Below are 144,179 nucleotides of genomic sequence, written 5' to 3' on the forward strand. Positions count from 1 at the left end.
AGAGAGAGAGAGAGAGAGAGAGAGAGAGAGAGAGAGAGAAAGAGCGAGAGAGGGGGGAGAGGGAGAGGGAGAGAGGCATATCACGGGATACGTCGATTAAAATGAATTGGAATAAACTCAAATGTATGTATTGGGTCTGACTCTGGAGATAGCATTCTAGTGAACTATCCTACAGTGTGTCAGCCCTTGTCGGGGATCAATCCTGTTGTGAAGACCACAACGATATTATGACAGCCGATTTCAAGAAATAAACTCCTGCAGTGTGTAATGCTTAACGATCAGATGACCCCCCCGACCACTTTAAGGTCTTGCAGTCTGTACCTGCCTTAACTCCTCCCCACTAAGCATTATATGAAAATAAACTCTGTATATACATTTTTATTCATTATATGAACTCTAAATGGACTCTAGATTTGTATGTTTATGATACAGCAGTTGTACAGAAATGACAAATAGAGAAGTCTTGAACTAAGAAAGCCCCTGTAGACATGTAATCATAAAGGGTGTAGGCTATAGAATATACAGTATTTACATGACATTAAATATGACTTTGGTTTAGAATATCCAATAAAATATTCATGCTTTTCTTTTTTCTCTTTTTCTCTCCACACCCCCTCAGTGGGTTAGGCTAAGTTTAGCAAAACATCTAAATATAAGATCATTCTATGTGAGAATAATTGTCATGAAATATATATTCAGACCTGAGGAAACATCAGACCATTTCTTGCCTGAAACAATCAGTAATTTATAATCAATATTTATCATTATGTCTCTAACATTCTGGAAGGATGTTGAACTGTGCTTTTATTTGTTATTTGGCTGTAATTAAACATAGATCTTATAACCCTCTATGGGCCGAGGGTCTGTTATTCATACAGACACATAGGAGGGTCTGGTACTGTACAGGCAGACTGTACATACTTTGAGCATTAATCTATATGCATTTTAGAAAAATATTGATTGATTCAGTCCATCATCCATCTCTGTGCACAGAGATTAACAACTAAAACACACACACACACACACACACACACACACACACACACACACACACACACACACACACACACAATGTTCTAACCACAACCAGCCTGAATGTTCTGTAGCTTCCTGTCTTCTTTACATTCTCACATCTAACAATGAAAACCATGACATTTGACACATTATTACACAGTCAACACAACATTACAGTGTGACACAGTACTACTAGTAATCCATGACATTATTACATGAGTTACAATATAATACATTTAACTTTCTCTCCCTACATCACTAACCTTACAGACTAACCACATAACATCACTGTCTTTGTCCTGAAGTGAGCTTCAATATGCCAGACCACATTATAAATGTTGTTTTCCTGGTAAACAAAGGTTTTTAGAGCTAAGGTCGTCAAACATTCAGTTTATATATAAATATATACCCCTGACTGAGTAGCTGCAGATCAGTGATAGGTTCTTTGAATGTTTTTTCATAAAGCCTGTATCTGCAAAAGCTCAATAAGAAAATATTCATGTTGGGTTCAGGGTTAGGATTAGAGATTTAGAGGTTTTGTTTAAGGCTAGGGGTTGGGCTTAGGCTCACTAATTAAAGAATTAATACTTTAGACCTATTTGATACCATTAGGAACATTCCTTGTGCCTAAACTCTCTCTCTGTGTGTGTGTGTGTGTGTGTGTGTGTGTGTGTGTGTGTGTGTGTGTGTGTGTGTGTGTGTGTGTGTGTGTGTGTGTGTGTGTGTGTGTGTGTGTGTGTGTGTGTGTGTGTGTGTGTGTGTGTGTGCGCGTGCGTGCGCTTGTGCGTGTGTGTGCGTGAGACAGGCAGTAGTAGTATGGCGAACTATCACCTTCAACACTTCTGATTGGCTACACAGCTACCTCCATGATGACATCATTGACTCTTCTCCTCGCATTGGCTGCTGCAGCTGAGAGAGAGAGAGAGAGAGAGAGAGAGAGAGAGAGAGAGAGAGAGAGAGAGAGAGAGAGACATCATTCTGATGGACACATGTTAATATGTCTCTACATGAGTATCATTCTGATGGACACATGTTAATATGTCTCTATATGAGTATCATTCTGATGGACACATGTTAATATGTCTCTATATGAGTATCATTCTGATGGACACATGTTAATATGTCTCTACATGAGTATCATTCTGATGGACACATGTTAATATGTCTCTATATGAGTATCAGTATGAGGGACACATGTTAAGATGTTTATATAAGGTGTGTGTTTATATAACTCACCTCTAGCTCTAGCTCTGATTCTCAGTATAGAGAAGTAGAGGAAGGTTGTAATCACATAAGGCGTGGCCACCAGTATCTTAATGATCAGTTGGTTCAGAGTGAGGGGGGGTTCTGCAGAATCAATCAATTCACAAATTACTCCTGGCCTGTTTTTAAAATGTATTTCAGTTTAATTATGAAATGCATGACTATAGCACTAGGTCAGCTAGTGATCCTCATTCCACTTTTTTCAGGACAATATTTGCTCAATTCTCCGAATAGAGGACCTCACCTTAGAAACAGCTGACTGCTTCATATTAGAGACTGTACTAGTCTTAGCTCTTTAAAGAGACAATCATTGCATCTTTTACTGTCTAACTTAAGTAACATATCTTAACCACTCTTCTGTTTATACATTATTCTCAATACATGGATATTGGTATGCTTTAATGATATCTATTATCTATTCAAGGTGTTAAACAGTGATGTAAACTTCATTACCTGAGATGTCATGGCCTGTCTTAAGAGTGCGGTTGAATCGTGTCAGGTGAACTCTACAGGTCACATGACCTGGTAGTGTCACTGTCACATTCCTCCGGACAATGTAACAGTGTGGACAAGGTTTCTCTGTCACTGAGGGTCCAGCAGGGAGGAGGGTTCCATCACCGTCCAGCCAAGACATCTCAGGTTGTGGATACCAGCACCCAGAGTGACATGTCAAAGATACACCACCGTCTGTTGGTCCATTTGAAGAGATCACTGGCTGAGGCATTGACCCTGCTAAAACACATACATATAGATATGATTATCTATCTATCAATCAATATACGTATCTATCCATCCATCTACAATGCCGACAATATGTGAATATGACATGTGTTAGGAGGAATCTGGATGCTAGTACAAGCAAGAACACAAATACAGGGCATAGAAGTACAGCAGATGATCTATAGCCCGTTTTAGGATATACAAACTTACAGTGTAGTTGAGAGTGATGGCTCTTTTGTTTTGAGACATGATACACACATTAGAGCTGAGTTACAAGATCCAGAGTAGACAGCATTTTACCCACAAATACTTGCCAGAGTTGTGCAGCACAGGCATATCAAAGTTAAGAACAATGTTAAAGGAGTAGTTCATCCAAAAAAATGGGTGGGATGGGGTCCCATGTTCGATCGGGAGTTATAGGCCAGCGGTAGGCTGAGTGGTGGACATTGCTCTTGTCTTTGCATGTCTTTATGTATGTATTTTGTTGTTTTCTTGTGTCATGTCAGATGTGTGTACTGTTATATGTTGCATACATGGCTGTTGGGTCGCAAGACAAATTTCAGTGCAAACTGACAATAAAGTATTATCGTATCGTATCGTATTCCCAGGCCTTGGCAAGGTGTAGAGGGGTCACTGAGCAGGATTCTAACCCCTAACTGCTCCCCCTCCCCCCAAGGTAAAATTATTATTATATCACTGATACATGCACGCTGTCGGGCCTGCACCTATGAAGTAGAGCGGACTAACGGAACGGTAACCAACAGGTTTTTCATTCTGTTCAGTCCCAGCTTTACTTTGGCTGGTCCCTAGTAAGTCCCTATTAGGGAAGGCCCGGGCGGATGTCATATATGTAGCACTATGGGGGAAGAGCTTTATGGAGCAGGTATGCTAGCAGGCTCTAAGGTCATGACCATGGCCTGGTGTATTGTTGCCAGGTTGGTCGATGACAAACGTGTGAGGGGCCGCGCTCCGAATTAAGGGAGCTGCAGGACCCAATAACAAAATTAATTCAAAAGATGACACTCATGTGGCCCTGAGTGGGTTGTTGAGTAAAAAGGTGTACTGGACAGGTGTCTATTATCCACTGTCTAACAAATATAAGGCCAGTCTGGTGGTTCCACTCTGTGAGGGTCATTATACTCCGAGCCAGTGTGTGCAGGTGATGTGCTGGATAGAATGTACTCATCATTGTTCCACGCTTGTTGAGTATATGTATATACTATATGTATATACTCTATGTATATGTGTGCTGTATACCACGGAGGGAACGGAATCTGCCGAGCCAGGTGTGGAACACATAGAAGGTGTGACCCAACGCTTTCTGTCAGACGTTGTGTCGAGCAAAAAAAAAGGGCTTGACTGTCATCCTTAACCACACCATGGCTGGTCTAATACTGACTGTAGAGGTGTCCCCAGGCCAGAAATCAGAGTAACCACAATTGGTCTACCATCCTGGTGTCAAAATTACAGGAACAAGGTAAAAAAAAAAGAAAAAAAAAAGAAAAGAGGCCTTGGACTGAATCGTGAGTGGCTCATATGTTCAACTTAACCTGCCCAAATAGGCTCCTGTCCTGGTTCATCACTGTGACCGCCACCGCCTAACAAGGCTGGGAAAGTAATGGTAGGATCACCAGATACAGGCAGAGGCTCAAAGTCATGAGCTGGGCAGAAAAGGAAAAGAAAAAAAAAGAACAGCAGCACTTCAGCCTAAGTGTTGCGCTCACTTCTGTGTCCCGAGAACCAAAAGTTGGACCTCAGGGACCGGTGTGGGGCTGTTTGTATGCCGATGTTAAGGTTATGGAGACTGAGCCGTGTCTGTACCTAAGTAGAGATGGTTGGCTGAGGATGGTTGATACCGGACCGCTGACCAGAACACCTAAAACGGGGCCCTAAGATTTGGTAACGCGTGCTCACTATGTTGTCCCGCATGATAGATATGGCCATATGGAACTTATCCAGACTGCCGGGGATTACTGGGAGTAACGTGGAACCATTGATCAAGGCAGTGAGGTAGTGATGAGCAGGCCGACCCGTAACCCGCGGGTCCCGCGGGTCAACCTGCGGCACGGGTGGTCGAGTCAGGATTTCAGAGGCAATTATGCGGGCTGCGGGTGAGCGGGTCAGCCTCTCTCACACGAAAAAAAATTATAACTATTTTGAACAACATGCTTGTTTATTTAGCCCATGACAATGTTGTGCTACTGTAGACATTTAAAGCGACTTTGGGTACTTAAAAGAGCGCTATATAAATCTGAGCTATTATGATGATGATTATCTTTTTTTCCCCACCGCGGGTCGCGGGGCGGGTTGAGCCATAGATTTATATATGGGTTCGCGGGGCGGGTTGAGGCGGGTTGGGTTCCGTGGCGGGGCGGGGCGGGTCATGAAAAAACCCGACCCGCACATCACTACAGTGAGGTGTTTCTGATCTCTTCAGGTGAGGACGGAAGTTTGGCTCATTTGCCCGTTGGCTCCAGAAAAGGTACTGAACCTGACGTGGCAAATGTGCTATGTGCAGTATACTCCGGGAGATGAGCGCCCGTGGGCGAGAGCTTTGCCATTTGCCCCATAGTAGACCCAATGGGTCCGATTTGGGGTGGCACCCTTGGCACACAGAGGCCTAACCCTGGAGTTGAAATGCCGTAGTACTGCACTGAAAGGTTTTTATTTAAAAGGAAAAGAAAAAAGGATGAGGCGCACCAGGCGACAGTGGAATGATTTCTGCACCCTGTCACGCCGTGCACGTCCAAAGTGTGAAGACCCTAAGCCATGGGCTAATGGCGAATACTGCTACAGGTGTTAATCTGGGTAGTACGGATTGTGACATACGGTTGAAGGTCACATCGTACTATGAGAAATGAAGCTCAGTTAGCCCATCTAAACCTCAGCTGTTGTCCTACTGTTCATTACCACAAAGCAGGTGATGACCTATGTTAGAGATAATATGCTGACGGGAGAAAGTGGCTATGCATAACATATTGTACTTTTAGGTGGTGGAATGTTGTTTAGGTAACAGGGGAAGTGGACCTGGTGGGGCGAGAGTCCGAGGCAAAATTACACAGCCATACAGGACTCAGCCGCGTGGGAAACTTACCCAACACACCCAGACAGTCACCGCTTGGCTACAACCCATAAATGTGATGTTCAGGGAGCCCGGGGATTTGACCCGGAGCCTAGGAAGTAGGAGACTCCCTTACCTGATAAATTCGATAATCAAAGCTAAGTGGGCCATATTGGGAATGCCCGATGGCAATGAGGACTGTCCATATGCGAAGAGGTGTGGCTAGTATGCAACCCATCGCAAGGATTTGAGCCCATTGCCTGGGGCGGCCCAGCTGATAATGATGACTGCGCCTGTGAGGGCGGTAGTTTAAAGCCTATGACACCCTGACTGCACACCGGCAGCGCTAGTGGCGCGCCAGCACACGTTGACGTCCCGCATGGTGTTCTGAAACGCCACTGTTCTATTTGCAGGCGTCACTGTGTGGTGAAAAAAGTTCTGTGTGGTGTTTCCAATGGGTGATCTCTCCTCAGCTCACAGCAGCGCGACGCTTCTAGTTGGTGCTATGGGCCTCTCCTTACAAGCATCGATACTGCGTCGCTGCGCTGCGCATGTGGTCTGAATTGGCCTGAAGTGTTGTTTGCCAGACTGCGCAAAAAAGCGGTAAAATACAGTTATCTGTGCTATCTCTGTTGTCCGGTTAACAAGAGAGGGAGACTGATGAGCTGGTGGGGACTGAGGTTCATATTCTAGATTATATTTTAACCCCGGCTCCAGTGTTACCTGACACAGAGAGAGAGAGCATAAGCAAACAAACAAATAACACATTTTAATTGACCTTCTGGCCCTGGTATAATCACTCTAACCTTCAGGATGTTGCTGTGTCAATGTACTGAATGATGAGGATGATACCGCAAAATGTTAGGTACTGACATCCTAAGAATAACACATTGATACTGAGTTTGTGTGTATGACAGTTCATGTGAGTTTATGCGAGTGCATGAGTGTGCATGTGAAAACTCGTTAAAACCAACCTGTAGTGTAATCTATAGGAAGTAAGTCAGCACTCTCCACAACTGTATGTGTGAATGTATGAGTCCATGTGTGAATGTAAGTGTCTGTGTGGAGGAGAGAAGAAACGAACAACAGATATGTTCAGAATGTGTCTGTATGAAAGAAGAATGTGTATGCATATGATTTATGCAATACATAGAATTTTCCTAAACCTTAAATTCTAAACTAAATTGAACTAGAAAAAGTGCTCCTCGGAGCACAGGTCTCCGCCAGGTCAGGTAGGTTATTGTGGCCTCCTGGTGGCGCTATAATAGGCCAATGTTTAAAGGGTACCATTTGTTCTTAGGCCTTGCACGGCAATCGGACACTGCATTCATGGTTTGAGGCATTTTGTGCAACATTTTTTTTTTGCTAAATTAGACCTGCTGGTGGCGCTATAACAGGCCAATGTTAAAAGGGTGGCATTTGTTCCTCAACATAGTGTGAATGTGCGTGCAAAGTTTGACCGCAATCGGACGGTGCGTTCATGATTTGCGGAATTTTGTTCAAAACAAGCCACTACTGCAAACTTTAGATGTCAATCTTAGCCAATGAGGATGGAATATTAAAAATCAAACACATCCGACTTGATCACATGACTATGGAGATCATTTGTACCGATTTGCGTGAAATTTGGATAAAATCGGAAGGAGTAATATAAATAAATGTGTTTTACATAAGTCGGCCTCCTGGTGGCGCTATAAAAGGCAGATGGGAAAAATGCAGGGCAAAGGTTTTTCCTTGACCTCTAGGGAGTGCGCATACAAAGTTTTACACAGATCGGTGCAGTTATAGGTAAAAACATGAATCGGCCTGTTATAGCGCCACCATGAGGCTGATTTGAAAATGTTCAAGTGGCATTTCTTCCTCGGCATAGTGGAAATACGCGTGCACAATTTCACCAAAATTGCATGCTGTGTTCATGATTTGAGGCATTTTGTTGAAAATGGAGCACTCCTGCAAACTTTGGGAGCCATGTTTAGCCAATCAGGATAGAATATGAAAAATCTGAAAGACAAGTTTTGTTTAATGACTATAGAGATACTGTGTACCGATTTGCGAGATTTTTGGACAAAATCTGTAGGAGTACTGTCAAAAAATATGTTTTGCACAAATCGGCCTCCTGGTGGCGCTATAAAAGGCCCATGTGAAAAATTTGGGGCAGAAGTTCGGAAATGGCATCCAGGGAGTGTGTCTGCATAGTTTCGCTGCGATCAAGCCAACGGTGGCGGAGATTAGCTGGTGACAGACGGACACACGGACACACGGACGGACGGACGGAGGGTAAAACATACTCTCTCGCCATGCCTTTCGGCCTGGCGGAGACAATTAATCACTGTTGCATTCAAAGCTGCTGAAAGGTAGCAGTGGGTTTTTGAGATGCAGCTGTCTAAGGCAGACAGGAAGTTTGTGGTTTCCTCACGACCAGCGTTCCTCATACGTGGGTGGGTGTAAAGCGAGAGGGGAACCTGTTTCCTTTGCATCAAGATAAAGTTGACTGAGACAGTGACAACAATTTCTAAAGTTAATTTAAAACTAGAGAGCACAGGTCTCCGCCAGTACTGTTCCTGATTAATCCTGTCTTACCTATTTATATTACATATTGTCACGTGTCACTTGACCAATGTTAGCTTGGCTGATGGAAGCTCACTTCCAAAAATATAGATGATTTTTTGAAGTGACACACCTATTTATAGGTTTCTATGTCATCATGCGTCTCGCTAGCCAATCAGAGCATTGGTGACAACAATATTGTCACGTGTCACGCGAAGCTTGACCAATGTTAGCTTGGCTGAGACGGGGGGACACACGGAAGGACAAGAACGAAAACATACTCTCCACCTCTGGCGGAGACAATAAATAAAAGTGTCTCATATTGGGTGATGTTGGCCGGTTTTAGTTTGCCTGACCATGCTTAGGTTGTAGTCTGAACACAATAGTATATGGATGCCAACAGCACACGTTATGGCTGCAAGCATAATGCGGGGCATTTATTTTGTGTGTCCCATCATGGCTGGCTATTAGTGTGTGAGACTCTGGCTATGTTCATCCTGGTGTCATGACCAGGCAAGTGACAGTGCTCAAAGACTGGACCTCGTAAAGGAGGGAAGGGGCGAGCAGCTGTACTGGCTGATGACAGCTATAATAATATATTATTCAAGGCTTTAAATCTGATTGGAAAACTGTGTGCTCATGCCCCATTTCTGTGGACTTTTTGACCTTGGCCTATCAAAAGTTGAGCCAATCTGAGGTTGAAGTTTACAATGTCCAACAACACTGTGGCCTTACAGTATAATGAGCCCAGAATGAGAGAAAACAACATACACATGAATGGTTATATGGGGAGAGTTGAGCATCTATCTGTGTTCCTTTTCCAGCACAATCTGTCTGTGGTTCAGGAGTTGAATCTGTTGACTCCAAGTACAGAGACGACTGCAGTTCAGCAGTTGAACCTAGAAGGCATGGAACTTAGGGGGGTACCCCATTGGTCCTAGTTAAATTGTAACTATGCAGAATGGTGCTGAGGTCGCAGTTAACTGTGATCCGCCCAGCACAGAATCTTAAAAAGCTGCATAACAGCAAAAAGGTGTGTCCGGTATTTCAGACGTGACACACTGAAAGCGTCACTAATGCAAGTGTCATTGACGCGCATAAAGAGAAAAAAAAATTACAAGAGGTTACCTTTACACATTGCCCAACTCATTTCAGATGGTCTGTGCCACGCGTCAACGCTCCAAAATCGAGCTCTGAGAGATAAGTCCACAGGTTTTGATGCATCCAAGTGACGCCTGCAGTGTGGCTGCAACCATTGTAGAAATGGGTGTGTTTGACTGCAGTGTATGAGGGGCTTAAAAGGAAGGATCCAAAAAGAAAAAGATTGCAAGAGCAACAAATAGCCTACACTCTCAAATCAGAACCCATGGCGGTCTACACACCGATGGGGCCCTACCGAGAAGCAGCCTGTGTGTGGATACAGATTGCATGGGTGAGGTTGGCCAAAAATCCAACTGTAGGTCCATAATGTCTTATGTCAGGGGCCAGAGTTGGATTTTTGGATGGCTACGTCAAGTGTACACATCATTCGTATGAATAAAAAAAATAAGATGTCAATGAATGGATGGCCCATGGCCCATGCATTTTATTTCTGTGTATTTGCATATATGAAAATAAACTGTGAAGTACTACTAACGGCATGTCAAGTTTGCTAGCCTTTCAAATAGCCTATATATTGAGTCCTTATCCATGACTGTGTGAGTTCTCACATTTTGGAATCCATGTATTTGATGAGATGACTCTATACTCTTAATCGGTCTCCGATGGACCCGGGGAGGCCTAGAGATTATAACGAGGATATTAAGAGGAAGACCGAATGTGTGCCAGATGCCAAGAGAGGGTGTTGAGGAGACTGGGTCTTCGTGGGTGTGGATCTGACCCACATCCTGTTCCCCATGATGAAGATGAGCGGGCCCGAGGTCCGCCAGACATGATTGCATCAGAACGGCCTACACCATAACTTCCTCTTATCAATGACTTGCTGTTTCTGACAACGTACTGTATGTTATGACCCGTTGCTATATATGGTGTTAGTTGCAATGAGGGACTTTTGGGGAAGGAAGGCCATATTAGGCTTGTCGGATGTAATCAAATTGTATAAATACTGCTGTATAATTCTGTTCGGGGGGTTGGTAGGTAGAGGAGCCTATTGTGCGTATGAGGTGTCAGTATGTTCCCCCGACTTACGATCAGGCGAGGGACATAGCCTTGTACGGAGCTTCTCCCATATTCCTCCCCCCCCCCCAATATTCTAGATTATCTTGGTGACCAGACTGCAACGAGGTTGATTGGAGCGATATTGAATTCTGCTGTATTCGACTGGGACCTTGGCATTGCCCATAATCTGGTTGAATAAACAGAGAATTTTGTCAGCTTCTAGCATTACCGATTGCTGGGTCATTTTTTATCTCAGGTAGCCTATTGCATGGGAATGATAGATATTTTCCAGATCTGACTCTGGTGATATGTTGTCAATGACCGGGTATTTTGCAGGAATTGAGGAATATTATCCAGATTTAACATTCAATCAAGAATTCTAGGCAAGCCCGTATCTTGGTTGAATTAAGTGAATCTGGGGATATTTTTCTGTCTGTGCCGGGCACCTTAGATTGAGGACGCGGAGATAGAGCTTGGGGGTCTATTGTCTGTTTTACCAGAAATGTTACCTTTCCCTTTTTTATTATTTTATACTATTGCCATACCCTGTATGGGTATGGCAATAGTTTAAGGCAATAGTTTAAAATAAAACTCTTTTTCCAATGAGAGAAGTCGTAAGAGTTGAATTCTTCAAGGGACCTGTGGGTTCAACTTCCTCACCGTGGACCATGGGTGAGTGTGTGCGCGCAGTGTCTATTATTAATAGAATACGTGCATGTCGTTTTTGCCTATACCGGAATACTCATAGTTTCACAGCTACACTCGACCTGGGGTATTTCTGTTTAGGCATAGTCCCATTATGCTTTGGGAAGGGTTAAGTCTTTGACGAAACTATCGAATATAGCCAGACTACTGTGGCATATCTGGTTTAGACTTCGCAGGTCGTTACAATAGATGTTTGCTATAAGATTACCTTACCTCCCCAACACTCTCTCTCTCACTCAATAAAACATAAATCATACAGTTCATCACTAAATAGTGTGATGGTGCTGCTTGCCTAAAGGAACAGATCTACCGGTACTACTCTGAATATCATAGAGTCAAGCTGACATGGACCCGCTCTGGTATGTATGGTTTAGGGTACAGCTTGGTCCTCTCTTATCTTTGTATAATTAATTACGTACATGTAGGCTCTCTCCACTGAGAACTACAGCAGAACCACCCTATGAATGTCTCATGTAGGCTACTTCTACCATGAGTTCTATCTTAATAACGTTAAAGGCCTTGCCAGACGTCAGGAGTTGATTTTGAGAAGTCTTGTTTAATGAAAGCTACTTTTTCTTGCTCTATTCTACCTTGTTATTTGTCCATCCACCACACTGAACTTACCAACAAGGAGCTGGATCAAAGTGTAGATGTGCAGTTGTGGGGCAGAACATCTGTAGGTCCCCTCATCTGAGAGCTTCACCTTGGACAGTTTCAGTGACATGTTACCAATAGGAAGCTGATCAGGAAACAGAGACGTCCTCTCTTTGTACAACAGGTTCAGGTCTTGGTCATGTTTGTAATGTCCATCTTGGAGGAGATGTATGAGGTACGGCTCCAGGTCAGGTCTGGACCACTCCACTGTCTTCCGGTTCATGTTGAACGGTGGTTTAATGAGACATGGAAGGATCACCTCATCTCCCACTTTGACCAGGATGTCCTGAGTCCCGATGACCTGATATTGTCCTTAAAACAAAACCAAATGAAGCATGGAGTAACAGTTAGTTCATGATGCACACTGGACTCATACTGTAATCAGCTGTCAGTCAGCTGGTTGTTTACAAACAGCCAAACTTTTCAATCACAACTCATGTTCTCAACAGGGTGTTCTCTAAATAGAGCTTCCTCTTTCATTTGATCACTGCTTCTCAACGCTGATAAACACTGATAAACAATGATAAACACTGATGAACGCTGATAAATGCTGATAAATGCTGATAAACGCTGATAAACACTGATGAACACTGATAAACGCTGATAAACACTAATGCTGCTACTGCTGCTGTAAGCTTTCCTCCTCCACCCCATCCTCCTTTACAGTTTAGGAGTAAACTTCACATTTGAGTCAGACTTATACTGGCTATTATGCACATTAAACATATCTATGTCTGGATTGTGGTGGCATGTTGTGTGGTGTCAACAACATCCATCACAACACTGGAGCGACAGAGTGCTGCTACTGCTGACACCAAATCACCTGCTACACGTAGGCCTACAGATCTAACTGTAAGGGTCTACAGGTAGATCTGTAGGACCACAGTGAGGGCCAATGAGCCAGCAGTGGTGGGTCACGTGGTATTCAGACACGTACCGTACACACTGAAACAGAGTGGATCTGTCTACAGACAGACACAACACCTAGCTTTATGGATGTAACCCTTTCTCCATTAGAGAGAGAGAGAGAGAGAGAGAGAGAGAGAGAGCGCGCACAAGGGAGCAGACTTTCTTTCACCTTTGATGATCATGTATACATTTATTCAAGTGGTCAAACAGAGTAGTACTGCCTGAATACCAGCGCCCACATCAAATAGAGTAGAACTGCCTGAATACCAGCGCCCACATCAAATAGAGTAGAACTGCCTGAATACCAGCGCCCACATCAAATAGAATAGCACTGCCTGAATACCAGCACCCATACGTCACACACTCACAGACAGACAGACAGACAGACAGACAGACAGACAGACAAACATGGGGAAAACCCTTGGTAGTGTCCTTATGGATGTTTGTTTGGTCACAATATAACGTTGCCAGGTTGGTCGATGACCAACGTGTGAGGGGCCGCGCTCAAAATTAAGGGAGCTGCAGGACCCAATAACAAAATTAATTCAAAAGATGACACTCATGTGGCCCTGAGTTGGTTGTTGAGTAAAAAGGTGTACTGGACAGGTGTCTATTATCCACTGTCTAACAAATATAAGGCCAGTCTGGTGGTTCCACTCTGTGAAGGTCAGTATACTCCGAGCCAGTGTGTGCAGGTGATGTGCTGGATAGAATGTACTCATCATTGTTCCACGCTTGTTGAGTATATGTATATACTATATGTATATACTCTATGTATATGTGTGCTGTATACCACGGAGGGAACGGAATCTGCCGAGCCAGGTGTGGAACACATAGAAGGTGTGACCCAACGCTTTCTGTCAGACATTGTGTCGAGCAAAAAAAAAGGGCTTGACTGTCATCCTTAACCACACCATGGCTGGTCTAATACTGACCGTAGAGGTGTCCCCAGGCCAGAAATCAGAGTAACCACAATTGGTCTACCATCCTGGTGTCAAAATTACAGGAACAATGTAAAAAATAAATAAAAAAAAAGAGGCCTTGGACTGAATCGTGAGTGGCTCATATGTTCAACTTAACCTGCCCAAATAGGCTCCTGTCCTGGTTCATCACTGTGACCGCCACCGCCTAACAAGGCTGGGAAAGTAATGGTAGGATCACCAGATACAGGCAGAGGCTCAAAGTCATGAGCTGGGCAGAAAAGAAAAAGAAAAAAAAGAACAGCAGCACTTCAGCCTAAGTGTTGCGCTCACTTCTGTGTCCCGTGGACCAAAAGTTGGACCTCAGGGACCGGTGTGGGGCTGTTTGTATGCCGATGTTAAGGTTATGGAGACTGAGCCGTGTCTGTACCTAAGTAGAGATGGTTGGCTGAGGATGGTTGATACCGGACCGCTGACCAGAACACCTAAAACGGGGCCCTAAGATTTGGTAACGCGTGCTCACTATGTTGTCCCGCATGATAGATATGGCCATATGGAACTTATCCAGACTGCCGGGGATTACTGGGAGTAACGTGGAACCATTGATCAAGGCAGTGAGGTAGTGATGAGCAGGCCGACCCGTAACCCGCGGGTCCCGCGGGTCAACCTGCGGCACGGGTGGTCGAGTCAGGATTTCAGAGGCAATTATGCGGGCTGCGGGTGAGCGGGTCAGCCGCTCTCACACGAAAAAAAAAAGAAAAAATAACTATTTTGAACAACATGCTTGTTTATTTAGCCCATGACAATGTTGTGCTACTGTAGACATTTAAAGCGACTTTGGGTACTTAAAAGAGCGCTATATAAATCTGAGCTATTATGATGATGATTATCTTTTTTTCCCCACCGCGGGTCGCGGGGCGGGTTGAGCCATAGATTTATATATGGGTTCGCGGGGCGGGTTGAGGCGGGTTGGGTTCCGTGGCGGGGCGGGGCGGGTCATGAAAAAACCCGACCCGCACATCACTACAGTGAGGTGTTTCTGATCTCTTCAGGTGAGGACGGAAGTTTGGCTCATTTGCCCGTTGGCTCCAGAAAAGGTACTGAACCTGACGTGGCAAATGTGCTATGTGCAGTATACTCCGGGAGATGAGCGCCCGTGGGCGAGAGCTTTGCCATTTGCCCCATAGTAGACCCAATGGGTCCGATTTGGGGTGGCACACTTGGCACACAGAGGCCTAACCCTGGAGTTGAAATGCTGTAGTACTGCACTGAAAGGTTTTTATTTAAAAGGAAAAGAAAAAAGGATGAGGCGCACCAGGCGACAGTGGAATGATTTCTGCACCCTGTCACGCCGTGCACGTCCAAAGTGTGAAGACCCTAAGCCATGGGCTAATGGCGAATACTGCTACAGGTGTTAATCTGGGTAGTACGGATTGTGACATACGGTTGAAGGTCACATCGTACTATGAGAAATGAAGCTCAGTTAGCCCATCTAAACCTCAGCTGTTGTCCTACTGTTCATTACCACAAAGCAGGTGATGACCTATGTTAGAGATAATATGCTGACGTAAGAAAGTGGCTATGCATAACATATTGTACTTTTAGGCGGTGGAATGCTGTTTAGGTAACAGGGGAAGTGGACCTGGTGGGGCGAGAGTACGATATAGGCAAAATTACACAGCCATACAGGACTCAGCCGCCTGGGAAACTTACCCAACACACCCAGACAGTCACCGCTTGGCTACAACCCATAAATGTGGTGTTCAGGGAGCCCGGGGATTTGACCCGGAGCCTAGGAAGTAGGAGACTCCCTTACCTGATAAATTCGATAATCAAAGCTAAGTGGGCCATATTGGGAATGCCCGATGGCAATGAGGACTGTCCATATGCGAAGAGGTGTGGCTAGTATGCAACCCATCGCAAGGATTTGAGCCCATTGCCTGGGGCGGCCCAGCTGATAATGATGACTGCGCCTGTGAGGGCGGTAGTTTAAAGCCTATGACACCCTGACTGCACACCGGCAGCGCTAGTGGTGCGCCAGCACACGTTGACGTCCCGCATGGTGTTCTGAAACGCCACTGTTCTATTTGCAGGCGTCACTGTGTGGTGAAAAACGTTATGTGTGCTGTTTCCAATGGGTGATCTCTCCTCAGCTCACAGCAGCGCAACGCTTCTAGTTGGTGCTATGGGCCTCTCCTTATAAGCATCGGTACTGCGTCGCTGCGCTGCGCATGTGGTCTGAATTGGCCTGAAGTGTTGTTTGCCAGACTGCGGTAAAATACAGTTATCTGTGCTATCTCTGTTGTCCAGTTAACAAGAGAGGGAGACTGATGAGCTGGTGGGGACTGAGGTTCATATTCTAGATTATATTTTAACCCCGGCTCCAGTGTTACCTGACACAGAGAGAGATTATAAGCAAACAAACAAAGAACCTTCTGGCCCTGGTATAATCACTCTAACCTTCAGGATGTTGCTGTGTCAATGTACTGAATGATGAGGATGATACCGTAAAATGTTAGGTACTGACATCCTAATAATAACACATTGATACTGAGTTTGTGTGTATGACAGTTCATGTGAGTTTATGCGAGTGCATGAGTGTGCATGTGAAAACGTGTTAAAACCAACCTGTAGTGCAATCTATAGGAAGTAAGTCAGCACGTGTGTGACATGTGTGAATGTAAGTGTCTGTGTGGAGGAGAGAAGAAACGAACAACAGATATGTTTAGAATGTGTCTGTATGAAAGAACAATGTGTATGCATATGATTTATGCAATACATTGAATTTTCCTAAACCTTCAATTCTAAACTAAACTAGACGCGTCGCAATTCAGGGCAATTGCAAAGTGTGGTTGCGCCGACGCGAGTCGCAGGTCGCTGCCGCCAGGACTCGAGGAATACGCCGGGAGGAATACCGGCGGAGGCCGCGCGACGTGCGATTTGAATTCGGTGCCGATCGGATCCCGCGTTCGTGACACGTGCCATTTTGATTTGAGGAAATAGGCCCCTCCCACTAAAGAAACAGGCCCCTCCCAAAAATTTAGCGGGCCAATGACATCGTCATGTCACTCCTGAGATCACTTGCTTTTCTTTTTGAGAGAACAGATCCCCCCAAAAATCATGTTTTTGCATCAAACGGTTACATTTTGCGCATTTGTGGCCCCTCCTATGGATCAAAGTAGAAATACTTTTGGGGATTCGTTGAGTAAAGCACCCTCGACATTTGATTCAAATTTGGGATTGATTGGACGTTTTGTTCGTGATTTGTGGCCTTTTTTGTAAAACGGGCCCCTTCCGCTAACTTTGGAAGCCATTTACGGACGAACGGTAATGACTATAAAAACTTGGATATGTTTATCGCATGGGTCCATAGATCATGTGTACCGATTTTTGTGAGATTTGGACAATATCTGTAGGAGGAGGAGCTAAAAGTGTGTTTTGAAGAAAATTCAAAATGGCGGAAAATCTATCCAGACGGAAATGGGCGTGGCCTATATGGGGAGTTGCGTCATGACCCAAGGAATCCAGGGGAAAAGATTTTTTGATTTTACGACCTACGGTTCAAGAGTTATAGGCCAAAAGGTAAAGTGGGCTGTTATAGCGCCACCATGTGGCCGACTGGTGTGATTTTTTTTTAAATAATTTTGCAATAAACTATTAACCTCCCCTCCAAGTCATGTAACTCTAGCCCTTATGGTTTCCGAGAAAAAAATACTTGAATGGGAGTTTTTGCAATTCCCATTAAAGTGGATGGGGAAATTTAATGCACTAATAAATCAATATCAAAAAATCTATCCAGACGCAAATGGGCGTGGCCTATATGGGGAGATGCGTCGTGACCCAAGGAATCCAGGTGAAAAGAAATTTTGATTTTACGACCTACGGTTCAAGAGTTATAAGCCAAAACGTAAAGTGGGCTGTTATAGCGCCACCATCAGGCCGATTGGTGTAATTATTTTTTTAATAATTTTGCACTAAATTATGAACCTCCCCTCCAAATCTGGTAACTCTAGCTCTTACAGTTTCTGAGAAAGAAATACTTGAATTTGAGTTTTTTTACTTTTCCATTAAAGTGGATGGGGACATTTAATGCACTAATAAATCAATATCAATAAAACTATGTAACCAATCTCTTAGCAAAATACAAGCACACGATTCCCGGTGAGGCCGGTCATTTTGACATATGGCACTAAATTGGGGGGGGAAAACTGTGGGAGGAGTAGTGTGCCAAAGTATTGTTTATCCGGAAGAAGATTATTAAAGTTCATCAAGTACTATAGTCTGGTTGCCCTGTTAGGGCAACCACACTAATAATAAAGTGTAAGGATTACTATAGTCTGGTTGCCCTGTTAGGGCAACCACCTAATTATACAAATGAAACACGCAGTATGCAGACCATACAAAATGCACTTTAGGCCCAACCGGCCTAAAGTGTCCATGACCATATAAGGGCATCTTCAAGGTCTAAATAATAAAGTCGGCCTAACCGGCCCAAAGTGTCCATGACCATATAAGGGCATTCAAGTAGGGGCGATATGGCGATAGATATCGTCGCGACGATACTATGTCTCCACGATATGCTTTTTTAGAGATATCGTATCTATCGTCATAAAGTGAGTCACTCAGTCATAGAGTGTGCACTCACATTCTATGATTTGCAGTTCTATACCTTAATTTATACTTCTGTAGTACGACGGTTTCGTTCGCCAAAAATAGCAGATCTACAAGCTAACAACGCGTCTCGACCGCACGTCCGGACCGCATTGATTGCTTGAAGATCTGTTGTGTTCATCAGACAGGCTCCCTAAGTCCCCAACCCCTTTCTTCTTGGCAGCGACTGAGAGGACTCCGAGGAGATCGTCGCTCTGGTCAGTCTGCACAACAGCAGTAATGGACGGAGAGTCAGGCTCATTTGGATATTCCAAAACCGACACGGCGCAAACTAAAGTTAATTGCAAAGTTTGCAATGTTCGAACGTCACTCGATATAACTTTTAACCAAACACGGGTGAAACAGCGAAGGTGTCCCGTCCCCGCATAAAGAGTGCACGCACATGGATCGACGGACCTTGCGTATCGATTAAAAACAACAATTCGTACCTCGCTTACAAAAACTTATCAACACCATGAATTAACATAGGAATGACCGACCTGGCTGGATGCATATGCATATCAATGATCCATTGTGTGACCTGTACTTTTCCAGTGGTGGAAAAAGTACTTAAGTAAATGTAGTGTCAATAAGTCCTATACTTATAAGGCACTACATGGTTGCCAGGCTAAAAAGAAGTTTCGACGTGTGCTCAAGAACTTAATTCCAAACTGTCCACTTAGTTCAAAAAAGGTTTATTCACCGTCACTGTCAGCATACAAAACATAAAATAAAACGTAAACTTAAATGCACGGGAATGATAGCCCAACCGTTCTCTCAAACACAGTCTAAAACTGTGTGCCTCTGCCACAAGCAACCGCCTGCGCTTGATTGCAGACTGGCCTAAGTATCCAGACACACCTTGAACTTGACCGCGCCCCGCAGACGCAGTGACGTCATAGAAAGGAAAAGACAGACATCAAATGGCTCTAACACACCAGCCCCTAATTGCTACTGGTAGAAAAAACAGAGCAATTAAACAATATTCCACAAAAGAGCCATAAACGAAATCAAAATACAAAAACCTTTCTGGCAATAATACTCAGGCAATATTAATTATTGCGAAAACCCAAAACTCACAAACAATAGGTTTAATCTGTACCTTCACACAAAAGGCAGATTTTAGTTATAGGTCTTTCAATTACATTTGTCTTGGTTTGAAGACGAACTGAACGTACGAGACCTTTCTTATCAGGAAAGGTTTGCAGTATTCTTCCAAGCAACCAAGATCCTCTTGGTGCTGAAGAATCCACCACTGCAACGATATCTCCAGGCATAAAACACCTTTTTTCCTTTGTCCATTTTTGTCGTTCTTGCAGTAGCGGTAGGTACTCGTGCACCCATCGCTTCCAAAAGAGATCGGCGATATATTGGTTCTGTCTCCATCTTCTCTTTGCATATTGATCTCCCTTGTCAAACAGTCCTGGTGGAAGAACTGGTTTTCCTTTCATTAGGAGTAGGTGATTTGGTGTCAAAGCCTCTAGGTCATTTGGGTCATCAGAGGGTCTGGTGATGGGGCGATCATTCAGCATAGCTTCAACCTCGCACAACACCGTTTGAAAGCCTTCATCGTCCAGTGTTTGCTGGCGAAGCACAGAACATAAGATCTTTCTGATCATTCTGATGATGCGTTCCCATACGCCACCGAAATGAGAACCAGCCGGTGGGTTGAAACTCCATTTGACTCCTTTTTGTGCTAGAGATCTTTCGATGAGGGTTTGATCGAAAGAAGCTAAGGCCTCTCTTAGCTCTCTTTCTGTTCCCACGAAGTTGGTACCGTTGTCCGATCTTATGTGAGAGACTTGTCCTCTCCTGCAGATGAATCTTCGGAGAGCGTTGATACATGAGCTTGTGTCGAGGGAGTAAGCCACTTCCAGATGAACGGCTCTACTTGTCATGCAAGTGAAGATTACTCCGTAACGCTTTACAATGCTTCGACCTCTTTTCACGTCGATGGGCCCAAAGTAATCTACACCAACGTTAGTGAATGGAGGGAGATCTGGAACAACTCTCTCTGTGGGCAAATCTGCCATTTTTTGTTCACCGGTTTTTCCTCTGTAACGTCTGCAGAATCTGCAGCTTGTGGTGATCTTCCTCACTGCAGAATTGGCACTTGTGATCCAATACTTTTTCCTTACAGTGGAAAGTATATGATTCCTTCCTGCATGACCCAGCAGTTCGTGGAAATGCCGGAGGATAAGGCTCGAGATGTGTTGATCTTTAGATAAGATGAGGGGGTGCTTTAACTCTTCGGGCATAGCCGCTCTATTCAGTCGCCCCCCAACTCTCAGAAGACCTCCATCTAAGATTGGATCCAGCTTGTAGATGGTGCTGCTCTTCTGCACTGCTTTTCCACAGTTTAATGCAGTTATTTCACTCTGAAATCTCTCTTGCTGACAAAAGGAAACTATAGATTCCTCCGCCTCTGAGAGATTGTCAAGCGCCACCTTCTGGCATCCTAGGGAAGCTCTCACAGCTTGCATTTCCTTATGCACGTCCAATACGGGTGATCCATTACCACCAGTGCTTACAAGCTGTAGTTGTTTTCTTTTCCTACTCAGGATTAGAAGGACCTCCTTCAGCTTAAGGATCCAGGCAACTGCAACCTTTAATCTCTGCCAGTCAGAGTAATAGGCTATCAGTTGGTGAGTAGCGTTTACAGCATCAACAACGGTTGCATTCACCAAGAGATTTCGCTTAACCTCTGGGTCGTCAGCAGTGATGTAGACATCCACGGGAGCTTCTGGCCACCTTTCCTTGAAAATGCCATAGAAACGTTGGGCTCCCAATCCATTTCTGTTTGACCAGGTCTTCTGCCTTCAATCCTCTAGAAGCATCGTCGGCAGGGTTTTGTGATGTGGGGATGTATCGCCACTGTGACACATCCGAGTGGTCCCGTATAGTTGTTACCCTGTTTGCAACAAACGTTTGGAACCTCTTGTCTTCATTTTTTATGTACTTTAGGACTGATGTGCTATCTGTCCAAAAGACGGATTTCCTCAGAGGAAGCTGTAGCTCTGTCTGAAGCATTTTATCCACTCTGACAGCGACAACGGCGGCTGTGAGTTCTAGGCGGGGTATGGTAACAGGCTTCAGTGGAGCCACTCGGGCTTTTCCAAACAGGAAAGCAACATGAACTGCTTTTTCCTCGTTCTCCATTCTGAGGTAGGTGACGGTACCATAAGCGCTTTCACTAGCATCGGAGAAGTGGTGCAATTGAGCAGTTGCAATACCTCCGAAATCCTTGGGCTGCAAGCAACGACAGATCTTGAAATCTGCCACATTCTCAAGATCTGCTAGCCACCTGTTCCACTTGTGCTGGAAGGCTTGAGGTATTGAGTCGTCCCAATCACACTTCTGTCGGCATAACTCCTGCAACAACAGCTTGGCAGGGAGTATGAGTGGTGCTAGGAATCCTAACGGATCATAGACAGAACTGATGATGGATAGCATGCCACGCTTGGTGTGGGGCTTCTCCTTGACCTTCAGCTTGAAAGTAAAGGTGTCGGTCTCAATGCACCACTGAAGACCTAAAGCTCTCTCCATAGGCAGCTTATCTCTGTCCAGATCCAGTTCATGCAGGTTTTTCGATTTGTGTTCTTCTGGAATGCTTTGGAGCACCTTCCTGCTGTTACTGATCCATTTTGTAAGATTGAAACCTCCTTTCTGGCAGACAGACCTGAGTTCCGTAATCAAGAGGGCAGCATCCTCGTCAGAGGGCAGGCTTTTCAGAAGGTCATCCATGTAGAAGTTTCTGTTAATGGTGTCCGTCACTTCTACTGGAAAGCTGTGCTTGTTGTCCTCAGCAGTCTTTCTAAGAGCAAAGCATGCGCAGCTGGGTGACGATACTGCTCCAAACAAATGGACAGTCATGCGATGCTCTACAAGATTCTGCCTTAGGTCCCCTTCAGGCCACCACAGGAATCTCAAGAAATCCCTGTGCTCCTCTGCCACTTTGACTTGGTGGAACATAGCCTCTATGTCTGCCATTACTGCCACAAACTCCTGTCTGAACCGTAGAAGAACTCCTACCAAGGAGTTGGTTAGGTTTGGGCCTTGCAGAAGTTGACTGTTGAGTGAGACCCCTTTGAACTCCGCTCCACAGTCAAACACCACCCGTAGCTTGCCCTTCCTAGGGTGGTACACACCATGGTGGGGTATATACCACACCCTTCCCTCCTGTGGTTCCAACTGATGGTGTGGCACTTGTTCAGCATAACCCTTGTTGATGACATCAGTGAGAAAACTTGTGTACTCACTGTGAAACTCTTTATTCCTCTGCAGTTTCCTTTCCAGGCCACGAATACGTTGCTTGGCAACGCAGAGGTTATTTGGCAAGGTAATGTCTTCTGACTTGAAGGGCAACTTCATTTGATAATGCCCATCTTGTAGCTGAACAGAGCTCTCCACAAGTTCCATATACTTCCTTTCCTCTCTTGACATCTCCTCTTCGTCTGTAGAGGTCCTCTCATTGAAATCATGATTGTACTGGTTAATAAGCAGTTCCTCCAATCTGTTTACAACTGTGCGATTGACAGTAGCTGTGGGGCAGCCACTCCCACTTTGCATTTTATTCTGCAATGGACCATTGATTACCCATCCTAGTAGGGTTCTGACAGCATACGGTCCATCCCCATGGCTGTTAATCACCTCCCACGGTTCCATTAACTTGGAGGCATTGGTACCAATTAACAGGTCCACAGTAGCTGCTATTCGAGGGATCTGGATACCTTGGAGGTAAGGCCACTTATCCAGCTCCTCTTCACTGATCAGATTGTCAGTAGACACAGGCATTTCCCTTTGGGTGAATACATCAGGAAGCTCAAAGAACTGATTGCCAGTCAGTTCTGAGATCTCCAGGCCACTAATAATGCAGCTCGGCACGGTCTTGCTATGAGCCATGGTGCGCAAATGGATCTTCGCTCTCCGGCCTTCTATGTTTAACTTATTCACCAGCTGTTCGGAACAGAAAGTACCTGTGCTTCCTGGATCCAGAAAAGCATAAGTCTGGACCACCTTGCTGCCCTTGGAGCACTTAACTTGTACGGGCAAGATGGGGAGTATGCCATTGTTGCCAGCCCCTGTATGGCCACAAGTTGATGATGTAGTGAAAATCTCTGCTTTTACTTTGGGCACTTCGGTACCTCCAAGGCTCCCCATTTCCTTCCTCTCAATATGTAGCACACTGGGATGTGTTTTGTTGCAGTGCAAACAAGTAATGCGCCTGTCGCAGTACTTGCTTATGTGCCCTGTGCACAGGCACCCAAAACACAGGCCCTTCTCCCTTAGAAAGTCCAGCTTCTCTCTGTGTGCCTTCTTCCCCAGTTGAGGACATTGCTCCACAGCATGTCCACGTGTGCAATACAAGCAGGTTCCAGGGATTGTCTTTCTGTAGGAGATACTCTTGCTCTGAAACGTATTCTGGTGTGGCTCTGACTTTGACTCGTCGTCAGCAACTGCCACATGAGTTGCAAAACTATTTCTTTTGAACTGAGATTTTATTTGAGGTTGAGGCTTGGTTTTGATTCCTCCTTTTACCAGAGGAGTGTCTTGGATGTCACCAAAGACCGGATCGGAAGTAATCTTGACCTGTTGTTCGATAAATTTCACAATGTCTCTGAAACAAGCTCTTCGTCTTTGCTTGTCAATAATGTCGTATGCCTTGCCTCTCCACTGCTCCCTGAGCTTGTATGGGAGTTTCTGTATGAGAGCTTTCATGTTAGCCGGCACGTTTAGCTCCTCCAAATACTGTAGCTCCCCCATGGCATTAGAACATTGACGCAAGTACAGTGCGTAGGCTTGAAGACCTTTCGCATCCTCTGCCTTGACATTTGGCCAAGCCATGATTTTGTCCATGTAAGCTGCTGTTACTTTTATTGGATTTCCAAAGTGCTCCTCCAGTAGGTCTTTAGCCAGAATGTAACCTCTCGCAGGGGCCACATGAAGGCAACTGCGTACCAGGTCCCTTGGCTGTCCCCTAGTAAACTGCTCAAGGTAGTACAAACAGTCACCCCGGTCACTGGTTTTAGCCTCGACACAATGCTCAAAGGCCTTTATGAATGAACGAAACTTTAAGGGATCCCCATCAAACTCTGGGATTTGCCTGCGTGGTAGGAAGTGAGAGGCTTGTGCTTGCACAAGGAGACCCATCATTTCATTTTGTCTTTGAAAGAGATCTCCTGATGGTTGGTTGTAGTTTGGAGATGATGATAGAGCTGCACGGGGTAATTTTTGCCTTGTTTGCCTTTCCACAGGCCCCCAAGTAGATGTGCGAAATGGTGGTTTATTTTGTCGAGTGTTGCAACGCTCCTTATGAGCTGCATCCTTGTCTTTGTGATGCTCGGATGTAACAGACGTTAGCGGTGGCTGAAGCTGTTGTGAGGACTCCTGTACACCAAGAGTAGGCACGGTTTTAGGTTTAGCACCTTTCCTAAAATAGGACTCCATGCCATCAGATTTCCTGCCAGTAACACTGCTACTGGCTTCCTGGAAGACTGTTATTTTAGCATCAGAGGCTGCTATTTGAGCGTTCAGCTCCAGCTGCTCCTTTCTCCTCCTAAGAGCCTCAGTCTCTTCATCCTGTGTTCTCCTCAGAGCCTCAGCCTGTTCCTCCACTGCATGCACCTCCTTTAGTGCAGCAGCACGAACCACTAGTGCGGCCCTTTCCGCCTCTGCCTTTATGCGTGCAGATGAGGTGGATGATCTTTTGCTCAACCTTGAAGTGGTGGATTTATGGTGTTTTGAATGAACTTTGGATGTAACAACGGACGGAACATTTGAAATGCTGTCATGGGGCTCAATAGTAACCTCATCAACATTTTCACCTTTGCCGGCGGCAACAAAACCCTCATTATCAACCTCATCATTGTCAACATCATCACCATCATCATCATCAAAATCACCTTCATCATCATCATCATCATCATCAAAATCACCTTCATCATCATCATCAGGGGAACCTTGTACCTTGCGTGTGAATCTGCCTTCATTCACTGCCTCGATAAACCCATCAAAATTCAACATTTTTGCATCATACCATGTTTGGTGTTTCTTTGCTTCATCCTCAGGCAGCAAACCCATTAAAGTACCCTGAACCTTTTTGGCTTCACCATATAAACCCATAAATGTGCGAAATGCATCATTTGCCTCATTTGCATTTGGCCCTTTAAACAAGGCAATGATGTCTTCCTTAATTTTTAAAAGTTTATTCAGTTTAGCCTTTCGCTCCTTCTCCAAACCATCAATTTTGTCCAACAACGCTTTGGGCGTCATTTTTACCATGCGTTTCCCCAACGCGCCATCCCCACCAACCTCAAGTTCAACCTCTTCATCAGCGCAAGTTTGCGCCTCCCCTTTCTCCATAATAAATAAATAAATAAAGTCAATGCTCCGTGCTCCACCCGCAATACAGTCTTGTCCAAACAATACGCCTTAACGCGCAAAGTCTTTTTAAGGCGCTTGTTACCAATGCATTGGGTTTGTTTAGTGTGCACACATTTTTACAATGGCCATTGTTTTATCGGCGCTGCACCGCTAATCGTACTACTAACCAACACACTGACGTCCGTCAGTGTACGAGATGCTGGTGTAGGTCGGAGATGGTGTGCACCCGACGTGCGGTCCGGTCCAGTCGCGCTCTCCGCTGGGCTGGCTGCTGCTGGCGTGCGGTGTCGTCTGTGTGGATGTCCCCGGTTCGCTCCTGTAGCTCCGGGTGGCGATCGCTCACAGAACCGCACCACGCAGCTGACCGCCCGCTGATCGTCCGCCGTGGGTCCCCGTCTCCGCCGTGGCTCCGTCGCCTCCGTCCACTCCACAACAAACACACACGGCCTGTCCGTGCGCGTTCCAAACGAGCGTCGCTGATGGGATTTGCTCCCAATAAGCAAATCACTCTGAACTGAGGCAGTTTTAGACCTAAATGTAGTGTCAATAAGTCCTATACTTATAAGGCACTACATGGTTGCCAGGCTAAAAAGAAGTTTCGACGTGTGCTCAAGAACTTCATTCCAAACTGTCCACTTAGTTCAAAAAAGGTTTATTCACCGTCACTGTCAGCATACAAAACATAAAATAAAACGTAAACTTAAATGCACGGGAATGATAGCCCAACCGTTCTCTCAAACACAGTCTAAAACTGTGTGCCTCTGCCACAAGCAACCGCCTGCGCTTGATTGCAGACTGGCCTAAGTATCCAGACACACCTTGAACTTGACCGCGCCCCGCAGACGCAGTGACGTCATAGAAAGGAAAAGACAGACATCAAATGGCTCTAACAGTAAAAGTATCAGTACTGCAATGCAGAAATACTCACAAGCTCACAACGGGTCGCAAAGCGACGCGTTGTGAGCTTGTAGATCGGCTATTTTCAAATAGCCGAAGTATATAGGGATAAAGTGGTTAATGCGTGTTTTGTAATAATACAAATCTACAAAGTAACTACATTGTAGTGGAGTAAAAGAACAATATTTGCCTCTGAGATGTAGTGGAGTAGAAATAAAAGTACTGAAAATTTAAGATAATCCAGTAAAGTGAAAACTCCTCAAATTTGTACTTAAGTACATGTACTTAGTTACATTTCACCACTGACTGTCAGATGTTCTGTCTGAAGCAGTCTGTTACACTACTAACTCACCATCAAGCAGCCTACACTGAATGTCACATGATGCAACAGCTGGATAAAAAGGAATAGATTATCTATCTATCAGCAGCATAAAAACAAATATTATATCTATCAGCAGCATAAAAAACGAATATTATATCTACATCAATCTATCTATCTATCTATCTATCTATCTATCTATCTATCTATCTATCTATCAGCAGCATAAAAACTATTATTATATCTATATATCTATCTATATCAGCAACATACACACAAATATTATATCTATATCTATCTATCAGCAGCATAAAAACTAATATTATATCTATATCTATCTATCATTAGCATAAAAACGAATATTATATCTATCTATCTATCAGCAGCATAAAAACGAATATTATATCTATATCTATCTATCTATCTGTATGTAGCCTGTCTGTCTGTGAACACATTAATTAATAAGATATGATGATTAATTATATAATATAATATAATGATTATACGTGCCCCATGATCATATCTTATACAAAATGTTATAATCATATAATATAATTATCATCATATATGTTATTAATAATCATAAAATAATAATAATCATAAAAACGAACATAAAACAATTATGGTGATATATATCGTCTATCGTGATATTTCTTGGAAAATATCGTGATAGTATATTTTTCAATATCGAACACCCCTACATTCAAGGTCTAAATAATAAAGTCAAAGTCCACGGCCCGAGGAGCGGACCGTGACAGTACCACCGGTTAAAATAATTGAACAATTGTGAAGCAAGCCCAAATAATCAACTACACTTTAGAAACAAGCCCAAAAAAACGCACCCCACAGCTACCAATATTTACAAGCAACTTTACAGAAAAATAAGCCCAAATTCGCTTATAATAAGCGGACATGGCAACACTGTTGAGTAAATTGAAGTTGGATGCTGTTGGATGCAGACTTCCAGATTAATCATGTCCTACACCTGGTCATACGCACGTCTCAGGGATATACGAACCCCTTTGGGAATTGCACGTCAGTTTGTACCGAAAATACGACCTCCTTTACAAACTTGATTTACCCCATATTTACGACCCTCTTAGTGAATTAGGGCCATTGGGCCCCGATTCATTATGCTGGTCGTAAATATGGGGTAAATAAAGTTCTTAAAGGAGGTCGTATTTTTGGTACTCACAAACTGACGTGCAATTCTCATGCGATGCGACACGTTGTGAGCTTGTAGATCTGCTATTTTCAAAAAGAAAAAATTATCTTGAGAAAATAAAAAGAGGTCATTCTGGAACATTTTAACATTTTAACAATTTTAACAACACAAATCTTGTATGGGGGTCCCTGACCCTGACTCAAAATATTTTCAGGAGGGGGGAGGGGGGGGGGTGTTGGGGGTTTGTGGACAAATACATCATTTGACATGAAGATGTTTAAGAACCACTGGTTTAAACAAAATTAGGAAACAAGTCCAAATAAGCAACTACACTTTAGAAACAAGCCCAAAGTCGCTTATAATAAGTGGACATGGCAACCAAACAAACATAGGAAGAAGGAAGAAGACACGTCACCGCCACCTAGCCACCTGGCATGCACACTACACCGTTTTAAATCACTGGAGCGTCCTCATGTAAATGCATAATAAGAAGTGACAACGCAACAGCACTTTGTCGTTTTCTGTTCTGATCGTTGCCGTGTAAACGTGACCTGAGACGTGCGTATGACCAGGTGTAGGACATGATTACTCGGGAAGGCTGCTTCCAACAGCATCCAACTTCAACGTCACCGCGCTGAACCGTGCTAAACAGTGTTGCCATGTCCGCTTATTATAAGCGAATTTTGACTTATTTTTCTGTAAAGTTGCTTGTAAATATTGGTAGCTGTGGGGTGCGGTTTTTTGGGCTTGTTTCTAAAGTGTAGTTGGTTATTTGGGCTTGCTTCACAATTGTTCAATTGTTTTAACCGGTGGTTCTCAAATATTTTTATGTCATGGACCCCCAAGTTAATATGTAGCCTAATTTATCCCTATAAGCCCCATCTGAAAATGTTTTGTGCCAGCTGGAGGCATATTTGTGTTGTTAGAATATTTTATTAGACAAAAAATGTAAAACAGCACAGTTACATTTAAAATACTTTGTCTAACAGGTCCGTTCATAAAAGTCCTTGCGGACTTTGTTTCCAATGAGGGCCTTGGTATTCAATTCATAGACATATATAGTGGCACCACAGTTCGAATATCATTACAAAAAAAAAAACAGCAAAAAAAAAATAACACTATGTACAACAAAAAAGTGCCAGTTGCTTCTTTTGGGCTTGTTTTCCTAGACCTGGTTGCTTATTTCTCTCACAACATCTGGCAACGCTGATGCAAGTTTGAAGTTCAACTCCGCCTCGTCTAAAGATAACCAGTGGTGGACAGTAACGGAGTAAATGTACTTGAGTACTGTACTTAAGTACAGATTCTGAGGATCTGTACTTTACTTGAGTATTAGATTGTTTTGATACTTATTACTCTTACTTGAGTACATTTCCGAGACAATTTTTTTACTTTTACTCGAGTACATTTCTAAGAAGGCTGTAAAGTACTGAGTACTTTTAGGTTGGCTGTTTCTTTTTTCCACACTTTCCACACTTCCACACTCGCGTCTTTGTTACATCTTGTATGGTTGTATAGGAGTAAAAGTATTTAGTTCTGGTTCCTCAGTCATTTCTATTTTCATTTTTATAGGTGTTTCTGCAGGTAGTGGTTCTACAAGCACATCAGTGCATGCGGTGCAGGTGGTTTCAGAGAGTTAGCCTACTTCTCTGAAACAAGAGTTATGAGATCTACTTAAAGAGGCAATATTTTTTAATGAATGAAATGTAATTTTGTCGAATCTGTATGGTAGAGTGTGTTAATACAATATAACTTATCCAATTGGGGCGGTTATATTTTGTCTCCCTGCTCTTCTATTGAGCCATTTAGATTGTGTCAAAGGTCATGTCTCACCAAGACACAGGATCTGACATGAATTGTGACCTGATGTGTCAGTATAAGAAATGAAAGGTTGTTTGTGTGGAGACCAAGCAAGTCCACTTGTCTGTCTGCCATCTTGTTTTGACAGGGTGAAGTTCACCGCTGTGCATGTCGGCGCCATCTTGTTTTGACAAGGTGAAGTTAACGGTTGTGCATGTGGGTAGATATGAAACATCCTCTGCTCTCGTGCGTGTGGGTAGGTATGAAACATCCTCTGCTCTCATGAGAGCAGAGGATGTGGTCACAAAGAACCACATGCCTTGCAAACAACACCTGCCTCTCTGCAACCACCATCTCTGCAGGCATGGATGCTGATTTATGTTGGGTGGGTAGGGTACTCAACAACAAGTCACACACACATCAACCAAGTTTTTACCCCTTAATCAGAAATACCTGATGAATGTCAGTTGGAAACATTGTACTCGTAATAAAATAATTTTTTGCTGTAAGTGAAGACAGTGTGCACGATCATCATTCTTTCCTGTCTCATGCACTGGCTGCCTGCTCCTACGCACCTGTCCCAGTAGGTGTGCAAAAGGACCTTCTTTTTTTACTACATTTCAAGTCATACAATTTGATTACTGGCTGATGATGAAACCATAACTGGTATAAGGACTTTGCAGATTACAGGGAGAGAGTTTGAATGACAGAAATCTGTTCACAATAACACACGGTATCAGAGCGGGTACATCATGCATCCTGTGCACGTTACAAAGCATCACACAATCGTCATCCGACCGACACATTTCCTGTGGGTGCTCGGCTTTCTCCCCGGCACCCACAGGATTGGCGCTAATGTCTGCAGGTCTCTGCACAAACATACACTGAACAGAGAGAATGTTCTGTTTTCTATGTCACCTGTATGCATGCAGAATGAGCATGTAAGGTAATCACCAGATGTTACTTATAATCTGATGAAAAAATATGTGTAATCACGGTAATCAAAACGCCCTTCATGACAGTTACTCTATGCATTTATTATTATTTATTTATTTTATAGGACAGATGGCCGCAGTTTAAAGTTAGCTCCATGTCCTAATCGTTGAAGCTGAATATTATTGTATCTTGACAAAAAGGTCACAGTTGATGGCCCTGGATCTGAGAATTTGTACCAAATATATTGTCTTTACCACCAAAGTACATTAAGAACTGGAATATAATTAATGTGATCTGAGTGCAGCTTTGTCAGCGATGTGTCACTCATGTGTGACTCCTGTTATTTCCTCATGAGAAAATAATTCTCTTTTGAGGCACTGGGGTTCACACTGGTCCCGAGGAAGACTAAGCTGACCGCGCTTTTGTGGTGGCCCACATCAGATCTGCTAAGTCCATCGAGATTTTTAAGTCCTTACAACAAACTCACCTTCTCTCTGGCTTTTAACAATATCCACTCCTAAATATTCCTATTTTAACTCCTATCTAATGTTTTCTACCTTCTGTGTACATACTGTGTGCATGTAAATGAACAATCTCGCTCTATGTCTGTGTCTCCTATATGCATGCATGTTATGTGTTGTTATACATGTTTTAGTTTTTGTGTTTTTGTTCTTTGATTTGATGTATTGCTCTTCTTTTACCTGTGCAGCACTTTGGTCAACTAAGGTTGTGTGAAAATGTGCTCTATAAATACAGTTTGATTGATTGATAAGCTAGTAACTCCCATCATGATGACTGACTATCAGATGATACCTGAGTCTCAGACACAGCAGAGAATGTAAGGGAACTACTACTGGCAGTAGAAATGGAGTTCAGGAATATCTGCCTCAAGCTTTATAACAAGAAAACTAAAGTATCGGTATTTAACACAGAGGACATCATTGCCACTGCCGACGGGACAGTGCTTGAGGTAGTCGAGGACTTCAAAGGACTTTTACTTTTACTTGTACTTTGAGTATTTTTAAAAGCATGTACTTTTGAATACTTAAGTATATTTAAAAGCAATTACTTTCTTACTCTTACTTGAGTAACATTTTGACTGAGCTACTTTTACTTGTAGTGGAGTAAATTTGACCAGGAGTATCTGTACTCTTACTCAAGTACTGGGGTTGAGTACTTTGTCCACCTCTGAAGATAACAGATGCGGCGTCGCATCGCCTTGACAACTTACTGTTCTGTCTGGAAGAGGATCACGTAATAAATGCTCTCATGTGTAATGAGAAGGTTTAACCCCATTACCAAATAAAAGGCTAATAAAACGTGGAAAGGATATTATATAAGCCTTTTCTAATGAACATTGCGCACCTTTACCGAGATAAAAAGATGATGAAATCCAGCATACAAGTGGAACGCTTCTATCCGATTATGGACCAGAGCTTATTGATTACTTATTGATTAAATTAGTTGATTTTTGATTAATATATCACTGTCCTAGCTACGTCGGAATGGGGAATGGATCTTCTGGACACAGCTTTCATCCACTATAGTTTCCTCATCAGATGGTAAGATTTATTAGGCTGTTGTGTGTGGTGTTCATGTGATCAATATACAGTAGAGTAGCCTACAAATTAATACACTGGAGGTCCGTCAGTCCCTCCGCAGTTTCATTAAGGCATGACAGCCTATTTTCATTATTACGTGACACTTTGTCTATATTATGCATAGGCTACAAGCAATACACTGTTTGACATTTATTTTTTATTTTATATATATATGTGTTGACAAATGTTGGGCACATATATATTTTATTTGAGGTTTGCCACTGTTGTAATTGATTTTGGCATGAATAATAAAGCATTCTAAAGATATACGCACATTTCAGCCCTGGTAAGACAGCCTCAGGGCTGACCTGAGAACGTGCGCACCTGACGCACAAAACACAGACCAAAAAACATTAATGAATCTGACTGCAGGTGTAGGATTTGTCTTAAATGCCGGTACGTACAAAATATGGTCGTAAATCGCTTGATGAATCGGGGCCAATGGGCCTCATTCAGCAACGGTACTTAAGAGGAAATTTCTTCTTAAACCCACTTAAGAAGTTTTTAAGAAGATTTTGGTATACTCCAATGTTTTCTTAGCTGTGATATGTTCTTAGGTAAGAACAGAATCTACGCACACTTTCTTAAGAGGATTTTTTTTCTTAGACCCATTTAAGAGGTTTTTAAGAAGATTTTGGTATACTCCAATGTTTTCTTAGCTGTGATCTGTTCTCAGGTAAGAACAGAATCTACACACACTGATGAGCACTCTTAGGCTGGCCTTTGAGTTCTTAAGTGTGACATATTTGTGCAAAAATAATTAATTCTCGAAGTTTCTTCAATTCTACAGTTGTATAATATAGGATTTAAATTACAATAATATTTCTTATCATATCTTTAGAGCAGTGGTTCTCAAAGTGTGGTCTGGGGACCCCCAGGGGTCCTTCAGGGAGTTTCAGGGGGTCCACAGCAAACGAAGAACAGTTTAATCACTTTAACCCTATTTTATCCTTTGTTTGAAAATAGCCGATCTACAAGCTCACAACACGTCCCATTACTGGCCATTTTGAGCTTGTAGATCGGCTATTTTCGAGACATTTTGATAAATCTTGAAACATTTTCCCTGGCAGAAAATATTTTCAGGTGGGGGTCTGCAGCCAAATGCATGTCAATTTGGGGGTCCTTGACATGAAAATGTTTGAGACGGGTCTGAAATTACAATCTAACCCAAACGGACCCGGTTGAGTTGAAGCCCAAGCCCCATACCTACCCCATAACCCCCCACCCAACCCACCCTCATCACCCCCCATACCCCCACCCCCATATCCCCGACATTCGCCACACCCCCATTTTCCAGTCCCCTTCCTACCTGAAAGCCCCCCTATAGCCTACCCACCCGTCATACCCATCCCCATACCCCCCACATAGCCCCCTACACCCCTCCTTGCACCATATCACCCACCACACCCCTATTTCAACCCCATTACATACCAAGCAGCTGCTACCCTCCATATCCACCCACCAGCTTTCAGTAATAAAATGTTTTATAGCCACGCTACTCCTGAACATGAAATATGGATAACATTTTGAACAGCTAATTTCAGCAAATGTACATTGATGTCTAGTGGTGATATGTTGATTAATGTGAGAGAAATGATAAAATACATTAATTAATTAAATAAAATAATTTGCTGTTCACTTCAGAAGTACCTCCACAGATCTATTAATTTATTTATTTTCATGTTTGGAGTCTGGTGTTCCACCATCTGTAGACTTATAGTTTAGGTATTCTTTACTTCATTCTCTCAATTTTATTTGTGTGTGTGATTTCCTGTGATTTCTGTGTGCAGCAATCACACACAGGTGTGACTGCAGGCAGAGCCATGCAGTCATGCCTTATATGGGGATTGGTGGGGCGGCTCCCTACTGGTTCCCCATTGTTTCTGAATATTGGGCCTCATGCAGCAATAAGTTCCTAATGTTTCCTCTTACATTTCTTCCTAAGTGAATTCCTAAGAGAAGTTGAGTCAGATTCATGAAACGTTCTTAAAAGGCAGAATTGTTCGTAACTATGTTCTTGATGATGATGAATCCCAATCCTCGTAACTTGAAGGGGTGTGCCAGTTCATCCTAATTACCATATGGAGCCGCCCCACCAATCCCCATATAAGGCATGACTGCATGGCTCTGCCTGCAGTCACACCTGTGTGTGATTGCTGCACACAGAAATCACAGGAAATCACACACAGAAATAAAATTTAGAGAATGAAGTAAAGAATACCTAAACTATGGTGGAACACCAGACTCCAAACATAAAAATAAATTAATAAATAGTTATGTGGAGGTACTTCTGAAGTGAACAGCAAATTATTTTATTTAATTAATGAATGTATTTTATTATTTCTCTCACATTAATCAACATATCACCACTAGACATCAATGTACATTTGCTGAAATTAGCTGTTAAAAATGTTATCCATATTTCATGTTCAGGAGTAGCGTTAGTAGTGGATATAAAACATTTTATTACTGAAAGCTGGTGGGTGGATATGGAGGGTCTTTAAGGTAGCAGCTGCTTGGTATGTAATGGGGTGGAAATAGGGGTGTGGTGGGTGATATGGTGGTGCAAGGAGGGGTGTAGGGGGCTATGTGGGGGGGATGGGTATGACGGGTGGGTATAGGGGGGCTTTCAGGTAGGAAGGGGACTGGAAAATGGGGGTGTGACGAATGTCGGGGATATGGGGGTGGGGGTATGGGGGGTCATGAGGTGGGGTGGGTGGGGGGTTATGGGGTAGGTATGGGGCTTGGGCTTCAACTCAACCGGGTCCGTTTGGGTTAGATTGTAATTTCAGACCCGTCTCAAATATTTTCATGTCAAGGACCCCCAAATTGACATGCATTTGGCTGCAGACCCCCACCTGAAAATATTTTCTGCCAGGGAAAATGTTTCAAGATTTATCAAAATGTCTCGAAAATAGCCGATCTACAAGCTCAAAATGGCCAGTAATGGGACGTGTTGTGAGCTTGTAGATCGGCTATTTTCAAACAAAGTATAAAATAGGGTTAAAGTGATTAAACTGTTCTTCGTTTGCTGTGGACCCCCTGAAACTCCCTGAAGGACCCCTGGGGGTCCCCAGACCACACTTTGAGAACCACTGCTCTAAAGATATGATAAAAATATTATTGTAATTTAAATCCTATATTATACAACTGTAGAATTGAAGAAACTTCGAGAATTAATTATTTTTGCACAAATATGTCACACTTAAGAACTCAAAGGCCAGCCTAAGAGTGCTCATCAGTGTGTGTAGATTCTGTTCTTACCTGAGAACAGATCACAGCTAAGAAAACATTGGAGTATACCAAAATCTTCTTAAAAACCTCTTAAATGGGTCTAAGAAAAAAAATCCTCTTAAGAAAGTGTGCGTAGATTCTGTTCTTACCTAAGAACAGATCACAGCTAAGAAAACGTTGGAGAATACCTAAATCTTCTTAAAAACTTCTTAAGTGGGTTTAAGAAGAAATTTCCTCTTAAGTACCGTTGCTGAATGAGGCCCATTGTTTTTACTATTATAATTTAAAAAGATTTTCAAAAATCTATTTTTTTAAATCTTTTTTTAAATCAAACAAACAAAAACACAGAAAATCCATAAATATACATTTAACGTATTAGTGTATAGTCGATCTACAAGCTCACGTGTCAAGATCACGTGTCCAGCTCAGTTGTGAGCTTCACCTGTACTCACCTGGCATAAAAGGGGCTCTGAGAGCACCTCTCGCCTAAGTAGTCTGTGTCTCCTAGCGTTTGAGAGAGATTTAACTGAAGGTCTGAACTACGATTCAGATATAGATATTTTCAAGTGCAGTGCAGTCTCATGTTTTGAGACATCACTACATGCTTGAACAGTATTTGATTTTGCTGTTATTGTTGCTGTTGTAATCGCAATGTTGAAATGAGTCAATAATTTGTGCAGGACATCATGTTCGCCTTTTCTGTAATGCTGCTTTTTTGAGAATAAAAATACATACAGTGATTATACTTGCATATTGTTTTTATTAACGTTTTTCAGTTTTGCAGTCAGTGTAGTGTTGTTTCCCCTAAGATTTCCCCCCAAGATTTCTCGCCTGCCCTAAATGTAATTCCTGGGAACGCCACTGCATCAAACTTGGAGAGGAGAGAACACACCTAACCACTCGTCAATTAACTATCGTGGTATTTTTTCCTCTCTCTCTCTCTGGTTTCTATAAGGATATGTCCACATGTCCTCTCATCAAGTTGTAAACATTGTCAACTGTTTTAACGTAACTTCCATCCTGATTGGCTAAGAATGACATCTAAAGTTTGCAGGAGTGGCTCGTTTTGAACAAAATGCCGCAAATCATGAACGCAGCCTCCGATTGCAGTGAAACTTTGCACACACCTTCACTCTACGTTGAGGAACAAATGCCACCCTTTCAACATTGCCCTATTGTAGCGCCACCAGGAGGCCAATTTTTGCGAAACATGTATTTTTTGATATTCCTCCCAGGGAGGAATAGCGCGCGCGTGTGTGTGTGTGTGTCTTTTAACTTGCATGTATCTGTCACATGCACTTGCTTGGGTGGCTCCCTCCCTGCCTGTGGTTTCCTGTTTTCTACAGCATCCCCAGAGAGTTCCTCTTTTCAGCTAGTAAGTTACCAGCAACTTCCTTGTTCTCATGGTTTAGTCTTCGCTGACACTGCTGCTACCACAGCTACTCTTGCCAGTAAACAGACTCTTACTTAAAAGTTCAAAGCATTACACTTCAACTCTTTAGGCCACAGATTACCCCTAGCAACTTTTCAATATAATTTAGTTTAACTTGTGAGATATTTAAACAAAACGACGAGTGTAGATTAATAGAATGACAATAAAGTTATAGTTAAACAACATGATGAGCATATATTTTGTTTATTTAACGTGTGTGTGTGTGTGTGCGCGCGCATGCATATGCGCGTATCCACTATGCAGAAACAAGAAGATACGTAGAAGGAAGCTAGCCTGGTTCCAGACAAATCTGCCATTGCAAAAAAAAATGCCCTCGGCAGATTAGGTCTGGCCTCTCTCAATAGAGATTGGATTTCTCTCCCTCCGAAGTTGTGAGGGACCAATCAGGGCCCAGTATGCAAATATGGGGCGGGGTTTATCACCAGAGGCATTTTTTTTTATTTGCACCCTGGAAATGCAGGTTCCACACAGAGATTCCAGAATAATATCTACGCAGTGATATTAGTCTGGCCATGCCAGGCTAGAAGGAAGCATGGCTGGTACAGTATCAATAATGCAGACAATGTGTTGCAAATATTCAGATGTATTGTTGTAAAACCACCAAAACTGCAGACTAGAAGCAAATGTATGAATATTTTCCACTGAAAAAAAAGAATACATTCATGTTGTTTTTATGATTATTATTGTATGATAAATGGACTGCATATTAAGTGTTGTTTTGTCGGTCCGGCCATTCAAATGTGCTTTATAATGTAACTAAATAATGTAATTATAACTGCAGTGTAACATGTGTAGCATGCAGTGTAACCTGGGGGTTACGGGACGTCGGAATAATGGGCTGTCTGAATAAAGACATGGCACTGTCAGCACTTGCTATGCAACACTTTTATTTATTTTTTTTAATACATTTTTATCCCGCGACTTTTGTAACCCATTTTTGTAACCCGGTGCCAATTTCCTAAGTGATCCTGGGCGCTACACCAGCGCTAAACCAGTCCCCCACAGCCAGGGAGGCCAGGGCCGAGCTCATGCTTCCTTCACTACATGAGAGCCAACTGGCCTTCTTGTCACCTGACAGGGGAGAGTTTCCCCGGTAGGACGTAGCGTGTGGAAGGAACACGTTATTCCAACCATCAGGTGCCCCGGCTGTCATGGGGGAGGCGGTATAGCGACCTGGATTACTACATGTTTTTGTGAGGGTATTAACTACCCTAGGAGACACGGGGAGAACATGCAAACTCCACACAGAGTAGGCCCACACTTGCAACACTTTTAATAACACACAGCAGTGTGTGAGCAATTGATCTGAACTTGCACACAGGCATTGACCATTAGCATATGCAGATAGTGACGTGGCCCGTTTTTCACTTTCCCCAAATGTAAGCTGTTTATTAACGTTTTTGTGTAAACACCGAAGATTTAGAGTTTGGGCTATGGGATCTGTTGTCATGGTTACAGCCCTGCAGGCTATGGGATCTCTATCTGCTGCCTACACTTGACCTTTACACCCACACCGCCAGAGAACGCCAGGACACACAGACGCTGCCTGCAAACTTATAAAGGACTGTGTTATGAGCGGGAGGGCGCTTTAGATATCATCTCCATAGCACTAGCATGCAGACTGACACGTGCAATGTTCGAATCCAGGTTGTGTTATTAGCACACATAGCTTAGCTGAAACCAGTGTTAATTTTGACAGCAAATTCTGATTTAGTCTTAATCTTAGTCTTTTGAATAACACCATTTAGTTTTAGTCCTATTTTAGTCTTTTGAAATTGTTTAGTCTTAGTCTAGTCTTAGTCGACTAAATATCAAAACCTGTTTAATATCTTGGCGGGTATTGTGTTAATGATCAAACAAACAGGAGCAAAAACATCAGCTCATTTGTACTCATCTGAGGGAGCATAGGGCTGAGGGAACTTGAGTACGCTCCAGAAACCAATAGAAAATTAAAGCTGCTGGGATTGCAGAGAGAAAAAATAAAGAAGAAACTATAAGTAGTATGCACAATAAGCCATAGAAACATAGAAGACTGAACTTGAGAGAAAGACCATGCAATTAACAAATGAGCATTTTAAACCCTCACTAACCCTAACCGCAGTAAAACTATGCCTACCCCTAACCTCAAGAAACACTATGTGTAAACCTAAGAATGCTAAATCATGATCAACTCGACACATCGTCAGGGACAGGAATCGAACCAGTGACCTCCGGACTCAAAAGGCTGACTCTCTTCTCATTGAGCTATAGATACAGCTGCCCTGATTGTGTCTGTTGAAACGTATTTTCGTCCGTTATGAACCAAGCCTCTGTTTCGCTAGCTCAAAAATCCTAAGTTTAAGTGTTTTTCAAACTGCTCAAAATTGGGACAATCTAAGGGCGGAGCTTACTGGTCAAAGTGATAGATGTGTTCCTCTTGAGTCAAGGCACAAGTGTAAGCAAGTTTCATGGCTGTCGGCCAAACGAAGCATGACTTATGCCTTTTTAAAGTTTGCATATTCAAAACAATTCTATAGCGCCCCCCTTTGGCCAATTGGAGTAAGATTGGTTTCAGTGATATTTGGAATGACCCTCTACATTACTGCAACGTTTCAAACAAATGTGAGTCTGCATGTATGTGTTAGGGCCAGATGAATAATTGTCATAAAACTGCAATATCCATTGGCTCATAAAAGCTTAGTTTTTGTCGGCATAGGTCCAAAGTTCATGTGTAAAAAGTTTTGTGCAGATTACTAAAAAATCCCAGGAGGATTTAACTGTTTTTCATATAATTCAAAATGGTGGGAGATCTTAAGGTCAGACGTCAAAAGTCAGACCACGAAAGTTGTTAGGCATCAGGAGACGCATGTGTGTACTGCTTCATGTCTGTAGGTCGAACAGGGCATGAGTTGTACCTGTTCAAAGTTGTCATTTTCAATTGAGTGCTATAGCGCCACCCTTTGAATAATGACTAATATAATAATAGAATAATGATGATGGCAGAGTTTCGTAAAAAGCGACAGCACGGTTAAGCCAGAACTGCAAAGCCTTGCTCTGTGCCAGAGCCTGGCCCTGTAAAAAGGTTTATTTTGTCCTGCTCTTTCCTGCCTTGTTGTTTTCCCATTCATATTATTGACCACAAAATCTTACCAACAAGGAGCTGGATCTTACTGCTGCGTTTCAGGTCTGGAACATTACACTGGTAGGTCCCCTCGTCTGAGAGCTTCACCCTGGACAGCTTCAGTGAGATGTTACCATGAGACAACTTCTGGTGAAACAGGGACGTCCTCTCTTTGTACAACGGGTTCTGTTCTGGAAGGTAAAGTCCATTTCGGAGGATGAGAACAAACTGTGGCTTCAGGTCAGGTCTCAACCACTCCACTAGACGTTTCTCCATGTTGACTGGTGGTTCAATGTGACATGGAAGGATCGCCTCATCTCCCACTTTGGCCAGCACGGCTTGAGAGGACCCGATCACCTGAGGTTGACCTTAAAACAAAAACAAAAACAAAAAATGCCTTTAGTGTGGCAATATTAATCTTTAATTATTAAACTTTCAATATTAATACTCATGTAGATAGATGTATGCTAATTACTTACTGTAATTAATTAATTACATACCATTTTATCCTACAATATAATAAGGAAACCTCAGTCAGTCAGTCAGTCAGTCATAACCTCTCTGTTCCGCATGTGACTTGAACAATAGATCTGAACTTGACAAGTAGCGCATTATGCACACAACCACGACGCCCGTTTCTCACTTTCCCAAAATGTAAGCTGTCTATTAGCGTTTCTGTGTAAACACAGGAGCTTCCCAGGTCTGGCTATGGGATATGTTGTCATGGTTATGATGACGGCCTGTGTTGTCATGGTTACAGTGTACCCACAGGCTATGGGATTGGGATCAGTAACCACTGTGACAGCACAGGCAGACCTGCCTCACAGCAACAAAGTTATAAAGGAGTCGAGGATGTTCATTTAGGAGACGTGTCCACAGACACACACACACACACACACACACACACACACACACACACACACACACACACACACACACACACACACACACACACACACACACACACACACACACACACACACAGCCTTTTATGGGTGCTTTGGATATCATTGTATAAATATCATTTTATAAATTAGCTAAATGACTGGGTTGTTACACACAGCCATACAATGGTGGGTTCTACCGTCAGATGCTGTGTACGCCGTACACCTTGAGATTTTTTTCCGTCGCCACCGTACACCTTCAAAAACTGTTCAAAACTGCGTATCTGTGACGCTGATACGCTTTGATACGCTAACTGCCCAAGGCTGGGGGGCAGCATTCTTGTGTGGGCTAACTCTGAGTTCATGGCTTATCATGTGTGAAGCTATTGTCCTTGAGGTGATAAGTAATGGCTGCGACGGAATTCACACATTAACAACGACGCGAATACTAATGAAGTACTCTAATCAGGCAGTGATTAGAGTGCTTCATTAGTATTCGCGTATGTGCGTCATAGCACAGCATAAAAGGCAATGAAATGATGTTTCAGTTCAGTCTGCTTCTGACTCTTGGAAGTTTATAAGTGCCATTTATGCTAGGGCACTTTTTTTTTTGCAAATGCAAAAATTTTTCTCACTGCTTGTTATTGCTGCTGAAATGTGTGAGGAGCCCAAACAAAAGATACAAAGACAGATTTTTTTTTTAGTGTACATATGGGCCACTTTTTTGCACATGCATTTTTTTCTTCAGTTATTCGTATTTCTTTATTATTGCTGCTAAACCAAAACAAAAGAATGTTAACTCTTATGTGGTTGTATGCAAGACTTACAATAAAAACAATCTTGAATCTTCAATACAGTTTGTGTCTTCAATGCCAAGTTAATACTATTCTGTAATAGATACATGAATGCTTGCTGTTAACACTGCTATTATGTCTGATAAGCCTAATCAGCATCTATTTATAGAAATCCTTGCCCACTTACATGGTAATAATCATTGCGTTGCATTGAAAATGCATCTAAGCTTGGAAGTGGTTGAGCTCAGGTGATCAGACATCAGTAAGAAAAATCAGTACAAAACAAAAATCAGTACAAAGCATATTGCACATTCAATATTTTTGTGGGCCACGTGCAAATTTTTTACATTTAATTAATTATAGACGCGCGCATGCCGTGCGTGTGGGAGGCAGGGAATAAACATAGTATACCTTCATAAAAAAACTAGAACACAACACTGCAGCCATACCATTGTAGGATTCTAATCGGCTAAACACCTTCCTGGTCTATTCACAATCAATGAAGGTTGTTAACAAGCCACCAATGCACTGTGAGTGTGAACAACCTGAGTCAAATGTGTACGTTCATTTCAAAGGAGCGTCACAGACAGAGAGAACAAGTGTACAGTCTTGTTTGTCAGTGACTAAATGCACACCTACTGTGTCCTTGACCAGTACTTCTCTTGCAAAGCTCCACAATTGCCTTGGTGATATCTATGGGATGGGATCTGTTTGTGGTTAAAACCCAACATCAGACACCATGTCACAGAGTTTACAAGCTAATGAAATGAGCTACCTGGCCTTAAGGCGGACTGGTTTAAGGTAGACCAGTAATTCTACACAGAGCTAATGTGACACCAACTCATAACCACTGTCTCATCAAAGTCTCAACGAGGTGCAGTCACATACTCATATCAATATCAAATATCTCCATTACAGCGCAGCGTAAACGGTAAGAATGCCAGCACTAGATGTACCCTGTTTTAATAAAGCTCTGGCACCAAATGTGTAAATACTTTGAGTGCACACATCCCCGGGTATGGACTAGTTTTTACTATCCTAATGGTGTAAGACATTTGTCTTCACAAGTGATACAGCTCTCGTTTTCACAGGAAATATTTTTTTTTAATAATTTGGCTGATGAATTGAATATAAAGGAACATTTATTATTAACAGTAGCTAGCCTATTATGGCAGAGCTATGCATTGCAGCTCCGTATGTAGACTAATAGCTACATTAAAATAGTGTTAAAGGGATAGTTCACCCCCAAAAAAGTTTTTTTCTATCAATTACTCACCCCATGAAGACTTGAATTTATGGATTTTTTTTGGTGTTTTTTTTTAAGAATATCAGATCTACAAGCTATTGTGAGCTTGTAGTTTGGCTATTTTCACACCATTTCTGTGGAACCGAGTTAAACTAAATGTAATGCCTCAACTCCTACAATTCTTCCAAGTGCTTATAAGGGTGGGGGGGGGGGGGGGGTCCCAGTTCAAATAATTATGATTATTCGGGGGGTCCCCAGTTCAAATAATTATGATTATTCGGGGGGGTCCCCAGTTCAAATAATTATGATTATTCGGGGGGTCCCCAGTTCAAATAGTTGTGATTATTTGGGGGGTCCCCAGTTCAAATGGGAGACGCACTCCACACACGTGAGGAAAAAGGCTCAGCAGCGACTGTACTGGCTCCGCCGCCTGAAGAAGCTCGGAGTAGGACGTCGCATCCTCAGGCTGTACTACAACAGTTCTGTCGAAGGCATCCTAACAGGCTGTGTCACGGCCTGGTACGGGAACTGCACTGCCCGAGAAAAGATCAGCCTACAACGAGTAGTGCGATCGGCAGAGCGGATAATGGGAATCGAGCTCCCAGCGCTCCAGGAACTGTACAAAAAGCGGTGCGTGGTCAAAGCCAAGCGCATCATCAAGGACAAGCACCACCCAAGTCACAGACTGTTCAACCCCCTACAACGACCGCGACCGGGCAAGGGGCTCTACCGCAGTATCAAGAGTTCCACCACCAGGTACTGGTGTAGTTTCAATCCGGCTGCTGTCAGAATGCTGAATGGGGCATAAGCCTGAATGAGGCATAGGCCTTGTTCAGCAGCCTGACAACAGGCAGCGCAGACTTTTCTGGCTCTTCCTGAACACACCTGTGGATTATACCAGGGACAATGACTTGGACTTTAGTCCCCCCTCGGACACACCTGTGGACTACACCAGGTACAAATGACTTTTTGTTGCACTCCCTCATGGAGCTACTTGCGGATTATACTAGGGTCGGTCCACTCTAGGTGGACACGCACTGACCTTTTGCACCTTAATCCCTTGTATAACGCACTGACTTTTTTTGGTCTTTTTTATTGTGCTCCTTTTCCTCTAAGCACCTTAACGTCCATTGTCTATCATGCACAGTATAAGTATAACATGCACAGTATACAATACATTGCTGCTATGCTCAGGCACCTTAGTTTAGTTTTTTTTAGTTTTTATTATCTCAGGTAATTTGTAAATATGTAGATAACTTGTCTGGCCTTCTGTTGCTCTCTTGTTTTGATCTCCTTCCCACTTACCCCCCACCCTCTTCTTCTCCCCCCCCCCCCCCCTCTTCTTTCTATGGAAACTAACGTTGCGATGGGAACGATGTACAAAAAAGAATTTCACCCACTTTTTTACCTTGTAAACCTGTGATGTGACAATAAAACTGATTCTGATTCTGAAATAGTTGTGATTATTCAGGGGGGTTCCCAGTTCAAATAATTATGATTATTCAGGGGGGTTCCCAGTTCAAATAATTATGATTATTCAGGGGGGTCCCCAGTTCAAATAATTATGATTATTCAGGGGGGTCCCCAGTTCAAATAGTTGTGATTATTCAGGGGGGTTCCCAGTTCAAATAATTATGATTATTCGGGGGGGTCCCCAGTTCAAATAATTATGATTATTTGGGGGGTCCCCAGTTCAAATAATTATGAATATTTGGGGGGTCCCCAGTTCAAATAGTTGTGATTATTCAGGGGGGTTCCCAGTTCAAATAATTATGATTATTCAGGGGGGTCCCCAGTTCAAATAATTATGATTATTCAGGGGGGTCCCCAGTTCAAATAGTTGTGATTATTATTATTTTTTTTTTTACGGGGGGCATGTACATGTGGCCATGTACTTGGCCACATATCTGAAAATATTTTGGGCCAGGGACCCCCATACAAGGTGTATGTATTTAAAATGTTTCAAAAACATATATTTTTTCTAGATTTTTATTTGAAAATAGCAGATCTACAAGCTCACAACGTATCACATCGCGACGTGTTGTGAGCTTGTAGATATGCTATTTTCAAATAGCTGAAGTATATAGGTTGTGCTCATGTGGCTATAGTCACTTAATTATTTTGGTATTGTTTTCATAGACCTGGTTGCTTATTTCTCTCGCAAAATATCTGGCAACACTGCTAACCACCACCAAAGAGGCTGTTCCACATCCCACCCCCAGCACCTCACATCAATGTCACTATAGGGACATCTGGGCGACATCTGCGCTAATACAAGAATTTTCGCCCCCAAAACACGCCGGGTCAAATCCGGCGACCTCGGAATGGTCGCCACCAGATATTCCTAAGCGTAACTTCAGTTAAACTACTAAGACCGCTTCACTAGGCCCCCCTCAGTCCAGAGTAGACTTCTTCCATTCCTAACGTTAACCTCAGTAAAACTATGCCTAAACCTAACCTTATTCCTAACCTTAACCTCAGTAAAACTATGTCTAAACCTAACCTTATTCCTAACCTTAACCTCAGTAAAACTCTGTCTAAACCTAACCTTATTATAACCTTAACCTCAGTAAGACTATGCCTAAACCTAACCTTATTATAACCTTAACCTCAGTAAAACTATGTCTAAACCTAACCTTATTATAACCTTCATCTCAGTAAAACTATGTCTAAACCTAACCTTATTCCTAACCTTAACCTCAATAAGACTATGCCTAAACCTAACCTTATTATAACCTTAACCTCAGTAAAACTATGCCTAAACCTAACCTTATTATAACCTTAACCTCAGTAAAACTATGTCTAAACCTAACCTTATTATAACCTTAACCTCAGTAAAACTATGTCTAAACCTAACCTTATTCCTAACCTTAACCTCAGTAAAACTATGTCTAAACCTAACCTTATTATAACCTTAACCTCAGTAAAACTATGTCTAAACCTAACCTTATTATAACCTTAACCTCAGTAAAACTATGCCTAAACCTAACCTTATTCCTAACCTTAACCTCAGTAAAACTATGTCTAAACCTAACCTTATTCCTAACCTTAACCTCAGTAAGACTATGCCTAAACCTAACCTTATTATAACCTTAACCTCAATAAAACTATGTCTAAACCTAACCTTATTCCTAAACTTAACCACAGTAAGACTATGTCTAAACCTAACCTTATTATAACCTTAACCTCAGTAAAACTGTCTAAACCTAACCTTATTCCTAACCTTAACCTCAGTAAGGCTATGCCTAAACCTAACCTTATTATAACCTTAACCTCAGTAAAACTATGCCTAAACCTAACCTTATTATAACCTTAACCTCAGTAAAACTATGTCTAAACCTAACCTTATTCCTAACCTTAACCTCAGTAAAACTATGCCTAAACCTAACCTTATTCCTAACCTTAACCTCAGTAAAACTATGTCTAAACCTAACCTTATTATAACCTTAACCTCAGTAAAACTATGTCTAAACCTAACCTTATTCCTAACCTTAAAGGGATACTTCACTTTCAAATAAAATAAACATTAAAAAAAAATATTTAAAAAAAATGAAAGAAGTTATGGCAAAATAAAGGCCCCCTCACGCATTAGAGTGTCCTACTAATGTGTGAGGGGGCCTTTATTTTGCCATAACTTCTTTCATTTTTTTTAAATATTTTTTTTTAATGTTTATTTTATTTGAAAGTGAAGTATCCCTTTAACCTCAGTAAAACTATGCCTAAACCTAACCTTATTCCTAACCTTAACCTCAGTAAGACTATGCCTAAACCTAACCTTATTATAACCTTAACCTCAATAAAACTATGTCTAAACCTAACCTTATTCCTAAACTTAACCACAGTAAGACTATGTCTAAACCTAACCTTATTATAACCTTAACCTCAGTAAAACTGTCTAAACCTAACCTTATTCCTAACCTTAACCTCAGTAAGACTATGCCTAAACCTAACCTTATTATAACCTTAACCTCAGTAAAACTATGCCTAAACCTAACCTTATTATAACCTTAACCTCAGTAAAACTATGTCTAAACCTAACCTTATTCCTAACCTTAACCTCAGTAAAACTATGCCTAAACCTAACCTTATTCCTAACCTTAACCTCAGTAAAACTATGTCTAAACCTAACCTTATTATAACCTTAACCTCAGTAAAACTATGTCTAAACCTAACCTTATTCCTAACCTTAAAGGGATACTTCACTTTCAAATAAAATAAACATTAAAAAAAAATATTTAAAAAAAATGAAAGAAGTTATGGCAAAATAAAGGCCCCCTCACGCATTAGAGTGTCCTACTAATGTGTGAGGGGGCCTTTATTTTGCCATAACTTCTTTCATTTTTTTTTAATATTTTTTTTTAATGTTTATTTTATTTGAAAGTGAAGTATCCCTTTAACCTCAGTAAAACTATGCCTAAACCTAACCTTATTCCTAACCTTAACCTCAGTAAGACTATGCCTAAACCTAACCTTATTATAACCTTAACCTCAGTAAAACTATGCCTAAACCTAACCTTATTATAACCTTAACCTCAGTAAAACTATGTCTAAACCTAACCTTATTATAACCTTAACCTTAGTAAAACTATGTCTAAACCTAACCTTATTCCTAACCTTAACCTCAGTAAAACTATGTCTAAACCTAACCTTATTCCTAACCTTAACCTCTGTAAGACTATGCCTAAACCTAACCTTAATATAACCTTAACCTCAGTAAAACTATGCCTAAACCTAACCTTATTATAACCTTAACCTCAGTAAGACTACGGCTAAACCTAACCTTATTCCTAACCTTAAAGGTTTAATGACATTCACTTTTACACCACATTCAAAGTCTTTGTCCTGGTCCTTCAAAAGTGTACAAAAAGTTTTAAGTGAAAATTCCATTCCAGTGATCCATGGCAGGTGTTTTTCTCTCACATTTCTAAAGCCTTTTCAACTGCAATGAAAAAAGAAATCTTTGCCTGCGGGTGTCGCTGGTGAGGGATTTTGCCTGTCAATCATCGCCTCTGCTCCGCCCCCCCAAAGGAAAGGATAGGGGAGGGGAGGGGCGAGGAGGAGAGTGGGCGGGATTAATCGACTGTGACCTCACTGTCGAAGGGCCAAGCTCAGATTACTTTTCAGCCTAATTATTCAGAAAACTCCAGACCACAGAAAATCCACTGAATGTTCTAAGTTCAGGTTTTTTGGGTGTAATTGAGGTCATAAAACCCCAAATAAAACATTGAAAATAAAAAAAGTGAAAATGAATGTCATGATACCTTTAACCTCAGTAAAACTATGTCTAAACCTAACCTTATTATAACCTTCACCTCAGTAAAACTATGCCTAAACCTAACCTTATTCCTAACCTTAACCTCAATAAGACTATGCCTAAACCTAACCTTATTATAACCTTAACCTCAGTAAAACTATGCCTAAACCTAACCTTATTCCTAACCCTAACCTCAGTAAAACTATGTCTAAACCTAACCTTATTCCTAACCTTAACCTCAGTAAGACTATGCCTAAACCTAACCTTATTATAACCTTAACCTCAGTAAAACTATGCCTAAACCTAACCTTATTATAACCTTAACCTCAGTAAAACTATGCCTAAACTTAACCTTATTTCTAACCTTAACCTCAGTAAAACTATGCCTAAACCTAACCTTATTCCTAACCTTAACCTCAGTAAAACTATGTCTAAACCTAACCTTATTCCTAACCTTAACCTCAGTAAAACTCTGTCTAAACCTAACCTTATTATAACCTTAACCTCAGTAAGACTATGCCTAAACCTAACCTTATTATAACCTTAACCTCAGTAAAACTATGTCTAAACCTAACCTTATTATAACCTTCATCTCAGTAAAACTATGTCTAAACCTAACCTTATTATAACCTTCATCTCAGTAAAACTATGTCTAAACCTAACCTTATTCCTAACCTTAACCTCAATAAGACTATGCCTAAACCTAACCTTATTATAACCTTAACCTCAGTAAAACTATGCCTAAACCTAACCTTATTATAACCTTAACCTCAGTAAAACTATGTCTAAACCTAACCTTATTATAACCTTAACCTCAGTAAAACTATGTCTAAACCTAACCTTATTCCTAACCTTAACCTCAGTAAAACTATGTCTAAACCTAACCTTATTATAACCTTAACCTCAGTAAAACTATGTCTAAACCTAACCTTATTATAACCTTAACCTCAGTAAAACTATGCCTAAACCTAACCTTATTCCTAACCTTAACCTCAGTAAAACTATGTCTAAACCTAACCTTATTCCTAACCTTAACCTCAGTAAGACTATGCCTAAACCTAACCTTATTATAACCTTAACCTCAATAAAACTATGTCTAAACCTAACCTTATTCCTAAACTTAACCACAGTAAGACTATGTCTAAACCTAACCTTATTATAACCTTAACCTCAGTAAAACTGTCTAAACCTAACCTTATTCCTAACCTTAACCTCAGTAAGACTATGCCTAAACCTAACCTTATTATAACCTTAACCTCAGTAAAACTATGCCTAAACCTAACCTTATTATAACCTTAACCTCAGTAAAACTATGCCTAAACCTAACCTTATTCCTAACCTTAACCTCAGTAAAACTATGTCTAAACCTAACCTTATTATAACCTTAACCTCAGTAAAACTATGTCTAAACCTAACCTTATTCCTAACCTTAACCTCAGTAAAACTATGCCTAAACCTAACCTTATTCCTAACCTTAACCTCAGTAAGACTATGCCTAAACCTAACCTTATTATAACCTTAACCTCAGTAAAACTATGCCTAAACCTAACCTTATTATAACCTTAACCTCAGTAAAACTATGTCTAAACCTAACCTTATTATAACCTTAACCTTAGTAAAACTATGTCTAAACCTAACCTTATTCCTAACCTTAACCTCAGTAAAACTATGTCTAAACCTAACCTTATTCCTAACCTTAACCTCTGTAAGACTATGCCTAAACCTAACCTTAATATAACCTTAACCTCAGTAAAACTATGCCTAAACCTAACCTTATTATAACCTTAACCTCAGTAAGACTACGGCTAAACCTAACCTTATTCCTAACCTTAAAGGTTTAATGACATTCACTTTTACACCACATTCAAAGTCTTTGTCCTGGTCCTTCAAAAGTGTACAAAAAGTTTTAAGTGAAAATTCCATTCCAGTGATCCATGGCAGGTGTTTTTCTCTCACATTTCTAAAGCCTTTTCAACTGCAATGAAAAAAGAAATCTTTGCCTGCGGGTGTCGCTGGTGAGGGATTTTGCCTGTCAATCATCGCCTCTGCTCCGCCCCCCCCAAAGGAAAGGATAGGGGAGGGGAGGGGCGAGGAGGAGAGTGGGCGGGATTAATCGACTGTGACCTCACTGTCGAAGGGCCAAGCTCAGATTACTTTTCAGCCTAATTATTCAGAAAACTCCAGACCACAGAAAATCCACTGAATGTTCTAAGTTCAGGTTTTTTGGGTGTAATTGAGGTCATAAAACCCCAAATAAAACATTGAAAATAAAAAAAGTGAAAATGAATGTCATGATACCTTTAACCTCAGTAAAACTATGTCTAAACCTAACCTTATTATAACCTTCACCTCAGTAAAACTATGCCTAAACCTAACCTTATTCCTAACCTTAACCTCAATAAGACTATGCCTAAACCTAACCTTATTATAACCTTAACCTCAGTAAAACTATGCCTAAACCTAACCTTATTCCTAACCCTAACCTCAGTAAAACTATGTCTAAACCTAACCTTATTCCTAACCTTAACCTCAGTAAGACTATGCCTAAACCTAACCTTATTATAACCTTAACCTCAGTAAAACTATGCCTAAACCTAACCTTATTATAACCTTAACCTCAGTAAAACTATGCCTAAACTTAACCTTATTTCTAACCTTAACCTCAGTAAAACTATGCCTAAACCTAACCTTATTCCTAACCTTAACCTCAGTAAAACTATGTCTAAACCTAACCTTATTCCTAACCTTAACCTCAGTAAGACTATGCCTAAACCTAACCTTATTCCTAACCTTAACCTCAGTAAGACTATGCCTAAACCTAACCTTATTATAACCTTAACCTCAATAAAACTATGTCTAAACCTAACCTTATTCCTAACCTTAACCACAGTAAGACTATGTCTAAACCTAACCTTATTATAACCTTAACCTCAGTAAAACTGTCTAAACCTAACCTTATTCCTAACCTTAACCTCAGTAAGACTATACCTAAACCTAACCCTATTATAACCTTAACCTCAGTAAAACTATGCCTAAACCTAACCTTATTATAACCTTAACCTCAGTAAAACTATGCCTAAACCTAACCTTATTCCTAACCTTAACCTCAGTAAAACTATGTCTAAACCTAACCTTATTATAACCTTAACCTCAGTAAAACTATGTCTAAACCTAACCTTATTCCTAACCTTAACCTCAGTAAAACTATGCCTAAACCTAACCTTATTCCTAACCTTAACCTCAGTAAGACTATGCCTAAACCTAACCTTATTATAACCTTAACCTCAGTAAAACTATGCCTAAACCTAACCTTATTATAACCTTAACCTCAGTAAAACTATGTCTAAACCTAACCTTATTATAACCTTAACCTTAGTAAAACTATGTCTAAACCTAACCTTATTCCTAACCTTAACCTCAGTAAAACTATGTCTAAACCTAACCTTATTCCTAACCTTAACCTCAGTAAGACTATGCCTAAACCTAACCTTATTATAACCATAACCTCAGTAAAACTATGCCTAAACCTAACCTTATTATAACCTTAACCTCAGTAAAACTATGTCTAAACCTAACCTTATTCCTAACCTTAACCTCAGTAAAACTATGTCTAAACCTAACCTTATTATAACCTTACCCTCAGTAAAACTATGTCTAAACCTAACCTTATTCCTAACCTTAACCTCAGTAAAACTATGTCAAAACCTAACCTTATTATAACCTTAACCTCAGTAAAACTATGTCTAAACCTAACCTTATTCCTAACCTTAACCTCAGTAAGACTATGCCTAAACCTAACCTTATTATAACCTTAACCTCAGTAAAACTATGCCTAAACCTAACCTTATTTTAACCTCAGTAAAACTATGCCTAAACCTAACCTTATTCCTAACCTTAACCTCAGTAAAACTATGCCTAACCTTATTCCTAACCTTAACCTCAGTAAAACTATGTCTAAACCTAAGCTTATTCCTAACCTTAACCTCAGTAAGACTATGCCTAAACCTAACGTTATTCCTAACCTTAACCTCAGTAAGACTATGCCTAAACCTAACCTTATTATAACCTTAACCTCAGTAAAACTATGCCTAAACCTAACCTTATTATAACCGTAACCTCAGTAAAACTATGCCTAAACCTAACGTTATTATAACCTTAACCTCAGTAAAACTGTCTAAACCTAACCTTATTCCTAACCTTAACCTCAGTAAGACTATGCCTAAACCTAACCTTATTATAACCTTAACCTCAGTAAAACTGTCTAAACCTAACCTTATTCCTAACCTTAACCTCAGTAAGACTATGCCTAAACCTAACCTTATTATAACCTTAACCTCAGTAAAACTATGCCTAAACCTAACCTTATTATAACCTTAACCTCAGTAAAACTATGCCTAAACCTAACCTTATTCCTAACCTTAACCTCAGTAAAACTATGTCTAAACCTAACCTTATTATAACCTTAACCTCAGTAAAACTATGTCTAAACCTAACCTTATTCCTAACCTTAACCTCAGTAAAACTATGCCTAAACCTAACCTTATTCCTAACCTTAACCTCAGTAAGACTATGCCTAAACCTAACCTTATTATAACCTTAACCTCAGTAAAACTATGCCTAAACCTAACCTTATTATAACCTTAACCTCAGTAAAACTATGTCTAAACCTAACCTTATTATAACCTTAACCTTAGTAAAACTATGTCTAAACCTAACCTTATTCCTAACCTTAACCTCAGTAAAACTATGTCTAAACCTAACCTTATTCCTAACCTTAACCTCTGTAAGACTATGCCTAAACCTAACCTTAATATAACCTTAACCTCAGTAAAACTATGCCTAAACCTAACCTTATTATAACCTTAACCTCAGTAAGACTACGGCTAAACCTAACCTTATTCCTAACCTTAAAGGTTTAATGACATTCACTTTTACACCACATTCAAAGTCTTTGTCCTGGTCCTTCAAAAGTGTACAAAAAGTTTTAAGTGAAAATTCCATTCCAGTGATCCATGGCAGGTGTTTTTCTCTCACATTTCTAAAGCCTTTTCAACTGCAATGAAAAAAGAAATCTTTGCCTGCGGGTGTCGCTGGTGAGGGATTTTGCCTGTCAATCATCGCCTCTGCTCCGCCCCCCCCAAAGGAAAGGATAGGGGAGGGGAGGGGCGAGGAGGAGAGTGGGCGGGATTAATCGACTGTGACCTCACTGTCGAAGGGCCAAGCTCAGATTACTTTTCAGCCTAATTATTCAGAAAACTCCAGACCACAGAAAATCCACTGAATGTTCTAAGTTCAGGTTTTTTGGGTGTAATTGAGGTCATAAAACCCCAAATAAAACATTGAAAATAAAAAAAGTGAAAATGAATGTCATGATACCTTTAACCTCAGTAAAACTATGTCTAAACCTAACCTTATTATAACCTTCACCTCAGTAAAACTATGCCTAAACCTAACCTTATTCCTAACCTTAACCTCAATAAGACTATGCCTAAACCTAACCTTATTATAACCTTAACCTCAGTAAAACTATGCCTAAACCTAACCTTATTCCTAACCCTAACCTCAGTAAAACTATGTCTAAACCTAACCTTATTCCTAACCTTAACCTCAGTAAGACTATGCCTAAACCTAACCTTATTATAACCTTAACCTCAGTAAAACTATGCCTAAACCTAACCTTATTATAACCTTAACCTCAGTAAAACTATGCCTAAACTTAACCTTATTTCTAACCTTAACCTCAGTAAAACTATGCCTAAACCTAACCTTATTCCTAACCTTAACCTCAGTAAAACTATGTCTAAACCTAACCTTATTCCTAACCTTAACCTCAGTAAGACTATGCCTAAACCTAACCTTATTCCTAACCTTAACCTCAGTAAGACTATGCCTAAACCTAACCTTATTATAACCTTAACCTCAATAAAACTATGTCTAAACCTAACCTTATTCCTAACCTTAACCACAGTAAGACTATGTCTAAACCTAACCTTATTATAACCTTAACCTCAGTAAAACTGTCTAAACCTAACCTTATTCCTAACCTTAACCTCAGTAAGACTATACCTAAACCTAACCCTATTATAACCTTAACCTCAGTAAAACTATGCCTAAACCTAACCTTATTATAACCTTAACCTCAGTAAAACTATGCCTAAACCTAACCTTATTCCTAACCTTAACCTCAGTAAAACTATGTCTAAACCTAACCTTATTATAACCTTAACCTCAGTAAAACTATGTCTAAACCTAACCTTATTCCTAACCTTAACCTCAGTAAAACTATGCCTAAACCTAACCTTATTCCTAACCTTAACCTCAGTAAGACTATGCCTAAACCTAACCTTATTATAACCTTAACCTCAGTAAAACTATGCCTAAACCTAACCTTATTATAACCTTAACCTCAGTAAAACTATGTCTAAACCTAACCTTATTATAACCTTAACCTTAGTAAAACTATGTCTAAACCTAACCTTATTCCTAACCTTAACCTCAGTAAAACTATGTCTAAACCTAACCTTATTCCTAACCTTAACCTCAGTAAGACTATGCCTAAACCTAACCTTATTATAACCATAACCTCAGTAAAACTATGCCTAAACCTAACCTTATTATAACCTTAACCTCAGTAAAACTATGTCTAAACCTAACCTTATTCCTAACCTTAACCTCAGTAAAACTATGTCTAAACCTAACCTTATTATAACCTTACCCTCAGTAAAACTATGTCTAAACCTAACCTTATTCCTAACCTTAACCTCAGTAAAACTATGTCAAAACCTAACCTTATTATAACCTTAACCTCAGTAAAACTATGTCTAAACCTAACCTTATTCCTAACCTTAACCTCAGTAAGACTATGCCTAAACCTAACCTTATTATAACCTTAACCTCAGTAAAACTATGCCTAAACCTAACCTTATTTTAACCTCAGTAAAACTATGCCTAAACCTAACCTTATTCCTAACCTTAACCTCAGTAAAACTATGCCTAACCTTATTCCTAACCTTAACCTCAGTAAAACTATGTCTAAACCTAAGCTTATTCCTAACCTTAACCTCAGTAAGACTATGCCTAAACCTAACGTTATTCCTAACCTTAACCTCAGTAAGACTATGCCTAAACCTAACCTTATTATAACCTTAACCTCAGTAAAACTATGCCTAAACCTAACCTTATTATAACCGTAACCTCAGTAAAACTATGCCTAAACCTAACGTTATTATAACCTTAACCTCAGTAAAACTATGTCTAAACCTAACCTTATTCCTAACCTTAACCTCATTAAAACTATGTCTAAACCTAACCTTATTTTTTATTTATTTAACATTTTTTGTACACACATATATATATATATATATATATATATATATATATATATATATATATATATATATATATATATATATATATATATGTATATATATATATATATATATATATATATATATATATATATATATATATATATATATATATATATATATATATAATAGAAATAAACAGCTTTCCAATCCATTGAGGCCCTTAACAAATCCAACATGGGGCCCCAAACAATCAGGGGACCACATGAGATCTTCTCAAATTATTATTAAAAAATATATATAAATAAACAGCTTTCCATTCCATCTGAGGCCCTTAAAAAATCCAACATGGGGCCCCAAACAGTCAGAGGGCCCCATAATATCTCCTCAAATAATTATTTAAAATAATATATAAATAAACAGCTTTCCAAAAGTGAAGCAAAACAATGAATGTACAAATAAATGTTAACTTCTGCTTTTAGCATAGATAGATAGATAGATAGATAGATAATTTTATTTCTGTGTCCTGCACACAAAGCGCCCAACCCTCATGGGTTTATAAGACACCATTTTACGTTTATAGCATGTTTTACAATGTATTTCACGTAGTACATTCAATTACATCTCAGAATTATACCTCAGAATTATACAGACTGTTCTGTCTTCTCTCCCAAGCTTGACAAATAAAGTCTGCCACAACAAAAGCTCCTTTAACAAAACATAACTCAAATTTTTCATAATCATCCAACTCAAGGAAATTTTCACAAATAGAAGACATCTTATTAACAAATATCTCTCTTATATCATCATACTTTGAGCAATAAAACAAAAAGTGTACCTCATTTTCAATTTCCCCAAGTTCACAAAACATACAATATCTCTCTTCCTCTGGAGTGGCATTAAACCTGCCAGTCTCCAGAGCCAATGGTAGTGTTCCTGACCGTATTTGTGCACATAGAGATCGTTGCCTTTTGCTTAAATTATACTTTACATACGGTTCTACAATGTATCTGTCTTTTATGAGACAATAGGTTCGTAACTTGGGCTTATACCATCTATCAATACACCATTGCTCTTTATATCTGGAAAACATTGTACTTCTAATTTTGTGAACGTCACATATTAACTTATTTTGAAAAATAAAAAACAAATCATTTGAATAAAATAAAGATCTCAATTCTTTTGTCCAAGAGTGACCAAATCTAAAATCCCAGTTAAAAATATTTTTTGTCAGTCTCTGGTCAGACATCTTCACAAGCCTATTCCAAAGCCGAACCATTTCACATTTGTGTCTGATGCTTGGAGGTTCCCATCCCATATCCCCGTTAATTGCCAACACTGGAGTCAATTTATGGACTCCCAAAAAGGATCTAATAGCTCTATGATGCACAGTGTTACAACTTGTATGTTCCCGGAAACCCCAAACCCCAGAAGCATAGTCAGACACCGAACATACCCCTGATTCGTAGAGTTGTGTATAGGTGTTGAATCCTAAATTACCACAGTGTTTAACTTTGTTCCTGACAGAGCCCAGTGCCCTGCCCGCTGACTGAGCTAGGACACCCACAGCATCATTAAATGTCATGTGCTCATCCAATGTCAATCCAAGATACTTATATTGGTCAGTATATGACAACCTTATTGACCCAAAATTAAACACAGCTGAACTTCTCTGTAGTGATTTTTGTCTGAAGTGTACTATTTGGGTTTTTTCCTGGTTTGCCTCCAGTCTCCATTTCCAACACCATTCTGCAACAATGTTCAGCATTAACTGCAGATCGCTCTCATGTTCAGCAAGTAAGACTATGTCGTCGGCATACAACAATATGTCTAAACTTTGATCATCAACAGTTATTCCCAAGCCAGAATCCTTAATTTTAAGGGCTAAGTCATTCACATAAATTGAGAACAATGTTGGAGACAAAATGTCTCCTTGTTTCACCCCAAATTGTTGAGGGAACCATCCAGTTCTGTATTCATTAATCTGAACACAGGCAACAGGTGCTTGGTAAAGAGACTTGATGGCATTATAAAAATTTCCATTGACTCCAGATTTTAACAACCTATACTGTAGAAAATCTCTATTAATCCAATCAAACGCCTTCTTGAAATCGATAAAACAAGCAAAGGTGGATTTATTCTGCTTAATTCTTGTATGTGTAATAGTAGAGACTACATATATATGATCAATACATGCTCTTCCTTTTCTAAAGCCATTTTGCTCATCAACAAGCAAACCTGTCCTCTCAAGATGGTCTACAAGTCTACTGTTTAAAAGTGAAGAGTACAGTTTATATATACAGCTAATAAGACTTATACCCCTATAGCTGAGTGGTAATTTTGGGTCATTCTTAGAAGACTTTGGAATAGGTTTAATGATACTCTTGTTCCATTGTGTAGGAATGATACCACTGTCAAAACAACACTGAAACAATTCAAATAAAACATTAAACAACCTTGGTGACTTCAGCACCTCATTAGAAATTTCATCAATTCCAGTAGCTTTTTTCATTTTACATTTGTCTATTGCATTTTGTACCTCTTCCCTTGAGAATTTGGCATTCAAAAACATGTTGCTACTGGTTATATCAGAATTCATTTGAGTTTCCATTACCTCTTTTAAACCAATGATTTCCTTCAAAAAGGTTTAATCAAATAAATGATTGCAACCAGAAAACATATAGCTAATTACAATGTGAAAATGTTGGGCTCTCAGGTGATCTGTAGCTGAAACCTGAGAACAATAGCCACACATTAGCCAAAAGAAACTTCAGACAGCCACACATGTTGGCTTTGACATGGTAATGTATGTTTCACTTCAAATTGAATGCCACCATTCCTCCATTGGAGAGAAAGAGAGTGAGATATATGTGATATTATTTAATTTCATAACACTTCACTATGAATTTAACTTCTGATGAAGTAGTGAGATTAGATTGGAATAGAATAATCAGACAGACAGACAGACAGACAGACAGACAGACAGACAGACAGACATAATGCATTTAGTGTGTGAGAGGAGAGGTTACCTTAAGTTTGTATAGTATGTTTGAGTACTTAGAAAAGCGCCATAAAAATGCAATTCCTTATTATTATTATTATAGGTTAGCTTGGTATAAACTTTTGAAAGTTTGAAACTCTCTTTCTCTTTATATTTCTAAATATAATTAAGTGGCTTCCCTCTCAACCTAATTCTGAGTTGGCCATAGATGAGTGGTTAGTGAGCCCGCCTGAGGAACTAGTGGCCCTGGTTGTCCCAGGTACGATTCCAGGCCAGGCCAGCAGTGTGTTCCTGAGCAAGACTCCTAACCCCTAATTGCTCCCTGTGCACTGCACAATGTTTAAAATCCCCAATTTCTCAAAAATATTTGGAAAAAAAACTTTATAGCTCGATCTGCTATTTTCATTCCTTTTTTTGATTTTCATAAAATGATTTTGTAAAACGTTGAGTTTGTTTTAAACTCATGTTTTTTTTCTTCATTTATACATTTTTGTAAAATAAATAAATAATTTTTTGCAATAATTAAAAACAAAATGTAGGGAACAAAAAATAAAGGGGTATTTACTCGCGACCCTTAAAAATTGGTCCGCGACCCACATATGGGTCCCGACCCAGGGGCCTCATACTGGGGTTTGCCTAGGGCCTCCTAATCCCTAAGCACGGCCCTGACTGTAACATCACTATTTGACGCCATTTTCTGGGTGTGTAGGAATACATGAGGAACAGAGGATCGAAGGATAAAACATTTAATTGTTTGACTTTTTCTCAGATTCAGATTTTCTATTACATAAAATGAAACGTCAACAGCATATTTAGCCAGTGTATGAAACCCTGTCTGTAACTGCAAGTTGTATCGTCACTAGCCCTGAAACACGACTGTCATACCATGACAGTCGTGTTATATCGTCACTGTCAGTCAAAAACTCCATACTTCCACTTTTTAGTTTTTTTCGTCACGTTGCCCTGTACTAATTTACAGTGGTGGCCAACCTGGGGGGGGGGGCACCAAACGGCGAAATTTAGAAGCAGGGCTCCGCGCAGCAGCCCCCCCGCCCCCCCCCCCCCCCTTGACAAAACGCTCCACGGGCACCACGAAGGGTTAATCCGCCCCTGCTAATTTATATACTTTATCATACTACAGTGTCACACAAAACTGCCAAATGCGACCAATTACTACATGTAACCCATTGGGACGAACAACATATACATATATATTCTGTTTAGGACAGACGTTTCTGACGGTTTTTGCCAGCCAGATTTGTAATAAACGTGAACTTTGTACCAACCTGACACAGATGTGTTGAAACAACAGCTGGTCCATAGCATGTAGAGATAAATCACCATCCATGACTTCAGAGTCCACAGAGTGACTTGGAAGTAACGGTAAGAGACAGAGCGAGCCGCCATCTTGTCTCGTTGTTCCTCCTGAAGAGTTCAGATTAAACTTTGTTTTTACATAAAAACTCAAATTACTTTCGATTTCATCTGTGACCTATTACACTGTGAGCCAGCAGATGTCGCTGTAACCTCTCAAACCAGGCTTTCCAACAATAGCGGAGGTTTTCATTCCAACCTGACCAGTGAGATCCTGTAACTCTATGGTGAGATCCGGTCTAGAGCCCGCCTTCTATATCTGGTGATATGCTTCTACACGTTAAACGCACGCACCCTTTCCGTATCTGGTTTAGACCCAGACCGGATCGGCAACCTGCTGTGAGTGACTGTTGTGTGCGTTCTTCTTAGTAGTCATGTTTTTTTAATGTAATGTGTGTGTGTGTGTGTGTGTGTGTGTGTGTGTGTGTGTGTGTGTGTGTGTGTGTGTGTGTGTGTGTGTGTGTGTGTGTGTGTGTGTGATATATATATAATATAAATACATACATATATACATCATAGACATAGACATTAAATGAATGAGATCATGAAAAAGGACAGCGATTGTCATTTTCATGTTTCATTAACCACCCCCGCACACACATCAGGCAGGGCATTCTCCCCTCAGAGGAACAGTGAAGAAATTACTTTACAACAAACTAGACCCTCCAGAAAAACGTGAGGAAAAATCCTTGATGGAATATGCGGGGTTTTATGTGAATTTATGCGGTGAAATTGTGGGAAATTGCGGTTTGATTTTTTTTTAAAGGTGATTTTCCTACACCCTATGGTATTGGTTCTCAAAGTGGTCCTTGGGGGGGTTCCAGGGGGTCCCCAGCATAATTTATAAATATCATAAACATCTATTTAATCACTTCAAGTAATCTTGAAAATAGTAGAACATTTTGGAATCCTTGAAACATTATAACAACACAAATTTCGTATGGGGTTCCTTGGCACACATATTTTTCAGATGGGGGTCCACAGTCAAATACATATTAATGTAGGGGTCCTTGAGTGAGTTGAGCTATGCAAAACAGACATCATCATTTTGTCTGCCTTTCATTATTTTCAAGACAAAAAAGCAAATCTTTGTCTTTCAATTACCGCCTTTCAATTACCATATTCAAGGCAACAAAATTACCTCATGTCATAAACTCTATAATATAATATGTCATATGTCATATCAATATATCATGTCATAAATACTTATGTGGTTTTACTCTCGCTAAAGGGATTTAAAATGCTTAGTGTTGTTCCTATCTGCTTCCATGGAATACTATTACTTTTGTCTGAGAAGTTGGTTTCCTGATACTCTTTTGAACATGGCAACGTTTCAAACTCAGTTTGTTTACAAGGAGTGCAATGGACGTTGCAAGTAGGATAAACATTAAATGTCATTACTAAAGTCTCTTGAATTTTGTTGGAGCTGGTTATTTTAGCCTACATTTTAGGCTACATTATTGAGCAAGGGAGGAGTGTACCATGGATGAATTCGGACATCCTTACTGCCATGAAAGTCAGAAACAAAAAGTGTTCTGAGCTTCATAAAGGTAGGATCAAACTCGCCAGGTGTTTTAACAAGGGTCTCGAATCCCACGTAGCTAAACTTGAAAAAGAAAGAAACAAGCTAAGAAACAAGGTTAATGGCATGCTCCTATTAGCAGAAAAAAGTTTCCTCTATGACAAAATTGAGGAAAATAAAAGCAAACCACGAGAGCTTTGGAAGCTATTCAACAACCTACTAGGCTGCAGCAAGAAATTGAAAACCAGGTTTACAAACATAAGCCTCAAGGTGAATGACACTCTCTTCACATCCAAACATGAAGTGAGTAAAATCCTCAACATATTCTTCACGACCATAACCTCAGATTTGGTTGAAAAACTACCCCCTCACTCTGGGTGCTATGGTGAGGAGTATGTTGACTCATTTTACGAAAAACAGGGTGTACGCAAAGATGATTTTAAACTCTCCCCTGTGAAAACAGAGGAGGTGTTTAAAAAATTGAATGCTCTTCATCAACACAAAGCCACAGGCCTCGACAATATCCCCGCCAAATTTCTAAAAGACTCAGCCGCCTCCATTGCTCCAATCATTACCCACATAATAAACCTCTCCATCATACAGGGACGGGTCCCTAACGATTTCATAAAAAGCAAGGGTGACCCCTCTGTACAAAAAAGGAAACAAATTAGACCCTGGCAACTACCGCCCTATTTCTATTCTTAGCTCCATCTCGAAAGTCATGGAAAAAATAGTCTATGAACAGGTCGATAAGTATCTTGCCGAAAAAAAATCTAATCTACAAATTCCAATCTGGCTTCAGAACAAACCACTCCACTGACACATGCCTTATCTATTTGAACGACTCTATCAAACAAGATGTCGACAAGGGCAAATATTGCGGCATGGTCATGCTGGACCTCCAGAAGGCCTTTGACACCGTTAATCACCCAATTATGATCAATAAGCTCAAAGCAATAGGTTTTTATGATATGTCAGTGAACTGGATGAGATCCTACCTGGAAGGGAGGGAGCAAGTGGTGGAAGTAAACGGCACCCAGTCCCCCCCCCCCTCCCTGTGACTTGTGGTGTCCCACAAGGAAGTATACTAGGACCTTTACTGTTCCTGATATATGTGAATGTCATGTCATCAGCCTGCAACTGCAAACTGTTCCTGTTCGCAGATGACTCGGCCCTGCTAGTCTCGGACAGGGACAGGCAGCAGGTTGAGAAAACTCTCAGCTCCGAACTCAACAAGATCTGCATCTGGCTCTCTGACAACAAACTTTCATTACACCTGGGTAAAACTGAATCCATCCTCTTTGGGTCCAGTCCTAACCTTAGCAAGGTAGAGAGTTTCACGATCAAAGTGGGTGATGATGTCATCAAAAGAAAGGATGAAATTACCTACCTGGGCTCCATCTTGGAGGAAAACCTCTCTGGTAACAAAAACGCCGAAAAAGTGATCAAAAATGTCAACCAAACAACACGCTTTTTGTGGAGGATTGATCGTCTAGTCAGTAAGAATACTCTGAAAATTGTTGCAGGGGCCCTCATTCAAGGTCATTATGATTATGCATGCACTTCATGGTATCACAACACCTCCAAGGCCTTAAAAACAAGGCTCCAAACATCCCAAAACAAACTTGTAAGGCTACTTCTTGGCCTCAATCACAAAACCCATCTAACCCCTGCTCATTTTGCTAGGATTGGATGGCTTATAGCCTGGTAAACCCCCTCCCTCCGGAAATCTCATTTGCATTTGATTTCAGGGAGGTCTGGGATTGCGCAGGGAGTAGAGATGGCCGAACACTGCGTGTCCGAACCAATCAGCGGCTGCTAGGGGCGGGATCATCCAATCACCTGCCTAGTAGCTTGAAAAAAAGAAAAACTGTCTGTCATCGATTCTGCGACCGGAGTCTCAGATGGGAAGTAGGCTGTGAAACAAATGTGTGTCGCAAGCTTCTTCCATTTGACGGTGTCAGGTTAGATGGCTTAGGGTTGAGGACAGAGTACAGCAACTTGCTATGGGCCTGGTCTTCAAGATACACCACAACATTGGGATCCCCCTGTATTTGTCAAAATACTTCCAAAATGTTAATGCAGTCCATGATCATAACACCAGAGGCAGCTCTACAAATCATGTTCAACCCAGATTTGGCTCAACTAAGGGAATGAACTCGTTCTCATGCTATTCATCAAAAATGTGGAATGCCCTACCAAAAGGAGTAAAGGAGTGTAAAACCCTACTCACTTTCAAAACTGCCCTAAAGATACACCTTCAGGAGGCTGCAATTTGAAAATGGCCCCTGTCTAAGTCTTAACCTACCCCCCTACCCCCCCCTCCTTCATTTTCCTCTTTTGTGTATATATATATTTTATTTTTCTCTCTTCATACCAGTAAACTGAAAGCTGATTGTATGACATTCTGTATAGTAGTGTGTATATCTATCTGCCTCTTATATTTCATCATGATTTGTGTGCATGGGGTTCTCATCTTAAACAAGCTTAGTGCTTAATGAGAGTTCCAGTTTAGTAGACCTTGTATTGTGAATTTGTACTTCCATGTACTGTTATGTACTGTCATGTACTATTCTCATGTCTTACTAAATAAACTTCATCAATCAATCAATATCTTCTGCTGCTGCCCCTGTACAGTGCCTGTGCAGCCAGCTCACGCATCATGCACGCACGCACGCACACACTATAGACTATAGGATGCCAGGTCTACATCTTTATGTATAGCAGGGCAGGCATTAGGCTGTGTGTGTGTGTGTGTGTGTGTGTGTGTGTGTGTGTGTGTGTGTGTGTGTGTGTGCGTGTGCGTGTGCATGCTTTCGTGCGTGTGTGTGGCTGAGCATCTTACCAAAAAGGAAATGGACCCATCAGCCATCTAGCAGCAGAGGGGTCTGTACGTAGGTCTTTACGTATGTGTCAAACCACCTCGCTCTCACTCAGTCACTTTGTCAGTCAGTTTGTCAAGATGACATTTGCATCATCCTACATAATAACATGTGAGTACTTTATTTATATCTAATTTTAGTTGGAACAACTGTATTTAGTTGATTCAGAGCTTCATAGAACACTGTGCTTTGTAATAATCTTCATTAAAATGTGTTTAAAGCCTCACTAAGTAACTTTTTTGATATGAATAAAATGTTATTTTGTCCAATCTCTATGGTAGAGTAGTATGTTAATACAATATAACGTGATGGTTAAGATTGAATTTGTCCCCTGAGCAAGCAGACAGGCTCCATTAGCTGAATGGTAAAACATTTCCGGGAAACCGGGTATAAATCTGGGTAAGAAGAGGAAAGTTATGTAGCGTTGCTTTAGCAAAATTCATATTTTGTTACCAAACAAGATAATGAAAGTGCTGGAGGGATAGTTTAGTGGTTTTAACAGGAGCAAATGGAAACTCAGGCTGAAAATTATTTAAAAATTATAATGAATGACTCAGCCTGGTCGCCAGAGAAAACGTTGTCACTGATCGTTTCAGCACAGTGCGAAAAACTGTGAAATTGTTTTTTAATCCCCAAATCATTGACTGTGAAAGTGTACATAACTAACTAGAAAAAGTGCTCCTCGGAGCACAAGTCTCCGCCAGGTCAGGCAGGTTATTGTGGCCTCCTGGTGGCGCTATAATAGGCCAATGTGAAAAGGGTGGCATTTCTTCTTAGGCCTTTCACAGCAATCGGACACTGCATTCATGATTTGAGGCATTTTGTTCCAAAAATTTGTTTAGCTAAATTAGACCTGCTGGTGGCGCTATAACAGGCCAATGTGAATGTGAAAAGGGGGGCATTTCTTCCTCGGCCTAGTCGGAATCTGCATGCAAAATTTCACGGAAATCGCACACTGCGTTCATGTTTTGAGGCATTTTGTTCAAAACTGACCAATCCTGCAAACTTTGGAAGCCACTGTAAGCCAAATAGGATGGAATATGAAATATCGGACAGATCCACAGAATCACATGACTATGGAGATACTGTGTACCAATTTGCGTGTTTTTTGGACAGAATCTGAAGGAATAATCTCCAAAAAATGTATTTTACATAAGTCGGCCTCCTGGTGGTGCTGTAAAAAGCAGATGTGAAAAATGCAGTGCAGATGTTTTTCCTTGACCTCTAGGGAGTGTGCGTGCAAAGTTTCACGCAGATCGGTGCAGTTATAGTTAAAAATGCAAATTGGCCTGTTATAGCACCACCATGAGGCTGATTTGAAAAATTTCAAGTGGCATTTATTCCTCGGTCTAGTGGGAATGTGCGTGTGCAATTTTATGGAAATAGCAAGCTGCGTTCATGATTTGAGGCAGTTTGTTCAAAACGGACCAATCCTGCAAACTTTGGAAGCCAACCTTAGCCAATGATGATGGAATATGAAAAATCACACCCAGTGTGAAGTGGGCGGTGTGGTCATCACAGTGGTCATCATAGAGATGGAAGCTCACTTCCAAAAAAAAATGATTTTTGGAAGTGCATTATCCTATTTATAGGTTATTAATGTCATCATGTGTCTCGCTAGCCAATCACAGTGCTGAATAGAGTCAGCCAGAGTCAGCCAATCACAGTACAGGAAAGTGGGCCAAGTGGGCCAATCACAGTGCAGGAAACTAATACTAATGAGGTGTCCCAACCACACTTATAGGGGCGGCTACACCGCCCAAAAATGGGACAGATCCGGGTTGATCACATGACTATAGAGATACTGTGTACCGATTTGCATGACGTTTGGATAAGCTGTAGGAGTAATGGAAAAAACTGGGTTTTGCACAAATTGGCCTCCTGGCGGCGCTATGACAGGCCCATGTGAAAAACGTGGAGCAGAGGTTCTGAATTGGCATCCAGGGAGTGGGTGTGCACAGTTTTGCAGCGACCGGGCCAACGGTGCCGGAGATTAGCTGCTAACGGACAGACAGGACACACACACACGGACGGACGTACGGACGGATAGGGGGCAAAACATACTCTCTCGCCATGCCTTTCGGCCTGGCGGAGACAATAATAATAACTAGAAAGTACTGTTCCTGAAGAAACAGCGTGGGATCGCTAAGAATGTTGAGCTGGTATTGAGTATTGATAGTGTTAGTAGTGTTATAGTAGGGTCATAATACAATGACATCAGTATTATGACGTCACTAGAATGGTATTACCATTCACTAGAATGGCATTATGCATTATGACGTCACTAAATGGCATTTCTCCATTGAAATGACCCAAAAAACGGGGGGAATAATAATAATAACTAGACGCGTCGCAATTCAGGGCAATTGCAGAGTGTGGTTGCACCGACGCTAGTCGCGGGTCGCTGCCGCCGGGACTCGAGGAATACGCTGGGAGGAATACCGTCGGAGGCTGTGCCAATTACATTGTCACGTAACTCCTGAGATCACTTGCGTTTCATTTTGAGAGGATTGATCCCCCCAAAATAAGGTTTTTGCATCAAACGGTTACATTCTGAGCATTTGTGGCGCCCCCTATGGATCAAAGTGGAAATTCTTTTGGGGATTTGTTGAGTAAACCACACTTGACATGTGATTCAAATTTGGGATTGACTGGACGTTTTGTTCGTGATTTGTGGGCTTTTTGTAAAACGGGCCCCTCCCGCTAACTTTGGAAGCCATTTACGGACGAACGGTATAGACTATCGAAATTCTGTTTTGGGCCAGATTATTGCATGGGTCCAGAGATCATGTGTACCGATTTTTGTGAAATTTGGACAAAATATATGGGAGGAGGAGCTAAAAGTGTGTTTTGAAGAAAATTCAAAATGGCGGAAAATCTATCCTGACGCAAATGGGCGTGGCCTATATGGGGAGATGCGTCGTGACCCAAGAAATCCAGGGAAAAAGACATTTTGATTTTACGACATACGGTTGAAGAGTTATAGGCCAAAACGTAAAGGGGGCTGTTATAGCGCCACCATGTGGCCGATTACTGTAATATTTTTTTCAATAATTTTGGACTAAATTATGAACCTCCCCTCCAAATCTGGTAACTCTAGCTCTTACGGTTTCTGAGAAAAAAATACTTGAATTTGAGTTTTTTCACTTTTTCATTGAAGCGGATGGGGAAATTTAATGCACTAATAAATCAATATCAATTAAACTATTTAACCAATCTCTTAGCAAAATACAAGCGCACGATTCCCAGTCAAGACGGTCATTTTGACATATGGCACGACATTGGGGGATAAAAACTGTGGGAGGAGAGACGGTCTAAACTAAAGTTTATCTACAATATGAAGAAGAAGAATAAAGCCGGAGGATTACTATAGTCTGGTTGCCCTGTTAGGGCAACCACACTAATTAAATTAATCGCCGTTGTATTCAAAGCTGCTGAAAGGTATAATTCAGACAAGCAGTGGGTTTTTGAGATGCAGCTGTCTAAGGCAGACAGGAAGTTTGTGGTTTCCTCACGACCAGCGTTCCTCATACGTAGAGTGGGTGTAAAGCGAAGTCAAGAGGGGAACCTGTTTCCTTTGCATCAAGATAAAGTTCACTGAGACAGTGACAACAATTTCTAAAGTTAATTTAAAAATAAATAAAAGTGTCTCATATTGGGTGATGTTGGCCGGTTTTAGTTTGCCTGTCCATGCTTAGGTTGTAGTCTGAACACAATAGTATATGGATGCCAACAGCACATGCTATGGCTGCAAGCATAATGCAGGGCATTTATTTTGTGTGTCCCATCATGGCTGGCTATTAGTGTGTGAGACTCTGGCTATGTTCACCCTGTTGTCATGACCAGGCAAGTGACAGTGCTCAAAGACTGGACCTCGTAAAGGAGGGAAGGGGCGAGCAGCTGTACTGGCTGATGACAGAGCATAATATATTATTCAAGGCTTTAAATCTGATTGGAAAACTGTGTGCTCATGCCCCATTTCTGTTGACCTTGGCCTATCAAAGGTTGAGCCAATCTGAGGTTGAAGTTTACAATGTCCAACTACAACAACACTGTGGCCTTACAGTATAATGAGCCCAGAATGAGAGAAAACAACATACACATGAATGGTTATATGGGGAGAGTTGAGCATCTATCTGTGTTCCTTTTCCAGCACAATCTGTCTGTTGTTCAGGAGTTGAATCTGTTGACTCCAAGTACAGAGACGACTGCAGTTCAGCAGTTGAACCTAGAAGGCATGGAACTTAGGGGGATACCCCATTGGTCCTAGTTAAATTGTAACTATGCAGAATGGTGCTGAGGTCGCAGTTAACTGTGATCCGCCCAGCACAGAATCTTAAAAAGCTGCATAACAGCAAAAAGGTGTATTTCGGACTCTAAGACCGTGACACACTGAAAGCGTCACTAATGCAAGTGTCATTGACGCGCATAAAGAGAAAATAAAAAATTACAAGAGGTTACCTTTACACATGGCCCAACTCATTTCAGATGGTCTGTGCCACGCGTCAACGCTCCAAAATCGAGCTCTGAGAGATGCGTCCACAGGTTTTGATGCATCCAAGTGACGCCTGCAGTGTGGCTGCAGCCATTGTAGAAATGGGTGTGTTTGATTGCCGTGTATGAAGGTTTAAAAGGAAGGATCCAAAATGAAAAAGATTGCAAGAGCAACAAATAGCCTACACTCTCAGATCAGAACCCATGGCGGTCTACACACCGATGGGGCCCTACCGAGAAGCAGCTGAGGGACCCCGTGTGTGGATACAGATTGCATGGGTGAGGGTGGCCAAAAATCCAACTAGGTCCATAATGTCTTATGTCAGGGGGCCAGAGTTGGATTTTTGGATGGCTACGTCAAGTGTACACATCATTCGTATGAATCCAAAAAATAAGATGACAATGAATGGATGGCCCATGGCCCATGGCCCAGTGTATTTGCATATATGAAAATAAATTGTGTACTCCCGGCATGTCAAGTTTGCTAACCTTTCATGCATTAGGTAAAGTAGGCTATATATTGAGTCCTTATCCATGACTGTGTGAGTTCTCACATTTTGGAATCCATGTATTTGATGAGATGACTCTATACTCTTAATCGCTCTCCGATGGACCCGGGGAGGCCTCGAGATTATAACGAGGATATTAAGCGGAAGACCGAATGTGTGCCAGATGCCAAGAGAGGGTGTCGAAGAGACTGGCTCTTCGTGGGTGTGGATCTGACCCACATCCTGTTCCCCATGATGAAGATGAGCGGGCCCGAGGTCCGCCAGACATGATTGCATCAGAACGGCCTACACCATAACTTCCTCTTAACAATGACTTGCTGTTTCTGACAACGTACTGTATGTTATGACCCGTTAATATGGTGTTAGCTGCAATGGGGGACTTCTGGGGAAGGAAGGCCATATTAGGCTTGTCGGATGTAATCAAATTGTATAAATACTGCTGTATAATTCTGTTCGGGGGGTTGGTTGGTAGAGGAGCCTATTGTGCGTATGAGGTGTGAGTATGTTCCCCCGACTTACGATCGGGCGAGGGACATAGCCTTGTACGGAGCTTCTCCCATATTCCTCCCCCCCCCCCAATATTCTAGATTATCTTGGTGACCAGACTGCAACGAGGTTGTTTGGAGCGATATTGAATTCTGCTGTATTCGACTGGGACCTTGGCATTGCCCATAATCTGGTTGAATAAACAGAGAATTTTGTCAGCTTCTAGCATTACCGATTGCTGGGTCATTTTTTTTATCTCAGGTAGCCTATTGCATGGGAATGATAGATATTTTCCAGATCTGACTCTGGTGATATGTTGTCAATGACCAGGTATTTTGCAGGAATTGAGGAATATTATCCAGATTTAACATTCAATCAAGAATTCTAGGCAAGCCCGTATCTTGGTTGAATTAAGTGAATCTGGGGATATTTTTCTGTCTGTGCCGGGCACCTTAGATTGAAGACGCGGAGATAGAGCTTGGGGGTCTATTGTCTGTTTTACCAGAAATGTTACCTTTCCCTTTTTTATTATTTTATACTATTGCCATACCCTGTATGGGTATGGCAATAGTTTAAGGCAATAGTTTAAAATAAAACTCTTTTTCCTATGAGAGAAGTCGTAAGAGTTGAATTCTTCAAGGGACCTGTGGGTTCAACTTCCTCACCGTGGACCATGGGTGAGTGTGTGCGCGCAGTGTCTATTATTAATAGAATACGTGCATGTAGTTTTTGCCTATACCGGAATACTCATAGTTTCACAGCTACACTCGACCTGGGGTATTTCTGTTTAGGCATAGTCCCATTATGCTTTGGGAAGGGTTAAGTCTTTGACGAAACTATCGAATATAGCCAGACTACTGTGGCATATCTGGTTTAGACTTCGCAGGTCGTTACAATAGATGTTTGCTATAAGATTACCTTACCTCCCCAACACTCTCTCTCTCTCACTCAATAAAACATAAATCATACAGTTCATCACTAAATAGTGTGATGGTGCTGCTTGCCTAAAGGAACAGATCTACCACTACTACTCTGAATATCATAGAGTCAAGCTGACATGGACCCGCTCTGGTATGTATGGTTTAGGGTACAGCTTGGTCCTCTCTTATCTTTGTATAATTAATTACGTACATGTAGGCTCTCTCCATGCGTTCCACTGAGAACTACAGCAGAACCACCCTATGAATGTCTCATGTAGGCTACTTCTACCATGAGTTCTATCTTAATAACGTTAAAGGCCTTGCCAGACGTCAGGAGTTGATTTTGAGAAGTCTTGTTTAATGAAAGCTACTTTTTCTTGCTCTATTCTACCTTGTTATTTGTCCATCCACCACACTGAACTTACCAACAAGGAGCTTGATCAAAGTGTAGATGTGCAGTTGTGGGGCAGAACATCTGTAGGTCCCCTCATCTGAGAGCTTCACCTTGGACAGTTTCAGTGACATGTTACCAATAGGAAGCTGATCAGGAAACAGAGACGTCCTCTCTTTGTACAACAGGTTCAGGTCTTGGTCATGTTTGTAATGTCCATCTTGGAGGAGATGTATGAGGTACGGCTCCAGGTCAGGTCTGGACCACTCCACTGTCTTCCGGTTCATGTTGAACGGTGGTTTAATGAGACATGGAAGGATCACCTCATCTCCCACTTTGACCAGGATGTCCTGAGTCCCGATGACCTGATATTGTCCTTAAAACAAATCCAAATGAAGCATGGAGTAACAGTTAGTTCATGATGCACACTGGACTCATACTGTAATTTGCTGTCAGTCAGCTGGTTGTTTACAAACAGCCACACTTTTCAATCACAACTCATGTTCTCAACAGGGTGTTCTCTAAATAGAGCTTCCTCTTTCATTTGATCACTGCTTCTCAACGCTGATAAACACTGATAAACAATGATAAACACTGATGAACGCTGATAAATGCTGATAAATGCTGATAAACGCTGATAAACACTGATGAACACTGATAAACGCTGATAAACACTGATGCTGCTACTGCTGCTGTAAGCTTTCCTCCTCCACCCCATCCTCCTTTACAGTTTAGGAGTAAACTTCACATTTGAGTCAGACTTATGCTGGCTATTATGCACATTAAACATATCTATGTCTGGATTGTGGTGGCATGTTGTGTGGTGTCAACAACACCCATCACAACACTGGAGCGACAGAGTGCTGCTACTGCTGACACCAAATCACCTGCTACACGTAGGCCTACAGATCTAACTGTAAGGGTCTACAGGTAGATCTGTAGGCCCACAGTGAGGGCCAATGAGCCAGCAGTGGTGGGTCACGTGGTATTCAGACACATACCGTACACACTGAAACAGAGTGGATCTGTCTACAGACAGACACAACACCTAGCTTTATGGATGTAACCCTTTCTCCATTAGAGAGAGAGAGAGAGAGAGAGAGAGAGAGAGAGAGAGAGAGAGAGAGAGAGAGAGAGAGAGAGAGAGCGCGCGCACAAGGGAGCAGACTTTCTTTCACCTTTGATGATCATGTATACATTTATTCAAGTGGTCAAACAGAGTAGTACTGCCTGAATACCAGCGCCCACATCAAATAGAGTAGAACTGCCTGAATACCAGCGCCCACATCAAATAGAGTAGAACTGCCTGAATACCAGCGCCCACATCAAATAGAAGAGCACTGCCTGAATACCAGCACCCATACGTCACACACTCACAGACAGACAGACAGACAGACAGACAGACAGACAGACAAACATGGGGTAAACTCTTGGTAGTGTCCTTATGGATGTTTGTTTGGTCACAATATAACGTTCAGTGTTCAGCTTCTAAACTTAAAGCGTATTGGGCCCAATCTGTAGATAAGCGTACATTATGTCTGGAAGCAGCCATACTTTGTAGACACTGACTGCAGCCAGTCAGTCAGTCAGTCAGTCAGCCAGCCAGCCAGCCAGCCAGCCAGCCAGCCAGTCAGTCAGTCAGTCAGTCAGTCAGTCAGTCATGTTTCAGGCAGTATGTTATACTTCCTCTATGAATTGAGGGAGGATTTCTCTACATTTCATTTTGCTTACTTTTCAACATCAGAAACAAACACATCCATTTTTATAAGAAAACAACAAGAACAAAAGAACAGAAAACGTCAACACCTTGTTGCCCCTTTTTTCCAAAACGTTTTCTCCACCAATAAAGCCATGATCTGCTGAATCCCCTTGTCTGTCCATAACTCTGTAAATAGTGTAAAGACTAGAAGTAGATCCGGCCATAACATTACCTGTAACAGATGTGTTGTAACAGCTGCTCCACACCAGCAAAATGTAGAAATAAATACATGATTTTACTGTTAAAACACTGACATGTGAGACGGAGTGATCTGCCATGTTTGGCTGCCCCTTCAAAAAGGATCAAAGATCCTTTCGTTTTCGTTTGTGTCACAGTAGCCCTTAACCGAGTCATAGAACTTCAACCTTTTGTGTAGCTCCACAGCCCAACCAGGAGGTGGCACTGATAGCATGTTATAAAATCAATGATTAGATGCTATTGCTATACTTCTAAAACAAGATATCAATGTTAAAAGCTGTGTAGTAAGGTTTGAGTTGGCAATGTCATTTAGCCAAAGACAAACATGTGAGGTGGAACAATAAGCTGCCCTGTGTGTGTCCGCATGTGTGCATTCACTGCATTGAATGAATGAACTTTATTGACAAGATTGTGACGCTAGTACAGCAAATACCGATTAGCAATTTGTGTTAAAGGTAATAAAACATTTGTAACTATATTACATCAGGTACAACACAAAACATGTCAAAAGGATTGAACAATATGAAAACTAATAGAATACGCACATCACTTCATTGAGGCGCTGGGTTGGAAAGTAATATGAATAAAAAGAATAAACCCGCACACTCATCTGCTCCAATGTAAATGTATTGACAACATTGTCAATACATTTACATTGGAGCAGATGAGTTTATTCTTTTTCTTCAAAAGGATTGAACAAAAAAAATATTTTTGGCCTTGTTTACATTATTACATTACAGTCATTTAGCAGACGCTTTTATCCAAAGCGACTTACAATAAGTGCATTCAACATAGGTAGGGAACGAAAACTACTAATCACCAGAAGTCTTAAGTGCATTTTCTGCAAAAACAAGCAACCAAGAGTATACCTAGCGCTAAGGTAAAAGTGCATTATATCAGCTACCTATTTCCTTAAACAGATGAGACAAAAATAGCAAAATCAAATGAGCATGAGCTAAAACAAATAAGTGTATCGACTAAACAAGATCCAATAAAACAATACAACAATAAAACAAGCTTTCGTACAACTAGTTAACAACAAGTAGGCCAGGCAGAGAGGATGGGTTTACATTGCAATCCTAAAAATTAAATCAATTGGTACATGAAATACACACAGTTCAAAGCAAGTATAAGCCACAAGTCATGATCACAGAGAGATCAATGATCCAAAGAAAGGAAAATAATGGGCCTCATTCAGGAAGCAGATTTTCTCTTATTTTGTTCTTAACTAGCATTGTTTCTTATGTTTGCTTTTCTCTTACGTAAGAACCAATTTTAAGAGTGGTCGAGAGCACTCTTACTGAGATAAGAGAAAACACAGTCCACTCATTTTGTTAGTCCAATGCTAGAAAACATACATTTTAAATTTGAGAAAAATGTAAAACACATGAATATAATGTAATAAAATGTGTATGATATGTTTTAGAGTAATTTGATTGGATTATTACATTCATGGGCTAAAACATAGTATTGGTCCATTGAACCCACTTCTAACTATAAAACCCTGGACTGGAGGATATTGCATGCGTTCAGACCCTTTTTCATTTCAGTTACGTGTCCTCTACTAAAGTCTGATTTATACCTTGGCGCACAATGGTGTTGAGCAGTGACAATTGCCAATCCACAAGCTCATGGTGCATAATTTAGGCTTAACAAAGTATTTACAGCATCACAAATGTTAATGTTTTGCCATTACTGTTTTCTTTTTATATCCATAGTGTCAATACTATGAAAAATAACATTTAGAATTCAACTTCATCTCATACAACAGGTAGAGTGGGTGAAATTATCCACATTATGGTATTAATATTTCTTCAACATTGATCAGAAAGTGATAATCAAAAAAATAGTCTCTACATTGAATTATATTGCTTAGTTTAAAGGGCAAGACCACTTTGGTAGAGGTTTGGGTTGTGTAGTTACCTTGCCATGATGTAACTCCAAAGGTGGACAAGAGATCAAAGATAATTGCTCCATTGATTAGAAATTGATGATTCAAAATATGCTCCTCATTGTACAGTGAAACATCTCTAAAAGTCACTGTTTTAGCATGTAAAAGAACGCAAACAAAGCTGATTCAGACAATGTAGAACATCACCAAACCCAGTACTGTTTTTTAATACAATTTTAACTTCCTGTTGATTTTACTATTTGAAGATCCGGATCCGGAGCCGCATATCCAGTCCGGGTTTTCTTCCTAATCAAATAGCTAAATCTAATCAATGGAGCAATTATTTTGGATTCCTTGTCCACCTTTGTAGTTACGTCATGACAACTTGGCAGTGGCGGAGCGTCCGGGGAGGCCAGGGAGGCGGCCGCCTCCGGGCCCGCGACCCAAGAGGGCCCGGGCCGTCAGATAATAAATCGGTAAAATCAGGCAAAAATAAGAATTAAACAACATAACCCTAACCTAACCCTACCCTAACCCTAAAACCGAAATAAAGTGACAAAAAGCCCCCCAAAAAGTGACCGAATCCGCCCCCCCCCCTGTGACCGAATCCGCCCCCCCCCCCCGAATCCGCCCCCTCTGCGCGCGCGTGCATGCGCAGGGGGGGCCTGATCACTGTGCTGTGCCTCCCGGCCCGGCTTTGGGTTGTTCCGCCACTGCAACTTGGTAACTATACACAACCCAAACCTCTAACAAAGTGGTCTTGCCCTTTAACAGCTTTCATGTCTCTTTAATAAATAAACGCATGCAAACCAAGAAGATTATGTCAATATATAACATCACAAAACCCAGTAGGGCGTTTAAAAAAAAGAAACATTTCAACTTCATGTTGAAATTACTATTTGAATTAGGAAAAAAGACCTGGACTGGATCCACCGAGATCTGGATCCGGATCTTCAAAAACTGCCCTTATATGCCTAATTTAAGATCAAGTGGGATTCATTATTCAGCACACCTGGTTTCTTATTTTTCTCCCTGATACATGGCTGTCCTACAGTCTGAAAGGTGTCCCTGGGGGCGTGATTTGGGAACGTACGGGACCGGTTGGCAAACCCCTCCCCCGACTATCTCCACTGGGTGAATCACGCCTGCTTGAAAGGTATATACTGTAGGTAGGCCTTGCTGTATAGTGACAGGACATGTGTGCAGTAGGAGAGGCGTTCTCACATGCCCTATTTTCCTGTACAGTTGGTTGCGGCATGTACCGTTCTCATCTTTGGCGGAATAGTCGAGTACAGTATTTGCTACTCACGTGAGATATATGACAGGACAGACTACTGAGACTAGGCATTTAGTGATAAGAATTATCAATATAGCATCCATGATCTATCCATCTGCAGGCTGGCAGACGGCTACTTAATCCATTGAAAAAAAAAAGGAACGGATGGTTTTCTGCTGAGGAAACGGCAATGAAAGCGACCAATTCCAGAATAATCATTATCTCATTATAATATATTCTATACATCATCTATATTCTATATCATTATCACAGGGATGCGGGGCTTAACAGAGCTGCTGCTGCAGGCAGATGTGACTTATAGTCATTGGAATGCCTTCTGAGGGCAGCATTCAATTTCATTGGTTCTCCCCGCCTGTCCAATCAGAGAGAGCGGGAAGCGGGGCCAGGGGCGGGATTTGGGGACGGAGGCGGGTTCAGAGCCCTCAGAGCATCAAATTAATGATGTTATGTGTATCATTTAAACTGCCCTGAGAGTAGCATTGAGAAACTGCCCCAAAGCAGCAAATTAACATTGTTGCATCTATATACCTGTAGAAGGCTATAAGCTGCCCTGAGAGCAGCATTGAGAAAGTGCCCTGAGAGCAGCATTGAGAAAGTGCCCTGAGAGCAGCATTGAGAAACTACCCTGAGAGCAGCAAATTAACATTGTTGCATATATATACCTGTAAAGGGCAATAAGCTGCCCTGACACCAGCATTGAGAAACTGCCCTCAGAGCAGCAAATTAATATTGTTGTATGTATATCATTTAAGCTGCCCTGAGAGCAGCATTGAGAAACTGCCCTGAGTTTACAGTGTTGCATTATACCTGTAAAGGGCTATAAGCTGCCCTGAGACCAGCATTGAGAAAGTACCCTCAGATTAGCAAATTAATGTTGTTGTTGTTGTTGTTGTTGTTGTTGTTGTTATATGTATATAATTTAAGCTGCCCTGAGAGCAGCATATACCCGTAGAAGGCTATAAGCTGCCCTGAGACCAGCAATGAGAAAGTGCCCTGAGAGCAGCAAAACAATGTTGTTGTATGTATATAATTTAAGCTGCCCTGAGAGCAGCATTGAGAAACTGCCCTCAGAGCATTAAATTCACATTGTTGCATTATACCTGTAAAGGGCTATAAGCTGCCCTGAGACCAGCATTGAGAAAGTACCCTCAGATTAGCAAATTAATGTTGTTGTTGTTGTTGTTGTTGTTGTTGTTGTATGTATATAATTTAAGCTGCCCTGAGAGCAGCATATACCTTTAGAAGGCTATAAGCTGCCCTGAGACCAGCATTAAGAAACTACCCTGAGAGCAGCAAATTACATTTTTTTGCATACATATACCTGTTGAAGGTTTTAAGCTGCCCTGAGACCAGCATTGAGAAACTGCCCTCAGAGCAGCAAATTAGAATTGTTGCATCTATATACCTGTTGAAGGCTTTAAGCTGCCCTGAGACCAGCATTGAGAAACCTCCATCAGAGCAGCAAATTAATGTTGTTGTATGTATATCATTTAAGATGCCCTGAGAGCAGCATTGAGATACTGCCCTGAGAGCAGCCAATTAACATTGCTGCATACATATACCTTTAAAAGGCTATAAGCTGCCCTAAGACCAGCATTGAAAAACTGCCCTCAGAGCAGCAAATTAATGTTGTTGTATTTATATCATTTAAGCTGCCCTGAGAGCATTATTGAGAAAGTGCCATGACAGCAGCAAATCAACATTTTTGCATATACCTGTAAAAGGCTATAAGCTGCCCTGACACCAGCATTGAGAAACTGCCCTTAGAGCAGCAAATTAATTTTGTTGTTAGTATATAATTTAAGCTGCCCTGAGACCAGCATTGAGAAACTGCCTTGAGAGCAGCATTGAAAAAGTGCCCTGAAATTTTACATTGCTGTATTTATATACCTGTAGAAGGCTATACGCTGCCCTGAGAGCAGCATTGAGAAACTGCCCTGAGAGCATTAAATTAACATTGTTGCATTATACCTGTAAAAGGCTATAAGCTGCCCTGAGACCAGCATTGAGAAACCTCCCTCAGAGCAGCAAATGAATGATGTTTAATGTTTATCATTTAAGCTGCCCTGAGAGCAGCATTGAGAAACTGCCCTCAGAGCAGCAAATTAACATTGTTGCATCTATATACCTGTAGAAGGCTATACGCTGCCCTGAGACCAGCATGAGACCACAATTGAGATACTGCCCTGAGAGCAGCATTGAGAAAGTGCCCTGAAAATGTACATTGCTGCATTTATATACCTGTAGAAGGCTATAAGCTGCCCTGAGAGCAGCATTGAGAAACTGCCCTCAGATTAGCAAATTAATGTTGTTGTTGTTGTTGTTGTTGTTGTATGTATATAATTTAAGCTGCCCTGAGAGCAGCATATACCCCATAGAAGGCTATAAGCTGCCCTGTGACCAGCATTGAGAAACTTCCCTCAGAGCAGCAAATTAACATTGTTGCATTTATATATCTGTAAATGGCTATAAGCTGCCCTGAGACCAGCATTGAGAAACTACCCTCAGATTAGCAAATTAATGTTGTTGTTGTTGTTGTTGTATGTATATAATTTAAGCTGCCCTGAGAGCAGCATATACCCCATAGAAGGCTATAAGCTGCCCTGTGACCAGCATTGAGAAACTTCCCTCAGAGCAGCAAATTAACATTGTTGCATTTATATACCTGTACATGGCTATAAGCTGCCCTGAGACCAGCAATGAGAAAGTGCCCTGAGAGCAGCAAATCAATGTTGTTGTATGTATATAATTTAAGCTGCCCTGAGAGCAGCATTGAGAAACTGCCCTCAGAGCATTAAATTCACATTGTTGCATTATACCTGTAAAGGGCTATAAGCTGCCCTGAGACCAGCATTGAGAAAGTACCCTCAGATTAGCAAATTAATGTTGTTGTTGTTGTTGTTGTTGTTGTTGTATGTATATCATTTAAGCTGCCCTGATAGCAGCATATACCTGTAGAAGGCTATAAGCTGCCCTGTGACCAGCATTAAGAAACTACCCTGAGAGCAGCAAATTAACATTGTTGCATACATATACCTGTTGAAGGCTATAAGCTGCCCTGAGACCAGCATTGAGAAACCTCCCTCAGAGCAGCAAATCAAATTTGTTGTACGTATATCATTTAAGATGCCCTGAAAGCAGCATTGAGAAACTGCCCTGAGAGCAGCAAATTAACATTGTTGCATACATATACCTTTAAAAGGCTATAAGCTGCCCTGAGACCAGCATTGAAAAACTGCCCTCAGAGCAGCAAATTAATGTTGTTGTATTTATATCATTTAAGCTGCCCTGAGAGCATTATTGAGAGAGTGCCCTGACAGCAGCAAATCAACGTTTTTGCACATATATACCTGTAAAAGGCCATAAGCTGCCCTGACACCAGCATTGAGAAACTTTCCTCAGAGCAGCAAATTAATTTTGTTGTTAGTATATCATTTAAGCTGCCCTGAGAGCAGCATTGAGAAACTGCCCTCAGAGCATTAAATTCACATTGTTGCATTATACCTGTAAAGGGCTATAAGCTGCCCTGAGACCAGCATTGAGAAAGTACCCTCAGATTAGCAAATTAATTTTGTTGTTGTTGTTGTTGTATGTATATCATTTAAGCTGCCCTGAGAGCAGCATATACCCGTAGAAGGCTATAAGCTGCCCTGAGACCAGCAATGAGAAAGTGCCCTGAGAGCAGCAAATCAATGTTGTTGTATGTATATAATTTAAGCTGCCCTGAGAGCAGCATTGAGAAACTGCCCTCAGAGCATTAAATTCACATTGTTGCATTATACCTGTAAAGGGCTATAAGCTGCCCTGAGACCAGCATTGAGAAAGTACCCTCAGATTAGCAAATTAATGTTGTTGTTGTTGTTGTTGTTGTTGTTGTTGTTGTTGTTGTATGTATATAATTTAAGCTGCCCTGAGAGCAGCATATACCTTTAGAAGGCTATAAGCTGCCCTGAGACCAGCATTAAGAAACTACCCTGAGAGCAGCAAATTAAAAATGTTGCATACATATACCTGTTGAAGGTTTTAAGCTGCCCTGAGACCAGCATTGAGAAACTGCCCTCAGAGCAGCAAATTAGAATTGTTGCATCTATATACCTGTTGAAGGCTTTAAGCTGCCCTGAGACCAGCATTGAGAAACCTCCATCAGAGCAGCAAATTAATGTTGTTGTATGTATATCATTTAAGATGCCCTGAGAGCAGCATTGAGATACTGCCCTGAGAGCAGCCAATTAACATTGCTGCATACATATACCTTTAAAAGGCTATAAGCTGCCCTAAGACCAGCATTGAAAAACTGCCCTCAGAGCAGCAAATTAATGTTGTTGTATTTATATCATTTAAGCTGCCCTGAGAGCATTATTGAGAAAGTGCCATGACAGCAGCAAATCAACATTTTTGCATATACCTGTAAAAGGCTATAAGCTGCCCTGACACCAGCATTGAGAAACTGCCCTTAGAGCAGCAAATTAATTTTGTTGTTAGTATATAATTTAAGCTGCCCTGAGACCAGCATTGAGAAACTGCCTTGAGAGCAGCATTGAAAAAGTGCCCTGAAATTTTACATTGCTGTATTTATATACCTGTAGAAGGCTATACGCTGCCCTGAGAGCAGCATTGAGAAACTGCCCTGAGAGCATCAAATTAACATTGTTGCATTATACCTGTAAAAGGCTATAAGCTGCCCTGAGACCAGCATTGAGAAACCTCCCTCAGAGCAGCAAATGAATGATGTTTAATGTTTATCATTTAAGCTGCCCTGAGAGCAGCATTGAGAAACTGCCCTCAGAGCAGCAAATTAACATTGTTGCATCTATATACCTGTAGAAGGCTATACGCTGCCCTGAGACCAGCATGAGACCACAATTGAGATACTGCCCTGAGAGCAGCATTGAGAAAGTGCCCTGAAAATGTACATTGCTGCATTTATATACCTGTAGAAGGCTATAAGCTGCCCTGAGAGCAGCATTGAGAAACTGCCCTCAGATTAGCAAATTAATGTTGTTGTTGTTGTTGTTGTTGTATGTATATAATTTAAGCTGCCCTGAGAGCAGCATATACCCCATAGAAGGCTATAAGCTGCCCTGTGACCAGCATTGAGAAACTTCCCTCAGAGCAGCAAATTAACATTGTTGCATTTATATACCTGTAAATGGCTATAAGCTGCCCTGAGACCAGCATTGAGAAACTACCCTCAGATTAGCAAATTAATGTTGTTGTTGTTGTTGTATGTATATAATTTAAGCTGCCCTGAGAGCAGTATATACCCCATAGAAGGCTATAAGCTGCCCTGTGACCGGCATTGAGAAACTTCCCTCAGAGCAGCAAATTAACATTGTTGCATTTATATACCTGTAAATGGCTATAAGCAGCCCTGAGACCAGCAATGAGAAAGTGCCTTGAGAGCAGCATATCAATGTTGTTGTATGTATATAATTTAAGCTGCCCTGAGAGCAGCATTGAGAAACTGCCCTCAGAGCATTAAATTCACATTGTTGCATTATACCTGTAAAGGGCTATAAGCTGCCCTGAGACCAGCATTGAGAAAGTACCCTCAGATTAGCAAATTAATGTTGTTGTTGTTGTTGTTGTATGTATATCATTTAAGCTGCCCTGAGAGCAGCATATACCTGTAGAAGGCTATAAGCTGCCCTGTGACCAGCATTAAGAAACTACCCTGAGAGCAGCAAATTAACATTGTTGCATACATATACCTGTTGAAGGCTATAAGCTGCCCTGAGACCAGCATTGAGAAACCTCCCTCAGAGCAGCAAATCAAATTTGTTGTACGTATATCATTTAAGATGCCCTGAAAGCAGCATTGAGAAACTGCCCTGAGAGCAGCAAATTAACATTGTTGCATACATATACCTTTAAAAGGCTATAAGCTGCCCTGAGACCAGCATTGAAAAACTGCCCTCAGAGCAGCAAATTAATGTTGTTGTATTTATATCATTTAAGCTGCCCTGAGAGCATTATTGAGAGAGTGCCCTGACAGCAGCAAATCAACGTTTTTGCACATATATACCTGTAAAAGGCCATAAGCTGCCCTGACACCAGCATTGAGAAACTTTCCTCAGAGCAGCAAATTAATTTTGTTGTTAGTATATCATTTAAGCTGCCCTGAGAGCAGCATTGAGAAACTGCCCTCAGAGCATTAAATTCACATTGTTGCATTATACCTGTAAAGGGCTATAAGCTGCCCTGAGACCAGCATTGAGAAAGTACCCTCAGATTAGCAAATTAATTTTGTTGTTGTTGTTGTTGTATGTATATCATTTAAGCTGCCCTGAGAGCAGCATATACCCGTAGAAGGCTATAAGCTGCCCTGAGACCAGCAATGAGAAAGTGCCCTGAGAGCAGCAAATCAATGTTGTTGTATGTATATAATTTAAGCTGCCCTGAGAGCAGCATTGAGAAACTGCCCTCAGAGCATTAAATTCACATTGTTGCATTATACCTGTAAAGGGCTATAAGCTGCCCTGAGACCAGCATTGAGAAAGTACCCTCAGATTAGCAAATTAATGTTGTTGTTGTTGTTGTTGTTGTTGTTGTTGTTGTTGTTGTATGTATATAATTTAAGCTGCCCTGAGAGCAGCATATACCTTTAGAAGGCTATAAGCTGCCCTGAGACCAGCATTAAGAAACTACCCTGAGAGCAGCAAATTAAAAATGTTGCATACATATACCTGTTGAAGGTTTTAAGCTGCCCTGAGACCAGCATTGAGAAACTGCCCTCAGAGCAGCAAATTAGAATTGTTGCATCTATATACCTGTTGAAGGCTTTAAGCTGCCCTGAGACCAGCATTGAGAAACCTCCATCAGAGCAGCAAATTAATGTTGTTGTATGTATATCATTTAAGATGCCCTGAGAGCAGCATTGAGATACTGCCCTGAGAGCAGCCAATTAACATTGCTGCATACATATACCTTTAAAAGGCTATAAGCTGCCCTAAGACCAGCATTGAAAAACTGCCCTCAGAGCAGCAAATTAATGTTGTTGTATTTATATCATTTAAGCTGCCCTGAGAGCATTATTGAGAAAGTGCCATGACAGCAGCAAATCAACATTTTTGCATATACCTGTAAAAGGCTATAAGCTGCCCTGACACCAGCATTGAGAAACTGCCCTTAGAGCAGCAAATTAATTTTGTTGTTAGTATATAATTTAAGCTGCCCTGAGACCAGCATTGAGAAACTGCCTTGAGAGCAGCATTGAAAAAGTGCCCTGAAATTTTACATTGCTGTATTTATATACCTGTAGAAGGCTATACGCTGCCCTGAGAGCAGCATTGAGAAACTGCCCTGAGAGCATCAAATTAACATTGTTGCATTATACCTGTAAAAGGCTATAAGCTGCCCTGAGACCAGCATTGAGAAACCTCCCTCAGAGCAGCAAATGAATGATGTTTAATGTTTATCATTTAAGCTGCCCTGAGAGCAGCATTGAGAAACTGCCCTCAGAGCAGCAAATTAACATTGTTGCATCTATATACCTGTAGAAGGCTATACGCTGCCCTGAGACCAGCATGAGACCACAATTGAGATACTGCCCTGAGAGCAGCATTGAGAAAGTGCCCTGAAAATGTACATTGCTGCATTTATATACCTGTAGAAGGCTATAAGCTGCCCTGAGAGCAGCATTGAGAAACTGCCCTCAGATTAGCAAATTAATGTTGTTGTTGTTGTTGTTGTTGTATGTATATAATTTAAGCTGCCCTGAGAGCAGCATATACCCCATAGAAGGCTATAAGCTGCCCTGTGACCAGCATTGAGAAACTTCCCTCAGAGCAGCAAATTAACATTGTTGCATTTATATACCTGTAAATGGCTATAAGCTGCCCTGAGACCAGCATTGAGAAACTACCCTCAGATTAGCAAATTAATGTTGTTGTTGTTGTTGTATGTATATAATTTAAGCTGCCCTGAGAGCAGTATATACCCCATAGAAGGCTATAAGCTGCCCTGTGACCGGCATTGAGAAACTTCCCTCAGAGCAGCAAATTAACATTGTTGCATTTATATACCTGTAAATGGCTATAAGCAGCCCTGAGACCAGCAATGAGAAAGTGCCTTGAGAGCAGCAAATCAATGTTGTTGTATGTATATAATTTAAGCTGCCCTGAGAGCAGCATTGAGAAACTGCCCTCAGAGCATTAAATTCACATTGTTGCATTATACCTGTAAAGGGCTATAAGCTGCCCTGAGACCAGCATTGAGAAAGTACCCTCAGATTAGCAAATTAATGTTGTTGTTGTTGTTGTTGTATGTATATCATTTAAGCTGCCCTGAGAGCAGCATATACCTGTAGAAGGCTATAAGCTGCCCTGTGACCAGCATTAAGAAACTACCCTGAGAGCAGCAAATTAACATTGTTGCATACATATACCTGTTGAAGGCTATAAGCTGCCCTGAGACCAGCATTGAGAAACCTCCCTCAGAGCAGCAAATCAAATTTGTTGTACGTATATCATTTAAGATGCCCTGAAAGCAACATTGAGAAACTGCCCTGAGAGCAGCAAATTAACATTGTTGCATACATATACCTTTAAAAGGCTATAAGCTGCCCTGAGACCAGCATTGAAAAACTGCCCTCAGAGCAGCAAATTAATGTTGTTGTATTTATATCATTTAAGCTGCCCTGAGAGCATTATTGAGAGAGTGCCCTGACAGCAGCAAATCAACGTTTTTGCACATATATACCTGTAAAAGGCCATAAGCTGCCCTGACACCAGCATTGAGAAACTTTCCTCAGAGCAGCAAATTAATTTTGTTGTTAGTATATCATTTAAGCTGCCCTGAGAGCAGCATTGTGAAACTGCCCTCAGAGCATTAAATTCACATTGTTGCATTATACCTGTAAAGGGCTATAAGCTGCCCTGAGACCAGCATTGAGAAAGTACCCTCAGATTAGCAAATTAATGTTGTTGTTGTTGTTGTTGTTGTTGTTGTTGTTGTTGTTGTTGTTGTATGTATATAATTTAAGCTGCCCTGAGAGCAGCATATACCTTTAGAAGGCTATAAGCTGCCCTGAGACCAGCATTAAGAAACTACCCTGAGAGCAGCAAATTAAAAATGTTGCATACATATACCTGTTGAAGGTTTTAAGCTGCCCTGAGACCAGCATTGAGAAACTGCCCTCAGAGCAGCAAATTAGAATTGTTGCATCTATATACCTGTTGAAGGCTTTAAGCTGCCCTGAGACCAGCATTGAGAAACCTCCATCAGAGCAGCAAATTAATGTTGTTGTATGTATATCATTTAAGATGCCCTGAGAGCAGCATTGAGATACTGCCCTGAGAGCAGCCAATTAACATTGCTGCATACATATACCTTTAAAAGGCTATAAGCTGCCCTAAGACCAGCATTGAAAAACTGCCCTCAGAGCAGCAAATTAATGTTGTTGTATTTATATCATTTAAGCTGCCCTGAGAGCATTATTGAGAAAGTGCCATGACAGCAGCAAATCAACATTTTTGCATATACCTGTAAAAGGCTATAAGCTGCCCTGACACCAGCATTGAGAAACTGCCCTTAGAGCAGCAAATTAATTTTGTTGTTAGTATATAATTTAAGCTGCCCTGAGACCAGCATTGAGAAACTGCCTTGAGAGCAGCATTGAAAAAGTGCCCTGAAATTTTACATTGCTGTATTTATATACCTGTAGAAGGCTATACGCTGCCCTGAGAGCAGCATTGAGAAACTGCCCTGAGAGCATCAAATTAACATTGTTGCATTATACCTGTAAAAGGCTATAAGCTGCCCTGAGACCAGCATTGAGAAACCTCCCTCAGAGCAGCAAATGAATGATGTTTAATGTTTATCATTTAAGCTGCCCTGAGAGCAGCATTGAGAAACTGCCCTCAGAGCAGCAAATTAACATTGTTGCATCTATATACCTGTAGAAGGCTATACGCTGCCCTGAGACCAGCATGAGACCACAATTGAGATACTGCCCTGAGAGCAGCATTGAGAAAGTGCCCTGAAAATGTACATTGCTGCATTTATATACCTGTAGAAGGCTATAAGCTGCCCTGAGAGCAGCATTGAGAAACTGCCCTCAGATTAGCAAATTAATGTTGTTGTTGTTGTTGTTGTTGTTGTTGTTGTATGTATATAATTTAAGCTGCCCTGAGAGCAGCATATACCCCATAGAAGGCTATAAGCTGCCCTGTGACCAGCATTGAGAAACTTCCCTCAGAGCAGCAAATTAACATTGTTGCATTTATATACCTGTAAATGGCTATAAGCTGCCCTGAGACCAGCATTGAGAAACTACCCTCAGATTAGCAAATTAATGTTGTTGTTGTTGTATGTATATAATTTAAGCTGCCCTGAGAGCAGCATATACCCCATAGAATGCTATAAGCTGCCCTGTGACCGGCATTGAGAAACTTCCCTCAGAGCAGCAAATTAACATTGTTGCATTTATATACCTGTAAATGGCTATAAGCAGCCCTGAGACCAGCAATGAGAAAGTGCCTTGAGAGCAGCAAATCAATGTTGTTGTATGTATATAATTTAAGCTGCCCTGAGAGCAGCATTGAGAAACTGCCCTCAGAGCATTAAATTCACATTGTTGCATTATACCTGTAAAGGGCTATAAGCTGCCCTGAGACCAGCATTGAGAAAGTACCCTCAGATTAGCAAATTAATGTTGTTGTTGTTGTTGTTGTTGTATGTATATCATTTAAGCTGCCCTGAGAGCAGCATATACCTGTAGAAGGCTATAAGCTGCCCTGTGACCAGCATTAAGAAACTACCCTGAGAGCAGCAAATTAACATTGTTGCATACATATACCTGTTGAAGGCTATAAGCTGCCCTGAGACCAGCATTGAGAAACCTCCCTCAGAGCAGCAAATCAAATTTGTTGTACGTATATCATTTAAGCTGCCCTGAGAGCATTATTGAGAGAGTGCCCTGACAGCAGCAAATCAACGTTTTTGCACATATATACCTGTAAAAGGCCATAAGCTGCCCTGACACCAGCATTGAGAAACTTTCCTCAGAGCAGCAAATTAATTTTGTTGTTAGTATATCATTTAAGCTGCCCTGAGAGCAGCATTGTGAAACTGCCCTCAGAGCATTAAATTCACATTGTTGCATTATACCTGTAAAGGGCTATAAGCTGCCCTGAGACCAGCATTGAGAAAGTACCCTCAGATTAGCAAATTAATGTTGTTGTTGTTGTTGTTGTTGTTGTTGTTGTTGTTGTTGTTGTATGTATATAATTTAAGCTGCCCTGAGAGCAGCATATACCTTTAGAAGGCTATAAGCTGCCCTGAGACCAGCATTAAGAAACTACCCTGAGAGCAGCAAATTAAAATTTTTGCATACATATACCTGTTGAAGGTTTTAAGCTGCCCTGAGACCAGCATTGAGAAACTGCCCTCAGAGCAGCAAATTAGAATTGTTGCATCTATATACCTGTTGAAGGCTTTAAGCTGCCCTGAGACCAGCATTGAGAAACCTCCATCAGAGCAGCAAATTAATGTTGTTGTATGTATATCATTTAAGATGCCCTGAGAGCAGCATTGAGATACTGCCCTGAGAGCAGCCAATTAACATTGCTGCATACATATACCTTTAAAAGGCTATAAGCTGCCCTAAGACCAGCATTGAAAAACTGCCCTCAGAGCAGCAAATTAATGTTGTTGTATTTATATCATTTAAGCTGCCCTGAGAGCATTATTGAGAAAGTGCCATGACAGCAGCAAATCAACATTTTTGCATATACCTGTAAAAGGCTATAAGCTGCCCTGACACCAGCATTGAGAAACTGCCCTTAGAGCAGCAAATTAATTTTGTTGTTAGTATATAATTTAAGCTGCCCTGAGACCAGCATTGAGAAACTGCCTTGAGAGCAGCATTGAAAAAGTGCCCTGAAATTTTACATTGCTGTATTTATATACCTGTAGAAGGCTATACGCTGCCCTGAGAGCAGCATTGAGAAACTGCCCTGAGAGCATCAAATTAACATTGTTGCATTATACCTGTAAAAGGCTATAAGCTGCCCTGAGACCAGCATTGAGAAACCTCCCTCAGAGCAGCAAATGAATGATGTTTAATGTTTATCATTTAAGCTGCCCTGAGAGCAGCATTGAGAAACTGCCCTCAGAGCAGCAAATTAAAATTGTTGCATCTATATACCTGTAGAAGGCTATACGCTGCCCTGAGACCAGCATGAGACCACAATTGAGATACTGCCCTGAGAGCAGCATTGAGAAAGTGCCCTGAAAATGTACATTGCTGCATTTATATACCTGTAGAAGGCTATAAGCTGCCCTGAGAGCAGCATTGAGAAACTGCCCTCAGATTAGCAAATTAATGTTGTTGTTGTTGTTGTTGTTGTTGTTGTTGTATGTATATAATTTAAGCTGCCCTGAGAGCAGTATATACCCCATAGAAGGCTATAAGCTGCCCTGTGACCAGCATTGAGAAACTTCCCTCAGAGCAGCAAATTAACATTGTTGCATTTATATACCTGTAAATGGCTATAAGCTGCCCTGAGACCAGCATTGAGAAACTACCCTCAGATTAGCAAATTAATGTTGTTGTTGTTGTATGTATATAATTTAAGCTGCCCTGAGAGCAGCATATACCCCATAGAAGGCTATAAGCTGCCCTGTGACCGGCATTGAGAAACTTCCCTCAGAGCAGCAAATTAACATTGTTGCATTTATATACCTGTAAATGGCTATAAGCAGCCCTGAGACCAGCAATGAGAAAGTGCCTTGAGAGCAGCAAATCAATGTTGTTGTATGTATATAATTTAAGCTGCCCTGAGAGCAGCATTGAGAAACTGCCCTCAGAGCATTAAATTCACATTGTTGCATTATACCTGTAAAGGGCTATAAGCTGCCCTGAGACCAGCATTGAGAAAGTACCCTCAGATTAGCAAATTAATGTTGTTGTTGTTGTATGTATATCATTTAAGCTGCCCTGAGAGCAGCATATACCTGTAGAAGGCTATAAGCTGCCCTGTGACCAGCATTAAGAAACTACCCTGAGAGCAGCAAATTAACATTGTTGCATACATATACCTGTTGAAGGCTATAAGCTGCCCTGAGACCAGCATTGAGAAACCTCCCTCAGAGCAGCAAATCAAATTTGTTGTACGTATATCATTTAAGATGCCCTGAAAGCAGCATTGAGAAACTGCCCTGAGAGCAGCAAATTAACATTGTTGCATACATATACCTTTAAAAGGCTATAAGCTGCCCTGAGACCAGCATTGAAAAACTGCCCTCAGAGCAGCAAATTAATGTTGTTGTATTTATATCATTTAAGCTGCCCTGAGAGCATTATTGAGAGAGTGCCCTGACAGCAGCAAATCAACGTTTTTGCACATATATACCTGTAAAAGGCCATAAGCTGCCCTGACACCAGCATTGAGAAACTTTCCTCAGAGCAGCACATTAATTTTGTTGTTAGTATATCATTTAAGCTGCCCTGAGAGCAGCATTGTGAAACTGCCCTCAGAGCATTAAATTCACATTGTTGCATTATACCTGTAAAGGGCTATAAGCTGCCCTGAGACCAGCATTGAGAAAGTACCCTCAGATTAGCAAATTAATGTTGTTGTTGTTGTTGTTGTTGTTGTTGTTGTATGTATATCATTTAAGCTGCCCTGAGACCAGCATTGAGAAACTGCCCTGAGAGCAGCAAATTAACATTGTTGCATTATACCTGTAAAAGGCTATAAGCTGCCCTGAGACCAGCATTGAGAACCTGCCCTCAGAGCAGCACATTAACATTGTTGCATCTATATACCTGTAGAAGGCTATACGCTGCCCTGAGACCAGCATTAAGAAACTGTCCTGAGAGCAGCATTGAGAAAGTGCCCTGAAAATTTACATTGCTGTATCTATATACCTTTAGAAGGCTATAAGCTGCCCTGAGAGCAGCATTGAGAAACTGCCCTGAGAGAGGCAAATTAATGATGATGTATGTGTATATCATTTAAGCTGCCCTGAGAGCAGCATTGAGAAACTACCCTCAGAGCAGCAAATTAACAATGTTGCATATATATACCTGTAGAACGCTATAAGCTGCCCTGAGAGCAGCATTGAGAAACTGCCCTGAGAGCAGAAAATTTACATTTTTACATGTATGTATGTGTATATCATTTAAGCTGCCCTGAGAGCAGCATTGAGAAACTACCCTCAGAGCAGCAAATTAACAATGTTGCATATATATACCTCTAGAAGAGTATAAGCTGCCCTGAGACCAGCATTGAGAAACTGCCCTCAGAGCAGCAAATTAATTATATTGTATGTATCATTTAAGCTGCCCTGAGAGCAGCATTGAGAAACTGCCCTCAGAGCAGCAAATTAACATTGTTGCATCTCTATACCAGTAGAAGAATATAAACTGCCCTGAGACCAGCATTGAGAAACTGTCCTTAGAGCAGCAAATTAACATTGTTGCATATATATACCTGTAAAAGGCTATAAGCCGCCCTGAGACCAGCATTGAGAAACTATCCTGAGAGCAGCAAATTAACATTGTTGCATATATATACTTGTAAAAGGCTATAAGCTGCCCTAAGACCAGCATTGAGAAACTGCCCTCAGAGCAGCAAATTAATGATGTTGTAGGTATATCATTTAAGCTGCCCTGAGAGCAGCAAATTAACATTGTTGCATATACATATGTGTAGAAGTCTATAAGCTGCCCTGAGACCAGCATTGAGAAACTGCCCTGAGAGCAGAGGATTAACATTGTTGCATTTATATGTACCAGTAGAAGATAACAAGCTGCCCTGAGACCAGCATTGAAAAACTGCCCTCAGAGCATAACATTAATGATGTTGTATGTGTATCATTAAGCTGCCCTGAGAGCAGCATTGAGAAACTGCCCTCAGAGCAGCAAATTAACATTGTTGCATCTATATACCTGTAGAAGGCTAAAAGCTGCCCTGAGACCAGCATTGAGAAACTGCCCTCAGAGCAGCAAATTAATGTTGTTGTATGTATATCATTTAAGCTGCCCTGAGAGCAGCATTGCGAAAGTGCCCTGACAGCAGCAAATTAACATTGTTGCATACATATACCTGTAAAAGGCTATAAGCTGCCCTGACACCAGCATTGAGAAACTGCCCTCAGAGCAGCAAATTCATTTTGTTGTTAGTATATCATCTAAGCTGCCCTGAGAGCAGCATTGAGAAAGTGCCCTGACCACTGGCGTATGGTGAATTCTAACTTTGACCGGGCCAGAATATTAACCCTTCGCGCAACAACGGCTGATAAGTCTATTGAGAATTACAGAGCCATTCCGGGTGGAAAACGGAACGCTCGTCCCAAAACACACTGCCCCATTTTTTTTCCGCGGACCGAGGCCGCCGGTTTAGATCCGGGGCAGGGTGTTTTGGGACGACGGTTCTTCTTCTATTACATTTCTGAATGGAAAGAGGTGCCCGTCTCTGCGCAATGGAGAACCGGTTTGACAGCAAAACTGTTTTTCTAATGGCCACTCATTAAAGGTTTCATGACGTTCAGTTTTACCACACATTAAAAGTCTTTGTCATGGTCCTTCAAACGTGTATAAAAAGTTTTAACAAAAAATTCCACTCCATTGATCCATGGCATGTGTTTTCCTCTCACATTTCTAAAGCCTGTTCAAACGGAAATTTAAAAAATAATATTTGCCTGCGGGTGTCGCTGTTGAGGGATTTTGCCTGTCAATCATTGCCTCTGCTCCGCCCCCCCCCCCCCCCCCCCCCAAGGAAAGGATAGGGGAGGGGAGGGGCGAGGAGGAGAGTGGGCGGGATTAATGGCTAATGGCCTGTGACTTCACTGCCGAAGGGCCAAGCTCAGATTACTTTTCAGCCTAGAAAACCCCAGACCACAGAAAATCCACTGAATGTTCAAAGTTCAGAATTTTTTGGTTGTAATTGAGGTCATAAAATCCCCAAGAAAAATGTGGGCGGTGTGGTCACAGTGGTCTTCACAGTGATGGAAGTTACTTATAGAAAAGTAATATTGTGGACCAACCATTGTACACCCCTAACTTAAAAAAAAACATAAATGTGTTTTTTTTAAGTGCATAGTCCTATTTATAGGCTATGCACATGTGTCATGTTTCACTAGCCAATCACAGTCCTGAATAGACTGTGATTGGCCAATCACGGTGCAGGGTTAGGGGGGTACACTGGTGGCCAATCACAGCGCAGGGTTGGGGGGGTGCAATTTACAAACCGCACATATAGGGGCGGTTTCACCGCCCAAAAATAAAAAAAAGTGAAAATGAATGTCATAGAACCTTTAACAATTCGGCCGAATGCAAATGAGCCCCATTTGAAAACAAAGGCGACTTATAGGGTGAGGGGCTGCTAATGTTGTTATGTTGATTTTTTGTTGTTTCCCTGGCGGATCTGGGTTTACACTGACCGGGCCATGGCCTCGTTGGCCCCAATGCATTGAGAAACTGCCCTGACAGCAGCAAATTAACATTGTTGCATCTATATACCTTTAGAAGGCTATAAGCTGCCCTGAGACCAGCATTGAGAAACTGCCCTGAGACCAGCATTGAGAAACTGCCTTGAGAGCAGCATTGAAAAAGTGCCCTGAAAATTTACATTGCTGTATTTATATACCTGTAGAAGGCTATAAGCTGCCCTGAGAGCAGCATTTAGAAACTGCCCTGAGAGCAGCAAATTAACATTGTTGCATTATACCTGTAAAAGGCTATAAGCTGCTCTGAGACCAGCATTGAGAAACTGCCCTGAGAGCAGCATTGAGAAAATGCCCTAACAATAATCATGTGTGTTAGTGAGTCACTGAAATTCCAGCCTCAACCCACAGAGGCAGTGCTGAGTAGGAGTGTTTAAATTCACACACATTTTAAGTCCCCACTTACAAATATGTTTTTTTTTACCAGATGTTTCTAAACATAATTTAAACAAATTTTAACGATTTAAAGTTATTTAACCCAATAAGACCGGGAACGCATCTGTGTGTGATTTTTAGATTTCTTTGGGCTATTAAAAAATCGTGAAAATGTTTGCTTCAACTCAAATCTTTGCTTCTGGGATTCTACAAATGATCTTCTAAAAAAAAACATGTTGCTATAGTATCAGTGGTTCTCAAACGTTTTCATATCAAGGACCCCCAAAATTATATGTATTTGGCCGCGGACCCCCATCTCAAAATATTTTGTTCCAGGGACCAACCCCCAGAAGCAAACATTTTAGTTAAAAATTTTGGGTTTAGAAATATATATTCAAAGATTTGCACAAATGTTAATGATTTTTTTTTAAATAGCAGATATACAAGCTTGCCGCGCTATGAGCTTGTAGATCTGCTATTTTTGAGGGGACAAAAGTCCCCACTTTGTTTCCAAGTCCACTGTGCGTGGATGTGTGATGACGCCTTGGTCCCCTGACATAGAGGTGGACAAGAACACACACGCACGCACGCACGCACGCACACGCACACACGCACACGCACACACACACACACACACACACACACAGGGTTCAAATCGTGTTAACTAGCTATGTGCACGCTCATCAGGCTGCACACCTGCTGCTCATTCCTGATTTTAGCTGCAGCCCCGCCCAACACACAGGTATAAAAGCTGCTCTCATCCACAGTCTCAAACTCATTCACACAGACAAAGCAACACTGTGCACTTAGACCTGGAGATGACTGGTAGTCCTGTTAGACTCGTTTGAATTTTTAGTGTCATGGTCTCCAGTGAGGGAGAGTGGCTCGGACGACAGTCCTGTACAGGATTGGCCTAGCTGCTCTCTTTTTATTTTCAGTTTCGCTGGTATCTCCATGCACTTGGTTGACTCCTGAAATTAATCCTACTTTAACCCAAGACCTGACACCGATCCTACAAAATGTCTTCTAAATCACAATAAACAGTGTTTTGAAAAAAATCCTATGTTGCTCACAGAGGTTCTCAAACATTTTCACGTCAAGGACCCTCAAAATGAGTATTGTTCCAGGGACCCCCAGAAGCAAATATTTGAGTTACAAATATTAATTTAAAAAATATATATATATTCAAAGATTTGCACATTTTTGTGATTTAAAAAAAAAAGAGGCAGATCTACAAGCTTGTAGATCTGCTATTTTCTAAGAAAAATAAAATGATACGGAAGTGTTCCCGGTCTTAATGGGTTAAAATGAGGAAGTGTGTCATTCTGACTGGCCTCATCCACTTATTTCTTCAGTGGATTGATCAATCAATTTGAATTTAAAGATGTGCGTGGCATATAAAGAGTGACTTTAAGACCAATTTTTCACTTTTCCAAAATTAAATATATTCATTAGCATTTTCCTGTATATTCTCACTCAAGATTGCTGTGGGGAGTGATGCAGTGGCAGGGTTAAGTCATGGGCAGGTGCTTCCAGTTGTCTAATTGTGCTGTCCTCCTCAAAGTAGCATGTTGGACCTCTGGTCAACAAAGTGCAGAAGAACCTTTCTGCTAATGTCTGGGTCAGCATCATGACATTCCCGATATCTCCTTACTTGCTATCTCTGCTCCTTTTGAGCTCATTCCTAGAAAAAGACAATTCAAAATGCTCCCTCACATGCTTTATTTTGGCAGTCCCAGGTAAACTAGGTCTGCTGGCTTGCTGATATCGCCAAAAATGTCCATAATATTGTCCACTCACTCTGTATGTGTAAAGGAACCTCTTTGGTAATGTGGTATGGTGACAACTGATGTGTTTAAAAAACTGAGCACCCTACACCAAAACAAGGCCACAGGCCACGACAATATCCCCTTTAAATTTCTCAGAAACACAGCCCCCTCCATTGCTCCAATTATTGCCCAGCGAGAGTCACCCCTCTTTACAAAAAAAGGAAGCAAATTAGACCCTGGCAACTACCGCCCTGTTTCTATTCTATGCTCTATCTTGGAAGTTATAGAGAAGTTAGTGTATGTACAGTCCAAAAGAACCTCAATGAAAGAAAACAAATTGCGATCTGGCTTCAGAACATCTCACTCCATAGACACATGCCTACTCTATTTGACGACTACATCAAACGTGAGGTGGACTCGGGCAAATACTGCGGCATGGTCATGCTGGACATTTTGCCCACCCTAAATGTTAATCCAGCCTACATGCCTGCTAGGGTTCCTAGTTCTAAAAATGTCATTTAATCCATCAGTGGTTCTCAAGGATCCCCATTTGGCCGTGGACCCCCATCTGAAAATGTTAAGTTCCAGAGAGGGACCCCCAGAAACAAAGATTTGAGTTAAAAATGTTTGCTTAAAAAATATATATATATTCAAATATTTGCTCAAATGTTCAAGATTTTTTTTCAAATAGGAGATCTACAAGCTCATATAACGCGGCACAAAGTGATGCACTATGAGCTTGTATATCTGATATTTTTTAATAACCAACCAATGTGCTATATATATATATATATATAGCTCAAATCTAAAATGACACAGATGCTTTCCAGGTTTAATAAGTTAAGTGGTTAAGTAGTTTAAAAGAAACACAACAACAGACAGAGCTGATAAAACCCGACCCTGTATGTCATCAATGGCTCTTGAAAGCCAGTGGTGGACAAAGTGTCACGATCCGTGTCCTTTCTGTATTCCTGTTGTGTTCCTTGTTCCTAGTTTTAGTTAGTGTTTTACTTTTCTGTAGTGCTCCTTTCATTTTGAAGTATTGTGTATTCCTTGTTTCTTAGTTGCAGTTGGAGTTTTACTTAACATTTGTGCACCTTTTATTTTGTAGTATCTAGTGTCTCCTAGCTGGTTTCCTACTGTTGCTGACTGTATCTGTCTTGTCTCACCAGTCCTGTGATTGGCCAGTGTTTCCACATGTGTCCTCATAGTCCCCCAGCCTATCCCAGTGTTGATTGTCCAGTTGAGTTCACCTGTGTCTAGTTGGGCCTTGTGTATTTATACCCCCCAGTTTCCAGGGACACTGCGAATCCTTTCTCTCCCCAGCGAGCATGCAGCTGCTTGCATGGCCCACTGCATTTTCGTTTGTTTGTTTTGGCATCCACCACCTCGCACAATGCATGCATACAGGGGCACTACACTACTGACAACTGATCTTAGCGCTTTTTCAGCAGTGGTGGATAAAAAGTATCTATACCACAATGTAGAAATACTCTGTTACATGTAAAAGTCGGGAATAAAAAAAACTACAAAAGTATTATTATCGAAATGTACCATAAGTAGATAGTGCTCCCATTTCACAACTTTTCAAACTATAGAATGCATACAAAAATAACAGATCTTCAGGCTCACAATGCGTCGCATCGCAATGTATTGTGAGCTATTTTCAAATGGCAGAAATGTATATAGGGCTGAAGTGGTTAATGTATGTTTTGAAATAATAATCAAAATCTACAAAGTAACTTGTTTTCAAATAGTTGTAGTGGAGGAAATTTTGAGTAATGTGCAGTGGAGGAAAGAGGATATTCTTATATTTCTAGTAAAGCCAACATGATACTGTACTCCAAATAGTCAGACATGTACTGTAAGTCAGATTTCATATTGACTGTTATCAAAAGCTCTGTTTTGGGGAAAAGCGGACTAAAAGTGTATGACCCAAATAAATACATAAATGGTTGTGTGTCAGTTAGACCCGTTGCAAATTCAAAGAAGCTCACCTGATATTCATGTTCAATATTTTTTGTCTGTTTTTTGTTTTGTTTTTACCTTTATTTTACCAGGAAGTCATATTGAGATCAGAAATCTCTTTTACAAGAGAGACGTGGCCAAACAGCAGCCATATAAAAACAACACGAATCACATGCAACAAATGCTACTTGTTTTAGACAGATGCTTGGTTCATTCATTGTATACCTGATATATTTTCTTTGAAGCACTACATTGTGCTCTTTTGCACTCTACTTTACTTCTGCACTTTACGTATGCGTATTACGTATGCACTCTATGTATGCTAAAACTCATTCACTGCCACTGACGTAATAAACGTAATTATTCCCGTTTACCAATACTGCCATTGACGTAAAAAACTTAATTTTATTTAAAAAAAAAAAAGAAATGACCCAAAGACCAAGGAAATATGTTTTTTCGAAGATCTACACTCCTATCCACTTCCTTGTTAACTTAAAACAATCTGTATATCGGCTCCTGAGTACTTTTTTTTTTTTCAATTAAAAATCTGGCAGTGGACAAACGTGGCCAGAAATAATTCAGGCAGTGAATGATTTTGACTAGAGCTTATGCCTTAAACTGATTTTGCACTTGTAAGTTGCTCTTGATAGGAGTGTCTGCTAAATGAGTCAACTGTGTTATGTATGACATACAATTTCATTTATAGTTCTATAACCTGTACTCCTGAAGTCCCCATGTTGAAAGTGAACAAGATGCATGGCTGAATACAATTTTCAAAGACATTTTTTCTCTCAGAGCATTTATTCAACAATGTACAATAATAGAGTGAAACAAAATGAAAATTCAGTGTGTATGGCTAGTATGCACATTCAGTTGGAAAGAGTCAGCCATGGGGCACAAATTTAAAGTTGAAATTCAGAGTCACTGGTATCAGGTACATCATCATCCTCATACAAGTAACCCATAAAATCTAGATCTAGCTCTGAGAAACACTCTGCCTCGTACCACGGCTGATCAATAACAACGTCATCAAAGACCTCACTGATGACCCGTAGGATATCTCTTGCATGCTGTAGTCTAAATACTGGGATATTGTCCATAATGTAACATGTAATAATATAAGACAGAGGCAAACTCTTTGAAAATAGCCAATCTACAGTACAAGCTCACAATGCTTGGCAACGTGAGGCGTTGTGAGCTTGTAGATAGGCTATTTTCACAATATTTATCTGTGGAACCGAGTCAAACTAAATGTAATGCCTAAACTCCTACAATTCCAAGTGCTTATCAGGGTGGGGAGTCCCCAGTTCAAATATGATTATTTTTGGGGGGTCGCGGCCTGAAACGGTTGAGGACCACCAATTTAGGAGATGAGATGCCTTGCAAGTGCATTACAACTTTCTTGTAGTTCTGTCACATGAGATTCTGTATCAGGTATGTGTTCTTAGGTAAACTGTAGTCTACTGAAAGTGCTCTGTCTCAGACGACGCATGTTTTCTTGAACTGAGTGTGAGACAAATCATTTAATTTGTTCCTTCCATCAAGTGTGATCATGACCTCCAACTAAGACAGCAGGAGTTACGAAAGATTGAAAAAGATAATGAGCCTTATCATGGACTTACAGTACATGCTGGAGATTGTCCATGATGATCAAGATTTGAAATTGGATTCAAGAGAATGCAACAATGTTAATCTCTGTCCTTCCTTTTTTGAAACCAGATGACTGACTGCCAATGACAGGCTGGATTGCCTGGATTGGTTAAATAAGAAACGTAAATTAGATATAAAATACAATAAAATAACAAAACAATAAAATAAACAGTAATCAAGCATCAACAATAAAATTGTCAGGGGCGGCCTTGGCAGGGGCGGCATTGGCAGAGACAGCGGTGTGCTGGTTGAAGGTGACGCCGACAGGAGCAGCGGTGTCCTGGTTTGAAGGGATATCCCATCCCGGGTGGCGGCACCCTGCGGGGCCCGACGGCGGCGTGTCTAAGGCTATCGAGCCGCGACAAAAAATAACAAAAACACCGTACACGCCTTATTTTCTGCTAATCAGATGTATTATCAATACATCTGATTAACAACTGATTATACATTATCAATACATCTGATTAACAACTGATTATAAACCCAAACCGCTGCCCGATTCGGTATGTTCGCCAGCCCTACTATATAATGTATATACAAGTTATTATAGGTACGGTACAGTACTATAATAAAACGTATAAAGTGTTCAAAAAGAACAAAAGCGACCAGGAAAAGAAATAGACAAAGAAAACATTGTTATCCATCTTCACAACAAAAGAAAAGACCCAAGTTCCGACCCAGAAGAGGCCGAAAACTCGGTCAAACTGGCTTTTTTCTCCATGCTACGCTGCATGGAACAACAGAGCTGCTTGCTGCGTTTGTTGTGGTGCATTTTACAAACAATGAAATAGAAAAAAAAAATTGGGATGTGTATAATAAACTAAAATGCTATGAATTCAAGCAAACAATGAACTTCAGCCCATCCACAAAGTGGCCCTCACGATTTTCAAATAGACAAAGTAATACTAACAATAACAATTATGTAAATGTTAATGTACAACAAAAGTGACTTGGGTTTTAAATGAAATAAAATATCACACAGATACTAGCCTCGATCTCCAGGCTTTTATTGCTTAGTTTTGCTAAAAAATAAAAGCCTGGCCCAACTATAGCCTGTACTGGGTATGAGGAAGTGTTTCATTTCCCAACCAACCAGAGTGCAGTGGGCGTCGCTCGTAATGTTGTGTTAACGGGGCGGGGGTTGACGGACAGATCGGTGAACCAATGGGATCAGGCGCCGTCTCTCGCCGGCTCTATACACACGCCCCTTTATACACGAAATCAGGAGGGTTGCAGCAGGCTACACAGATACAGTATGTTCTTTTGACAACATCTTAACAATAATAACATAATAATGTGGTCAAATTATCTTGCACGTGCACTGGCAGCTCATGTTGTGTGGTGATACACTCTCTCCATGTGGTGGTCTCTCAGCTGGTGGTCTCTCAGCAGGTGCCGCAGCACCCTACTAGTTTTGTGATGTTGTCCCTAAGGTTGTACATAAGCTTTCCAAGCCGAGAGTCTTTGCGAATCTCTCGAATTAACTCCATGTAGTACTACAGGTGGGATTTCCTTGAGAACGTGGTGGACGGTGTGTTGCATCTTGCACTCACTGCTACCTGCAACAACTGACTTGTTTGCTGCATTGACATCAAAGGTGTTCTCTGCCAACCATGTCGCCCACTGCAGCAGACAGGCAGACGCAGTAACAAACACAATATTTTTATAAAAACATTTTTATTTGACCCACATAGTAATTAACTGGGTTAGAGAATATCAATCGCCCAAGTGTAATTATTCTTTTTTTTTGGGTATATATCTCCCTCCATTTTGGCGCCCCCTCCAGATGGCGCTCTAGTTCGCCTATAGGAGGCAGCGGCCCTGCCATTGACTTCACAGCATCACGCACACAGCTTGACAGCTTCACAGCTACACGCATACATCACACACACAAAGTGTGTGTGGGTGCGTGCGTGCGTGCGTGCGAGTGTGTAGGGGCACATTGAGCTAATCTTTAAATATGTACTCTTCAGGGTCGGGCTGGCCGTTAGGTGGTACATAAGGCTTCCAAGCCTCGAATCTTTTCGAATCTTTATAATTAACTCCATCTAGTACTACACGTGGGATTTCCTTGGGAAGTGAACGGCTGTGGACGGTCTTTTGCATCTTGCACTCCGTGGTACCTGCAACAACTGTCTTGTCTGCTGCATTGACATCAAAGGTGATCTCTGCCGACCACGACGCCCACTGCAGCACATGGTATCTCTGGGGACGAGAGAGAGGAAAGTGTAACGTTGTAATGTGATTCAAATGTTTGTTATTGTTTCTCATTATGTATGTATTTATGTTGTTATCATGGCATCCTTGAAAAAGAGAGCTTGCTCTCAATGGGTTTCCCACAGCTTACTGTTTCTGATCTTAGGTGTAAAATGTATGAGTATTTGTCTAAGGCCAATTCCATCCCATAGACAATACCTACAATACCATAAAGACAGCTGATGGAACTGTACGCAAATGCCATATGTATTGCAGAAGGAGATGGCTTAGATTGTATTGTTGATATAAGAGAGAAATCATCACACATCCTCGCAACTTTAGTTGCGGTTATTTTTATTTTTATTTTGCTGGCAATGTTGCCAATCTTTTTGTCAACTGTGTTCGTAGTCCTCGAGCCAGCCTGGAGGTCGCACAAGGCGCTTGGGACGCACATCTCTACTTGGTGAAGACATCTTACTTCCACGGAAATCACCGCTTCGAAGGACCATATGTAAAATTGTTCAATAGTAGAATTTGTAGGTTGGTAGGTGTGATAACCGTGGTGCGTAAATGACAACGCACTTCTTTTCTTTTTTTAACCTTTTTTTTATTGTAGAGACTCTAAGTCCCATAGAAAACCTCCAACAGGAGTGAAAAAAAAGGTATATACACCTTCAGACTTGTAGAAAGAAATGTATCATAACCACATCCAAGAAGCCACTGCCAACCAGGTATCAGGAAAATGTCAAAACTCAGCACACATCAAAGTGAAAACAAAGGGTCTATTTTAGAGGAAAAACAGAACAATAATACTAAACTTAGAGTTTGGGGAATCTTCTTAACAGTCTGTTTACCCATTTGGTTGGTTATCATCTTCTCCTGTTGATCCAGTTGTCTTTTTTCGGACGCCGTCCCCCTTTGAACTGAAATATAACATGGATGGAAAATGATCAACTAAAATTTTTAATCGACGCACATCTCAACAAAACTCAACACAATTTACACACCAAACTTTTATACTTGTGCTGTTGTGCAGCTGCTCTACATATAGCCCCATTTAGAACCTCTCCCTCCGCTATGTAGCTCCGAAACGAGGTCCTACGTGGCCTGGTGCCGTTTGAGCAGGACATTTTAGAATATTTTCCACTTTACATGTTTCGTACCCCTTTCTGCACATCGTATCCAAAAAGTAAAGGTTTTCTGAAATGCTCTCCGATGTTTTAACTTCTAGCGCGCAATAAAATATATCCAACGAGTTGCAAAAAGCGTTTAAATAGCTTCTCTCCTCAGCCGGTTCCATAATATTATGCATTGACACTGTAAACCACGCAATTCTACTTGATAAGCTGAGGGCGATTGGTTTTGATTGCACATCACTAAATTGGATGAGATCTTACTTGGAGGGTAGAGAACAAGTGGTTGACATCAACGGAACCATGTCCTCATCCCTCCCGGTGAGCTGCGGGGTTCCTCAAGGCAGCATTCTAGGGCCGTTACTGTTCCTTCTATACATTAACGACATGAATGCTGCCTGTAACTGCAAACTGTTCCTGTTCGCTGATGACTCGGCACTCCTGATCTCGGGTGAGGACAAGTTGCAAGTTGAGGAAGCTCTCAGCTCTGAACTCTCAAAAATCCGTACCTGGCTTACCGATAACAAACTGTCACTACACCTTGGGAAAACTGAATCCATCCTATTTGGGACCAAACATTCCCTCAGTAAAATGAAGGTAGATGACTTCAAGGTCATAGTCGATGACACAATCATCACTAGCAAAGAAGAGATTACCTATTTGGGATGTATTCTTGACAAATACCTGTCAGGTGAAAGCATGGCAACAAAGGTGGTCAAAGGAGTAAACCAGAGAACCAGATTTATGGGCAGAGTTTCCTCTTTTGTCAACCCTCAGGCCCTCAGGACCCTCTCGGGGGCCCTGATTCAGCCCCTTTTTGACTATGCTAGCTCCTCTTGGTACTCTAACACCTCAGTGTCACTGCAGACTAAGCTTCAAACCTCCCAAAACAAACTGATCCGACTACTTCTCGGACTGGGGCCCATGACCCACCTCTCTCCCACTCACTTTGCCAGCCTAGGCTGGCTCAGGGTGGAAGACAGGGTTAAACAACTAAAAATGGGTCTGGTCTTCAAAATTGTAAATGCAGATTTGCCCGAAATGCCCCCTATACCCGCATATCTGTATAAATACCTCGAAAAAGTTAGTGACACCCACAGCCACGAAACTAGAGGGAGCGTAAACAACAATCTGGTACCACCCACCCATAAAACAAACATGGGCAAATTCTCCTTCTATAGCACAGCCACCAAGGAATGGAATAGTCTAACCCCATCCCTCAAAAAATGCAGTTCGCTGGGCTCATTCAAAACAGCCCTAAAAACTCATCTTTCTGGAGGCCGAAAGAGGAGCTAGTACCAGTTTCCCTGTAGACAGACGACCCCCCCCCCCCTCCTCTTTTTTGTACATATTTTGTATTTTCTCATGCATTTTTTGTATATAATCGTTATTTTCCCATGCTTCACCCCCCCCCCCCCCCTTTTTTTGTACATTTTTTATTTTTTTTATTTTTTTCATGCTCCTTTTTTGGTACATAGTTGTATTTTTTCTGTATTATCTGTATTTTCATATTGATTTTTGAACTGTTTGGTTGCTACTATATATGTCTATGAAATTAATTCAAGGACCCCAACGGAAACAAGTCCGCAAGGACTTTTTTGGCCGGACCTTTTAGACAAAAGCATTATAAATGTAACTGTGTTGTTTTACATTCTTTTGCCTAATAAAAATGTCAATCAATCAATCAATCATTACAAGATGCAATTCAACATTTGACCAGTAGGAGAATCAGTAATGTTGCCTCTATGGGCGCAACTTCCGGGTATGTCTTAAAAACATTTAGGAGAGAAGCTATTTAAACGCTAGAAGTTAAAACATCTGAGAGCATTTCCCAGAAAGGGGTAAGAAACATGTAAAGTGGAAAATATTAAAAAATGTCCTGCTAAAACGGCACCGACAAACGTGGAACCTCATCTCGGAGCTATACAGCGGAGGGAAAGGTTCCGATTGGAGCTACTCTACATAAAACACTTAGGTAGTCCAGACTGTTTGGCCTTATTAATTGGTCCCATATGGGGAATCTCTTCAACATCCCTATTCTGAGGGAAACATTTGAGGAAAATAGCCGATCTACAAACTCACAACAAATTGCGTTGTGAGCTTGTAGATCGGCTATTTTCTCTGAAGAGATACAGACCTAGTGTAGAGCTCTATGGGACCCTGGTCCAGGGTTTATGTGGGTGAGCTCCAGGCACACCACTGTATATGAGATTCACTTAGCTTTGTTACTCCCTTCTTAGTGACAATTCTGGTTGTGGCATCGAACTCACCTTCTCAAAGCGCTGTAACAGGTGTGGCCTCTCCTTACACAACCCAGCCTACAGCGGGGAAAGCAACACAGTGTGAATATATCTCCTCTCCAAATGTTTCCAAAAAATATTTACAAAAAGACAGAGGTAAAAAAAAATGTGGCTCCATCGATAGCTTGAGCTCAACTAAAGTATACTGCCCCACCCCAAACATTTTCAATTACCAATTTACCACACCTGCCCTTACTTAAAGAATACTGCCCCACCCCAAACATTTTTAATTACCAATTTACCACACCTGCCCTTACTTATCTTTTATCTTGCAGCATATTTTATGATTATTTTAATATGAAATATATATTTTGTTTTTAAGTATTAGCTTTTTGCTTCAGCCTATTCCTTTTTCGGTCATTGATTTTGGATTTTGTGTGTGAGCTGATTTTGAACGTGTACATTTGTGTTTTTTTTTGTAAAGTCCACACAATTGTTATGATTTGTTGTGAAAAAAAAGGACAGAAATAAACTATTCATTCATTCACGTAAAGAATACTACCCCACCCCAAAAATTTTTGAGTGGTGCCAACCACTCCTACATTTGACCGTGTCTGTGTGTCCGTCTGTGTGTCCGTCTGTGTGTCCGTATGAGCACAGCCTCTCTGTATGTTTGAGCACAGCCTCAACAGCTGCGGCTGATTGCAACACAAAGATGCAACCATACAGGTACAGGTACAGTACAGTACAGACCGTACAGTACAGTACAGTACAGACCGTACAGTACAGTACGTACAGTACAGTACGTACAGTACAGTACAGTACAGTACAGTACAGTACAGGTACAGGTAGAGGTACAGTACAGTACAGTACAGCACAGCACAGTACAGTACAGACCGCACAGTACAGTACAGTACAGACCGTACAGTACAGTACAGTACAGTACAGTACAGTACAGCACAGTACAGTACAGACCGCACAGTACAGTACAGTACAGACCGTACAGTACAGTACAGTACAGTACAGCACAGTACAGACCGTACAGCACAGTACAGTACAGTACAGACCGTACAGTACAGTACAGTACAGACCGTACAGTACATACCATACAGTACAGTACAGTACAGTACAGTACAGTACAGTACAGGTAGAGGTACAGTACAGTACAGTACAGGTACAGTACAGTACAGTACACACACACACTTTTGAGTACAAATACTTAAAATGAGTAAAAATACTTAAAATGAGTAAAAATACTTAAATATTAGTAAAGATACTTTACAGTTCCTAAACTGAGTAAAAATACTTTAAATGAGTAAAAATACTTAAAAGATGTTAAAATGAGTAAAAACACGTACAAATCTATACAAACATTTTAAAGTACTTAAAATGAGTAAAAATACATTGAAGTCATCAAAGTCTGTAAAAAGTAACTAATGAAATGAACTCATGAAAGGCACCACTCTCTTCACACTGGGTGTGATTTTTAATTACCAATTAACCACACCTGCCCTTACTTTGTCATTGGGCGACAAAGCTCGTCAGTCCGCTTCCCATTGACCTCTAACCCCTGCAAGCGAGAACACTTTCAGTGATGATATAAGATCATATAGGATTGAGATCCCGCCTTGTGCCTTGGGAAGAGAGAGTATCTTGTTAACCACTGAGCCTGTTGAGGACTGAGGAAAAGGTATAAAGTGGGTATGAGCGTATAGTCGCGGGCCTGAAAATAACGGAACAGATGAGAATGGGGTAAATTAAACTTAGCACGGAGATCTTCGAAGGAGGCAAATGAGCCCTCTAAATATAAGTCTGAGAAACAGGTCAAACCTCTCTCTCTCCATAAGTTAAACGCTGTGTCTGAGCTGGAAGGTTTAAATAGGTGATTGTTGCAGATCGGGCTGTGCGGAGAGGTCTTAAGTCTAAAGTGTTTCCTAATCTGGTTCCAGATGTTGTAGCCTACTTTGTAAGCAGTCTGCTCATGTGCCTTTGACATTGTGTGAATGATGTAATGCATATGGGCATTAGTTGCGAAATGGCGTGTTTAGTTTCAGTCACTATCATAGGTAGATTTACATTTTGGTGCGAAGGTGCTATTACAGTTCCAAAATGTTGATTGTAATGAAGGATATCTATTAGTGTTATACCAGTTATCCTATTTGCCTTTGGACAAAGGGACCTCTTGTACAAAGTATTAATTCTGTAAGAAACGTTGAAACATTTCACAACTATTTTCTTCTGTCAAAATGTAAAGTGTGGCATTGGCTTCTATAGTTGTAAAATGCTAGCCTGACACTCAGCCTGAATTTTCATTTCGTTTCACTCCATTATTCAGTCTGAAAGCCCTCTCAATGCAGCGGAGTTCTGAGATGGGGGCGTGGCCAAAGTGGGACTCCACTATGAACCAACGCGATTGGTTCATACTGGATTGTCCCGATCCCGATTCGTCGTACAGATTTTCAACCAGATTTTCAACCGAGAAACACCCGCCTTCAGCGTCACCAGACCCTGAATGCTAGGCAAAGGATTCAGGGGGTGGAGCCAGGCTAGTAAAATGCATCTATACAACAACATTCATGTAACATTTTAAAGAATGAAAACATGTTTCCTTAATCAATTCTTTTTATTTCTAAATAAAACCAATATATTGAACATAAATTAACAAATCATATTTTGGACCAAAAAAAAAAATCTTCTAAGAAAAGAAGACAATGCATTTATTTTTTTCTGATGCCGTCTTCTGTGGCTTTTGGGCTTCTCTGGCTGGCTGGCTGCGAGTTGTTCGTCGTCATCAATGTCAGGGTGTTCTTGGTTGTCTTCTGTTGGTTGAGGTTGGGCTGGTCCAGGTTGTGCTGATGAGGTTGATGGTTGGCTGTCTGTACATGGTGAGCTAAGTGAGGTGATCAAAAGATTGGTGGTATGGTGAACGGTGAAGGTGGGTGTGCTCAGTAGGTGCTCTAAGAAGAAAAGTTACAATAGTGAATAAAAGTTAAAAGGTACAAGATTGAAAAGACCTCAAATACATCTAGGTTCTAGGTCACTCAAGTAGTCTGAATGTGCTTTCAGTCCCACCATTGCAGAACTTGAGCTCTAATAATAGAGCATCATATGTCAAGAAGGGGAGGTCAGTCTTCATTGTTTGCAATGACTCCCTCATAAAAGATTCCAACAGCCATCAAAGGGGTCGTAGGGATCACCTGACGGCAGCATCTTCATGAAGAAGCCTGCCTGCTCCTCCATCTCCTTGATTCCCCCCCCCAAGGGTGTAACACCTCCACTGATGTGGTTGATGAGCAATCTGTTGATTTCTGCCGCCAGTTGCAGTGTGGGCATTTATTGGTGTCAGTGTTGGGGTCGAAGTGCTCGTGCTGTTTACGGCAAATGGTGCAGTGCATTTGGGTGGTGTTGTTGCTTGCTGTTATAGGTCCGGTGATGGTCGTGATGGTGTCGTGTGGGTGCGTTTCTACTGTGTGTGCTACTATGTGTGGGATGTGCATGTCCTGTGTTTGTGTGATTGCGGTGGATAAGGTGGCTGTGAGCGAGGTGTTGAGTTTTTTTTAGGTCTGTGAAGGTGTATGAGGAGTGGTTTGTGATGGAGGATCTGCTGCGGTGAGGTCGTATATTTGAGTTGGTCCGTTGAAGGAGTTGCAGGGTCTTGGTGGGTGGAGTTCCAGGATTTAGGACGGTGATTTTTCCAATCTTATGAGAAAAGACAAGGAAAAGACGAGACATTATTAGCTTATATTAGGTTACTTCTGATACTCGCCCTGGTCCAGAGCGTTAATAAGTTCTCTCTAACGTCCTGCCGTGCGCTCGGCTCTGCTAATATACAAGGAATTCCACTGCCCTGCGAGGACACCAACTTATAGTAAAAATAAACCAAACCACTTCGCTACTCACCGAAACAAAGACTGTTTTGGGTTGTTAAAAGTCTATTCTCGGAGGTGGGAAGCCTCTCTCAGCCCCCCACCTTCTGTACAATACGCTTTTTGGACAGAAAAGAAAATATTTCACTGGAAAGAGAAATCTGGTCAATAGAAAAAAAAAAACATTGACCCATAGAGAGCGCAGTGGAGCAACCCAAAGCATTTTCTCCTGCCGGTAAAAATATTATATTTTCTGGCCAAAAGTGTATTTAACATAGAAGGTGCGGTGCTGAGAGGCTTCCCACCTTCGAGAACAGACTTCCAACGACACAAAACAGCCTTTGTTTCGGTGAGTAGCGAAGTGGTTTTGTTTATTTTTGAATACAGTTGGAGCTTTGTATATGAGCAGAGCGCTCCAGGCCGAGCGCTTTGCGGTGCGTTAAAGAGAATTCACTCACGCTCTGATCCAGATACATGACTGGATCTATCAAATAGTTTGAATAATATATATATATTTTTTTTTTACAACAATACGGAACATATAGGTACTTCTGAAGGATCATATTGAAATTAAACATGTGCTAGATGGAGTAACCACTTCATATATATATTAAAAAAAAAAGATGATATATGACCATCTTGTGATTCAATGCTAGTAGTGCAAGTCTATATTTGTTATTTTTCCAAACAAATCATTAAGGGTGCAGTCACACCGAATTTGAGTGAATACGTTTCATTGTCATTGAATAGGAAAAGTTAAACTGGTGCGTGCTCGAAATAGTCAAACAGTTTAATGATGAAGCATGACTCCAGGCTACTTACTTGTTGCTGGTGTGTTAGGTCTTGTGTGTCCTTAATTTGCAGGGTGAGCTGGTTTGGTGGGGGTTCTCGTTTGAATTGTAAGACGGTTGAGGTTTGCTGTAGTTGTGAGGTGGCGTTAAATTGGATGTCATATAGGCCGGTGTCTGTAATACAAATATTCAATAAAGACATTTAGTGGTTATGGTAATATTGTTTTTGTTCTGTCTGTGTAGGACTATATATATAATATAATAAAATATAATATAACATAATATTGTGATGCCCCACTCCCTTATATGGAGTATGGGAGTGTGCTACTAATGCTGTCCTTCTAGGTGAACAGGGTGTGGCAGTCAGTGTACTAATGGCTCATTGGAGAGCACCTGGGGCCGGTGCCTCCAGGAGGCTATAAAAACCAGCCCATGATCAGTCCATGGAGAGATCCAGAGGAGAGAGGACTGCTCTGCTGTCCTCTTCAACTGCTCCCCTGTTGTTACTTTGATCACAACTAGCAATGTTTCATATTTTCCATTCATGAATTAAGTTGAAATGTTCACCCTATAAATGTTAAGTCCTATATTAATTATACTTTGAGAATTCCCCCCACCCCCCCAAACGAAAGCTAAAATAGCCGATCTACAAGCTGTGAGCTATGACATGCCCAAAATAGGGACGCCAGTTTGAAAGTGGCTAAAATAACGTTCAAATATGTATCTTTGACTCAGTGTTGGCAAGCAGCATGGTGAAGTGGGATTTTGCACAACTAGCAAATCAATATACATTAGCCCTTATATTTGAAAAAGGTACAAATATAGAGTATAAACAATAATGCTGAAGAAGTAGCAGAAATTGGGACATGAAAGTTTAACCACAGTACCCTACAGTAGCATATTATGGGGGCAACATTAGGCAAAGGTAGCAGCTCATACAAGCTCACAACGCGTTGTTGTAGATCGGCTATTTTGCAAGTGAAACTCAACAAACATCAACAGGACATCAATATGGTGGCCTCTGTTGGCAAAATGTCAGTAGTGTAAACACTTTTGTAGACAATGACATTTAATGAACCCTCACATTTGAGAAATGACATTCCCATTAACACTTTATTTAAAAAGGTATTCAGGGAAATACAGTACCACTTATTATACTGTAAGTATTTGTTCCAATCACCTGTGTTGTTCCTATCCCGTAGCCAAAGTGCAGTATCTACGGATAAAAAACCCCACTGAATAATGGGATTAAAAGTGATTCAACTGGTCAGTCAAATGACATTACACTAATTGTGTAATTTTATTCCTTAAAATCTTGAAGGCTAATTTGACATTTGGGATCCACAAACAATTCGGTGTGGCCAAAGATAGGCCTACTGCATTTGTAGGCCCTAAGTATATGAAATAACATTAATAAAAGACCAATGGAAATCTTCAAATGAGTTGATATAGGTGAACTCACATGTATTGAATTTCTTGCGGATATTGAGCAGTTTGACTGGTTGCTGATGTTGCTCCTCGGCCTGAAACTGTTTGTGGTGTGTCCTCGTGAAACAAACACCCTGGGTGTAGGTATTTTTTGCCTTTGGCAGCTGAAAATTAAAGTAGTTGGTTTGCGAATTTTTGTTAAAAAAAATTTCTGCCGTGATGTTCAATAGGAAACCTATTGCAATGGTTTCGTTGTCGAATTCTTCAAGTCTCGGAAACTTCTTTGTTGTTGCCATTTTGCATGAGTGACTGTTTGTCTGTTAATTAGAGTGATATTTATAGTGGGATATATTAAAAATTTCTGATTTTTGAAATGGAAGTCAGGTGTTTGAAAATCTGGTTTCTTTAGATGATAGATTAGTTTAAAGTAATTATCATTTGGAAAATATATGTAATTGTATTTGTGTGTAAGGTGTATTTTTGTTTTAAAGTTACTTCCATCATGTTGTTGTTGAAATTGCTTCTTTTCAGATGTACATTTGAGCGATCCGTAGAGCAGTTATTGAAGTTAATATGCAGTTTTGATGTTTGTATTTATTTGTTTTCGTTTGGTTTATTAAAGAGATTTTATGTAGTGGAAAGAGCTAAATAAATCAGTCTGTATTAGTATGGTTATTAGTATTGTGATCATCGTCATTATGATTATTATTATTATTACAATTAATCTCATTATTTGAGATATAAATGTTATATTTAGGATGTGATATTTAAGATATATTATTTTCTGTTAATGATATCTGGAGAGCCTGGATGAGTTGTATATTATCGGACAATTGGGCCAATTGTTTGAACAGTATTTACAGTATAGTTTGTTGATTAGTTTTGTTGCAGTAATGGTCTTCTGTCTTTTCTTTCATGAGATATATTCCAAAGATCCGAAAAGTCTTTAAATTGTGACTTCACTGTCACCTGGGGACCTTCCCCAAATCTTGGTGATCCATTGGCGCATACCACTGAACGTGTTCGTGTCGTCATCCTTTCACGCTTCAAAAGCAACCCAGTGTCTGTGTTCTTATGGCTACTGTCAGTCCAGAGCAGACTCCCATGAACGGTAGTCTGGTGACAGCGTGCCTAGAAGCGTAGAGGAGCTCGAGCATCATCAGTTTGTTTGTGTTCATTCGTGTTCCGTTTTGTACATGTTGCTACTGGAGTCTATAACTATATATTTAGACCTAGAGTCGATCCAAGGCAGGTAGTCTAGTAAGTGCTTAATTATATTCTTCTCACTGTTAACACCATGGTAGAGGGAAGGTTCGATTCACATTGTATTTATGTTTGTTGAAGTAAGCCTAGAAACTTCGTCAGGTAGGTATAGGGGTTATTTTTTTAAATTTATTGTTGTGTAGGTAGGCCACTGGGTCGGAATTCGGATTTGGGGGTTCTACAATAGACTTTTTGAATCTTCTGTGGTTTCTTGGTTAATCCGTTCGCGCTCTGATCACTGATTTGGCACTTGTAGCACTTCTCTATTAATTATTTGCACCGATTGTATGCCACAACGTAATAATTGTGTATTAAAAACCTACGTTTGGCTTGAACCAGCTCGCCTTGTTGCTTTAATTCGCACTCCCCTAGACCCGGTGGGTGGTAACAATAACAAATGTTTTACAATACTTGTGCTGGAGTAAAAGTAGTATTCGTGACTTTGAGATGTGGAGTAAAAGTATACAGACAATAGGAAATATAAAGTAAAAATACCTCAATTATATTTAAGTGTAGTATTTGAGTAAATGTACATGGTTATTTTACACCACTATAGGTTGATGTGCGACAATGTGTGTTGTTGGTGGGGGCGGGCGGTCGTGATGGCTGGTGAAAAATAAAGTGATCTTAATAGTGGTGTGAAAAGTATCATAATCATTCAAGGTATCAATAATGCAATGTAGAAATACTCTGTTACAAAGTTTTGGCATCAAAATGTAATGGAGTAAAAGTACAAAAATAGTGTGGTATCAAAATGTACTTAAAGTTCAAAAGTAGTCAATAATGTTCCATTTCACAAGTGTTTAATTGTCTGACATGTAAAGAGCTTTTGAAAGTAGCAGATCTACAAGCTCATGTGTGCATGTAGGTCTGCTGTTTTCATCTGGCGAAAATGTGTAAAGGGGTCAAGTGGCGGTAGAGTAAAAGTAGGCCTACTGAAAAGTAGAAATACTCTAATAATAAAGTGAAAAGTACTTCAACATTGAGTACAGCTACTTAATTAGTTTATATCACTGCTTCTGAAGGACATTTATCCCACGTGTCCTTGATTCTCCCCCACCGAATGTAACATATTTCAATGACATCATTTGTTGATCCATTTGATTATTCAATTCTAATTAACGAAGCTTTTGGGACTATGCAACGAACTATTATGGGTCGACGTAAGAGAGAAGACAGAATACTCAATGAAGTGAAATTGTCCAAAAGACAAAGTGTCCACACATACTGTTATTACATAAGTGTAACAATGTATTTTAGAACGCAGAGTAAAGGTTACCAACGTTTCGGCAAACAAATGCCGCTTTCAGGGTATACAGAGCCAAATGCAAGTGATACTTAAATATGGTGCCTGAGAATAATACGGCCAGTCACAAATGAAGTTGGAAGACACGGGTTCTAATGGGCCATCAGGATCAGGTGCTGTCTCACATTCCTGAAAAATTAGGGAGGGGTCATACGTCATGACTAACCACTGTACTGATGAGTGGTTAGTTCCTTGTCAATTTGACAAATAACTATATATGAGACTTTTAGCAAATATGTAATGACGAAAATAGCACCACTACAAGAACCTGGTGTGCGTAGCATCTATGTGCACGGAATACTTAATGAAAACACTACAGTCATTTCAGTCAAGCTTGAAGGAAAAGTTCAATTATTTGTAATAAAATATCAAATTGGACTGCATTTATTTATGGCTTATTTCTCCGAGTTATAGCTCTCAGTGCACTGGCCAATACAAAGTAATACTCGAGTGCGTTGTTGGTCCGCATTTCCAAATACGCACCACTTGTGTTGCCTTTTAAATGGTCAAAGTAGATTTCTGGAGTAATTACACAGTCTTCTGTCATTGTACAAACAGGGCACATCGCACTTTCTTTGAGGGTGGGTTGTGCCAATGCTTTTCAATGGGATGGGAATGAAGTTTTTTGGTGCAGAAATGTACGAATGGCAGCCAATTTACCCATGAAAATGCATTGGCAGAATTCGCGTAGAGGTGGTAGAAAGGTGCGGTGTCTGTGTCCTTATCGTTTATAGGTTGATTGTTTTGATGTACTGATGACTGTTGTAGGCTACTTTGTAAGTAGTCTGCTCATGTGCCTTTGACATTGTGTGAATGATGTAATGCATAAGTTGTGAAATGGCTTGCTTGTGTTTAGTTTCAGTCACTATCATAGGTAGATTTACATTTCGGTGCCAAGGTGCTATTCCAGTTCCAAAATGTTGATTGTAATGAAGGATATCTATTAGTATTATACCAGTTATCCTATTTGCCTTTGGACAAAGGGACCTCTTGTACAAAGTATTCATTCTGTAAGGAACGTTGAAACATTTCACAACTGTTTTCTTCTGTCAAAATGTAAAGTGCGGCATTGTATAACTCCTATAGTTGTAAAATGCATCTATACAACAACATTCATATAACATTTTAAAAAAATGTTTCCTTGATCAATTATTTTTATTGATAAATAAAACAATATATTAAACATAAATTAACAAATCATATTTTCAAAAAATCTTTAAAAAAAAAAGACACTTATTTATTAGTTTTGGACGATTTTGTTCTCTGGCTTCTTATCCTATCTGTCTGGGTTGCGGCTGTTAATATTTCTTCATCATCGATGTCAGGGTGTTGAGGTTCGGGTAGTTCAGGTTGTTGAGATGATGATGAGGTTGATGGTTGGCTGTGTGTGTCTGGTGAGCTGAGTGCGGTGACCAAAAGGTTGGGGGTATAGTGAATGGTGAAGGTGCCTGTGCGCAGTAGGTGCTCTTCTATGGATTCTGGGGTGGTGAGGGTGTGTTCTAGGTGGTTGGTGTTTAAGTAGTGAGTGAGTGTTGCTGCTGTTAGTTTCAGGGTGACTCTGTGTAGGGGTGTGGGGGTGATGATAAGTGTGCCTGATGTTTGTGATTTGTAGTCCGTTGATTTTTGCCTCCAATTGCAGTTTGCGCATTTATTGTATTCGGTGTTGGGGTCAAAGTGCTCGTAGTGTTTGTGACAAATGGTGCAGTGCATTTTGGTGGTGAAGTTACTGGCGGTGATAGGTCCGGTGATGGTCGTGATGGTGTTGTGTGGGTGTGTTTCTATTGTGAGTGCTAGTATGTGCTGTGGGATGTGCATGTTTTGTGTCTGTGTGATTGTGGTGGATAAGGTGGCTGTGAGTGAGGTGTGGAATTTTTTGAGGTGTGTGAATGTGTATGTGGAGTGATTTGTAATGGATGAGATTTGTGATTCCCAGAGAGTGATTGTTGTCTTGCCGGTTAGATCTGCTGTGGTGATGTCGTATATTTGGGTTGGTTCTTGGAATGAATTGCAGGGTCTGGGTGGGTGGATTTCCAGTATTTTTACAGTGATTTTTCCAATCTTATGAGAAAAGACAAGACATTATTAGCTTATGTTACTTGTGATACTAACCATGGTTCACATGACGCTTGTATACAAGCGTCATGGTGCCGAGTCCCCCTGGTCTAAAGTTGTGTTCGATTTTTTCACATTGCCATCTCTCACATAAACATAAACGTTCAGATTTCAAATATAAAGTGCTTACCACCGAGCCACGGATGTTACAAGGCGATGCGGACCGCGATGAGTACCCGTATCTCCCGTATTGTTCAATAAAAAGCATTTTAATCCCATCGCCGGCCATTTTCTCCAAATTGTCTCCGATACTTTCAACCATGCGACACTAATGGTTGGGAGGTGTATTGCACTCTGATACATTACAAAACAAAAAAAAACAAAAAAAGAAAATGGCCGGCGATGGGATTAAAATGCTTTTTATTGACAATACGGGAGATACGGGTACTCATCGTGGTCTGCATCGCCTTGTAACATCCGTGGCTCGGTGGTAAGCACTTTATATTTGAAATCTGAACGTTTATGTTTATGTGAGAGATGGCAATGTGAAAAAATCAAACACAACTTTAGACCAGGGGGACTCGGCACCATGACTGTCATGGTATGACAGTCATGTTTCAGGGCTACTTGTGATACTAGCCCTGGTCTGGAGCATTAATGAGTTCTCTCTAACGTCCTGCCATGCGCTCGGCTCTGCTAATAGACAAGGAAATTCCACTGCCCTGCGAGGACACCAACTTATAGTAAAAATAAACCAAATCACTTCGCTACTCACCGAAACAAAGACTGTTTTTGGGTTGTTAAAAGTCTATTCTCGGAGGTGGGAAGCCTGTCTCAGCCTCCCCCCCCACCTTCTGTACAATACGCTTTTTGGACAGAAAAGAAAATATTTCAATGGCAAGAGAAATCTGGTCAATAGGAAAAAAAAACATTGACCCATAAAGAGCGCAGTGGAGCAACCCAAAGCATTTTCTCCTGCCAGTAAAAATATTTTTTTTCTGGCCAAAAGTGTATTTAACATCGAAGGTGCGGTACTGAGAGGCTTCCCACCTTCGAGAACAGACTTACAACGACACAAAACAGTCTTTGTTTCGGTGAGTAGCGAAGTGGTTTTGTTTATTTTTGAATACAGTTGGAGCTTTGTATATGAGCAGAGCGCTCCAGGCCGAGCGCTTTGCGGTGCGTTAAAGAGAATTCACTCACGCTCTGATCCAGATACATGACTGGATCTATCAAATAGTTTGAATAATATATATATATTTTACAACAATACGGAACATATAGGTACTTCTGAAGGATCGTATAGAAATTAAACATGTGCTCCTAGATGGAGTAACCACTTCATATAAAAAAAATAAAGGATGATATATGACCATCTTGTGATTCAATGCTAGTGCAAGTCTATATTTGTTATTTTTCCAAACAAATCATTAAGGGTGCAGTCACACGGAATTTGAGTGAATACGTTTCATTGTCATTGAATAGGAAAAGTTAAGCTGGTGCGTGCTCGAAATAGTCAAACAGTTTAATGATGAAGCATGACTCCAGGCTACTTACTTGTTGCTGGTGTGTTAGTTCTTGTGTGTCCTTGATCTGCAGGGTGAGCTGGTTTGGTGGGGGTTCTCTTTTGAATTGTAGGACGGTTGAGGTTTTCTGTAGTTGTGCGGTGGCGTTGAATTGTATGTCATAATGTCCGGTGTCTGTAATACAAATATTCAATAAAGACATTTAGTGGTTATGGTAATATTGTTTTTGTTCTGTCTGTGTGTGTGTGTGTGTGTGTGTGTGTGTGTGTGTGTGTGTGTGTGTGTAGATATATATATATAAAGCCCCAGGCCTATATAGCCTATACTGCCCCATAAAGCCAAAGTGCAGTATCTATGGATAAAAAACCCCACTGAATAATGGGATTAAAAGTCATTCAACTGGTCAGTCAAATGACATTACACTAATTGTGTAATTGTATTCCTTAAAATCTTGAAGGCTAATTTGACATTTGGGATCCACAAACAATTCGGTGTGGCCAAAGATAGGCCTACTGCATTTTGGCTTTGTAGGCCCTAAGTATATGAAATAACATTAATAAAAGACCAATGGAAATCTTGAAATTAGTTGATATAGGTGAACTTACATGTATTGAATTTGTTGCGGATGTTGAGTAGTTTGACTGGTTGTTGATTTTGCTCCTCGGCCTGAAATTGTTTGTGGTGTGTCCTTGTGAAACAAACACCCTGGGTGTACCTATTTTTTTATGTTTGCAGTTGAAAATTGAAGTAGTTGGTTTGTGAATTTTTGATACTAATTTTCTCTGCTGTGACATTAAATAGGAAACCAATGGCAGTGGTTTCATTGTTGAATTCGTCTAGTCTTGGAAATTTCTTTGAAGTTGCCATTTTGCATGAGTGTTTGTCTGTTAATTAGAGTGATATTTATAGTGGGATATATTTAAATTTTCTGATTTTTGAAATGGAAGTCAGGTGTTTGAAAATCTGGTTTCTTTAGATGATAGATTAGTTTAAAGTAATTATCATTTGCAAAATATATGTAATTGTATTTGTGTGTAAGGTGTATTTTTGTTTTAAAGTTACTTCCATCATGTTGTTGTTGAAATTGCTTCTTTCAGATATACATTTGAGCGATCCGTAGAGCAGTTATTGAAGTTAATCTGCAGTTATTTATTTGTTTTCGTTTGGTTTAATAAAGAGATTTTATGTAGTGGAAAGAGCTAAATAAATCAGTCTGTGTTAGTATGGTTATTAGTATTGTGATCATTGTCATTATGATTATTATTATTACAATTAATGTCATTATTTGAGATATAAATGTTATATTTAGGATGTGATATTTAAGATATATTATTTTCTGTTAATGATATCTGGAGAGTCTGGATGAGTTGTTGTATAGTAGCCTAATTACTTATTTTCTTCTGTAGGACAAAGAGTTTGTTTTCTTACATGAAAATTGTTATTAGGTCGACATAGTATATTTACAGTATAGTTTGTTGATTAGTTTTGTTGCAGTAAGGGTCTTTTCTCTTTTCTTTCATGAGGTATTCCAAAGATCCTAAAAGTCTTTAAATTGTGACTTCACTATCACCTGGGCACCTTCCCCAAATCTTGGTGATTGGTGGGGAGCTCTTCAGGCCACGCACGCACTCTACGACAAAGCTCCTCCATTGGCGCATACCATTGAACGTGTCCGTGTCGTCATCCTTCCACGCTTCAAAAGCAACCCAATGTCTGTGTTCTTATGGCCGCTGTCAGTCCAGAGCAGACTCCCATGAACGACAGTCTGGTGACAGCGTGCCTAGAAGCGTAGAGGAGCTCGAGCCTTATCAGTTTGTTTGTGTTCATTCGTGTTCCGTTTTGTACACGTTGCTACTGGAGTCTATAACTATATATTGGAGAGTACAACCGTGTTTTTTTTTAATATGATCAGGACAACGAGAGGTCAGAGGGGCACAGACAAGCGCCATCAAAGATGACGGACATGCAGAGTGGCTCTCCATTATGCACCAATTGAGATTAGGGGAATTATACCAATGTTGAATTCTCTGAAGGTTTGCTGCCCAGTAGTAGTGTAAAAGGTTGGGCAATGCATGACCACCTTACCTTTTGCTTTTCTGGAGAAGCGCTCTGCATGCCCTTGGACTCTTACCCGCCCAGATACATTTAGAAATTATTTTGTCTAACGTTTGAAAAAACGATTTAGGTAAGAAAACCGGGAGGGATTAAAAAATAAATATCTTGGCAAAATATCAATTTTAACAGAGTTAATTCTGCCTGCCAGAGATAGGGAGAGAGTCCCACCGTTTCAGATCAGATTTAATATCCATGACTACATTACATTACAGTCATTTAGCAGACGCTTTTATCCAAAGCGACTTACAGTAAGTGCATTCAACATAGGTAGGGAAACACAAAAGTAGCAATGCCACAACAAACGTAGCAATGCCACAATATAAATATACTTTACAGTAAAATCAACATCAAAATAACAGATCTACAAGCTCACAACATAGATCTGTTATTGTGTGATGGGACCTAGGCGTGTGATGACGCCTAGGTCCCCTGGAATAGAGGTGGACAAGAACACACACACACACACACACACACACACACACACACACACACACACACACACACACACACACACACACAGGGTTCAAATCGTGTTAACTAGCTGTGCACGCTAATCAGGCTGCACACCTGCTGCTCATTCCTGATTTTAGCTGCAGCCCCGCCCAACACACAGGTATAAAAGCTGCTCGCTTCCTCAGAGCGAAATTCATTCACACAGACAATGCAGCACTGAGCACTTAGACCTGGAGATGACTGGTAGTCCTGTTAGACTCGTTTGATTTTTTAGTGTCATGGTCTCCAGTGAGGGAGAGTGGTTAGGACGACGGTCCTGTACAGGATTGGCCTAGCTGCTCTCATTTTATTTTCAGTTTGGCTGGCATCTCCAGGCACTTCATTGACTCCTGTATTTAATCCTACTTTAACCCAATAAGACCTGAGACCCATTCTACAAAATGTCTTCTAAATCCTAAGTAAAAAAAAAAAAACATGTTGCTGTCAGTGGTTAACAACTTTTTTTATGTCAAGGACCCCCAAAATGATATGTATTTGGCTGGGGACCCCCCATCTGAAAATATTGTTCCAGATACCCCCAGAGTTGCAAATATTCGCTTTAAAAATATATATATTCAAAGATTTGCACACATTTCTGTCATTTTTCAAAAATACCAGATCTACAAGCTCGTAGCGAGCGGTACCGAGTGCCGCGCTACGAGCTTGTAGCTCTGCTATTTTTGAAAAGCCAAATAAATCTAAAATGATATGAAAGCGTTTCCGGTCTTAATGGGTTAAAATGAGGAAATGTGTCATTCTGACAGGCCTCATCCACTTATTTCTTCAGTGGGTTGATCAATCAATTTAAATTTGTGCATGGCATAATTATGAAGAGAGTGACTTTAAGACACTTTTCCCGAATTAAATTGATTTATTAGCATTTCTTTCTTTACTCTCACTCAAGATTGCTGTGGGGAGTGAGAGCAGGGTTAAGTCATGGGCAGGTGCTTCCAGTTGTCTAATTGTGCTGTCCTCCTCAAAGTAGCATGTTGGACCTCTGTGGTCAACAAAGTGCAGAAGAACCTTTCTTCTTCTGTCTGGGTCAGCATCATGACATTCCCGATATCTCCTTACTTGCTATCTCTGCTCCTTTTGAGCTCACTCCTAGAAAAAGACGATTCAAAATGCTCCCTCACACATTGTAATTGGCAGTTCCAGGTAAACTAGGCCTGCTGGCTTGCTGATATCACAAGAAATGTATATAATATAATATAAATATATAATATTGTCCACTTACTCTGTATAGCGTGTAAAGGAACCTCTTTGGTAATGTGGCATGGTGACAACTGATGATGTGTTTAAAAAACTGAGCACCCTACACCAAAACAAGGCCACAGGCCACGACAATATCCCCTTTAAATTTCTCAGAGACGCAGCCCCCTCTATTGCCCCAATTATTGCCCACATAACGAACCTCTCCATCAGCCAGGGGCAAGTCCCGCAAGATTTCAAACTAGTGAGAATCACCCCTCTGTACAAAAAAGGAAGCAAATTAGACCCTGACAACTATACCGGCCTGTTTCTATTCTATGTTTTGCTATTTTCAAATGGCAGAAATGTATATAGGGTTGAAGTGGTTAATGTATTTTTTAAATAATAATCAAAATCTACAATGTAACTTGTAATAAGTTTTCAAATAATTGTAGTGGAGTAAAAAGTACAATATGGTGTGCTGGTGCAACATGATTCCAGCCAGAGCCATTTGTTGCATTCCTTTAACCCTCTGTCATCCTTCACTCTATAATATATATACTCTGCTATCTAAAAAAAATCTATAATTGATACAATACAATAATACAAGCTCATAACGTGGCACTCGGTGCCGCGCTATGAGCTTGTAGATCTGCTTTTTTTTTTTGAAAAATTGTGAAAATGTGTGCAAATCTTTGATAAGTCAGTTATTATTTGATTCGGTCAGTTATTTCCACTAAGAGTTGAGGGATTCCGAGGCGTGTGTCATTTTAGATTTGTAGCTATAACCATTATTTAATACTTTGGGCTATTCAATAATAGCAGATCTACAAGCTTGTTGCGCGGCACCAAGTGCTGCGTTCGTAACGCAGCACTTGGTGCCGCACAACAAGCTTGTAAAATAAATATGTATTCAAAGATTTGCACACATTTTCACAATTTTCCCAAAAAATAGCAGATCTACAAGCTCATAGCGTGGCACTCGGTGCCGCGCTATGAGCTGTAGATATATATATTTTTTTTAAACAGTACTTGGTTCTGTACTGTAATTAACTCTTGTACAGAAGTTAAACATAGTTTACTTGGATTGAATGTTTACATTGTTTTTGTTATTGAATGAAAAGCACTTAAAGCAATCTTAAAAACGTCTATAAAAACACTACACACAATGTCACTGCAAACAAGAAACATGCATATAAACCTCCAAAATAAAAAAACACATCAATGTTGCCTTCGTTGCCTTGTGCTCCAGGACTTTAACACCACCAATGGAACTCTGCAAAAGACACATTGTGTAAGACATGATGCTTTTGGGTCAGTTTATGTAAGAATGTAAGCAAGTGAAATAGGCCATAACACAGCTTAGAATATTGCCATATATAGTGGTATGCAGCATTGATTGTTGTTCTTCTATTGCACAGGCAGCTGGCATGAAGGTGTTTGCATTTGTTGGAAGGAAATACATTGGTGAGGTGGTTGTAGTTAGTTATATATGTACCTTCATTTTGTGGCTCTTTTGGCCTTTTTGGTTTTGCCTCCTTCTGGGCCGTCACCGTTTCGCATCTTTTGTTGGACAGGAGTTGTTAATACATGGATGTGAAAAAGGATTGACAGAATGCAAATTGTCTGCGACAGTGGACGGGCTGCGAACAGGCATATTGCTGAAATTTGCAAACAGTAAAGGGATTGATCAGCTTTGAAATGACTTGGTTTTGTATTGATTGGTCACCCTATTGAGGCGTGAATATATGGTTATGTATTTGTTGCATTCCCAAGCGAATAATGTGATGATTGGTGCTGGTTGCATTTTCAGTCATAATAGTGTCTGTCATTACTCCTATGGGAACCTGTGTGTCTGTGGTTACATTACATTACATTACATTACAGTCATTTAGCAGACGCTTTTATCCAAAGCGACTTACAATAAGTGTATTCAACATAGGTAGTGTAGGGAACGAAAACTACTAATCACCAGAAGTCTTTAGTGCATTTTCTGCAAAAACAAGCAACCAAGAGTATACCTAGCGCTAAGGTAAAAGTGCAATATATCAGCTACCTATTTCCTTAAACAGATGAGACAAAATAGCTAAATCAAATGAGCATGAGCTAAAACAAATAAGTGTATCGACTAAACAAGATCCAATAGACAATCCAATAATCCAATAAACAATACAGCAATAGAAAACAAGCGTTCGTACAACTAGTTAACAAGTAGGTCAGGCAGAGAGGAAGGGTAGTGTTTCCTGAAGAGGTGGGTTTTCAGCCTGCGGCGAAATATGGGCAGTGACTCTGCTGTCCTAACATCAGTGGGAAGTTCATTCCACCACTGTGGGGCCAGAACAGAAAAGAGTCGTGACCGTGTGGATCGGCCAGAAGGACCCTTGAGTGACGAGGCAATCAGTCTCCCCGAGGTGGCAGACCGAAGTGGTCGGGCAGGGGTGTAGGCATCGACCATAGCCCGGAGGTAGGAAGGAGCTGTTCCTTTCACTGCCCTATAGGCTAGCACCAGGGTTTTGAACTGGATGCGAGCCGCTACGGGGAGCCAGTGTAGTGAGCGGAGAAGGATGGTTGTGTGGGAGAACTTGGGGCGGTTGAACACCAGACGAGCCGCAGCTTTCTGAACAAGCTCCAGAGGTCTGATGGCAGATGCCGGAGCACCAGCAAGGAGGGAGTTGCAGTAGTCCAGGCGGGAGATGACGAGAGCCTGGATGAGCACCTGGGCTGCCTTCTCCGTGAGGAAGGGGCGAATCCTCCTGATGTTGTAGAGCAGGAATCTGCAGGACCTCGTCACTGATGCGATGTTTGCCGAGAACGTCAGTTGATCGTCCAGGGTCACACCCAGATTCTTCGCAGTCCGAGTTGAGGTCACCACAGCATTATCAATGGTGATGGCCATGTCTCGGTGCGGACAGCCCTTCCCCGGGAGGAACATCAGCTCGGTCTTGTCCAGGTTGAGCTTCAGGTGGTTTGTCGACATCCACTCCGAGATGTCAGCCAGACAAGCAGCAATGCGTGCCTCCACCTGGGTATCAGAGGGGGGGAATGAGAGGTGGTTGTAGACTTATTGGCATAAGAGAGTGATTAAAACAAAGTAAAATTCACTGGAATTACATGATGCCAAGGCGTCATGGGGTGGGTAAATGGCAGAAATGAAGTAATATTTTGGATGATGTGTCTTTTATCATACTGCTATTTACCAGTTGGTGTAGATACTGGGATTTCCTCCGCTGGTGGTTTTGCTTCTTCGGCAGTTGGCAGGAAATATTGTATAAACTCATGTCATGGTTGTGTGTCATTTGGCATATTGTTGAACATATGTGGCATTACAATACAGGTTTGTACCATTTGCTAGGTCATTGTTTACGGATGTGCCTTCATCAGGCCAGTCATCGTCCAACACTGTATTTGACATGTAAAGCAGTGTTAATAACATCATGTTTAGCAATATAGAATAGTATGGATGCATTGGTTGACATATTCTTGGAAATATGATGCAATTGGACCTATGTATGTACCAGAAGTCAGCGTCGAATTGATGAAATCCGTGAATGTCTCAAGTTCCTCTTGAACCTTTAGGAGTTTCGATTTGACTTCAGCTAGTTCTACAGAGGTTTTTTTTTTGGAGTGCCTGCTGGGTCTGTAGGAGTTTTGTGAAACGTTGATGTTTGTTTGTGGCCAGCCCTGTAATGCTCTCTGTGGGATGGCTCTAGGTGGATCTTCGGTGTGGATGTCGTCTTCCATCAAACGGGTAGATGAGGTCTTTTCCTTCCCGACCATGTCACCCAACTGAGCACATGGTATTTTTGGGGACGTATTTCTGCTATTTTCAGAACAGATTCAACATAATGTTCTTGAATTATTTTTAGTTTCAGTATGTAGGCCTACCGCTGAAACAAAAAAAAACTGCTGTTATAATATCTGCATTTAATTGGTACACCCACCACACACACACACACAAATATTCACCATTCTTGTAGAAACTAAGTCAGGCTAGAGAAGAGAAATAGCAGATCTACAAGCTCACAACGTGTTGTTGCCGTTTAGAAGTCAACAAGTGTAACCCGTATGTAGTAGTAACAAGAGGGCTCTTTGCTTCCCCCACTACCTGCGTGTGAATCTCAGCGCCCCCTGCTGCCTTGATACCGGGTGTGACGTCATCATTACGCTGACACACGCACGCTATGAAACATGAATTAAAATATGGCCGTGGTTGGGCAGACAACATTTTCACAGTCCACATTGTTTATTGAACAAAAATACAACCTGCTAGTGGGCCTTTTTCCGTTCTTTCATTATTTCCCATAGATCAATATCTGATTTAGTTAAAACATTTAAACTTTTGGTGATTATAATTTCCTTTTTCAATTCTGCCAGCACATCATTATTATTTAAACAGTTTACATTTAATTTCCAAAAACCCTTTTTTCCCGTTTTGCCACAACTCAGGGATACTTCCACAGCCATATGATCGGAATTGACCAAAGCACGCGTTTTATACTTCACAGGAGTAAAACCTTCAGATAAATAAATGCGATCTATCCTCGTTCTGACATTTTTTTCAAAGTGAGTGAAACCCACTCTGTCGCTGTCGGATGCAGCGTCCTAAACTGTGTTCTGAGGACGTAAGTGAGGACTGGCAGACTGCTCTGCACTGGGTGGTGCCAAAGCTAGACACCCTCCCTAGTGTTGCCAGATAGAGAGAAATAAGCAACCAGGTCTAGGAAAACAAGCCCAAAAGAAGCTACTAGGCCACATGTGAGCACTTTAAACCTATTGTACTGTATACATTATACAAGCTCGCAATGAGTTTGGAAGATTTGGAAGATTTTTTTAAACATTCTAACAATACAAATCTGGTATGGGGCTCCCTGGCACAAAACATTTTCAGCCCAATATTTACAAGCACCGTTACAGAAAAAGAGGCCCAAAGTCGCTTATAATATATGGCAATACTGCCCCTTCACACGGTTAGAAAATAGGAGCCTTTGTTCTGTTTTCTCTGTTCTGCACATTGAGTATGGTTGAAACTCCTACATGCATATACATATTATGATAATTATAGGCAGAAATAATCATTGCCACTTATTAGTCAGCATAATTATAATAATTATGGGAAACAAACATATCCATTACATCTCTTTCAAAAGATGGTCCCCACTTGTTTGTGGAAGAGCAGACACTCATAATACCCAAGATATATGCATTCACTAACATTTGCAGTAAATATCCCTGTATTCACCCAGGGTGGTGACAGTTTTCAATATAAAGGAATCTCTCTCTTTCGTTAAATTGTTTTTAATAACACATTTCAAAAGTTTACATGGCAAAAAGTAAACATGCCTAATAATAAGGCAGGCAGAAAGTCTTAGTCACATTTCCGTATCTGAATTTCCGTATCGGCGTTCTCCTCACTGTGGGTCGTCTAGGTCGCTGTCACTCGAGCTCTTGATAATCGTCAGGGACAATGAGGGCGACCTTGGGGGCGAACCATCCCCGCCCGAGGCCACCTTCGGAACGGCACCAGAACGACTGCACTTCGTCTTTCTCTTCCCAGACTTCCCAGAAACGGTTGCTTGGTCAGTGGTTCTAGACGGGTGCATTTCTCCTTTCCGACATGTCGCCTTTCCGACGTTGACGAACCCTATACCTAACCCTAACCCTAACCATAACCGCACGCGGAAGCCACTAGTCGGAGTGGTGAGATGTCGGAATGGAAGGAGCACCCCGTTCTAGACTGCCACGTGCTAACATGGATGCTGGGCACAGTTACCAGGTCGTCACTGCCTCCGGTATTGGACACCCACTGCGGGCGTTGCTCTGAAGACGTGTTTCTGCTCTTGCATCATCTTTATTTTAACGGCCTTGTCGATTCCAGACTCCCCGTACTGCCGGTCTGGCATGATGCTAGGCTGAAATGCCGTTTTTTTGGCATCCCAAGGGCCATTCACACTGAATTCACCCTATAACTATAACTATTTTAAATATATAGTTTTAAAAACTAAAGTCAAGTGGATGGCAGCGTTCACACCAACTTTAAAAAAAAATACAATGGGGAACGATAGTGCTCAGTGTGAATGACACACCAGAAGTTGTTTGTCTTCTTCCTCCTCCATCGGTTTTGGCTCTTCTGGCCCGACATGTTCTGGTGATGGGTCCTCCACCACCTCTTTCTCCTCCTCCTCCGGTTTCTTTTTGGATTCTCCCATCTTCCAAAAGATGTCGTTCGCCAACTGATAGACACCGACTTCACCACGTGGCCCACTTGTTTCGAACAAGGTGAACCTCCCCAGGATGTGTGAGGCCTGCATGTCTTTTTGAGTCATGGCCATGTTGGCTATAGAGCAACTTGTAGTCCACGAATTGCTGGTTCATCTTCATCCCCACGCAGGAAATAAAGGTTAGGGTGTCGAGGACTTTCTTCTGGACTGCTTCCTTCTTGTTATCTATGATCCTTTGGGGGATCCTCTGAAGAACCTGGCCTAACCAGGGCAGGCCCTGCTCTTCATAGAGTGATCTCTTTGAAGGCCAAAGGACCCCCCGTGCAACCAAGTTCTTCAGCAGAGCCTCACCAAGGACATGGTCAGGGGCTTCTAAAAAGTCTGTCAGAAGCCAGATCCTCCTGACCATGTCCTTGTGATTCTCTGAGGGGTTCCACTGTAGAATCCCAGTGTTGATTGTCCAGTTGAGTTCAACTGTGTCTAGTTGGGGCCTTCTGTATTTATAGCAGAAGGGTGAAATCAAAAAATTGGGGAGACTAAATTGGGGAGAAAGTGGCAAAAAATAATTGGCTACTCTAAATGTATAAAATAATATTTATAAAAGAATAGTAATAATTATTCTACAAACTATTCATCTGATTGTCTATACATTTTTCTAACATCGCCAGGATGAGGTCCAGCATCTGACTGACAAAGCCATGAGAGGCCGGGTCTGCGTTGGCAGTTCTATTTTTCAGGGCATCCATGGCTCTCCTCAGGTTGGATCTGTAATGAACATATAATGGCTGTGAGAAGCATTGTACTCCACATACTACAGGTATGTTGATGAACTTGGGGAAAGGAATTCAGTTATTTGTGCACAATGTATACTCTGTAGTCTTTGCACTATACACAGGTTAAACAAACTCATGACAATACAGAAGGGACACTTTCATATTTCTCTTTTGACTTCCATAGTGAATTATATTTTGTCATAGTGATAGGAGGGGGTTGATTTATGTTTTCTTTAAAACTTGAAATGCCATCCACCATTTAAGCCTGCACTCCTTGCCCTGTTCAGTTATTGACGAAAATCACACTACATGATGTGATTACAAGAGATGGTGGGTTGCATTGGGTTCATGAGGGCCGGTAATACTTTTTTGCTAGTGGACATACATTGTATGTACACTAGCAATGTATATGGAAAACACAGAGCGTGAAACATACCTGAACTCAGTCAACCTCCCCTGAGTCAGGGTGGCATCCTTTGCCTCTGGTATGACTTGGAGCGCATTGTAGTCAACCTGACTGTGTAACAGAGCCGCCAGGCTCTGCGACAGCGCCGCTACCTCTTCTGAAAAAAGAAAAAAAAGTAAGTAAGTATTTAAGTTGTCACATCAATAAGGGGTCAGTGATTTATGAAAACTATGGGGTAAAAAGACATAACTTGCCTTCGCAAAGGCGGGAGAAGAGAGAGGTGACAACAGTTAGCGGAGCAGGCTCAACGCCAACAGCGGAGAGCTGGTCTTTGAGCTCTGCACGCTTGTTGTTGTCACCCCTCAAGTAGGCGACCAGGGATGTGAAAGACATTTGCTCCGGTGGAGCAACCCGGCGCTGGAGTTCCTCCACCGAGATCTTGCATCTGTGTGGACAAATATGATAACATTACATGATAAATTAATTTGACACAAGACAAGGCATCGTGTCAAATGAGACCACCACTAGTACATTCTCTGCCTTCTCCACTCCAAAGTCTCAGTGTTTCAAGTCTACCTCAAGATCCTTCTCTAAGCCCCCAGCCCCACATCTATCCTTGTGTGTTTCTTTTAATCTCGGATGCTGCCATGGGATCTTCTACAGTGGAGGATGACTGTTGCTGGGGGGTCACAGGGGTGGAGGGAAGGGGGCAGGGGAACAATGTGGACTGGTGGAAGGGCTGGAGATTTGCCCACTGACTTAGTGGCTGGGGGGTGCTGGTTGACGGCGGGGATGTGCCCATCTCTGCAGAGTATATATAGAAAGCAAAAAGCAGAAATAAGTAAATCATATTTGAAAAAGCTTTCATAAAACAAGTTGTAAAATAAGCTTCCTTTCCAGTGAACCCTCTATAGAAAGGTGACCACAAATGTTAAACGTGTTATTGAGACGCTAGGCTAAATGTTTACCTGGTAGTCTAGTTTCTTTGAGGCACTACATTGTTCTCTTTGCACTTCTATTAATGTGACTATTTACAGGCTGTCTGCCTGTTAAATTGAAGTACATTTTTAGCAATTTAATACAATCCCATTTAAATTGGCTGTTTTAGCCATTTGGTGCTTGATTTCATTAGGATAGTGTAGAGACAGGAAACCCATCCTAGGGCAGAGAGTGCGGAGACACAAGAGACATGACACTGGGAGGCAGAAGGGTGAAATCGAGACCCTTGAGGGGTGATTTGCCCCTTCTGCCACTGGGAGTTGGAGTCAAATGTCCTACACTCAAAAAAATGATGTGGTCAGCTGTTCACCACAATTTATTTCATGGACATAAGGAACTAGCCAAGGAACTAGCCAGTCAACTATCAATCTTTTTAAACAGTCGCGATGCGCCCTGCACCACTCTGCACTGTGTAGCACTGTGACACCAGCTGGCTGCAGTTTCCTGATAGCCTACACCACTAGCACAACGCCATCACTGTTATTGTTGTCTCTTACAAAGACGTATATCGCAATTCACCACATAACAGCCATTTGCAGTAAAAAAAACAACGGAAATCTATCTGTAGATTGAGCTCTGCCACCCATGCATACCAAAGTCAGGGAAGCCCTCAAAATGGTCTATGCTGCTTTCACTGAAAGCAGCAATAACAGCAGATGTACCTGCAAGTACAAGAAGTTAAGAATGATAACTTAATAAAGACATTAATAAAGCCTGACCAATGCCAGATATTTTGTTCCAATGCCGATCCCATTTGGAGTCGTATTTCACAGATTACCAATGTTTAAAATTATTTTAAAAAATAGGCGTGAACTTCTTTGCCTAAGGAAATGGTCAAAATAGAGGTGCAAGGTTAATGGTGCACCTGCCGGGACGCCGTCTGCAGCCTCTCCTGCCTCCTCTGCTCTCCCACCTTGTTCACTGTTGGAACCTGGTGATGTTCAAATACACAAAGCAAATCATATGTACCAAATGATTATTTCATCATTTTATGAAAAAAAATGTTTGTCTATAATGAAAACTGTTAATCAGGACATGGCAGCAGCATAATTGCCAATAACGATGTTAAAAAAAGTCAAATGATGACAGACTTAACAGCCAAACCGATATATTGGTCTGGCTCTAGTTAGCACGACCACTGCACCTGCTGGGATGCTGTCTGCAGCCTCTCCTGCCTTGTTCACTGTTGGAACCTGGTGATGTTCAAATACACAAAGCAAATCATATGTACCAAATGATTATTTCATCATTTTATGAAAAAAAATGTTTGTCTATAATGAAAACTGTTAATCAGGACATGGCAGCAGCATAATTGCCAATAACGATGTTAAAAAAAGTCAAATGATGACAGACATAACAGCCAAACCGATATATTGGTCTGGCTCTAGTTAGCACGACCACTGCACCTGCCGCCTCTCCTGCCTTCTCTGCTCTCCTGCCTCTCCTGCCTTGCTCACTGTTGGAACCTGGTGATGTTCAAATACACAAAGCATATGCACCAAATGATTATTTCATCATTTTAGGAAAAAAAAGTGTTTGTCTATAATGAAAACTGTTAATAATAATAATCATCAGGTCACAGTGGCAGCATAATTGTCAATACCGATCGCCAAAAGAAACCGTCATAGTTCTGGCTCTAATTTTAGAATGCCTTCAAAACTTCTATGGAAAAGAAAACAAAATTACAGTGTGATGCACAGATTTCTGACAGAAATACAATCTGCTTAATGCATTTCGGATAGAAATACAGTGGGATGCATGTCTTTCTGCCAGAAAGGCAGTGTGAGCATGGCTTTCTGACAGAAATAGTGTGATAAATGTCTTTCTGACAGAAATGAACTGTGATAAATGGCGTACCCACTGTAGAGGCAGGAGAGGCGGTCGAAAAAAACGAAAATGTGTCATTGCGTGCTTAATTATGTCCTCAAAGTCACGCATCCAACAAGCTTTGAACTGAGCAGATTGGACCTTCTGTTCCAGAGATAATGACCAAAACCTATTGAAAACGGCCACTTTCGCCAGTTTTCTGGGTATTGAAAACCTCAAGGGATGCGTCTGTGACGTATATCTTGCGATCACTTAAACTCTAGATCTCCGATGCTAGCGATTTTGACATACTGATGGAGTATATTATAGTATATTGTGGGTAGTATATCGAGATGAAAGATATGGGACATTAAAAAGGACAAATTAAACAAATGGGACAGATTATTAGAACACAAAAAAAATCGCTACAGCCTCAGTAGTTAACCAGTGAAATGACGGTATTTTACAATGCCTCTCATAGAGATTGCATTGAGAGCTGCAGTTCATCGTTCTAACGGACCCCGAGTGTCAAAAGTGGGCGTGGATTTGTAGGCCTTCCGCTTCCGGCCGTGTGTCTCTATTGTATCGTATCAAGGTGAGAGAAAAGGAGACCATGGAGTAGAGCTTAATACATTTGCTCAAACATAAACATCCTAGTAGTGCAGACAGAATCTTGAAGGGTCATACTATACCATAATTTAAATAAAATGCAATACAGACACATTGTGATCCTCCAAAAGAAATGAACAGCCAACATACAGTAGTTACAGTAGTGAATAATGCCCCTCGCGCTCCGCGCAGGTCGAGTATTTATATAAACAAAGTCATGTGACGCGTAGGCTACCTGTGCGTCCGCCGTCCCGGCTACATAAGCACATGATAGCCTGCGCGCGGCCTCTAAGAATCTTCTCGCCCTGAAAGATTCCGAGTGACCAGTATTACTGGCAGTCATCCAGGAATTCACAGAACCATAGTTACATTCGTAACTTCCGTTCTGTTTCATTCCCTCCTGACTGCCAGTAGGCAGTTACAGTAGTGGATGACTTATACCACAAGTGTCACGAGGAATTGCACCCACCTCCTAGTCTGCCGTAGCAGCCAGCGGCAGGATAGCTGACGCCAGTGAGGATCCAGAGGCCACGTCAAGGCGATAGAACCTCGAGAATGTGCAAGGCGCTGTCCAAGATGCCGCCGCACAGACGTCCGTCAGTGACACCCCCTTCATCGCCGCCCAGGACGTGGCTACGCCCCTGGTAGAATGGCAGATGACATTTGAAGGGGCAGGTTTACCGGCTACTTCATAAGCCTTTTTAATTGTGTCAACTACCCAGTGGGATAGCCGCTGTTTAGACAGTGCACATCCCCTATTCTTTCCGCCGTAGCATACAAATAGCTGCTCTGAGCGTCTAATACTCTGCGTTGCCTGAATATACAGTCGCAACGCACGGACTGGACACAGTAAGTGGGCCCTTCCCTCCACCCCGGATGTAAACGGGGGAGGATGGAATGCCGCCAACTCTATGGCCTGATTAGTATGATTGGGGGGCAATACTTTAGGTAGGAATGAGACATTCGGCCAAAGTGTAACCCCAGAGTCGTTCGCCTTCCAATGAAGGCATAAAGTGCGTGGAGCTCACTCACACGCTTGGCTGTCGTGACTGCTAACAGAAACGCAGTCTTAATGGATAAAGAGCTCAAGGACGACCCCGCCATAGGCTCAAAGGGCGCCCGGCTCAATGCCTGCAGGACCAGAGGCAGGTCCCAAGTTGCAGCACGCCCCACCCTAGGGGGGCGTAACCTCTTGGCACCACGCAGAAACTGTGTCACCCAGTAATGCGCACCAACTGACCTGCCATCAATATGGCTATGATTAAAGGATATAGCGGCCGTGTGTACCCTCAACGTGGAGGCCGCACGGCCGGCATCAAGTAGACACTGTAAATAATGTAATACATGTTGTACAGGGCAAGAGACTGGGTCTAGACCCCTGTCGCTGCACCATGATGAGAACGCAGCCCAGCAATTAGAGTACACCAACCTTGTGGAAGGGGCTCTTGCATTCCGCAAAGTCTCACATATTGAGGGGTCAAGCACACTCAAGAGTGACTGATCCCTCTCAATGGCCATACCCAAAGCTGAAGGAGGCTCGGTGATGGATGCCATACCTTCCCGTCCAGCTGGGACAGGAGGTCCATCCTCACTGGAAGCTGCCAAGGATCCCCGTCCAATAGACTGAGGAGCGTTGAATACCATATTCTCGAGGGCCACTTGGGGGCCACCATGAGAACTCTGTGATCTGACAATCTCACCCTGTGAAGCACAGGCAACAGAAACGCATACAGGAGCGCCCTCGGCCAGATGTTGGCGAGAGCGTCCATCCCAAGCGGGGCACTGGACTCTGCCAGGCTGAACCACAGAGGACAATGAGTTGTGCCCTTGGAGGCAAACAGATCTACACGGGCTACCCCGTACCGATCCCAAATCAACTGTACCACCTGGGGGTGCAATCTCCACTCCCCAGAGGGCAGTCTCTGACGAGACAGATAATCTGCCACAGAGTTTACTCTGCCTGGCAGGTGCATTGCCCTCATCGAGGAAAATAGAGGATAAGCCCATGTCCACAGTCGCTGGGCTTCCCTCAGGGAATCCAGAGACCTGGTCCCTCCTAGATGGTTGACATGAAACACCACTGAAGTGCTGTCTGTCCGAATGAGCACATGCTTCCCCCTGAGAAAGGGTAAGAAGTGCTTCAGCGCCAAGGAAACAGTCCGGAGTTCTACCACATTGATATGGCGTCCTCTCCACCGAGAGCACCATACCCCCTGGACTGACCTCTTCTGCCATACCACGCCCCAACCTTGAAGCGAGGCATCTGTTGTCACTACCTCTCGTCTCGCCGGGACTGAGCCGAGAGGAACCCCATGCAGCAGGAATGCATTGTCCCGCCACCGGCGGAGATAACCAAGGCACCTGCGAGTTACTTTGACCTTGACCCCCCTGTGTAGGCAGGGGTCCATGCGAAGGCCATTGAACCACCTCTGTAGTGGGCGTAGATGTAACAGCCCCAGAGGAGTGATCGCTGAGACTGAGGTCAGCATGCCAAGCAGTCTGAGCCATGTTAGGACAGTCAACATTGCCCCCAGGCGGAAAGACCGCAGGAGGTCGTGTATCTTCTCTACCCTCTGTGTAGTCGGTCGTGCCTGCATCGATAACGATGCTAGGGACATGCCGATGAAGGTGGTCTGTTGTGTCGGAACCAACGAGCTCTTCTCGAGGTTCACCGACATGCCCAGTGCCTCGATGTGAGCGAGGACCCTGGATGTCACCTGTTCCGCCTCCCTGAAAGAGGGGGCGCAGATGAGCCAATCGTCGAGGTAGGGAAGTATCTTCACTCCTGACAGGCATAGCGATGTTAAGGCTGCCCTCATACACCTTGTGAAGATGCGGGGAGCTAGAGACAGGCCGAACGGCAGAACGGCAAACTGGTAGACTTGGCCTTGAAAGGCAAAGCGGAGGTATTTTCTGTGCTCTGGGTGTATAGGCACATGAAAATACGCGTCCCTGAGATCTATTGAAGTGAACCACTCCCCCTGTGTGATCGTCTGCAGGACGTCGACTGTGCGAAGCATCCGAAACGGAAGGACCTTGAGGTACACGTTCAACCTTCTTAGGTCTAGTATAGGCCTGAGAGACCCGTCTTTCTTTGGGATGAGAAAGTAAGTTGAGTAGAACCCCTCGTTCTGTGAACGTGGGTGAACTACTGTTGTGCCTGGAGGGTTATTAGGGGGCTTGGGGGGGCACTGGTTATGCCATTGCCCACGCTGGGGCTGGCGAGGTGGGCGCCGCCCACCTCTGGACTGATGTTGCCATCTGCCTGCAGCCGCCTGGTCCCGTTGCCAGGGCTGCGGCTGAGGACTCAGGTAGCCCGAGCGTCACGGGTCCCGCACGCCACGTGGCTTAGAGAGTCGAACGGGGGGGGCCATCATGCCTCTACCCCGTTGACCCCAGGCTTCTGAAGCCTGTCGTGACTGCTGCCTACGCTCTAGTGCTTTGTCTGCCTCCGGCCCAAACAACTGGCCCGGCACAACAGGGAGCTTCCGTAGCGCCTTTCTGCATTCGTCAGACATAGGCGCCTGAGCAAGCCACACCTGACGTCGTGTCACGACCAGGGTGGACATCAAACGGCCAAGTTCACTTGACATTAAGCCGAAGGTCTCAAGAGCCACATCGTTAATGTCGCCCAACTCACTCCCTGGTTGCCCGCTCTCTAAGATCTTGGACTGGGCGAGGAGGAGCACAGAGAGAGAGTTCCCCATACGGGCCATGCAGGCAGCGGAATCATATGCCTTTGACAGAAGGCCATCAGTGACCCGGCACTGAGAGCTGGGACAGCGGGCTGTGTTCTTCAGAGCCTTATCCGGAGGGAGAACCAGCGCCGCAATGCACCGGTCCACAGGAGGTATGTGAACCAGTCCATGTTTTTCTGCCTCAGTCATGGAGGCCAGGGCTCTTGCATCCTTGCCTCGGCGGGCAGGTGCGCCTGGATCAGCCCAACACTGCTTCAGCTGACTTAAGTAGTGAGGCGAGGGTGGGACAGCAAAGGGTGGAGCCGCAGCAACCCGTCGGAAGAACGGGTTACTCACAACCTGAGCGGCCGGTGGCTCATCCAAACCGACCTTAGCCAGGGCAGCACGCAGCGTTGCACGCAACGTGCAGGGCCCATCTCCTAGCTCAGTGCTTCCCGAGCTCCTGCGGGAAGTCTCTGAGCCATCCTCAGCCTGCACACTCCCAGGCTGGGGAGTACCCTGAGACCCCGTTCGGGGGAAGGGTCGTACCTGGGGCTATAACCCCCGTCAAGGAACTCAAGTCTGAAGCTCTAGTTGACAGGACGTCAGCATTGTCTTCCTCCGATTCCCAGGCCGCCTGGCGTGGTGGAGGTGCTAGAGGCAGGCGAGGCGGTGGCTGCACCATTGCCTTAAGGCGCTCTATTTCAGCTCGCAAATCGTCCATTTCATGGCGATATGGAGCCTTGTCAGCCCCCGCCGACCTCTTCGGGGCAGGGTGACCGCGCTCGCCATGAGACCCGTGTTTGCGCTTCGCCTTCCCACCGGAAGGGACCCCAGAGGGTGGAAGGTCTCCCCTGTAAAGGAGGTTCTCCACCCCCTGCAGCCTGGCCTCTCTCACAGAGAGTGGCAGGATGCTACAATTCATGCATGCCTGGTCAGTCAGAGCTTCCTTGAGATGACCGATACCCAAGCATGATGGACACAATTCATGGCCGTCCTCGACCTGAAGGTGAACCTTACAGGACGAACACTCCATATCGAGTCAGTTGTGTAGCCAGGCAATACCAACGAGAGCTGTACAATTACCGAACGCGTTAGTAACCTCCAGCAACAATCACAAAGTGTAGCTAATCAGTCAGGCCAAAGTAGCTTGCTGTTAGCTCATCAGGCTAGGAAATCTGAACACTAACCAGAACGTCCAGCAGATTTGATATACACCTTCAACAGTTTAGAACAGCTTAAATGTCAATCAGGTGTTTAACCAGGCAATCGTAGCGAGAACTGTGCAGCCACAGTACGCGTCAGGAACTTCCAGTAACTTTTAATTAATTGATTATTATTATTTTCAATCAATTTTTTTTTTTTAATTAATTTAACTTTTTAATTAATTTAACCTTTAATTAATCAAACAAGCTATTATAGCCAGGTAAATCAGGCGAGTGCTGTGGGCAGCCCACAGCACGCGACCAACACCCAGTGTGGAGGATCACTCACTCTCACAACACTCTGTGTAAGACAGTGTGTGTGTAGCTGGTGAACGAGCCACGCTCGAAAATCCTCCCGATAGATAAAGAAAAGAGAGGAGGAGATAGTTTGACAACCACAGCCTTAAGAGGGCAATAAATTGCGCTCTCGACAACTGTCACAGGCAGGATGTCAACTCACCAAACAACACGTAGTGTCTTTCTCTCTTTGGACCTGCAAAACAAAGAACCGATGCACGGATTCTCCAGAGCAATACTTACCCGCGATGCACGCCAGGTAGCGAGAAGTTCAAAGAGGCCGCGCGCAGGCTATCATGTGCTTATGTAGCCGGGACGGCGGACGCACAGGTAGCCTACGCGTCACATGACTTTGTTTATATAAATACTCGACCTGCGCGGAGCGCGAGGGGCATTATTCACTACTGTAACTGCCTACTGGCAGTCAGGAGGGAATGAAACAGAACATAATAATATATGATTTAATGTATATGCATGCTATTCAGAGTCACCAGCAGAGGGCAGTGTAGACAGAGGTGACCACTTAATGTTTTATTATAACAGTCACCATTCTTACTGATTATCTATCATGAGCAGTGGTGCAAACAAATACTCACATTTGTTACTTAAGTAAAAGTATCACTACTGCAATGCAGATATAGCCTGGGACCAGACAAATCTGCCTGTGCAAAAAGAAAAGCCATATAGTCTGGCCACGTGAGGCTAATGTAGATAATACTCTGTTACAAGTAGAAGTACCGTATTCAAAATAAACTTGAGTAAAAGTACACAAGTATCAACATCAAAATATACATACAGTACCAAAAGTAAAAGTACTCATTGTGCAGAATGTCCCATTTCACAGGTTCAAAATGTGTACAAAATCTTTAGAAAATAGCCGATCTACAAGCTCAAACAACTCTACTGTACCTCCATGTTGTGTCACGTTACATTAGATGTTTATTTCACCGTTTAGTTATATATATATAAAGAAGTTTGTATCAAACACTGCATGGGAGGGGGAGGGGCATGAGGGTTTAAAGAGCCTGCTGTGTTGACAGATTCAATGAGAGAAACAAGCAACCAAGTCTATGAAAACAAGCCCATAATAAGCCACTAGGGCAGGTCAGTCAAACTCTATATCATCTCATGTTGTTTTAGAGCAGTGGTTCTGAAACATTTTCATGTCAAGGACCCCCAATATTTACATGCAACTTTACATAAAAACAACTCCAAAGTCGCTTGTAATAAGCAGACTTGGCAACACTGGAAGCTGCTGATAGTCTAGATCAGTGGTTCCCAAACTGGGGAACTGGGGGGGGGGGGTCAAACTGTACAATAATGAAAATGAAGCATTTTCAGATGTTACAGCTAATACACCAGATGTTGTTGTTGTTGATGAGGACAGTCGAGAAGAGACCATTTTAGAAGTAAGTTGTACATTTGACCACAGTCTGGAAGAGGCATTCCTTACCAAGGTGCTAAAGTACCAACGTCTTAAGGATGCTATTATACAGCTTGGTTACAAATGTAAACTGCTTGTGTTCATATTTGGAAGCCTCTGTAATGTCCATAAATGTGTTGTGAGAGGCCTGCAGATTGCAGGAATGCCCAATAAGCCAGAGAGCTGATAAGACATTGGTTAAATTCTGTTCAGTGTCTGTGATAATTGTCAGTCGCCACATATGGAGGAGACGATGCTTCCTGTATCCTGAAACACTTATTGTTGAGTTTCCCAAGTTTGTGCATCTACTACTGTTTGTGTTCAAGAATGTCTTGTTGAATGTGAACGCAAATAAAGATGTTAAATGTGTGGAATGCTTCTATGCATTAATCTCACACATTAATACATTGCATTGATAGATTAGAGGGACACATTAAAACTTTTTTATATATATATATATATATATATATATATATATATATATATATATATATATATATATATATATATATATATATATATATATATATATATTGATCTTAATTAAACATAAATATTGTTCTCACACATGAATACATTATTGAAGTGATATATTGATCTCACACAGAGGAGCCAGTAGCTCAGAGCAGAGTCCAGAGTGCTGAGTAAACACTGGTGCAGGATAGACATGAAAAACAAACATCCAGCTCAATGTTCAAACCAACATGCTTTATTGACCCCTTAACAGACGACGTCACACTGATAAGAACCAGTATGCGTGCAAGCAGTATGCGCTCAATGAAACCCATTCTATCAGGTCTCGCTAGGACGCACCTCACCAGCCAACACACAAGAGGGGGTTGGGTGTGCCAAAACAACAGGTTGGGAATGATTGCGTGAAACAATCACCTGTGCATCCAGTCTCAATGTTGGTAAACAAATAATTGGTCTATTGGCATGATATATGTTTTACATATTGATCGATTGATTGATGTACTTTATTTAGTAAGACATGAGAACATCAGTAGGCTACATGGAAGTACAAATTAACAATACAAGGTCTACTAAACTGGGAGACTCATTAAGCACTGAGCTTGTTTAAGATGAGGGGCTCTATTCACAGGCCAAAAATTCCCCGTTAAATCGGGATAATGGACCTGCGCCGCCCCAATAGGTTATTCTAGCACCTGCTCTACCCGTCACCATTATGCCGACGCCGTTATTTGCGCGTGGAGGTGTGTCCGTGGGCGTGTTGTTGCTATATCCCCCACATTGCAATTCTACAGACACACATGGGTACGGCTTGGGGACGGGGGATAGTGGATTCTAGAAGCACCCGCTGGTTTATAAAATCACCCGTCAAGTGCACACAGACACTACAATGGCTTTGTGCGTTGGACCATGAGCCGTGTTGCCAGCCTTGGAGAGAAATAAGCAACCGCAGTCGCAGGTCTATGAAAACAAAAAGAAGCAACTCTAAGGCCACATGAGCACTTCAAACTACTAACTAGAGCTTTCATATCCCCTAAATATTTCAGCCCGGCTCGACTAATAATTGACAAATTAGACCCAGCCCAGCCCATCAGTCATTTTTCTAAAGAAGCCTTATTTCTCATTAAATCTTGGTAATATATGAATGATCTGTGTGTGAAATGCGCTCTTTCTTTATACAAACCCATGCTCGCTCACTCTACCCCAAATGCCTCTCTCTCTTTGTACAACCCCATGCTCACTCTACCGCAAATGTGCTCTCTCTCTTCATATAAACCGATGCTCACTCTACCGCATATGCGCTCTCTCTCTTCATATAAACCGATGCTCACTCTACCGCATATGCGCTCTCTCTCTTCATATAAACCGATGCTCACTCTACCGCATATGCGCTCTCTCTCTTCATATAAACCGATGCTCACTCTACCGCAAATGCGCTCTCTCTCTTCATATAAACCCATGGTCACTCTACCACAAACGCCACCACCACTCCCAGCGGGGTCATTTTGATTCTATGACGGCTGCCGTCTAGTTATCATCAGTGCCAGTGTTGTGAGGAAAAACAACTAACGGTACGTTTTAACAGCGGGCGACTCTCGGGCGATCACCGGCGACATCGTCCAAAAGATAAAGAAAATCCATCTTTTCATCGCCCATCGCCCTATCGCCAGTAGACGCCGGCTCTCATAGACTTTCTTTATCTTTTGGACGATGTCGCCGGTGATCGCCCGAGAGTCGCCCGCTGTTAAAACGTACCGTAACAAGCAACCAGGTCTAGGAAAACCAGCCCAAAAGAAGCGAGTCAAGCGACTATGGGCCACATGAGCACTCTAACATATACATCAGCTATTTGAAAATAGCAGATCTACAAGCTCACAACGCCTCCCATGCAAACGCTACGTTCATGACCCCCCAAAATAACCATATTTGAACTGGGGACCCCCCCATTTTGTTTGACTCGGTTCCACAGATAAATATTGTGAAAATAGCAGATCTACAAGCTCGCCAGGCGTTGGGTGCTCCATTGTGGTCTCGACCCACAGGTTGAGAACCACTGCATTAAAAGCTCCAAGCAAGTTACATGTCTAGTAGGCTATGTTGTTGACCACGTAATGTAATGTTTTTGGTTTAGTGATAGGCTACTCCGTGGCGCGCGCGCGCCTCATTGTGCTGTCCAAAATAACAGATCTGTAGCTGTCGACACGACATGATGCAGCGCCGTTGATAGCTTGTATGTCTGTTATTTTGGGTAGGTATAGGCGACGCACATACGCATCGCAGCAATGTGTCTGGATTTGAGAGGCTTTGATTGATGTAAACTTAAAGTTTAGCTCTGTTCGGGATTACTGAACAAAGGTGGATGATGAAAGATAACGGGGACAATATGGATGTAAGTTAACTTTAATTAACTGCGTCACTTCAGAGGAAACTATGGAGCAACTTCAGAGATGTTTACACACCCCTGGAATCCATTAGAACGGTGGAAATAGAACGATAACAGCCAACGTGAGTACATACTGTAGGCTATAGACCTTTCCTAAAACTGTCCAATTTATTATACCCATGTGCTACTGTTTGTCTGTGTACCACGTAGGAGCGTTGTCGCAACATGATGTAATTAATTATTTGGGAGCAGCCAGTGTGTACCAATAGTATACATATTTTAAATGGCTTTCATATACTATTCCGGATCTGACTAATATGACAAGCTTATTGTGAACACAATAGGCTACAAATTAATATAAAAATGTATTTGGATAAAATAAAAAAAAAGAAGGAAAACAAGCCCAATGTGGCTTATAATAATCAGACCAGGCAACAGTGCAGACAGGTAGATAGGCTAGAGCATATATTGGATCGGGATGACGGCTAGCGCAGTCTTCTCTTAAAGGCAATGGCTTCTGGCACGGTGATTGGTTTTATCATTGTAACGCCCAAACCACACCTATGCATAATGTAACGGGTAGCTCAGGTGTTTGGCGGGTCACGGGGGTGCCATAGAATACCGAATTTTGCGGGGAAACGCCTCTTGCCTAGTCCTTCATCCCTAATTAGTGGTTTGTTCAAATCTGGCTCTGAATAGAGCCCGAGATCCCCATGCACACAAATCATGATGACATATAAAAGACAGACAGATATACACACTACTATACAGAATGTCATACAATCAGCTTACAGGTTACTGGTATGAAGAGTGAAGAAAAAATTTACAAGAGAAGAAAAATAAATGGGGGGTAGGTTAAGACTTAGACAGGGGCCATTTTTGAATTGCAGCCTCCTGAAGGTGTATCTTTAGGGCAGTTTTAAAAGTGAGTAGGGTTTTACATATATATTACATAAAACAAGTGACAACATTACGTATACAGAGACATGTAAAAAGGTAAATAACAGAGTGAATCCACGTTATCAGTCTGGCCAATGCCAGGCTAATAAAGAGGAGCTGTTGCCAGATCTCAGTAACTCCCCAGCACCGAACATCAGTCATTTGAACCATAGACATATAAAGGTATATCCTCCTTCGGCGCTGAGGCATTGGTATCTCGGGCGCCATTTTAGAGGAGGAAAGCTTCCGCGTGTGTCACAGAAGGGGGCGTTCGGTAGGCCAATCGGAGGCAGGTGCGGGCGGGTCTTTTTGTAAGAGGCAGCCGCACAGCAAAAGTCAGTTAGACGCGCTGTGATTGGCCAGTAGTCACAGCGCTGCGATTGGCCAGAAGTCAACACGCTGTGATTGGCCAGTAGTCACTTTGAATGGTAGTTGCCTCCACTAAAATGGCGACCGCGATACCAGTCGCTCCAACGAACTGCAGAGGCCAATGAGGGAAATAGGTTTCTATATCTATGATTTGAACCCTTAGCTTATTTCTATTTCTTTATATCAGTTATGATGGGCTTGGTCGTAAGTATTGTTTGGTGTTTTTCCTTTACTGGTTAGTTTAGTGTTTCTGTTGTTTAGGTAGTTTACGGGGGTCTGGTGAGACTACAGCACATAGTTGTCTCCGCCAGGCCGAAAGGCATGGCGAGAGAGTATGTTTTACCCTCCGTCCGTCCGTCCGTGTGTCCGTGTGTCCATCTGTCTGCGAACGGCTAATCTCCGAAACCATTGGCCCGGTCGCTGCGAAACTGTGCACACACACTCCCTGGATGCCAATTCAGAACCTCTGCCCCAAATCTTTTACATTGCGCTGTTATAGCGCCACCAGGAGGCCGATTTGTGCAAAATATATTTTTTTACATTACTCCTACAGATTTTATCCAAACATCACACAAATCAGTACACAGTATCTCTGTAGTCATGTGATCAACACAGATCTGTCTGATTTTCCATATTCCATCTTGATTGGCTAAGGATGGCTTCCAAAGTTTGCAGAACTGGTCCATTTTGAACTAAATGCCTCAAATCACAGCTTGCAGCTTGCGATTTCCGTGAAATTTCACACGCACATTCCCACTAGGCCGAGGAAGAAATGGCACTTGGAAATTTTCCAATCAGCCTCATGGTGGCGCTATAAAAGGCCAAATTGCACTTTTAACTGTAACTAAACCGATCTGCGTGAAACTTTGCACGCATAATCCCTTGAGGCCAAGGAAAAACATCTGCCCTGCATTTTTCACATTAGCCTTTTATAGCGCCACCAGGAGGCCGACTTATGTAAAACACATATTTTGAGATTAAACCTTCAGATTTTATCCAAATTTCACGCAAATCGGTACACATGATCTCTATAGTCATGTGATCAAGATGGATCTGTTTGATTTTTCATATTCCATCCTGATTGGCTAACATTGACATCTAAGGTTTGCAGGAGTGGCCCGTTTTGAACAAAATGCCGCAAATCGATTGCGGTGGAACTTTGCACGTACATTCGCACTACGTTGAAGAACAAACACCACCCTTTTATCATTGCCCTATTATAGCGCCACCAGGAGGCCAATTTTTTTTTATATTACAAATTTTGTCCAAACATCATGCAAATCAGTACACATTATCTCTATAGTCAAGTGATCAAGATGATTCCGTCCGATTTTTCATATTCCATCCTGATGGCAAATTCTGAACATTGCTGGCCCACAATAACCTACCTGACCTGGCGGAGACCTGTGCTCCGAGGAGCACTTTTTCTAGTTTAGTATGTTTCTGTTGTTTAGGTAGTTTATGGGGGTCTGGTGAGACTACAGCACATAGTTGTCTCCGCCAGGCCGAAGGCATGGTCCGTGTGTGTCCGTCTGAGCCAAGCTAACATTGGTCAAGCTTCACGTGACACGTGACAATATGTAATATTGTACCGTGATTGGCTGACTCTATTCAGACCCTTTGCTTTGATTTGCTAGCGAGACGCATGATGAAATAATAACCTATAAATAGCACCACGCACTTCAAAAAATCAATTTTTTTTAAGTGAGCTTCCATCACTGTGATGACCACTGTTGTTTCTAAATAACACCGCTCACTTCACACTGGGTGTGATTTTTGTCTCCGCCAGGAGAGTTTTACCCTCTGTGTGTGTGTGTCCGTCTCAGCCAAGCTAACATTGGTCAAGCTTCACGTGACACGTGACAATATGTAATATAAATAGGTAAGACAGGATTAATCAGGAACAGTACTCGCCTGGCGGAGAACTGTGCTCTGAGGAGCACATTTTCTAGTTTAGTATTTTTGGGCGGTGAAACCGCCCCTATATGTGAGGTTTGTAAATTGCACCCCCCCAACCCTGCGCTGTGATTGGCCACCAGTGTACCCCCCTAACCCTGCACCGTGATTGGCCAATCACAGTCTATTCAGGACTGT

The 144,179-nt window shown here is 41.7% G+C and overlaps 1 protein-coding gene across 4 annotated transcripts; it reads right to left on the reverse strand.

The window, feature by feature from the left end:
- Positions 1–943: 943 nt before the first annotated feature.
- LOC308094129 (butyrophilin-like protein 2) lies at positions 944–73,596 on the reverse strand. 4 transcript variants are annotated; one of them, XM_080440600.1, is made up of 8 exons: positions 73,484–73,596; positions 71,587–71,928; positions 40,518–40,856; positions 12,092–12,433; positions 2,731–3,009; positions 2,251–2,361; positions 1,846–1,923; positions 944–1,133 (listed from the first exon to the last, which is right to left on the reverse strand). In XM_080440600.1, the coding sequence occupies exons 1-7, from the start codon at positions 73,587–73,589 to the stop codon at positions 1,865–1,867; spliced, it is 1,578 nt and encodes a 525-aa protein (XP_080296726.1). In that variant the 5' UTR covers positions 73,590–73,596; the 3' UTR covers positions 944–1,133; positions 1,846–1,864. The 4 variants fall into 4 exon arrangements, with proteins under 4 accessions (XP_080296726.1, XP_080296727.1, XP_080296725.1 ...); XM_080440601.1 differs by having other exon boundaries at positions 944–1,923; positions 2,731–3,006; XM_080440599.1 differs by having other exon boundaries at positions 944–1,923.
- Positions 73,597–144,179: the final 70,583 nt, after the last annotated feature.

The sequence above is a fragment of the Gymnoscopelus braueri genome, assembly GCF_963280865.1.
Source record: "Gymnoscopelus braueri genome assembly, chromosome: 10".
Taxonomy (NCBI): Eukaryota; Metazoa; Chordata; class Actinopteri; order Myctophiformes; family Myctophidae; genus Gymnoscopelus; species Gymnoscopelus braueri.

What these genes read in the sequence shown, in the direction of transcription:
- LOC308094129 (XM_080440600.1), bottom strand. Translation starts at nt 73,589, where the DNA reads ATGGCAGATCACTCCGTCTCACATGTCAGTGTTTTAACAGTAAAATCA. An exon ending in TTACAACACATCTGTTACAG is followed by an intron (nt 71,929 to 73,483) that starts GTAATGTTATGG and finishes ATTTGTTTTAAG; the next exon opens with GACAATATCAGGTCATCGGG. An exon ending in TTTGATCAAGCTCCTTGTTG is followed by an intron (nt 40,857 to 71,586) that starts GTAAGTTCAGTG and finishes TTTTGTTTTAAG; the next exon opens with GTCAACCTCAGGTGATCGGG.